At 41.4% G+C, this 121896-nt stretch overlaps 7 protein-coding genes across 11 annotated transcripts; 5 read left to right on the top strand and 2 right to left on the bottom strand.

Moving 5' to 3' along the window:
- Window positions 1-8573: 8573 nt before the first annotated feature.
- Window positions 8574-88040, bottom strand: ttll7 (tubulin tyrosine ligase-like family, member 7). Its single transcript, XM_083970750.1, has 21 exons — window positions 87853-88040; window positions 81403-81804; window positions 80848-80979; window positions 78702-78823; window positions 75976-76043; window positions 75474-75632; window positions 71172-71388; window positions 69819-69983; window positions 66639-66797; window positions 55919-56013; window positions 43232-43379; window positions 42045-42118; window positions 39043-39178; window positions 31686-31772; window positions 29017-29245; window positions 26715-27010; window positions 25156-25290; window positions 21190-21270; window positions 18975-19135; window positions 16615-16788; window positions 8574-10387 (listed from the first exon to the last, which is right to left on the bottom strand). The coding sequence occupies exons 2-21, from the start codon at window positions 81425-81427 to the stop codon at window positions 10267-10269; spliced, it is 2784 nt and encodes a 927-aa protein (XP_083826876.1). The 5' UTR covers window positions 81428-81804; window positions 87853-88040; the 3' UTR covers window positions 8574-10266.
- Window positions 86414-116236, top strand: LOC310985222 (deoxyribonuclease-2-beta-like). Its single transcript, XM_083970752.1, has 7 exons — window positions 86414-86605; window positions 109780-109978; window positions 110215-110389; window positions 111076-111154; window positions 111548-111709; window positions 112781-112978; window positions 113659-116236. The coding sequence occupies exons 2-7, from the start codon at window positions 109869-109871 to the stop codon at window positions 113988-113990; spliced, it is 1056 nt and encodes a 351-aa protein (XP_083826878.1). The 5' UTR covers window positions 86414-86605; window positions 109780-109868; the 3' UTR covers window positions 113991-116236.
- On the top strand, window positions 89649-103528 carry prkacba (protein kinase, cAMP-dependent, catalytic, beta a). Of its 3 annotated transcripts, XR_014595345.1 has the most exons (11): window positions 91546-91896; window positions 93575-93636; window positions 93951-94079; window positions 95259-95357; window positions 95529-95611; window positions 95790-95916; window positions 96261-96356; window positions 98293-98415; window positions 98621-98785; window positions 98872-102541; window positions 102946-103528. XR_014595345.1 is itself a non-coding variant. In XM_083970396.1 (10 exons), exons 1-10 carry the CDS (start codon window positions 89913-89915, stop codon window positions 98995-98997), a joined length of 1056 nt encoding a protein of 351 aa, XP_083826522.1. In that variant the 5' UTR covers window positions 89649-89912; the 3' UTR covers window positions 98998-103528. The 3 variants fall into 3 exon arrangements, 2 of the variants coding, with proteins under 2 accessions (XP_083826522.1, XP_083826521.1); XM_083970396.1 differs by lacking the exon at window positions 91546-91896 and adding an exon at window positions 89649-89958 and having other exon boundaries at window positions 98872-103528; XM_083970395.1 differs by having other exon boundaries at window positions 98872-103528.
- On the top strand, window positions 103717-104905 carry samd13 (sterile alpha motif domain containing 13; the record flags this gene model as incomplete). Its single annotated transcript, XM_083970120.1, has 3 exons — window positions 103717-103728; window positions 103812-103997; window positions 104100-104905. 3 exons carry the CDS (start codon window positions 103717-103719, stop codon window positions 104241-104243), a joined length of 342 nt encoding a protein of 113 aa, XP_083826246.1. The 3' UTR covers window positions 104244-104905.
- Window positions 103740-108656, bottom strand: uox (urate oxidase). Of its 3 annotated transcripts, none has more exons than XM_083970398.1 (9): window positions 108523-108656; window positions 107808-108020; window positions 106826-106942; window positions 106559-106637; window positions 106054-106240; window positions 105810-105933; window positions 105407-105490; window positions 105238-105327; window positions 103740-104011 (listed from the first exon to the last, which is right to left on the bottom strand). In XM_083970398.1, the coding sequence occupies exons 1-8, from the start codon at window positions 108541-108543 to the stop codon at window positions 105253-105255; spliced, it is 900 nt and encodes a 299-aa protein (XP_083826524.1). In that variant the 5' UTR covers window positions 108544-108656; the 3' UTR covers window positions 103740-104011; window positions 105238-105252. The 3 variants fall into 3 exon arrangements, with proteins under 3 accessions (XP_083826524.1, XP_083826525.1, XP_083826523.1); XM_083970399.1 differs by having other exon boundaries at window positions 103740-104014; XM_083970397.1 differs by lacking the exon at window positions 103740-104011 and having other exon boundaries at window positions 105053-105327.
- On the top strand, window positions 113732-118369 carry LOC310985225 (deoxyribonuclease-2-alpha-like). Its single transcript, XM_083970757.1, has 7 exons — window positions 113732-113803; window positions 116227-116324; window positions 116421-116583; window positions 116670-116751; window positions 116858-117016; window positions 117366-117557; window positions 117705-118369. The coding sequence occupies exons 2-7, from the start codon at window positions 116236-116238 to the stop codon at window positions 118055-118057; spliced, it is 1038 nt and encodes a 345-aa protein (XP_083826883.1). The 5' UTR covers window positions 113732-113803; window positions 116227-116235; the 3' UTR covers window positions 118058-118369.
- Window positions 118370-119409: 1040 nt separating this feature from the next.
- Window positions 119410-121554, top strand: LOC310984802 (deoxyribonuclease-2-alpha-like; the record flags this gene model as incomplete). The annotated part of the gene is made up of 7 exons (XM_083970121.1): window positions 119410-119427; window positions 119976-120073; window positions 120157-120319; window positions 120405-120486; window positions 120590-120748; window positions 120848-121039; window positions 121196-121554. The coding sequence occupies 7 exons, from the start codon at window positions 119410-119412 to the stop codon at window positions 121552-121554; spliced, it is 1071 nt and encodes a 356-aa protein (XP_083826247.1).
- Between the last annotated feature and the right edge of the window lie 342 nt (window positions 121555-121896).

Below are 121896 nucleotides of genomic sequence, written 5' to 3' on the forward strand. Positions count from 1 at the left end.
AGGTCCCAGACATCCCTCTATCCAGCATCTCAAAGTGGGCAATATGAGGCTTCTCCTTGTTACCTAGGGTTATGAGTTTGGGTCTTCTTGTTGGTTTGTCCAAGATAAATATTTCACCACTATTTGACGTGTTGTATTTGCACTAGTAGTCACAAAAGTTTTAGTGAATCACCGATGTAAAATATGCAGCTTGTGCCAAAACTGTTGTTAGTCCATCAGTTTTAATTACAAGTTTCAGTTTGCGTGACAGTTCATTTGAAGGCGGAAAAATACCCAGTGTCCATTACATCTGTAATTATCAGAGCCACTCTGCTCTAGGGTTGTTGCGTGTTGAAGTTCCAGCTCAAAAGAAATTATACTGGCAGATGTATTGAGCATCCTTTGATGACGGAGTTGAAAATGTATGAGAAATTAAAGAGGAGCTGTTACTAACAGTGGTTTCATTTGTTGGGGCTGTGAAAGTCTGTATCAGTGTGGTCCAAGTATATTTTTGAATAGACCCCAACAGCAGGGCTAGACCTATAATCAACAGGACTGACTGATCATAATTCCACTATTGGTCAGCCGAATGTCACATGACTGAGTTTGAATTGGCTGTTTCAAAATGCAGGCTTGGTGCATTTGTTGCTGTCACTTTGTATTGCCCACAGCAGTATTTATTATCCTCAAGTTCAAAAGCTAACAGGCCTTTATTAGTAATTTCCCCTGTTTGATATGTGCAGCCTTATTTTGATCTGCTACTATTAAGGTTTCTGTATTATGTGTTGATTCAACACTTCCTTTAACAAATCCAGACTGAAAACACTGTAATGTTTCAGAAGATAGCAAGCCTTTATAGGTTTTATTACTGTGCTTCACTAAGCATATTCTCTCTCTATTTCCTGATGCTTGTATTTGAAATGGTTACAGGAAGTATTGTGTTTGTGTCAACATGTATTAAGCACTAACTTTAACACGGCTTAGGAGATCAGCTGAAAACAAAGCTTTGGCTAATTACATGATGTATCAAATGGAATAAGAACTAGAGACCTGATTAAAAAGGTCTTTTTAAAGACTGCCTCACTTATTTGAAGCACAGACAATGTCTTTATTTGAAGTCCTGGATAAATAGTATGTTACATTATATAAGCTTCTTATCTAATCTAATCTTTAGCCACGCTGAATGTTTTATAAGTTGACCACATGTGTCAATAATAAAGTATCTTATAGCTATCAAATAGTTGTACGAGTAGAAATTAAAGTTGCCCAAAACTTAAATGCATGGGAAGTGCAAGTACATCCTATTGTAATTGTTCTAAAATACAGACCTTGAGTAATTTTGTATAGTTACTCTCCGCCACCGGTCACAGAATGAAAAGAAAATCACCAAGCAACTAAAACAAAACAAAATCTTATTTGTGATTGACATAACACTGCTACATATGGATAGTTTCTCCACGGCTTCATGTAATTGTGTTGAACTTTTTGGCGTTCAACGTGCATGCTGTTTCGTAGTGATAATGTCAGTTAGCGTCGCCGTGACATCAGGTTCAAGCGTGAAGCTGCACAAGCTGAGAGATGCAGACACACCAGCAGACTGAGAAGCCAATTATTTTCCAGTTTCAGAGGCTGTGAGAATGCTCCACTAATTATTGAAAACTGAGCTTGTTCAGTTGCTGAAAAGCTGCAGATACTCTAGGACAATTTGCTCCCATTGAGCACCTAGGCTAATTAACGTCAGACTCATATTTGAAAGAAAGTTTGTTTTTTAGTCATCCATTTTCATAAGCTACTTTGATGTACCACCTTTACTTCAAAAGTATGTTGAGTAGCAGTGACATACGTAGGTTTGGCCGTTGCTTACCGAGAGGAAACTTTGAGAGATCTCGAGCGGTGACCTTGAGAGTTTTGGATTGAACTCAATGGCATTCGTGAGCAGTGGGAGAAAAAAAACTCTTTTTTGTGAGGCACTCTGGGATATTTACCAGACCAGACATGTTTGTCTTCACTTTACTAGAGTGGACCTGAACACCCGAAGGATCAACGGAGAAAGGTCATTAACACCAGTGACCTGTGTCCGGCTTATTGTTGCAGGATAATGGCAGGAACAAAATGGAACTGGGGAGCTGTAACAAAGACAGACAGACATGTGAAGTGGAGTCGGAAAGGAAAAAGGGGATTGCAGACGTAGGAGGGGAAAAAGCTTGCAGCTTTAAGAGGTTGGCAGGGTCACAGTTTTTAAAATTCTTCCTATTTTGAAAAAGATGAGGTCAGAGTTATGGCTGTTTAAGCCATCTGAGAGGGGTTTTCAAAATGGCTGCTGGCTCCAGAGACTGAGCTGTGGTTTTTGTCGAGGGTTTCTCCAGTTTCCTGCGTGCAGGGGCTGCATGCAGATCGGCCAGAGATCTGTCCCTGTGAATCATCAAGGTTAAAGTGGAGATTGGGAATGAGTAGTTGGCAGCAGTGAGACACGGAGCTAGAAAAATGACCAACGCTCAACATCAGAGAGTGATGCATCTATTATCCTCAAATCTTCATTGTGTCCACATTTTATATAATACCTCATCAATTATATGTGTCATCCTTTTGTCTTTCTTTCCTTTTGACATCATAGCAGACAATTTAGCAAGAGACAGTGTAGTGGATTCACTGTACGTCTATTAAATAGACAGGGAGATCACCGCAAATCACCTTTCTCCATACAAATCTCATGTTGAGTCCCTTCGCTTGGCACAAGGTTGATCCGCACGATTTGCAGTTTTCAGAAATGCAAATACAAGGTCAGCATCCTCATTGCACAAAAGGAATATCAAACGCCTCGGGAATTAAATGGAGATGGAGTTTTAAAAACATCTATAGGAGTGACACTGACTGGGCCAAGATGCGCTCCCCATGAAACAAAGCTCTTAAAAAGAGATGGGCGTGTTTAAATTACACGAGTGGGCAGCACGTTGAGAGCGTGGGCGTACTGTACCTCTGCTCCGTCAAAAGCCTGGGGAATGAGCGAGAACAGAGGGAAGTAATGGTGTCGAGATTATGAAGAGATCTGTGAGAGAACAGGGGAGGGGACCGTAGATTGATAACGGAGGGCTGAGGAAGCGGGAAACAAACAGTTGTGAAACGAGACACTGAGAAAGACTTTGAGTAGGTGAGGATGAGGCCTGGTTGGCAGAGCCCCCAGTCAAACCAGCTGTTCCCCCTAACACCGACGCTCAGCAGTAGACTAATAGGCAGAGTGAGTCAGTGGCTGTGTCTCCTGTCTCCCAGGCTGCCTGGAGGGGCTGTATTGATAATATTCCAGCCTGCAAGGCTCAATCCATCCCCTGGGGCGCTCAGCAGCAAGTGGATGAAGAGTCCCCGGACGGTCTTTTGGCTCCACAGCTAGACACTGCAGCAGAGGAAGAGATCTGAACACACTACGGTAGTAAGGCAGGTACATCCATGCACATCTCCACACACACACACACACATGCATGCAAAACACAGCCACACTGCCCACACGCCTCCCCCCCACACACACACCTCATTTATTCTCATTTTGAGTCTCCCCTCTCACACTCGCTGCAGAGTGAGGGGCAGAGAGCAATGATCACAGAGGAGGCGAAGAGATGTACGAGGGGAGGAGATGGAGAAACGGTGTGGGGGGGGGGGGAGAGGAGAGAGAATGACAGCCGACGCCGAGGATCGTCCTCCTCTCTTCTCTCCCATCAGAAGTGCTAATCCAGCCAGTGGAGGTGCGGACCAGCGCTCACACCTGCCTGCCTCTCTCCATCTTGTTAGGGCGCCAGATGGGAGAGAAAGTGACTTCCTGCTGTACTTCCACCACAGGGCGCGTTCCGTCACATTAATACCTTTACTGCTCGGCTCCATTTGTTACACACACTCAAGACACACACTCAGGGGGAGCCCGGGGCTGTGAATGATGGCCATATGCAGAACTGTGCTCATCTATAACCCCCTGTGGCTGGAACAAAGTACAGTAGACTCCTTGAGTGCTGAAACCCAAGGTTAACATTTGGGAAGTGGTGCAGTGCAGTTTGATTTCAGCGGCTCGCCCAAGCACTAGCTCCAGCCGGGGTCGACGGGTTCATAAAGGTTAGCGGAGTGGGTTTACATGCAGAAGGCCACTGCTTTGAATTGATATGTTTGTGTGAGAGAGAGAGAGAGAGAGAGAGTGTGTGGGGAAATCCGACAGTGAAGGTGAACAAAGTAACTCGCTGCAACTATGAGATGTCACGTGACCACTCTACGGCCAACAGCGGCCACTGGTCACTGCGCAGCTCGCCGGAGCGTGGTGATATGTGAATGTGTGAGAACATAGAGCTGGAAAAGCATGCATGCTCAGCACAATCCTTCCCCTGATAAATAGAGCAAAAGAAAAAAGCAAGATAGCTGATGGGTGGATCAAAGGAGAAAACACTGGAGGACTCACACTCACACACGCTCGCCAAGCCAACACCAGCTTACCATTAAAATTCAAACAGGGCAAACCAAGGGTATGGAGACTGATGCACAATGATTGTTGTAGTGGCGTGCTTGTACGGATGTGTATTTGGCCATGAAACAAAAATAATGAAAGATTATCCTCTTACATTACACAAGATGCAATATGTCCACGTTAGTTGGTTGATTTATGTTGCCTTTTGTGCTTGTTGAAGAAAGAAATACCTGGTGACCTCTTGATAAATAAACATGAATCACCTTGAATCAGTTCTGTGTGTGTGTGTGTGTGTGTGTGTGTGTGTGTGTGTGTGTGTGTGTGTGTGTGTGTGTGTGTGTGTGTGTGTGTGTGTGTGTGTGTGTGTGTGTGTGTGTGTGTGTGTGTGTGTGTGTGTGTGTGTGTGTGTGTGTGCACAAACTTAAGTCAGTGGGATCAGTGCTGTTACCACAGTTGAGGTGAGCTTTAGGTCGAGATCTCAACACTAAAATGTTTCATTCACCTTTTTTGACCATGCAATGTTTTGTAATTCTAATATTTGTACCTTTGACTTCAACCAAAACAAAAAGTAGAAAAACAAATCTAAAAAGACAAATTCAACAAGACTTTGAAAAAAAAAAGTTTTTATTATTGATTAAATATTTTGACTGTGACATGTTACATTCAGACATGTTTTCTAAAAAACCAAACATACTCAGCTTCAATTACACCAAAATAAAAAAAATAAAAAAAATTGAAAGCTTTTTATTAACTTGGAGAATGAATTTCATGTTAATCAACGACCACATGAAATCAGTTGAGTCCTTAAGCTCTAAACATTACTATTTGAAAAGAAAGCAGTGAAAGGCAAGCATTTCACAGCAAGGTCAAAGTTATGGTTGCATTCAATAAATGAAATATTGATTAACCTGTATTAACCTGTTTTGTAATTTTATTGGTAATTGGTCTGGTTGTGAGTAGTCGAACACAGTGGCTCCAAAACCTGTTTAAACTACACCATCATGTGCACCCAAAGTCAGTTGCAACAGTTAAAGAGATAGTTCAACATTTTGGCAAATTGGCCCATTGCCATAATCCCTATAGTCATAGCAGTAGGTTCGTTACCTTTAATTGTCGGTGCAAGCTATTTTTAGAACGGCGGAGCAGAGCCGCGACCTGCTCAGAGCTAGGCTACAGAGGCTAATGGGATTTCTTGCTTTCCCTCATCAAACTCATCAAATACACAATCCAACAACTCCAAAACGCTCTGGTGGACAAGTTGTGACCTGCACATTCACCACGCTATGAGATAATAACGTAATGTTACGAGTCAGAGTTGTTTTAGAGGTAAATTCATGCAAAATCGCTGATGCGTGTTGCCTTCAGGGACAGTTTTTCAGCAAGCAGTCTCTGCATTTATCTCTAAAACAACTCCGTTTGTAACGTTACGTTATTATCCCATAGTGTGGTGATTGTGCAGGTCACAACTTGTCCACGAGAGCGTTTTGGAGTTTTTGGATTGTGTATTTGATGAGTTTGATGAGGGAAACCAACTTGTGTCTCAGCTCAACACGAAAAGAAACAGCACTGAAGAAAAGTACTCTAAAGCTCTGCACCACAGCAACATCACCACAGTGCGCTGTAGTGGATCTTGACACTTTTATCATGTATACTAAACTTAATGTCAAATTTTAAAGGTATGAACTGTTCGGTCCATCATTTAGTAACTACAGTGATGGGATGTGTCAGGATCTGTGTGACACAGCTCAGCAGGCCACGTTCATTGATTGATCACATCATACGCCGCATCACTTGCTGGCAATAAATCAGAGCTCAGCTTGAACGTGGAAAAAGTCAAGGCGAGTTGCGAGGAAACCTTGCACCGTCCTACTAGTATAATTCAAATCAAATATGGCCACTGTGCATGGCGATGTGTACTCGAAGCGTTTTACACCGCATGTAAAAATTTTATGTATCAATGAAAACTTTGCTCAGAAGCGGCAGATGTGTCGCACAGAGAACAGAGACACATGTACAGTAAATAACCTGAGCCACTGGGACAAGCTGACTGAAGACCAGCCAGGCGCCTCGGTGTTTATCTGTTGGTTTATGTGTCAGTTACAGGCAGGACCCCTGCTGAGACCAAACATGGTGTAAATGAGGCACCACAGATAATGTTTTGCAGCGGGTGTCATTGACTGTGTCCCCTTGGAGAATACACATAAAACACACAAACACACGAATGTCAGGACGGCAGACGCAGGTGTGAGGCCCGAAAAACTAATAAAACACAGCGGTGAACATATGTGAGCATGCTACACACACATACAGCGCGGCCCGTGCCGCCATTACACACACAGTGGGTAGGAGTGATACATAATCCACACACACACACACACACACATACCTTTTCATACGCATGCAGGCTGTACACGGGCAATATTTGTCTGATAAGAAAGGTCACTTTTGTCATTTGAAAGCACACAAACCACTACAGACTCCTCTATTAAAGCTTCAGCTGAAAGGAAAAGGAGGGCAGCTGTGCCTCTGGACACCTCACTCAGGCAGTCATAATTACAGAACAAATCGCACTGCTCTTTTCCCTCCGTGTCATTTGAAATAGTGGATTATGTGAAAAAAAAAGCTGATTTTTGAAGCTTGGCCATCTGTGTTTTGCACAAGACCAAGTGTGTAGGTGTGTGTGTGTGCTTCCTTATCTCATCTGAACCAACCACCTTTCACACAGCTCCCAGTTGGGTTTTTTTTTTTACTCTCCAAGCCAGAGAGGGTCGGCTTAGGGCCATGAAACTGGGTCATCTGGGTGTTGGTTAAAGAAGAGGGGGAAAAAAGGCTGGACACTGGCTGCAGAGCTGCCTGGATCACGTACAGGTAGAGAGAAAGCAATCGGTGGGATGGTGGGCGAGAGGGGAGTGACAATTGGAAAGGTCAGGACATAACAGCGCAGCCCTGTTGCCGGGGGAGATATTTTTGGACAGAGCACCGAGGTCGCAGCGCCAGACTGTCAGCCTCCGCCGCTTTCGTCTGGTTGCAGGGGCCACAGTCCAAAGGCGAAGGCCGGAGAGCCTCAAGGTCACGGCCCGCACCTCTTCTGCTGACAGAGAGAGGGTGGAGGGGTCACGAGGACCCCGAACGCAGCGTCTAAATAAAACCGTCTCTGTTCTTGTTGTGCGTATACACATCTGTGCAGGGTGCCTTTCGGGTCAAGATGGAACAAGACGGGGCTGCTGGGGACACACTCTCATTTCTGAGGCGAGTGACAGGTCAGGAGTTTCACCTGTCCACAGGGGCCTCTGCTGTGAAATGCGATATCACTCCGAGGTTGACCCAGATAGCATTAGAGCCGCTCAAGTAATGGATATCAGGTGGACAGGAAGTTTTAGAACGCATTAGCACTGAATGTTTACAAATCTGATTGATTTTATTAGTTTCACAGCTCCTAACGCCACTTGTTATGCCTCACGTAATTAACTGCGATTCTACCAGAAATTGAGGTTCCCATTCAAACGGCAACATGATGAATTATAATCACTGTCTGGCATTTCTGCAGAGAAAAATGAGAACACCTGGAAATCACTGTGGTAGTAATCAAGCAGAAAATGTTCTGTTCTGCCCATTTTATACCATATTTAATCATTTTTTCAATACAATTCTTATATTCATAAAATCACGTAGTTTGTCTCTGAGTGGTTCAGGCAAAAATATCAAGAGTGTTTGGTTCAGTTCCACTTGTGGAGTTTTGTTGCACGTTGTATCACCACTCTTCTTTTTTCTCTTTCGAATTAGGTGGTTAGGAGACAAAGAAATGCATTTTGTATTTTTACTTTTCAAGTACCGCAACAAAACACAGGCAAACTTAACTTAAGTTGTAGTTGTGTTTCGTCTGGCCCTCTGCTTCATGTATCCTTTTTCCTCTGTCCCTTTATTTTTGTATTTGTTTTTCACTCAATATCAAGGCAGTCATTGTGTCGTCAGAAGGTTAACAGAGAACAAATTACAACAAAATTGTCAATTTAAAAACAGTTTGCTGTGCAAAAAAAAGAAAGAAAGAAAAGAAAACAGACAAAGGACCACTGATTTCCAATTCAAGAAAACAAACAACAAAATAACATTGTGTGTTTGTTTAAACATTTTTATTGCTATGTAAAATTAAAAATCTCATACCTCGGATGAAAAAGTACTACTCTTAAATAACACAAATAAAATCAGGCAAAATAAAAAATATTTGGCATTGTGAATTGATGTTCAGTGTGGGGAAATTCAAAGAGCAGATTTAGCACAGCATTGCTGCTACACTTATTAGTCAAAACTGATGTTATAAAATGGACACTGTACTTTACTGTACAGTCTGTTGACAAACTACCTTCTTTAAAAGTTTAGTCAATGTATCGTCTGACGTGGTAGTACACAGAGCCAAGTAAACTACTAAACATACAACACTGCGTTTCTCCCTACCGACATTAAATACTGTATTTAACTGAGGTCTTAACAGTAGTTTCATGACAAACTGACCTTAAATAAAACCCAACTGAACACATGAAGTAGATGCGCTGATAATTGGCACATCCAGTAATTCCCTGGCACTTGAACCTACGGTGCAGTGGGAAAAAAGGCTGCAGCCGTTCGTCCCAGCCAAACATTCATCGTGCTGCACAATCTCTAAGCGACGCAACACATCCCTATTATCCTCAACACATCCGGGCTCGAGAAAACAAATTGAAAAGTGAAGTGTCTTCTTCTTCTGAGAGCAGCCGTTACAAAGACACAATAATTAATGACAACACAGAACTTCAAGTATTATTCCAAACGCAGCTCCTCTGTCTAACCACTACATCTGGGAAAGGGACTAAAATCTAGGCATGCAAACACTACTATATTGTGCACCCACTTTTCTCTTTCTGTGACAATCTGCAAAGTGCATATATTAGGAACTGGGTGCTCTGGGAGGCTCGGGTTTGGCTCCTGTGGCATCAAAGTCAGCTCGTTCTCTAAGAGGCAAAGAGTCTTGGCTTTACTACATTGACATTCTAAACATTGTGTTGCTTAATAATAGTGTTGCACTTAATATCACACAGGTATAACATGAAGCATTAGCATTCAAAAGTTAAAACATTTTGAGTTCTCTGGGCACCTCCTCTCTGCTGTTGAACCTGAAAAAAACTAGAACGTAAAGTGACAGTTAAAACATTTAGAAACATAAAGCATCTGGTATAAGTTATGAAATAAATTAAATGTAAAATACATAAATAAAAATGACTGATTACAGCCAGCAAAAATAAGCTTTTTGTTTTTCTTTTTTACATCCACTTTCTCAAACAAGGGATAGCTTTATTGATATCATTCCATATCTGCATTTTTGCATCAGCATTCACTGCATTCATGGAATACCTTATAAAATAAATAAGTACATAAATAAATAATCCTTGCATTGTTTAGTAATTGTTATTCTTTCCTTTTACAGTACCATGACTTGTAACTGTACAGTGAGTAGGTATAATACAGCAATTACAATGAGAGAGAGAGGATGAACCCGTCGTCTGGTCTTACTGGGGCTAAAGGGGGGGGTCCCGGTTCCGGTGGTCTGCTGGTCTGAGCAGGGCCGAACTAAACTAAACTGAACGTGGCCCCTTTAACAATCCCAAGTCATCCGGCCTTCCTTTGTTGATCTTCCACGAGTGGATTTGGCCGAGGGTGCAGCTCCATCCTGTGTCCAGAGCTGCCCCCCCCCCAAAAAAAATTCAGTTCCATACCGGGATTGCTGAGATTGGAGTTTGGCTGGGTAAGAGTCAGGGGGGGGAGGGAAGCTGAGGTCAAAAGGCGAGGTGTCAGAAGCCAGGGTTGCCACGGTGACCTCAGAAGTGGCCCATCCTGGCGGCAAAAAGGCTGCGGGAGCGTGGCATGGCCGAGGAGATGCGGCCAAAGCTGGACGAAGGCCACTTCATGATGAACTGGGAGGTCACTGGCAGCAGATACCTGGACAGACGGACAAGAGCGAGGGACGGAGGGATTAGGGGAAAGGATGAACATAATGAGAGGATTAGATATGCAAAGGTCATAATTTAGAGGTCAGGACACATTAGTGCTTGGGACCGAGACCAAATATCATCCACTTTTCATATATTGATTCTACCACTTACGTCCATCTTCATTTGCACATTTCAATTTTTATTAAAGGGCTGATGATTTGAAGACATTATGACATCACCTTCCCCTTGAAAATGAGGAAAGAAATGTAAATTGGAGGCTTAAATTGTGAGATCCATATCACCAGGTGTACTTTGTGTTGGGCTGCAACTAAATAATTTTCACAATTGATTAATCATTATCAATCATAATTCAATTGATTCATTTATGTTCATAAATCAGAAAAAAAGTCAAACAAAAGCCTGATATCATTCAAGGTGGCATCTTTTAAATGTCTTGCTTTGTCCGTCCAAAACCCAAATATACTGAATTTACTGTTATGTGGGACAAAAAAAAAGCATCAAAATCTCATCCTGTAATTGAAAAGCTGGACATGACAAATGTTTCTCACTGATGCTTTAGGCATTACAGAATTATTTGTTTATCACAATAATCTGCAGTTTTGTTTATGACGATTAGTCGATGCAGCTCTTATTGTGTAATATGCCAAATCTAAAATCCCATACACATAGTGCTTTTTGTTATTGTCCTGTTTAATTAGGTTATGTGCAATATTTATGTATCTTCTCATAGAGTAATAAATTATGGACCTCATACTGATAAAAGTAAATCTCTTTTTTTTCTGAACTGAATCTTTAACTTTGACCATTAAAGTTTTGGTATCATGAACAGAAAGTCCTCACCTATCATTCCGCGGCATTGACGTCAGAACCTTTCTAAGACTTTTCTATGACACCTTCCACCGAGACAGAGCAGTGAGGCAGCTCCTGCTAACAGCGTTCCAGTACCTGAGAATGAGACCAGCGTCAGGTTGAGATAGAGTCAGGAGGGGCTGAGCCCTGCTCCCATCTTCCTTTAGTTACTGGAAATGAGTCAGATATGGTTTGTAAGAGCAATGTCAGATGAGATGATCAAATCCTGGACAAAGTTAACTGGAGGTTATGCAAATGTTGGGGGGTACCGTTCAGAAGACAATGAGACAGGAGTTAGGTTGAATTCTTCCACACTGATCAGTTGGAAGAATAACTTACACTCATGCGGTTTTGCAACGCACTTTGTCATTTTGTGATATATAATACATTACGTGACCTTAATGCCACATCCGCAGCGAGGATCTTTAGCTAATAAAAACTACATCTAATACTCGTTTAGTTAAACAAGTTCAGTGGTCAAAAGAAATACTCCCTGCGGAGGCGTTTAAGACGTGACAATCTAATCAAAAGAGAGCCACTGGGGCAGAGGATTACAGAGTGAGGAAATAATATCTTCTTTAAAGCTGGTGCACAGATAACACAATTTTTCTCTGACAGCTCTCTTTCTTTGTAGAATAGCTCTTGGACAAATTAGTTGAGCGGTTTCTTCTAAAGTCGACTGGAAAGGGGCAGGAAAAAAAAAAAAAAGTGTCGCTGAGGGCGTCCACTTCAGCGCAGTCCCAAACCCAGGAGAGTTGAGGAAGATTCAAATTAACTTAATTCAGTCCAACGAGTGTCCTTGAAACGGCTTCAAGTGGGCCGTAGGTATCCCTCCAGCGCATCTGCTTCGACTGTGTCTGGACTCGGGGAACGGGGGCTCAGTCCAGCGCTTTCTCTTAAATTCCTCCACTCAGACCCTGGAGAGGAGGGTGTGGGATGTGCTCTGCTTCCAGCCTTTCACATTCTGTTTCTGTTAGGTAGCTGTTTTAGAAGTGACATTTAGTGATTTCATACCATGATTTTCTGTCACCCTCTGATTCATTTCTGCTTTACTTCTCATGTTTTATATTCTCCTCACTCGACACCTTATATTCCATCTCCCTTCGCTATGAGATTCACTGTAGATCCATTGGGATCCTGTTCATGGATTTGCGGTGTGATTTCTCCTCCATTTCCATGAGATTTTCTCAGAAAACCCAGAGCCCAGGCGTGGAAATAGCAGTCAAAAAAAAAGAAAAAAAGAGAGAAAGAAAATCAAATATTGAACATTCATTGGGGGCCGAGTGTGTGTTCTTCAGGGCTCCTCTGTTATTCACTTTGAGAATATTCTGCTGGTAGAAAGAATCACGGTGGTAGTAGTGGCGAGGAGTGGGGTGTGGGGGCTTCTCACGTCCGTGCGGCCGCTGTCTCTGCAGGCTATATTTAATTGGAGCCTCATTCTGCATCTTCCAGGTTCGTCCTCCTTTTGATCATAAAGACGGTCTTGGCAACAACGTGCCTGCTTGAAAGCCAGAGGGAGGCTTCTTCATGCACTTGTGCTCTGCTTGAATCCATCAGTTGACAGGGAGACAGAAGGATATTCTCCTGCTTACATGCAAAGCTACAATCTACCACTGTTCATACTGACAGGCCGTCCACACCACTCCTAAGTCCTCCATCGAGATGCAACTGCCACAGCGAGTTAGGAGGAGGCCAGACAAAACAAAATAGCACAAGTAAGGACGGAGGGGAAAGACTGCCATGATAGCTGACGCAATCATAAACCAAGAGGTACAAAGAGGCTTGAAGGTTATCTGCAGCCCACATTCAGCTCAACACCCCAATTAACCCTAATTACTGCCACACTTTTCAGACAGATGAAAGTTAATAAAATCTGAAACTTTTGTCATCATGGGGAAATTGTCTTTGGGTAGTGACAGTAATTCCAGGCTTAACAAGAAAGTCATTAGCGGAGCTATTTGGCGACTTCCTCTCATCTGCCCACACAGACTGAAGGACTTTTCTAAGACCCATGAGGCTGTTGACACACCTGATCAGGCCACTTTACACTGGAAGGATGCTTGAACAAGAGCGGGCAGGTGTGGTCAACAATGGAGACCCCGGAGACCTCCTCTAACAGTCCCACTTTGACGTGTGCCACAGGCTGCCAAGAGAGGCTGCGCGAGAGTATCTTATGTGTGTGTGTGTGTGTGTGTGTGTGTGTACTGTACATGCACAAGATACTGTGTGTAGATGTTGGATTCCAGCATATATGATCTACAATTTCAATGTGAGAGATGGTTGAAGTAGTCAGACCACAGGGGTCTGCCAAAACCGGGCTTCCATCCAAACAGCTTTTGCAGTTGAACGTGATTATACACAAGGGCTGAGTGGAAACTGTGAAATTTTAAAATTGCTCAACCTCCTTGTCATTTTCTGGAAAATATCTGTCCATCAAAGCTTCTGAAAAATATTCATACGTGGTACACAGGCGCTACTTGTTCTTGGCTGGTAGATTTCATATTTCACATTTTCATCTTCAGCTTCAAAGAACTCATCTTAAAAGATTCAGTAGTCAGTGTTGTTGTCTGCCATTCAGTTTAATTCTGTCAAGTTGATTTACTAGAGTAAACCTTATTTTTTAAATTAAATTCTATATGATAAAATTGTATTTAATGTTTTGTTAGGAGGATAGGGGCAGTCTTTCTTATTACAATACTCACATGCCCATTAAAATACTCACATGCCCATACAGTATATACATTTCATCATATGCTTAAGCTAATAGAAATCAGTAGTTGGAGTTGTTTCTTTTTAAAGTGAAGTGCTTTTGCTGCAAGTGTCCCTCCTTATTTTGACAGTTAACAAATGAAAAACTGTTTCACTTTAAAAAAAGAAAGAAAGTCAACTCATCCTTTTAATTTTCATTCCAGTTCGATGTGAACACAGCTCAGGACCTTAGTCTCTGAAGAGAGACGGATGATTGTTGTGCAACAGTCACATGACATGTGCATGCACGCGCACACTCTCATACACACACAGTTTACCCTCTCATATAAAGCTTATGCGTCAATGAGAAAATAATCCTAATTGCTTCTCGGCAATCTGAAGTGGCGGTGGGTTGCGACTTTCCCCCCTGCATGCCTGATGGAGAGATGTGAACCGCCGGTGGTGTGAAACTGCAAACTACAAGGTGCAAGCCGAGCCATTTTCTGTCTTCTTGTGACAAGAAGAGAGCGGCGTTTAGGCTGATCATGGCACTGATGTGGTGCAGATGAGGCGCTCGGTTCCCACTGAGGCCATTCGTTCTGAAAATGCACTCAGGGTAAGACGCTCTTGATAAAAGCACTGGGTGAAAAGCATAGTTTAGCATGTGGCAGAGGGGTGATTGGCTGGTGATGTACAGCAAGCTGGATGGTTGCGGTGTTGACAAGCAGTGCTCCAAACAGTCTTAATACGTTTCCTTCTCCCATCTCCTTCCTTTTGAAATACGATGTTTACGGTTTTGGGCTACGAGTGGTCTGATAATTTTTGAAATATAGACCATGCTCAATTCAGATATCACTTATTTGAATGTTAGTGAGGGAAAGGAGAGGAGGCCATCATGCTAGACTGTTGGTTAAGGAGCCAATGCAACCATCGTTGGGCAGGTGGGGCCAGGTCTTTGTTACAGTTGTGTGGTGGTAGGAGCAGCAGAAAGCAGTGAAGAGGGACAGTGCTGGAAGATGAAGGGAAGGGGGGGGGGGGGGGGGTTTAGCGGAACTAAACCAAGCAGAGACCTGCGTCGAGGGGCGAAGAGACGGAGGAAGAGGAGGAAGAAGAAGCGGCAGCAACAGCAGCAGGGGTAGGGCCATGGGTAGAGGCTGGTCCAGCAGCAAATGGTAAGCTTTTTTACACAAACATATATAGAACAGAAGAAATAAGGAGAGACAGACCAACGCATGCTTAAATGGACCATCAAAGATACCTACTGCAAAAATATGGATACACCAGTGTATATCATTTCATGCATGCTTGTGTTACTAAACCCAAATACAGTTATATCTTGACATTTCTATTCTTGAATCTATCCTTAAAACAAATGGGCTGCTGATAAAATAATCCATAGCAACAAGTCAAAACATAAGAAGCTCTGCAACTCCACACAAACCTGACACAGTTTTTTTTTTTTCTCTTTTGGAGCAGCTGAGGGTTTTTTTTCATACTCTAGGTGCAAAGTGATAGCCTGTTAAAATATGCGCAAGAGTTATGAATCATGTAAAGCGAAGCCCCAGGAAAAAAGGAGCTCTCTCTCGCGTAAGGTCATTTGCTGCACAGGCTCATCTGGGCTCTAATTGAATTAAGCAGGCCTCGGGGGGCCCCGGGCTAACCTGAACGCTAATCTGTGGGCCATTATTTCCTGTTAACAGCACACTCCCTCTCTCCTTCTACTCACCCTCCTCCCTCCCTGTCTGCCAGCCCAAAGCATATGTGCTTTAAAAGTTCACTCTCTGCAAACCTGAGCTGCTCGTCTCCTGCAGGGATTAACCTTAAGAATAGTACGAGGCTGATTTTGTGTTTGTTTGTTTTATTGGGGTTATGTGATGAAGATGATTGCTTTAAGGCTCCGAGGAGGAGAGAGAGAGAGGGGGGCGGGGGTGATGTTTCCTCAGAGGTTTAATGATGATAGCTGTTGAAATTTCAAAATCAAAGTTGCCATGTCTGTATGTGAAAGTGTGCTTACTCGTATATTTACTCTATTTAGTTTTTTTTTCCTGTGCTAAAGGGAGTTTTAGCAAAGTTCGTTAGTATGCATCTCTGTGGTTCGCGCTACTTTAACATCTTCAGCATTGATCACATCTGAACCTAAATATCAATCAGAGGTGATCACTGAAGGTCCTGTAAACATTCCTACTGGTATATTTCTGATTGATCTTACACAGGTTCAGTGTCCCAGAGGAATTTAATGCCCTTCACACATATTTCCATGAGCCCTTTGATGCTATAGTATGTTGACCATTTACTGTATATGGTGCACTAACTGAATCTGTAAACTATAACAACAAACTCCTCTCACAGTGAAGGTCTGAAGATTTACCGTGATATTTTTTCTTTCCAAACTCCACTACCCAGCACTCACTGGGATTCTTAAACAACAGTTTGCATTTGCTCATTAAGTATTCAGATCAATTCTTCTTGCAAAGCAAATGCTCGACATCAAGGACGCCGGCTGAGTCCTGTTTGAATGTGGGCCCGACCTGTTACTTGAATCCCATCCTATCCTTGAATCTGATCAAGCCACCCTACTGTATAATGAACTTTCTATTGCAGCAGGAATCTTTCAAAAAAAAAAAAAAATACAGGGACTCAGTGGGAACACATCAAAGAGTTGGGTGTCCGTCTCACCTGGTGTCATCCCATTCGGGGCTGAGTCCGGTCAAAGAGCCGCGGGACTCGGAGACAAACTTGTAGACGACCAAAAGGCAGTCTCGACACAGCTGGACCAGCCGGCGGCAGCACTGCAGCTCCTGGGGTGACACCACCTCGCTGCTCTTACTGAAGATGGTCTCCCATGATGAGCTGGAGAGCAGAGAGACGGCAAAGCCAAGCACACAGACACAGACAGAGTCAAAGTTATGAAGTTATGGATTAGCATAACCATTCGGGCGTCGGCATAGACAAGTACACTGTAGACATAATGTACGCCCACGTTCAGTCACATACAGTCTAGTGTGTGTGGCCTTTAGCTGTAGATGTGTGCACAAACATTTGCATGCACACTCTCCCACACACGCAGACGTACAGGAAGCCATACAGACACACGCAGAGGAAGGATGAAACAAATCCAAGTACAGTTAACCCCCTTTACAGCCCCGGACATACCCCTGACTGTGAGAGAGCCTCAACAACTGAGACACACAACCCTAGGGGGTACGTTTGATGTCTACCCCCTTTCACTCCTTGGGAGGTGGGGGTGCTTCCTCTGAAAGGGTTCAGAACTGTGTGTGTTTCCATTCTCTTCCTCTAAGTCGTTTTCAAAGCCTGTTGAATTCATTGCCCACAATAGCTGCTAGGCTGTTTGATTGTTGTTAAGTCCCTTAGATAAAATATCAAACAAGAGACAGAGGAGCAGGGCGAGCGTGGGGTGGGGGCCACTGCACTTGGATTTGGAGTGTGCTTTTTTGACGCGCACCGATTCGCTGTCGCCATGTGACACCGCGGGCCCCCTGTTGGGCTCATCCATGTTGGGGCCGTGGCCCCTGCTGTAGGGAGGAGCCGGACAATTGGCTAGTGAGCTAGCTGAATCATCCAGGACGGGCTGTGATCAGACAAAGGCTACACGGGGTGCAGCATGCTGGGGGTAGCTGAGGCTAAGCTAGGCTAATCCCTCCCGGCCCTACACCCAATCTTTTATTTGTTTTTTCTACTGTTTTTATGATATCTCATTTTCAGTCCCTCACTTGTCTGCTTTTTTTTTTTTCACTGTCCCCTCTCTCCCTCCCCTCATCTATGTCACCAGCTCACTCCCTTTCCTCACTCTCCCTCAATTACCACTGCCAAGAAAGAAAGGAGGAGGAAAATGGAAAGCTGTGGGCAGCGACTCTGAGCCCTCTGTGTCAGGGGAAACACGGCCGCTGAACAACTGAACTGTAAAGAATATAGAGAGGCAGAGACAAGAGAAGGTCACACCTTTATCACAGACGATAAAGCCGCCAGCAGGGTGTATATATACATAAGTGTGTGTTGCTGCGTGCGTGGGTTTGTTTGAGGGTGCTAATGTAAGTCTTTGAGGAAATAAATGTACGGGAACCATCTTCATGGGTCTGAGCATGTCTTGCTGTGTGTGTGTGTGTGTGTCCCTTTTGAGGCAAGAAAAATATGTGTCTAAGTAAGACAATGTGAACCACAGATGGGGAAACGGTCTAGTTTTTTTGTGTGTGTTTGTCTGTCGGTTTTCTTGTCGGGTTTCTATAGGGACATGATCAAGTGGGCTGTCACTGGAGTGGCTCATCTTTTAGGAAGCCACTCGGATAAAAAAGCAAGAAAAAGTAAATAAATCAAAAAGAAACCACATGAAAACTAGAAAGTGTCAGATAACAAACCAAAGTAAAGGAACCATTCACCTTCTTCCTGCTCTCGTCCCACCCCTCTCTTTTTCTTGCTCAGTCTCACCTGTGAAAAAGCCCTGATTAACAGCCTAGATTTGTGACCCTAATTTGCACCCTGTCTCCAGAGACTAACATGTTTCTTTCATCGCCGAGAGCTTTCAGGAAAAGTGCAGCGGGGTCTGGTTGGTCTGTCACTCATTCTCTGTCATTCAGCTGGCATTGCTTCTCCAGTCATACTGAATAAAAATGGGAAATTGTCCCAGCTGTCACTGAAACCGGTAGGTTGACGAACACTGGGCTTAAGGACACGGGGAGACTGAGTGGTGCGGGCACTTGTACTTATGGAGATGGAAGAGTGGCGGTATGCAATGAATAGAGTGGTAATTGGCCGTGCACTGTGGCCATTTGTTTGTGCTGAAATATTAGTTTTCAGCAACTCCAGTACATTCAGGCGACATACAGTATGAGATACTCAGTGATACTCAATGGTTGTTGTTTGCTCATCAATTACAGTAAAAATCTAACTTAGGCATGTCTAAACTTTCCAAAATGACAGTCTTCCAATCCACGTGACATATTATAGGCAGGTGTGTGCAGCTATGAAAATGGGCAGATCAAATACAGCTATGAAAACATGCCATGCACAAAGTGGCGTACCCAGTGTTGGAGAAGCAGTTCCACAGGCCCTGGCCATGACTCCAGAGCAGCCGGTTGAAGACACGGTTGAAGAGCCGGTAGAGGTGGAGGCTGTCTATGTCAGGCTCCCTCCAGATCCGCTGCAGCGCAGAGCGGACATTGGTACGTACAATGTCCAACACCTAAGTGATACAGAAAACAAAAGTGAGAAAGAGTGAGAGAGTTTTTAAATCCAGCGTGTGATAATGAGGGAAATTAATGCTGTGAGACAAAAGGTGACAGTATTTTTAATTGATGTATGTGAGCTGGAATTAATTTCAACTGGAATTTCCCCTCAGTGTTTTTCATTTTGAAATTAGCAGCAGTAGCTAAGGCTAAAGGATTTACTCAGTGACTGAAGGCAAGCTTGCATTTATGAGGAAAAACAGACAAATGTGCAAACACACACATACAAGCACACGAACAGACAGTACATACACAACAAGAAGCGTGAAATGCTTCAGTAAGACCTTACAGACATGTGGCAAGATTTTGAGCAGGTACATCTCTACATTCATGTTTAAGCATGCACAGACGTACAGCCTATGTTTGTGTGTGTGTGTGTGTGAGTGAGAGAGAGGCTAGTCAAGCAGGACAAAAAGTGCTGGGCCAAGCAGCGGAGACTTTGGGAGAGGACTAATTGCTGCACCAACGTCAGTCTTGGAGAGAAGGTGCCAGAAGTTCCTGGGCGGTCTGAGAACACCTGCGCCATCCTTCCATCTTCCCTTCTTTGTTTTCCCATCCCTCCCCACCTCACTTCCTCTCTCTTCCACCCTTTTTTCTTCCTCTCTTCACCCCGCTCAGAGTGCAGCACTGTGGCTCTTTTGACTTTGATTCCTCTCTCCTCATTACTGACGTGCCCGTCTCGACTGTGTGTGTGCGTTGTGTGTGTGTGTGTGCTTTGCGATGCGATGCGAAGAGGCGAGATTTCCCTACAGCAATATGAGGCAAGCGAGACACGCACACACACTCAGACAAACTGATAGATGAGTAAACACACACACAGATATGTTTTGGTATGGTAATCAGATGGCAGAGCGGTGGGCGCTACATTCCTGACCTCTGCCTGCTGCTCATTAGGCTGCTCCACTCCAAATAAAACATCAGCTCGCGCCGCCACAGCCCACAACACAGCCGAGCACAGTTGTGCAGAAAGCAGTGGCTGAGAGATCACATCATTACTGACACATCTACTGGATGCCATTTCACGTCTTGTCCCCTCTTCTGTTTTGTTTACATCCTATTTGGTGTCTCTACCTCTCCACCACCGTCTGACATGGTAATGATCTTTATGCATGTCTTATTTATTTATTTATTTATTTATTTCATCTTTCTATGTTTTTTTGAATTGGGCATTATTTTTTATGTTTTTAAAAGTTGTTCAAAAAGCACTCAAAGGAATAGGTAAAAGAAGTGACATTTTGTGATATCCGGCGGTTTTAACAATGACCGTTCTCTACAGACAGACAAAATGTGTGGGAGTGAGGACAGAACACGTAAGTTTACACAGGTGTCAAATAATAAATGTAGCCCATTTTTAAGAGTTTCACAGTTAAGATGTCCAAAAATAAAGTACTGCATTTGACACTAGTGATGGGGAACTTTACTGTTATTAATTGGTATTAAAGTGTTATTAATTAAACCAAGCTTTGGCACACACTCACTCACAGAAATACCTCTGGTCATTTTGCGGTATAAACCCCACCTTTCCACCTGCCATGGGCATTTGTCCAAGGAAGACCTGTAGTTGGTTGAAATATTGCTTAATATAAAGGGAGCTGTGGTTCCAGTGCAGACACCGCTTGTGTTAACAGATTTCCCAAACTCTTTGCTATCTGCGGACATGTTTCTCTGTAGTTAAAGGCCACATCTCCACCAGCCCTTTCCCTGCTGCTGCTCCTTAAACCAGTGGACTGCAACAACTTTCCTATTTCAAATGACCTCTCTTTTTTCTTTTTCTTTGCTGAGCTGCCTGTTGTTGTGTGTTGGAGTTGTTATCTTGAACACTTAGGAAGCAGCGACTTTCAGTCCTGATTCAAACAGTTTCAAAATATCATGGTGGCCCTGAATGTGTTTTGAAGCTGTGCAAGAGATGGAAACTTTGGAGATATATTCTGCCCGACACCATCCTAAACCATCCTCTAGTTCTCTAGCGGGACAGTCCAGATTAACTCATATGTACCGCATAAGGACTCACCTTCCGTTGTTTGGTCGAGTCCAGCTTCACTAGCCAATAAGACGCCACCTTGGGTTTATGGTATTTCCAGTTGTCGAGGATCTGAGGGACAAAAGTCAGGGTGAGCATGAAGAAAACTTGCATAGATACAGCCCAGCAATCTTTTACAAACCAAATATTTAAAAACTCCCATAGAGAATATTATCAGTATAAATCGTAACAACTGCAAATACATTTCATTATATCTGTTGTTCCCCAGGAATCCTCCAAGAAAATATAAGGTTACTAAAATTCTTAGAATAGCAATGTGCAGTAAAGCAACAAGTCAGGTTGGACAGACACCTGCATGAAACACACCTTCTCCTCCGAGTGCCAGAGTTATAAAAAAAAAAAGTCACAGGCTGTGTGTGGTGGTTAAACTAGAAGTACATTCTCTTGGTATTTAAAAAGTATAATAATGTGTCAGAACAAGGGCATATGGACAAAGTGTAGAGCTCATTCCCACGGCCACACACTCATCCTGGCAGATTCTCTTTCACACTTCAACCCAGACATGGAGTCTGTAACATTGTGAGCTTCACCCATCTCTAAGTATAATAGGTTTTTGGCTTCCACACATACAGTATGTCTCCAATATGGAAAAGTTCAGTGTTAAAACACAGCATGGGGTTTTCTTACAAATAGAACTGCAATGCTTGTGTGATATTTGGCACCTGACATGTGATAGGAGGTTACATGGGCAATGTAATGTAAGTGCAGAGAGAGTGTTTACAGGAGTATATCACTACGTTGTCTTGTTTTTCTGTCTTCAGGACGCACAGATCTGAAATATTTTGCGTAGGACCAATTTCCAGCCAGTTTAACGTTTTCTTCAGAATCAAACCATCTGCTTCATAATGATCCCCATGAATTTGAAGAATCACTCCTTAAATTGTTTGGATGATACCTTTGCTGATGAAACATGGAGTTTTTTTTTTTTACATTTACCGGTAAGCCTAGTATGAAAACTTGACAGAAATAATAATGAGCTCTTTGTAGATACACTGCCAAAGTGATGTAACTTTCAAGCATGAAAGCAACATGTGAAATTGGCCTCAACATTACAGAATAATATAGTGCTGGTCAGAAAGGAGCTTTCCTGTGCTGTTGGTGAATTTAAATGCAGCACAACTGAGGGATAATTGTAAAATCTAGTCATGATCTCTTGTTCCTTAGCGGAGAAACCCTATGTTTAGCGGGTGCGTCGAAGATCCTTGGGGCATGTGTTGTTATGCTCAAAAGCTGTGCTGGATATTCCCATGCACTTGCTCCTAGTGCCAACACCACTGTGTACCTACAGGCGCTGTTATTGTTGCTCTGTTGACTTAGTCTACATCTCCCCACTGGTGCACATAAACCTCTCACGTAGCATGCTAGATCCCCTGCAAACAGTGCTCCCATTGGGAAGCTTCAGTGTAAACTTTATGTGTACTCACAAACGCATGCACACATGCGCACACACACACACGAAAAAAACAACAATCCACAAAGATTCACTGATACAGGGCTAAGGTATACAGTTAACACTTTTGTTCACTTTCCCGAAAGTTGCTCATTGACTTGTTTAGTTTTCTCTCAATAAGAACCTTATGAACCTTGTCTGCTTTGCTCCATACTCATTTGTCACATTTGTTTCATACATACACAAATTACTCTCAATTAAAGCACAACAAAACACACTCGACGCATTTCACCTTTTGATGGTTTTCGCCGCAACAACAAAAAAAGGCAGGTTTTGAGTGAAAGATAAAGGAGGCAATTACTTGGATACAAACACATCATTAGCCCAATTAGACCTCAACTTTAAATCATGGAAAGCGCAAAATGCCAAAGATTGTTTTCATGCCAAGTGAACACTCTTTGTCTCCTGAGGCAAGGAGTGAGCAGCACAGGTGCAGCCGCTTGTCTGCGTTTCCATGGTGCTCTCATTAAGGTTTGTTAACAGTACAGGTGTGGTGGTAATTGTCTCTCACATCCCTGATACACCCAGATGTCGCACACACACACACACACACACACACACACACACACACGTTTTTGGTGTTCTTGTGAGGAAATTGTATGGGCTCGCTTTAATAACTCTGCGACTTGCCCTAACTTAACCTTAATCACAACAACTACACCTAAAGATGCATTTATTCATTATTCAGCCGTTAATAGGAATGTTATGCCTTAAATGGTTTAAATGGTTTGTGCAAGCAAAAAGGCTAATAATAGGATGCATACATTTGATGTGAGAGCCTGAAACATAACCCAAGGACTTAATATAAAGGGAACAAGCAAAGAACTAAATTAATTGAAAAAAAAAAAAAAAGATTAGAGGGAGCTCAGGCTCATTTATAATAGCTGCTAAAAGACATATTACAAAGTGAGGCTGTGATTAAACAACGTCCGTGTCTGTTCACATCTTTGTTCTGCTCTGTGTAATGTGGCTAATAATGGCAGGATAAGGGATAAATTTGTTTTAATGCCAAGTTCTGTTTCTAATGACTGCAATACCAGGCACTCTGGGCAAAGAATGTGTTGTTTAAGGTTGTTAGTAATCGCGTGGTGTGTGACCAAACCTACAGTACACTGCAAACTGTGTGAGAAGAGCAAAAGTCATTTGAATTTTGACAGGGGAGCAGCTCCTGTTTGGTGGTGCCATAGCTGCACTTTGACCCCCCCACCACACGCACACTGTGTGAGGGTGCCAGTGCTGTCCGTCTAGCTGCTACCGTTGGTGTAGAGTGTGGTGTGGAGTTAAAGCCCTGCAGGGCCCCCAGCCACACAGCTGTCTACACTTTTAGCTTTTTCGACTTAAGAAGCCAAGTGAGGGAGGTCCTGTTGACCTGGCACTTTGACCTGAATCTGACATCGAAAAATAAAATAAGCCACTCCGGTATACTTTTTCCAGTACACTCCACATTCAGTGCGCTGAAAACAAATTTTAACCATTGAAAATTTTGGTGGTATTTTTGTCATCAGTCAGCCAAGTGAAGGCAATCTGGCCGACTGCTGTCTGTTCAGCACCACAGGAGCCGTGGTGCTGAACAGACAGTTGGTTCTGAGGACAGCGATGACTGTACCAGAGTCTGTGTAAATGGGACAGTTGGACGCTCTCATGGTACTTTTTGCATTTCTGGTGAGAATTGAAGGTTGGCCTCTGTCTCCGTTATGTATTTTATTTTTTAACTTTCACTAGTGTCAATTTTAAATTAAGTTATTTAGGGGGGGGGGGGACATTTGTAAAACTTAAACTGCTGTTTTCATACAGCCAGCATCATGGCAAAAATGCATTGTTGCGATTGCTAAAATTGGAAATCGATAGCTGCCAACACTGGCTCATTACCAAAACTATTATTGGGATGTTCACTGTGTCAAAATGTCAACAGACATTTTGTAGAAAATCGGTCATTACTGAGCAGAACAGTACATTCATAATTAACATAATTCAATTCAACAAGCTCTGCGTTATGTTCCCATTTAGCCAGATGAGAGAGTTCTTCAGTTGTTTGTACACTGATATAAAAAAAAATGTGTACAAGTACACATGCACGCTTGGATGCAAGGACACTGAGTTCTGACCAGAAATAGCGGCGGCACTGATTAATACGAAGGAGCAGTGGGGAATAGCACGGGGCTGCAAACTGACCGACAGGTTGTCACTGGGGTCATTTGAAAGACAATGGGAGCCAGGCCAGAGCGGACAGGCTATTGTGGAGGGAAGAGAGGAGGTCACTTTTAGTTAGGCTGCAGGGTGACCGCACCTGGCCACCAAGGGGGCTCTGGGAATACAGTGGGTCCGGATTTCTGCTTGACTCTTTTCTACCATTGTGTGTTTTAGTCTTTTTCTCACAGTATTTTAACAGTGTTTGTGCCTCTGAATTATTGCGATACACACAAAAGCACACAATGGATCACTGTGTAAGGACATGTATACTGATACAATAGAAACCATGCACCCACCTCATCCAGCACGGCTTCGGCCTCTTCTTCAGTTTTTCCAGGAAGTCTGATCCTCATGGCAGTGAGCACTGCCAGAGTCTGACGCACCAGCTCCGCCTCCTGCTCTTTACTCCTCAGATTTATCAGCGGATCACCCTAAATGCACACACAGGTGCAGGCACACAGCTCAAGGAACCATTACAGATATACAGATACACATCAATATGAAACACAATGTTTCATTCAACAGTATAGTGCTGCAGCGACACCAGGCTCAAATAGACACAAGCAGAATGCTAATGACGAAGCTAGCAGAACTGGAATTCATTTTATTCAGGTTAAATTTAATATAGTTTTTTTTTTTTTGCAAAATACACTATAAGTACATGTGATAATAAAAAATATTTTATGATTTCTATTTTCCCCAGACAGAGAATTATTTTTGGTGTCAGAGAAGAGGTCTAAGAAATAAAATCACCTCTGCCTAGTACAAAGTTATATTCACCACGAGGGTTTAGATATCAAATAAATGTGAAAAGGGTTCAATGTTACTATGTTATAACTGTATTATGTCAATTAATCATAATTATTCCTAATTATCAAGGGTACTTTAAATTTCAGTTATTTTATATTATGTATTTTATGCCCCGAGTGCTGAGTAATTTATGATCCTGCTACAGTAACACCTATTATAGTGAAACATCATTATTTCTTTACATAGCAGATAGCCCAGAGCTGCCTGCAACACTCTATGTATAAAAATAACCTTCTTAAATACAACTTTATGCACTCACTGGTAAAACTACAATTTGAGATTTCCTCTTCAAGTATGCACTTATCCCCACAAGTCTGATTCCCACAGGGAATGCAGATGGTTAAAAAAAAAAAAAAAAAAGCATGTGTCAGGATGCAAGCATACAAACCAGTTCTCTCTATAGCTTTTTTTAGTCTAAATATTTTCACCTTAGTTCTATTCTCAGTATTAAAAGATATTCTACCCCATCTGTTTTGTCCCAGCGTATCCACAGGTAACCAGCACAATTGTAAAGAAGTAGAGGGAATGGAGCAGGCAGGCGGAAAGCAACAGATGGCAACATAATAGATTATTATTGTTGTGGGATACAGTAGGCCTATACAGTAAGGAGGAAGCTGCTTAAGAGATTCTTAGTGGACCAGGACACAATAAATGCCAATGGAGAAGAAAAGCAAAAGGGAGAGGGTAAAAGCTATGATGGCAGAACAAGTAAACTTCTACGTCAGTCTTTGGTGAAACAGAATTTAATTTCTTTTAAACCCTAGTTGGTGAAGCAGAACAACAGATCGTTGCCGCACTGAGCAAAACAACAGCTTGACGATCTGAAAATGAATTTCGTATAATTTTCTGTGACTGACAACTCATCTCACTCGTTCTGAGCTGTGAAAAGTTAAGCCCCCGTGTGTGTGTGTGTGTGTGTGTGTGTGTGTGTGTGTGTGTGTGTGTGTGTGTGTGTGTGTGTGTGTGTGTGTGTGTGTGTGTGTGTGTGTGTGTGTGTGTGTGTGTGTGTGTGTGTGTGTGTGTGTGTGTGTGTGGAATATCTTACTATGTTGGAGTGGATGGTCCCCAGGCTGTTGCTGTGAGGCACACGGTGGGCGGAGCCACTGCGACTCAGCGAGTGAGAGCGCAGCGTGGCGGAGCTCGGCCTGACGAGGGGCGTGGCGACGGGGACGGTCGGGGACGGCCTGCTGGACAACGCTCGCACCTCACTGGGCGATGAGAGGGAAGAGATGGAGCGAGGGCAGGAGATGGAGCGCCGGATTGGTCCAGAAAGTGTCGGCGAGGCGGAGGGGGCGGGGCTGGTTTTGAGCGACTTGATTGGAGGTTTCCAGTGGATACGACCTGTAGAGAAGCAGCAGACAGCGGGGTTGGGAGGAACACTGACTCGCTGTGACACTTTGATTTCTCCTCATCCCTGATCCCCTCTCAGTGCCTCACTGTCAAGCTTTGCTCTCTGCTTTCCATCTGTTGCCGGGTGGCTCGGGAGATGAAGTGTGGCATTAAAACTCCCATAGCCACACACTGGCCCAGTGTGTGCGTGCCTGTGTGTGTGTTTGTGTTTGTGTGTGTTATTAACGGCCGCAGCATGTGTAGTCAAAACCAGAAACTAAACAGTAGTCCTGTCTGGTTTCAGGACGGATTAAAGGGCAGCTCTCAGCTCTGTCTGTCTCAGGCTCACATGTGCTCACACGTACACAACACGTACACGCAAACATGCCGAAAATGAAGCTGAAAACCCACACTGACACTCCCCATCACCCTTGAAACTCCTCCAGCTTGTCTAGCAGCCAGTGTATTAGCGTGCGTGTTTTTTTATTCTCGCAGTGTGTCTGTCTAACGTCAAGTGTGCACACAAGTGATTATACCATGTGTGTCGATCAGTGTGTGTTTGCGTGCGTGTGGCTGCTGAACCTTCTGAGGTTTGGCTATTGCCAAATGAGAGCATTATGGGGCTTAGTCCTAGCAGCCCTTTGGTGGCTTGGTATGGAGTAGGGCTTGGCAGACTGGCTGTCTCTCTGCACGCAAACACACACACACACACAGACAGACATGCACATTCATAGATACTTACAGGCTCTTTCATGGCTTTGTCCCTTATTTTGTGACAAATAGAAGGAGCTAATGCAAGGGTCCTCTATTGAGCAGTAAAACCGGCGGCCCACAATGCAAATAGAAATGTTTTTATTTTTCCAAGGTCAGCTCAGAAGGCTAGTGTGGAAAGTGTCCTCTTCCTCACTTCAGAGAGCTGATAATCAGTTGATGTATGCGACTTATGAGAATTTGGGGGAATGTTTGAGACTTATCACTCTCACTATAAAATGGGATATTTCAGCATTAAACTCAAGGTGTTTTCAAGGTAAACATGCGGAAGGCCTTTTTTTTTCAACCAAGTTCCTTCTCCTCTTCATCTCCTCTTTCACCTTCCATTTACTCGGGCTGCACTGTTTGGGACACTTTTATTCCTAAAGTGCTTTTCACTGCTTTAGCAGTTCATGGCAGACTGTGGGTCTACAGCTGTAAAGCTAAGAAGCTCCTTTGCTGAGAAACTGGGTAACAAAGACTAACACACTATGAGTCACAGGCTATGATAACACTGCTTACACTTTAATTAAAATCCAAGGATCTGGTGCCATTTTATCACATCAATTAGGCACATAAATGCTGGCGGGCTGCTGAACATTTGTAATATATCCTCTGCTCTGCTGGCCCTGTGCTGCTGCTGGAGAGCGTGCACTGTACAGCATATGTGTGTATGCACAGCAGGTAATGATCAAAGCAACTCTCAGCTTTTGTATATAAAAAAAAGTGTGTGTGCATGTGCACATATTTAAATGAATTCTGTGCAGCTATGAATATATTTTTTCAAAGTGAGTAAGCGTGAAAAGTTTACCAGGCTGGTAGTGGATGTCACATGCTTGCACCACCACAGGACCATTTCCAATTTCCTCATTGCATCGTTAAGGGTTGCTATCTCATCTGCCTGTACTTCATTTTGTATCACAATCAAATAAAATGGAGATGGAGTTGGAAATGCCAAAACAGATGTGCAAAAAATGTATATGTATGTAGTTTTCTGATGGTCCACATTGATGTGTCTGAAAACCCAGTCTGTTTTAGCAATTAAGCCAACCCCTGTGATTAGATGGAAATCTCCAGGTAAAAAAGAAAGGCACCAACAAACAGGGCAGGATGAAGAGAGAACAAGACGAAATGAGGAGAGAACAAGTGAGCAAAAACCGAGGAACAAGAAAGAAAGATCATAGGAAACAAGGTCCCTGTCAAACCCACACACTCTGGCTTCCTAATAAAGACATTTTTAGATGCTTTCATACATCCTGCTGCTTTACCTGAGCGCTCAGCCAAGTTCTTCTCCTTGTTCTCCCCAAGGTCGTAGGAAACTTTCTTCTCCCTCTTCTCTCCACCTCTTCCTCCTCCTCCTGCTTTCCTCGTCTCCTCCTCCTCCTCGTCTGAGGAGGAGCAGGAGTTTTCTGCGCTGCTGCCGCTGGTGAAGTCAGCCAGGTAGTCTGGCCGTTGACGTCTTGGTGTCTGGCTGCATTCTGGCATCGCAGTCAAGGGCTGGAAGGGACAAACATACAGAACAAGGCACACATTAGGCCATACTGTATATAGATGAATTTGTGTACATATAATGAATGAAACAGCTATGACAATAAACATGCTGCTTCTCCCAATCATACACACATCTACTACATTTATCCTCATGAGACTTTACACTGACTACGTCCACTTCATAACCTTAAACTATCCAAAATGACATGTTGGAAAAATGTCCTTATTCCAAACATCTAAAATTCATGCAGCTTTGCACAAGGACATAAGCACAAGAATACACACACACACACACACACACTTGAACATGAAGACGTTGAGATTTTGTCAGCTTCCCTCAGCCTGGTCTCACCCTCAGCCCACAACCATCTGTCACTGGGAGACCTGGTGGTGACACGGCTAGTCCATGTGCCCACATGTGTGTATGTTTGCTTGCAGGCTCATTATGCACAGATACGCAATTACACATCCACTCCTTTATAAGCCATGCTGTCACTATAAATAGGAACATGAGCAGCTTCATACCTCGAAAAAATCTGACCCGATTGGATACGTAAAGGTTAAATTCAAAGTAAAACCCTTTTTTTTTTTCTTTGATACCAAATGTTTCCCTTATTTGACAGTCTGTGGAAACTAAACAGTGAAACTACTATGTGCACACACTGATGTTCCTGCCTTCCTTCTGTTGTGTTTCCACTGATAATATTTTAACTTTAGCTTTAACCCAAGTGCTTAAAATCCTGAAACTCTGCACACATATATTTTTATTATACAAATTATAATCAATCTTTTGTATGTATGAAATCACCCACAACCCGACCACACAAACACATGAGCAGTTTCTTTAGTTTGAAGTTCATTAAGTCGAGTGTCTGTTTCACATCCGGGAAGGGGACTCACTGATAGCATTAATAAAACATTGATACATCTGTTATTCAATGGTTAACTCAGGCAGTGCTGTCAGGCCACCAAAATTAATGGACAGGAAGTGATCACAGGGCTTATACAGTCAGCGGCGGGGAGCTGTGTGGATGAATGATAGAGAGGGATAGAGATGGGGAGAGATTAAATACAAAAGGGGAGAATAAAAGGGAAGATGGGAACATCAGATTGATGGGGAGAGACATAAAGAGGAGGACAAGGTGAATCTGAGAATGAGAGCAGAGAGAAACAGAGAGGGAGGCATTGAATGGATGGACAGGAACGGAAATGAACAGAGAGAGAGGGAGAAAAGGATCCTGAACATGCGAGTAGAGAGAGAGACAGACAGGAACAGACAGTGGATAAACAGAATGAGAAAGAGTCAGACCAAGGAAGAGGAAGTTGGAGGGAGGAGGGTAAGAGTGACTGGGTAAAATTACGCAAAAGGGTAAATTGAGGAGAAAGGCGAGGGGAAGAGGGACACACCGCAAGGAGCGAATGTGAGTGTATATGATAATAAGAGAGGCAGGACAGCGAAGGAGAGGAGGGAAAATAGAAAGAAAACCTCCCACTCTCTCCCTCTTCGGCACATTCCCTTCCTTTCTTCCCTCCTTCCTTCCTTCCTTGCCTCCTACCTCTGGTACTCTCCCTCTGAACATTTCCTGAGTGATAACAAACCTCAGCGCCCCTTCCTTCCCTCACAATCCTGCCTCTAATCTCTTTGCCTCTTCTAGCTTTCACACACTCGATGGTTCAGTTTCACCAGATGGCTTGTGAGCACTATACTCCGAGGAGTGAATCTATCCGTCACAGCTCTTTCTTTCCGCCACTCTCGATGTCTCTCTCCGCGCCACTCGGCAACATTGAAATTGACTGGGCCCAAATTAATTTGGACAACAGTGATTGTGTCTGAACAAGTCCTCATTCCAGCTAAGGCCTCTCTAATGCAGCGCTGAACTGCCCTGTCGAGTCCTAACAGACTCTCTGAATGTTCCAGCCAATTTAGCCCTCGAGTGAGGGATGGATGTAGATGTGCAGGGGGAGAGAAAAAAGGGATGGAGAGGTGAAGAGAGGGGAGTGAAGCAAGGTGATGGAGGGAGTAATGTGCTGTCGTGGGAAATTGAGGGGGCGTATAGGTGTATGTGACAGAGAGAGAGAGAGAGAGAGACAGAGAGGGAGATAGACAGAAAGAAAGATAGCATGGAGATGGCGAGAGAGACAGCCTGACAGCTGTCCCCTAGGGGAGTCGGGTCTTTTCTTCAGGCCTCTTTCTTTCTTGCTTTACCCGCCACCCCTCCCTCCCTCCCCCTCCCTTTATTTTTTTGAATCACGTCCTATGTGCTTTCTGTGGGTGTTCAGCTTCAGGCATCTGCCTACCTGCCTCTCTCTCTCTCTCTCTCTCTTTCTCTCCCTCTCTGTGACACTCTTGTGTGCACTTTTCCTTGGGTCCCATGAGGCGTGTGGTCCCCATCCTCCCTCCTCTCTCTTCTGCGTCGCTCCACTCAGCTCTTTTACTCTCACCTACCTTAGGGCCTCGTTGCCTGGAGGATTTTCCCATCAGCTTCTCGTCGTCCAGTTCACATTGCTCCAGCAGATCCAAGATATCCTCTTCCTACACACAAACACACACAAAAGACTGATGAGAACCTATGCCAAAGGTGTTGATTTTGGTTGCATAAGCAAAGTACAGTATAAACAGAGTAACAGGAAGGTAGATGATACGCTGATAAAGAGTGATTAAAATGATTGGAACCTTTTCATCTCTAATTACTCTAAAGTTAAAACAAGCTTTGGAAAACCAAGTAACTTCAGTTATTCAAAAAAAAAAAAAAGAAAGAGGGATGAAAAAATTAAACTTCACAGGCCTATGTGCCTTATCTGGGGGGTTAGGGGGGGAAAAAATGCCCTGGCTGAACATGCATTGCTCTTTGGCAGCACTCATAGAGGCTGAATTTGGAAAAGCCAGCGTCATGGCCATCGCCAATATGCTGGGGCTTTGGCCATTTGGCCGCAGCTAAAATGCAGGCAAAGGTGATTAATGTTGCTTCACGGCTGGGACATAAAAAGCTCCCGCTTGCCGCTCAAATACAGATGAAAAGTGATTGTTTTTTTTCTCCGATTAGCCATCAAGCTGCTTTCTGGGGTCCATGAAAAGGTCAGTGTGCCCCTGGCTCTCTCTGTTGGTGTGTGTGTACGTGTGCATATGTGTACAGTGGCTTTCTTTTTCTTTTCTTTTTTAGCGTTAAAGTTTGCATCTATGGGCAATGACGTATTTTTATGAGCTTTTGCTGTTTTCCTAATGATACTTTTTTATTCACGTGCCACATCCAGGAATAACAGCAAGTTATGTGCATCAGAGCGTGTGGGTATGAGTATTTGGTGTGTACTGAAAATGAGAATGCCAACCATTTAAAGTATTTGTCTGAAAAAGTGTTGCGGCTATGTTTAAAAGATGACTCGAGAGTTGAAGAAAAAGAAAAAATACCACAGTATATTGTGCCCAGCCATTCATGAAGCTGTGATAGGATGCTGTAACATTCTCTAAATGAATTTCATGTGGTCCTGAGGAGCTAACAACAAAAATTTGAAAATGTTATGTTTATTTACCCTGATAATTAAAAAAAAAGAAACAGTATTATTGCAGAACTGCATTTTTACTGCATAAAAAAATCTAACGTCTTAATAACTGTTCACGAGGTGAAAGCTTGGCCACCCACAGAGTTTTAAAAACCAGTGGAGGCCCATTAACCAAAGCAGATTACATGGATCTTCTGGCATGTTTTCAAGCAAGGGAGAAAAGTAAACTTGACACATACAGAAATAGATGATCTAAAAGCTATTTACTCTCTTAACTAATCTTAAATAACAGTGAATCTGTGTCTTCAATCCAAAGATATTAGGCAAATGATCATTTCACAGTTGAAACATTTTACTCCCTCTGTGTTTGTCAGCCTGCATCATGTGTCACTGCCTTTTGAAGCCTAACCAATCATCCCTGTACATGTCAACTTGTCATGTGCATCGTCCAAACTTGTACTTTTTTGGCACCAAAGAACCAAGAGTCCTGTCTGTATAGTTCTGTCCAGTCTTCAGTAGCAGCTTTTTTTTGTTTTGTTTTATATCCATTTTTGTCGAAAAAGTATTTTTTTTTTCTATTGTTGGCAGCTTCTACAGTGACATTCTCTAACTCCATATTTCTTGGCCATTTGACAGATGATGCTGTCTTGTGCATTTCTGTGGTAATGTAGTCAGAAGCCTTCCCCTGGTTAGGAATTTATTCCCTCCATGGTAAAAATAAATAAATAAAAAGCCCCTGAGCCAGCAGAAAACTTCAGTAGGTAAAACTGGCCTTATTTCTTGGTGAAGAGTGGATTGACAATGACACTGTTGTTCAGAGCTGAAGGATATGCGTACAGTAGGGGGGAAAAAATCATACATACACACAATAATTTTGACAGATTGCAATTTCTCATGCTTTAAGTGGGAATGGTAGTTTTTGCAGGAAAAAGAAAAGAAAAAAAGGTTACTGTGGTCCAAACAGATATGTTTTCCTTTTGTCTGGAGAATGTCTGCTTTTAACTGTATTTTTAATTGTGTTTTTTACTTTTATTTATTTTATTTTATTTGTTTAATGGTGTACTTATGCCCGATGAAACTTATATTTTCTATACACACTATACTTTTCCTATGGTGAGCCAAAGGCAATTTTCACCACAGTGGATAATAAAGATTTATTGTATTGTTGTGATATTATTAATTTATGGTATGTTCTTAATTGTTCAGCTCTTCTTCTGCTCCTGCTGCTCAACAGAAAATGTGTTCCGTTCCCTCCCTTTTTACAAATGGCAGCTGTTTGGACACTCAGTGGGCTGCTGTACAATTGCAGTGGCTATTACTTTGTTTGCCTATATACCATACAGTATGGCCCATATTGCAAAATTGCTGTTCTAAACTGCTGATGTGGTTACTTTCTTTAGCTGTGGGTGGTGGTGATTTGAAGGGGCAGGTTCGATGGCAGTCCATTGTTTTGCTCTGCTTTCAGGAGCTTTGCATCAGTTACACTTTGTTTTTAAGTCTGCCTGTTGTTTATCAGCAGCAGCACTCTGGATTTTCTTTTTACTTAACTTTAAGTTACTGGAAGTAAATGTTCAGATTCCTCCACCAGTGAGACCAATGAGATCAGTTCAACAATGCTTATTCTTTTTAAACCAACATTATACTTTACATAAGAGTGCTTGTGTTGGTGAAAAATTGTAAAAACTAAAAACAAAGGCACCAAATGGATTCCTAATATTCCTCTGGTTACTGTACATTTGAAGCACTTGCAGACCACTTTGATTATATTTGCGCTAACAGAGAAGTGCTCCCAGACTGCACTTGCAGTTAGTGTACTTCTGCTATTTGACAGAGTACTACAAGCTGACTGAACATGCACCTGCCCAGCTACACTTTTATTTTTCATTTCCATGTGAGACAGAGATGGGGGAACAGGACGCATATCAAAAGCAAGCAGAAAGACGTAGATGGATAACAACAGAACTAACAATGTGATGCACACCTATCAACATAACTGTTATGTCAGTAAAGAGAAAGGTGATGCAAACCCTGTAGAAATCAGTGTAACCTGTGGCTGCGCTCTCTATGCCGCGACTGAAGCCATGAAGGGTGCTGTGCACTGCATCAGTGTGTTATCACTAGTTATACAACAAGTAGTTCCGACCAAGCAATCTGATTGGTCAATAAGACATTTAGAACGTGCTCAAATCAGCATTACAGCACGGCTGACTTATCACTGAAAATATTACTTCGCCATGTCATGTTGTTTATACATCTCCATGGCAACATGGATTTTTCCCCCTTTTATTTTCAGAAACGTCATTTATTACTCGTGAAAATAAATCACAAACTACATTGACCTCCTGTAGGTTGTTCCTGTCAGCTGCCAAAGTCACATTTATAGAACAATTATTTTATTTTATTTTTTGTTAAAGCAATACTTACCTTTCTGGAACTTTTGCACATTTCTTTGTCTAAGTTAAAATGCTATTAATAATCTGATGATACATTAAAATGTAAGAGAAACCCAACAGGGTTAAAAACTCATCATTTTTTCATTCTCATATAATTCTGAGAAAAGTCTGACCAATAATATTATTCGGTCCGATTAATAAGATTTGACGAGCGACCGAACCTACTTAATATGTAATCACTTTGTGCACCCCTCTCCTCCTCTCCCCCCTCCCGACCAGGAAGAACGCTTATTGACAGAGCAGTAGCAGGACACAGAGAGCAGAGGAGACTAGAGTCACAACACACACTAGAAAGAAGGTTTTTGGAAATAAATAGTTTTTTAAAAGACCAATAACTGCAGCCGCAGCTGGTCGCGGAGTTTCATGTCTGATATTGTAACGTTGATAGTGATCAGCCCCGAGTGATACGTAAACACAGGAAGTCAAAAGCATCCAGTGCTAACGGCTAGGGGGCTAGGCTACTGTTAGCTCCGTTCTCAGCGGTCCGGACCCGGTTGAACTCCGGACCGGCGCGGCTCGACTCGGCTCGGTCTGGATTTATTTTGGCCCTGAACCAGCGCATCAGGTGGCGCTGGTCCGGCCGCCAGCCCGGCTCGTTGAGAACTGTAATCTGTAACAATCACTTCCCCTGCGTCTCCAGTAGCAGTAGGCTAACAACAGTTTATTATAAAACTCATCAGTCATCATCACTGAGTCCGTTTATATGGTTTAAAACTCCGGTGTTGTGTTTGTTTGTGTTGTTCCCGTTTCACTCGCGTTCCTGTTCTGTTTACCGTTGCCATGCCAACGCATGCAGCAGGGAGGGAGGGGGCTCGTGGAGATGCAGGAGGAGGGAGAGGTGGGTGGGACTTGTGAGGGAGGTGGAGCTGTTGATTTTCAAATGTTTGTGCTGTGCTGAGTGAAATGCCAGATCGGTAAGTATTGCTTTAATATATTGTAAACCTCCCCGTTACAGCCGAGAGGATTGTCTCCCTCCCATGTGTGTAACGTTACAAAGACGGAGAGTTGTGATCGCGGTGAATATGTTTTTTAAAATATGGCCTGGAGCTGAATATTTCATTGGATAAAACGGAGGTGATTACCTGTATGTTTCTCTCTCTCCCTCTCTCTCTCTTGTGCCTTTTGGGCTTTTAAATAGTCTGGAGTAATCGTTTGGCTTTCTCTATCAGCTGTGTCGGCGACACGGCGCTATAACTTCATTTACATGCAGAGTTTGCGGTTGTAGAAGCTATTATGTGAAAAGAAAAAAACGGCATCTGTGTTATAACTTGGGCGAGTTTGTGCAGTATTGATTTAGTTCGGGAAAGTCCGAGACCGCGTTAAAACATGAACGTCAGCTCAGAGTTCACATCTGGGACTAGAAAATCATTTCTGTTGCTAGGTCGTTACTAAGGTTCGGACTATTTGCTGTAGAGGTGAACTAGGTTCCATTACACATAGGAGTCTACTGACGTGACTTATTGTGTTTCAGTTATTAGTCAGACCCCATTTATTTCCATGGAAACGGGAAGCACACTCGCAAAAAACTTTAAATTTTGAGAGCAAAATGTCCATCAACATGAATATTTATTTAATTATACGTTTTATTTTGTTGGTAATTGTTGTATAATCGCAATATTACCCTCGAGGGTGTGCTTAAACGTAATTTGAGCACTTCGGGGATGCTTGCGGACCTCGGCGCAAGCGCCTCGGTCCTGACCGCATCACCGTCGTGCTCAAATGACGTTAAAGCACACCCTCTCGGGTAATATTGCTTAAGTTTACAACACATATTTTCTTTTCTTTGACAGTGTGACAATCCATGATATTTTTCAATTCATGGCCCTGAGAAGCCCACAAAGGCAGAAAACACAAGTCTTGGGGGCAGAATGTCTGTCAAGATTGACAGATATGTTGATGGCACACTAGCAAATAAACTCTGGCTCCTTGCAACAGCAAAAACGAAACGAACAGGCAATGTACGTCAGATGATAAATTGTTGGCACCACCAGGGTTATGAGCTGTAGCAGTGCAACGAATGCACAAAACTAGGGGCTTCGGTATCTCATAAGATCTGTGTTACATTCAGGTGCACACCTTAACGTGGTTAGGTTTTGTTAGGAAGTTTAAGATGGTACTGTGTGAGTTCAGATTTGAGATGGCTGAATTTTGAGAGGCATTTTCCACCCAATCAAAGACCATAAGTAATCTGTGGTCCACTGCTTTGCTTACATCCTTGCTAAAAGAAGATTCAACTTATTCAGTTTATATTTTAATGCTGCAAATCCAGCAAAACAACAACTGATACTTGAGCAGGCAACTTGAACAAAGTAATTCCACTATTCAAATACGTACGCTGCAAATCATGCAGGTTATAAAACAAGCTGAATTCGTGTTTCCACCATCATTGTGTGCAGTCAGCAAGAATGGGAAGCGACTAAACAGAAGCCAGGCTGAAGAGCACAAACAAATACATCTGAAGTCCTTCAAGAAAAGTAACTCAAATCATGTCTTATTCCTGACAACAGATTGGCTTGAAATCTATGTTTTAAAAAAAGGGAAGAAAAATAGTTGCATTATTTGTGGTCTGATGAATACCACATTCAAATTCAGGAACATCCCTTCTTGATCATAGATGGCCAAGATTGGGATCTATGTCCCTTAATAATAAGGACAGTCCAGTTGTCACTCATGATCATGTTATTAGATAGTGAACTCTACTTCTTCCTTTGTTTCTATTATCTCTCTCCCTTCCTACTTTGAACAAGATCCACATCTCTGTGTGTTCACTAAATTAAACTTACCTCTGCCTGGCATTTCCACTCTTTGATTGACATCCCTGCAAAAAAAAATGTTGCTGCACTTTTGAAAGGACACACAATAACTTTGAGAAAAACAAACTACAAGGACTAGAGGCCATCCAGGAGGGTCTGTGTCTATGAAAGCTGAACTGCTGTATATGACACTTCAGTGTTTGATATGAATTTGTAATGTCAATACTACGTACTGTCAGAAACATCCAAATGCAGTATTCACTATTACTGTACAGCTGCCAAAATAACTTGCGGGTTTTTTGTTCCATCTCCGTCTTTGCTGCTCATCAATGCTTCTTTCCTCTTTGTGTTTAAATATTCAATAATGCCTTTTTCTATGTCTTCTCTTATATAGATTTTTTTCTTTCCGGATACATCCACTGACTGAATACAGAAAATTCCCTTTATGTCACAATATTTTGAAAAATATCAGTTTTACCATCTTTTACTTCTTTTGCTCATCCTGTCTATCACCAGTATCCTCCTCTCCCCTGCAAAGTTGTGTGATTCACACCTTTCTATTCAATCACTTAACAAAAACTACTGTAGGGCCACACATGTACCCTGTATCTTAATAAAAAAAATAATAATACAATAGACACTAGGAATGATAATAGGAAGTCAAACTAAAAGGTATGGGCAGAAATGGTCAGTCATAACTAATTGACAAACACAAAAAAAGACAAGTATCCTGAGAGAGGGCCAGGAAACAGTTGTCTTTACTGAGCTATTCAGACACAACGATGACATTGTTGTGTGACATCTGATATGTTCTTAAGAACTAATGTATCTGTGGAGAGACTCTGAATGACAGTGGGAGAGTGAGATAGAGAGAGAGCTGAAGAAGGACAGAAGTTCTAACACATACAAGGACTGCAGCACACTTCCCACATTATTTGCACATCCTTTTTTTGTGTCTGTGGGCAGAATCTTAATAGAAATGCATGTGTGTTTCTTTTCTTTGGCATGTGCCTGTCCACAAGTGTCCGTATATTGTGTGTATATGTTTGTGTATGAGTTTCTATGATGTATGTGTGCGTGCGTGACAGTCTGTACGTGCCTTCATTCGTTTCAGAGGATTATTCATTTCCTTTTGAAGTGAGGCAGCTCGCCCAGCGAGGAAGGTCTGAAAGGCGGCCGAGAGCAGGCTTTCATACTTCTCCAACAGCAGCTTGTCGTCTGGGGGGTAAATACGTCTGTAGGCCGCAGAGACACAAAGAGAAAAGCAAAGAGAGTGAGAGAGGAGTGTAGGAAGAGGGGGAGAGAAAAGGCAAAGAATGAATGGCCATCAATGCAGAGAGAAAGAAGGTGAGAAGAAAAAGAGGAGAAGAAAATAGGGTTTGGGGTCACAGTCACAAAGAGAGAGTGACAGAAAGGTAGAAAGGGAAAGAAAGAGAAGAGAGGGACTGAGACTGAGCAAAAGGCATAGGAGTTGAGAGGAGTGGTGACGTAAATGGGATACAGGGAGCAGTGATGGAGGAAAGACAAAAAGCAGTAAAACAAAAAGAACAAAGAAAGAAGGGTGATAAAAGGCAGGCAAAAAGATAGAGAGATAAAATATGAGCAAGAGAGAAAGAGAACATGAATGCAAAGATGGAAAGGAAGAAATAGAGGAGGGAATGGACGAAACAATAAGGAGAGGATGGAGTGAGGTACAAAGAGAGGTCGAGGCACAGCAGGTGAGCATAGTGGATGGACAGAAAAAAAGAGCAAGCAGGAGGGGAAACACACAGACGGAAAGAATTATAAGTATTTCAATTGAAGGCGTGAAGAGATGTACTGTAGAGAAAACAAAGGTGAGCGGCAAGATCGGGGCAGAAGAACGAAGGAGGTCAGAGCAAAGAGAAAAGACAGAACAGAAAAAACACAATGGAGACGGTGATTTAAGACAGTGTACAAACTTCAGTCTGTCTTTTCACATGATGTAATGCGTTAATGCACATCTGCTTTCCACACACACAAGTTGTGCACTTAGCTTCCCCGGTTGTCCCGCTTTTTTGTTAATGTTTCTGTTCACACGTTCCACATAGTTTTGTGCCCTCAAGACTAAACTAACAGTGCTGTGTGTTTATCTTGGGCCCGGGGGGATTAGGAAAATGTGTAAACCTCTGCCTGGTTATCCTCATGATACATCTCCGAACTTCCCCCCGAGTCGTCGATTCAGCCGTCAAATCAAAACAACGACGGCGTAATAGTCTAAATAAGAGTCGGTCAGTTTGGGGTGTGAAAGCTGCGAAATAGTTTGGTGTCTGAACAGAGATATTTAGATCCAGCCTCCTCCAGACTTGTTTTTTTTAATCAATATATTAAAGGCCACATGTGCTTTTTTTTTTTTTTTTTTAAACACAGAGATAAAAAGTTGGATGTGATGTTTATGCAGGGAATTTTAATACATTTGACTACTAAGCTACATATCAGCACCTGAGCTGTAGGTTTACCAGCAGGTGCTGCAGTGCGAAGTAAAGTTTAATATTACACAATTCCACTATTAAAACTTATACTACACCCATCTGCCATTTAACAATTTTATGGAGGGAGGCTGTTCTGGGTACATGATTTCCATATTGTTGAGAAGTTGACCCAGTTCTCTAATTCACTTTAGTTACTGCAGCTCAAATCGAGCAGCTACAGAATGTCAAGAGACCTGAGATGAACTTTAGCTCCTTCCCTCGGCACCATGCTGCGCAGGATTTTGGAACTACCATCCTTTTCTTTCGGTTACATAGTCAACATTGTTTTATTTATCTTGACATACACTGTAAAACATGAGGAAAAAGTCTCTTAATAACTGCTGCAGGAACCGAATTGAAATGATAATCTATGAAAAGCTCCGGAGCCCCTCAGTCCTCAAAGAGCAACATAAATCACTTGACTGAAAAGCATAAGGTCAACACTTTAATAGTGGGTGATAACGGCTGCCTCTTTTTGGCACCATCCATTGAGAACATATGGACGTTTTATTTGAGGGTTACCCTGCAGTATGTTTTAAAGGAAATGTCCATGAGGTTACTTTCACACATATGTTTCCAATTGATCTAAAGGAAAAATTAATATTCATATTCCATTCACATCTGTTTAAAAACTGCCTTTGTTCCGGCCGATACTTTTGATTTCAGCGGCTTCAGTAATGTTAACTTTGAACAGCAACAATGAAATCAAACCAGCTGGGGTTTCCTCTGATGCCACAGGGTCCTGGCTTGTCTGTACCTGATGCAAGGTTCATCTAATAGCCGAAAGTAAGGAAGTTCATTACGCGAACTCATCTAATGAGAAGCAGTGTGTTAATCAGACTCCAGCGCTGCGCCGGGACAACATTTGAATGCTAAGAGGTCTTTATTAGGGGTGCTCCAGACAGACCTCAGCCTGTCTGATTGACTGTCTGGCTGCCTGTCGGAAAAGAGGAAGGAGGTGACAGCACTTCATGCAGCCTGGGATTAGTATTCTGACTATCCATTCAGTCAAGTGATGAGTCAAGAAGTCACTTAGACTTGGGCAGACAGCAAGAGGGGCTTTCTGTGTGGTTTTATGTGTATATGCTTGTATATCTGCAACAGATTGTGAGAGAGAACAAAAATGAAGACCTGGAAAAGTGCCTGTGTGTATATGTTGGATAGAGAGAAACTGAGAAAGTGAAGGAACATTAACAATTTACAAGGGACAAGCGGCAAATCAGAACTTGGAGTTGCTGAGTCATGCGGTAAGGTAGATCTGCTCTGTCTTTGAGGTGACTATAAAAAATTGACACACTTGATGTCTTTCAAAAAATATCAGCTGGAGTTGGAGCAGAGAGGATTCAGGGGGTGGGGGGAGGGTGGAGAATAGCTTGATATCAAACAAAGCATACATGTTTATTTGAGCTTCTGAAATGCTGAAAAGGTTATGCATACTGAGTGTCTTAATTCCTCTGTCCCCACAACACAAGATGTTCTCTGTTGTTTGTTGTCTGCAGCAACATTATTTATTCTCCTGAGAGCATGGCGCTCTGCACATGACCCCATAAATGTAAGAGAAGCTGGCACAAGCACAGTGGATAGGGTTTCTGGAGGAAAAGCACTTCCTTACCTGTAGTTCCCCAGATGTTGCTTTTCATGCTCCTCCCGGGAGATCTGCTTGCGGACCTGTGCCAGTCGTTCTTTCTAGAAATAGGAAAAAAAAACAAAAAACAAAGGCAAATCTTTCAGGTGAAAGTCTCTGCCACTCCAACCTTACCTTATATAAGAAACAGAGACGGAGAAAGAATAAAGCGTTAAAAACTAGAAGGTAATGAGGGAGAAAGAAGAAAAAAGCAGCCCAACCCATCTGTGACTTAATAATTCTCCCCATCTATTCTTTTATTAATATGTTGCAAAGGTATAATTGTGCAGCTCAGTTGGCCAATTTGGCATAAAGCAGAAAGGAGGGCATAACTCTACTACTGGCACTGCAGTATCATTGAGAATTGAATGATATGTGCCTTCAATAGACCTGAACCAGGTCTCGCACTTCAGCCATAACAGCACTCAAAGATGAGGTAGTGCCCTTTTTAAAATGGTACCTCTGCGCCATCTTTCCTTATTCCCCCTGATTACTGCCGTGGCTGATCAAAAGGCTAATCAAAGAGGGTGGGAGGCGTAAAGCACTAGTAGCTGCCACTTTTCCCGATATAGACGAGAAAACCTTCCCTGACTCCTTCATTTCAAAAGAGAAAATAATTAAATGGTGCGCTTGTCTCAGAAAACTCTGACTCTTTAGATGTAGGGAAAGAAGTACTGAGGTTTCCGTTTCGGTGTTTCCTTTCGTTTTAGCTTGTTTTGTTTCAGTTCTGAGGATTTTTTTTTTTGGACAAACTGATTGATGGATTTACTAAATGTCTGATAAAGTAATACCCAGCCAGTTTCACCTTTTATGCTCAGTTCCATGAGGTCTTAAAAGCTTAAATGGTATCTAATTACTCATGATGGAGCCATTGTTTCAGTCCTTTGGTCTTGAAAGTCTCGGTGGAGAAATGAATGAAAATCACTCTCAAGTCCCCAGACCACAGTCAAGGTGCGCCACCTTTTACAGGTGCTTAGCCTCCCAGATGCTCCACTAACGGTTGGTCAGTAGCCAGGGAAGAGAATTATGGTTTTAGTTGGCAGGTCCCAGATGGGAATAAATGTAACTGTATAAGTGTGAAGCAGCAAATCTTTTCCAAGTGTCTAATGAGGTTTAAGTCCAACATCATAGTTTTATTACATTTTATTATTCATTTGTGTGTGTGTGTGCATTACCAGCTCTTCTCTCCTTCTCTCCAGTGTGTGACGTTGTTTCTCCCAGTCCGAAGAAGCAGCTGAGAGTTTCTTCATGGAGCCGTGTCCGTAGAGTCGTCTCTGAGCCTCTGCCTTTTGCTGAGCTAGGTTGCGTTTCTTATCACTGGCCCTGGGTCAACATAAGTGAGTAGAGTCAACACAGTTCATAAGTAAAACAACAGGAAAGGGTTCAGACTCCATTAAAAGTAAGATCAAAAATGGTAAATCAGGTTTTCTGTTGTCTTCCCACTGGAGATCTGACAACTCTTCCAATTACACCCTACATCTTTGTTCTCTGTCACTTTCTCTCTGCATGCAAGTATCTTATGTCAAATATATAATAAACAGACGTAATCTGCAGAAGAAAGGTTTTCATGAAAGCAGTAAACTAGGATGAGGTTTGACAGCGTGTGGGTCTCACAGCTAACTGAAGAACTGACCTGAATTTGCCATTTGATCGTTACATCATTGTGGTGGTAAAAAAGAAAACATTCAACAATACAAAGATAAAGATGGAGCAGAGACACAAACAAACCGACAAGCCCAAGATGAACAGTACCAGACAACTAATTCTGAACAAGTGGGCCATTGCAGTCTAGAGAAAGGGCAATTCATTTTAGTCAATCGCTGGCCCTTTAAATTGGATATTGAGTGCTGTTGGGGGGCTGAGGTTTATCAATGTCCATGCCCAGCCGGGTCTGAATTGATCCCCCGTTGATACAGTTGGTGTGGCGAACAGAGTTGTGAGCCGTCCCTACCTCAACACACCACCAACCCCTCCCTTATGGGAAGCAAAGCCATTACTATATAAGGAAAAAGTGAGTGAGGTAGAACAAAGCCCTCATTCACTCCAGCATGAACATAAGCAGTTTGTCCGGTAAAGAGAGAAAAAAAAAGCTCTACGCCGCCTTTCAAGGCCTCCTACGATTTATTTGTCATGAAATAATCAAATCTCCCCTTTTAATCTGTGGGAACCCAGAAAACATCAACCACGAAACAAATCATTTTGATAAGAGATTTGTTTGTGCCGACTGAAGCCGGGCGGGAGGATGGAGTGAGTTTTTATGTGGGATGGCTACACCACACTTGGCCAAACTAGATCTATGGCGTTGCGTGAAATTCATCCATTGTGAATGTGCGTATGTGTGCGTGCTTGTGTGTATGTGTGTGTGTGTGTGTGACCAGTAGAATTGAGACTATATTTAGAGCAGTAAGAGGAGGACAAGCATAGAGAGAGAAAGAGAAAAAGAGAGCAGAGATCCAGAGGTCTGGTGTATGATGATCAATCAGTGGACAGACTCACTATAGCCAGGGGACAGAAAAGCATGCCAGCAAGCAAACACACACACGCGCACACACACACACACACACACACACACACACACACACATACACACCAATAGGGGGAACAGGGGACCTGTCGGGCCAAGCTGCCAAGAGGGGTCTTATGTTTACACTTATTTTGAAAAAACAAACATGGAATATAAAATTGACTTTTAAGGTCTTTTACCATAATATTACTGAAAATGTGACTTTTAATTATTTTTAAAGAAATTGCCAAGAGGGGACTTGGATCTCTGAGCGACATTTACCTATCAAAGAGTGGACCTCCACATACTGCAGTGGAGCTGTCTGTACCCATTCATTCACCTAACGACCCATTCATTCACCTAATGAGTCCTTGTTCACAACAATGACTTTCTCAGTTTCTTTCAAAAATGGATAATATAACTTTAGAGTTATCATTACTTATTTTAAAGTCTCTGTAGCACAAATTGTATATAAATATATGTGACCCGCTCTGGCGAAATGAGTCGGAAGTCGCAACGTTCTATTTTTAGATAATCAGCTGATAACGTGGAAAATCAATAAAAACTCAAAAAAATTTTTTTTTGCTAATTTCAAAGAAATGACATTCAAAAACAATCTCCCAAAGTTTCATAGTCCAGATAATTGAGGAAAGGCACGTAAATGACGATTAAAGTGGACTTACAACTTTTAACCCTCTAGAGAGGAGCACAACATGAGGCTAAATAACTTCTGAACCTGATAGGGACGAGCTGTAAACTGCATCTGAATCGTCAGATTCTCCGCTTTCCGAGGGTCCTTGAATGGTGCATTTATGACAACAAGGGTAGCCACGTGAAATCACGTAGTACGGGGCCAGATGCTCAGCTGAGCGGTAGCAGCGATGCTAAACCGAGCGTTAGCATCGATGCTAAACCGAACGTAGCATGCTAACGCTTGCAGATGTTTTACAAAACATGAAATATCTTCTGAAGCGTTTATGATAGAGACGAGCTGTAAACAGCATCTGAATAGATACATTCTGCTTTCCGAGGGTCATTGAACGGTGCCTCTACAAGGTACGTGTAATCACCGTTAATATAATACATCCATGGTAATCACATGGTAAGGAACAGACGCCAGATTCACTGAAGGCTTTAAACCAGAGACGTTCTAAAATAGTTTGAACGCATTTTTCTCAGGTTTTCAATCGAAAGCAGTTAGTGGAAGACCATCATTAAAATCGCCATATCTTAAAAACTATCCAATGTATGACTTTGACTAGGGTATCATTTTAAAGCTTATTTTCTCCTCTTTCCACTGATACCAAAATCTCAATTTTGAAATTTGGGTCACTGCGACTCATTTTGCTGGATCAGGTCACATATAATCATGGCCACATTTGAGAGTGAATATTTTTTATTGAATTGCATGCAGTTCAGAAGTAACATGACTGCATGCACTAATATCAAGTTCTGCAGTATAAGCAACAACATTTACTTTAAACCGGCTTTAATATAGATTAATTCTTTTTTCTTAACAAAGATAATTTGCTCGTCCGTCTTTACTCATCCATAAATGCGTTGCCTCTGTCATTCTTAGCAGTCCAAGAGGGGATCTACTATCTCAATTTTAAATAGTCAAAATGCTCTAGACATTTGGTTTCAACCAATTAATAGGAAATAGGAATGCATTTTATTTATTGTTTCGCATTGCAGAAAAAAGGTCCACACTTGGTTCATATGGAATGACAGGGGTCCACTGTTGGCTGGTACATAATGACACAGGTTCCCACTTAGTTAGCATGGAGTGACATACACACTCCATCATGTATGAATATGAAAGAAATAAGCAAAAGTGATCATTCTTAAGATATTTTTTTTTCATCAAAACTTAACACAAACATTTCTAATAAAGTAGCACCAATAATGTTTTCATTATTTTTAAATGTAGGGTGTACTACTGCAACACACATTTCTACAGTCTATTAATTTTTCCCCTACAAGAGTTTTATACTCCTTGACTGCATTTTTGTTATAGGAAAAAATATTTGAATTAAAACTAAGGGTTTTAGGTCATTTTAATGTACTTGCATCATGAATCTGTATTTATGAGGATGTATTTTATTTACTGTTTTACATTACAGAAAAAGGTCCACACTTGGTTTATATGGAATGACAGAGGTCCACTGTTGGTTGGTACGGAGTGACACACACACTCCAGCATGGGTGGATAAGCAGAAATTAGATAAATTGCTAAGTTTTAAGATACATTTTTAATCTAAATTTAATACAAACATTTGTAACTATTAATACACACAACACACACACACAAACACATGCAAACACACATATTTAAACTAAAGTAGCACTGGTGAAGTTGTCATTGTAGTTTTTTTAAAACATGGAATGTACTGTGAAAACTCAATGGCAACCTATCAAGATACTTAAGGGAATATTTCAGTTATTGACATTTATGGCTCAACAATAAAACATGTATGGGAAAATAAAGGAGGCACTGGGGGGTCATCAGTTTGTCTGAGATACAAGGGATAATTCTTCTAGAGGATGGATTAACCTCACTAAGTAATATACCACTGCAACACACCTTTCTACAGTCTGTCAAGTTTTTGACTTAATGAAGTTTCATACTCCTTGACTGCATTGTTGTCATGGGAAAACTACTTTAAATAACTAAACTCAGGATTCAACACAGTCTGATGGCCCAGAGCCACAAAGTGTTATTCTGTAGTCACCTAATGTCCCATATAGATGAAGCTCTGTGGTGGCCACCTATTGTCACTCTTCTACTTTTTAACAGCACATGGTTTCAATCAATTTTAATGTACTTGCATTCTAAATCTATATTAATAGGGATGCATTTTACTTATTGTTTTACATTGCAGAAAAAAAAGGTCCACACTTGGTTTATATGGAATGACAGGGGTCCACTCTTGGTTGGTGCATAATGATACCCACTAAGTGCCCACTTAAGCCGTTTTCCCACTAAAATTAGCGGGTCGACGCGGGTTTTTTAAACGCGGGTCGACCCGCTAACAATCGGCATTTGGCCCCTTTCCCATTGACCAAAATGAGCCGAGTCTGACCCCCCGCTGAGGGATCAGACAGAGCATAAACCAGTCGCCCCGCTCTCATCCGCGGTGCAAGAGACACACAGTCATGCCACAGCCGCCCGCCGCGGAGTGTCCGTCCGCCGAGGCAGACTCTCTGGCTGGCTGACCTGGAGCACCAGGACCGCGGAGGACAGAGAGTCTGCTGCGGCCGGATGACGGACGTCCGCGGCACAACACGTCAGTTAAACAGACTGTCGCTTCTTTTCTTTTCTTTTTTTCTATCGTTTTTGGTCAGTGTTCTCTGATGTTTTGATCCCAGTCTCGGATGAGAGCAGAGCGGAGCAGAGCTTTGTTTTGGTACGTGATATGAGACGCTCCCGGCGCGATGACGTGGCGTCACGTAACGTTCAGTGTCATCACGTAAATTAGCGGGTTGACGCGGGTCTGGCGTTCCCACTGCAAGCCGTTCGGAGCCGAGCCGATTAAAGGCGATTTTAACCCGCGTCGCTTGCCGAGTCGTTTGACCCGCGTCGACGCGGGTCAACGCGGCTCGGTGCGCCTTTCCCACTGCCACCAAAAGCCGATTGTTAGCGGGTTTAAACGGGTTTTTTGGCCAGTGGGAAAGGGGTATTAGTTAGCATGGAGTGACATACACACTCCATCATGTATGAATAAGAAAGAAATAAGCAAAAGTGATCATCCGTAAGAGAAATGTTTCATCACAGCTCCACGTTACACTTGTTCCAGGCTCTGCCCGTCGTTTTTCTCTAGAAATAGAAACTTTTTCCAACTTTTTTTTTTATCTCTGTGTAGCGATCGCACTCGTCTTCTCCTTCTATTTCACTTCTTGCTCTGATCTACAGTCTCATTCGTTCTACACATCCCAGAAACCCCAAAATTACTCACAGTGTGGGCGACAGCGTCCCCATTTACCAGCCGCAGAAAACTGCGTTTGACGTATACAGTATGTACGTCAATGGCACTCAATGAGTTAAGTGGGAGGTACACAATAAATCTAATTCTAATCAAATTTATTTTGAAAACAAATAGTAGAATGGCAATCTGATTCAGTGATTAATTTGTTACACATTTGGGTTGCTTCCTAATGATTTTTTGATGTTTTAGTACCCAGCTAAACACAACAAGTGTGTATATTCCTTACTATCTACATTATGTATGTGCCTTGTAGGCACTTTACTTGCAGTGTTTTATAAATCTGAATATTTTTTGTCACATCACATCTACCCCGACACTTTAGAGCGCTTCTGTCTCGACGCTGTGTTTGCCTTCGTTCTGACCTGAACACGGCATGTGTTGTTTGGGTTAGAAACATGCACATTTGCAAAGGAAAAAAAGCAAAATCGATAAGCGGAATCATTAAGCAGGCACGCACACAATCCCAAGGAAATGATCACGTGGGAACCAGTTCTGAAGAGGAACCGGTTCTCAATTCCCACCCATAGACTTCAGTCTATGATGTGGACACAAAAGCATTCCTCTACATTGAAGTAGTGAAGTCATCAACACTCATGTATTTCACAGATCCTGAATCCTGGTACACACATAAAGATTCTCTAAATTTCAACCAATTTTTATCTGTGAAAGACCCCACACGTGAAGATAAAAAATCTGTGATTGAACAGTTTTGATCGTATTGTGTGTGGTGTGCTGTGATATTCCAAACACAACAAACCACACACATTAAGATTTTTCAGAGTGGTGACCCTCCGGTCAGAAAACTCAGAAAGAGATCAGTATTGTTGTAGCTACTCTTTCGGGTCTATTTCCGGAATGGACAATGAGAGCAATGTAATTTTTTTAAATGAAAGCGGGACACTTCAGCCTTTACAACGATACCATCTGTGTGTGTCTGTGGCTTCGGAGGCCGAGCAGTAAAGCGGCTGTGAGCGGCGGTCACATGATCATTTAAACATGGCTGCTCTATTGCTGGCTGTTGCTGGCTATGATCGCTACCGTCTTTGCTATCGGCTATCAGGAAATCTCCCGTGTATGCGTGAATGTCTGTGTGAACCTCATGTAATGCCAGGGCTGCACCGTGGCTCTCTGTGGGATTACCGGTGTTGTGTCGAGAAGTGGCTTGCTGCGAGCAGCATGCAGAGCTTGGCACTTCTCAGCACAACACCAGCTTTCCACATGCAAGATGACTTTTGATTTGTAAATATTGAACATGTTTAATATTTATGATTATCAATTCAGCGCCGAACATTTTCTGAGGCGATTGTTGTGAGAATTTTGACTCTTAACACACCACACACTACAAGAGAATCTCATAAAATAATCTTAAAACCTTAGGATAATCGGCCGATTTTTGTCTTTGGTCGGAAGGGGGAAGATCGGGGCAAAATCAGCCCGATTATCTTTATGTGTGTGGTAGGCTTAACTCTACCTCCACTCTCCACTCTAAATGTGGAACTGGCTGAGAAGTGAGTGAGGGCTTTAAATCTGTGCCAGACGACTTGTGTCAGTCCTTGACTGTCGGCAGTGTGGGGGATGGTTTCTTGTAGCTGACGATGGTCGTTAGCAACTCTGAAGGGCAACCTGGAAAAGACTAGCATCCCTCAGCCAAGATCTTATATCCAAATCAGACTAACAGACAGTGGAATTCCCCAGTCCTAGGTTGGCCATGTGCTACACACCTATGGACTGCTATGGCAACTGTAAAGAGTGGGTGTCCCAGCAATAATCCACCCTGTCAAGTCTTTGATGAGTTTTGTAAAGGTGTGTGATGCCTTGTGATCAGTATAATATTTTGTCAGCCTTTATATGGTCAACCATGGTGTGCCAGTAGAAATGTTTCTGAAATTAGGATTTATCAGATTTCCAGAGATACAGGGGATAAATCAGCTATAGTGGATGGAATAACTCCAAAATACCCACTGTTGAACTACTGCAACACACATTTTTACTTACCAAACTATTAGCTCTACTGGAGTTCATGTATACCTGTCTGCATATTTTTGGTCCACAACAAAAGTTAAAACTAAAACTAAATTTGTGTTCTTTTTCCTTCTGTATATTACACACTGTATCACATAGTCATACACATCTATAGATGAAATTGGTGTATGAATTGAAACCTAATTTAAAGTTGTCAAAAGGTACAGGATTGGCACAGGGTCAGAGAGTTTATATTAAGTGGGAAGTACACAATAAAAGCTGTATTCAGTTCACACTGGTGCTCAGCAGAAATGGGTCTGGTTGCTTTCAGGATGTGTGGATTGTACATTCAACAATCCCATATTACCTTATTCATAGCATCTGAAGTGGATTATAAACAAATTCAATTAATTGTGTTCAGAAGATGGTAAAACGTTATCTAATTTATTTATATTTTAAGTAATTCATTTGTTATCTATTTTGGTTGTTTCCTAATGATTTTCTTTCGTTTCAGTACCCAGCTAAACACAAGTGTGTATATTCCTTATTATCTAGGTATAACCTTGTGCATGTTGTAGTAAGCAATGTGACTTCATTACATTTACACACAGTTTTCTAAGTAGAGTTGAACATTTTTAATGGGGTTTCAGTCTATGATGTGGGCACAAAACATTCCTCGACATTGAAGTAGTTAAGTCACCAGCACTCATGTATTTCACAGGTCCTAACTTTAAGGTAGAGTTGTTGAACTGGGATCTGAGAAGTGAGTGAATGGAGTGAGAGCGGAGTGAGTGCCAGATGACCTGTGTCAGTCCTTGAGTGTGGGCAGTGTGGGGGATGGTTTGTCATAGCTGACGATGGTCGTTAGGTATTTTCAGGTTGGGCTTCAGAGTTTCTACCTTCTTTCAGCCAACATGTTATATCCAAATCAGACCGACTGAGACACAGGTATTCCCAGGTCTTAGGTTGGCCATGTGCTACCTACGCACCTATGGCCTTTGGTGATTCAACTTCTGTGGCAACTGTAAAGAGTGGGTGTACCAGCAATATTCCATTTTGTCTAAAGAATTGTCAGTTCTTTCATGAGTTTTGTGAAGGTGTGTAATTACCTGTTATAATATTCGGTGACAGGGCCTTTATATGAGCCACCATTGTCTGCTAGTAGTAATGCTGTCTGAGAACAACAATTAACATGGAATAAGAAATTCGGATTCATCAGATTGTCATGGATACAGGGAATATGTCAGTGTGTGGACGGAATAACCCCCCAAAAAACCCTGTTAAACTACTCATTAAAAGGTATTTAGAAAATCAAGGGAAATAAAGGAACGCATAAATATAAAAACACATGCAAAGCCTTACAAAGCCTTGTAAAGGACAATTAGGACACAGCAAGAACTATATTCCTCAGACACGGTCCACACCACTGTCAACTTTTTTTATTTGTGTTGCAGCAGTTCAACATTGAGCTATTTGGGGTTATTCCATCCACACAATGCCTTATCCCTTGTATCTTTGGCAATCTGATGAATCCTAATTTCTTGTGCCATGTTAAGTAAGATGTTGTTCCCAGACAACATTTCTGGCAGAGAATGGTAGCTCATAAAAATGCTCTGTGACTCTATATTGCATGTACCCATGTTTCAGTCAGTCTGTTTTGAATGTAAGTAAGTGGAGTGAAATGCACACTCCATCATGTATGAATAAGAAAGAAATAAGCAAAAGTGATCATCCTTAAGAGAAATTTTTCATCAAAATTTAACACAAACATTTCTAATAAAGTAGCTCAGATAAATACAGTGGGGCCAGGCCGTTAAGTGCTTTAAAAACAAACATTAAAAGTTTAAAATCAATTCTGTAAGGGACAGGGAGCCAGTGAAGGGAGTTAAGAACAGGAGTAATGTGCTCACGTCTATTAGTGTTAGTTAAAAGACGGGCAGCAGCGTTTTGGACAAGTTGGAGGCGACTGAGCGAAGACTGGGAGACGCCAACATAAAGTGCATTGCAATAGTCCAATCTAGAACTGAAACATTTTGACTGTGTGAATGTGTGTGGCAATAGTTTAACATAGGGATCCTCTCAATGAATTATCCCTTGTATCTCTGACAAACTGATAATCCCCCATTCCCTCTGTATTTTCCCATATCAAATTGTTGTATATCAGTACCTCTTTGATGGTTTACTTGTACATAATATATCATCGTAGGTTGCCATTGAGTTTTCACAGTACACCCCACATAAAAAAACACGACATTACCGTTGCTACTTCATTATAAATGTTTGTATTAAGTTTTGATGAAAGTTTTGAGCTTTTGAGGTTAATCCATCCTCTAGAAGAATTATCTCTTGTATCTCAGACAAACTGATGACCCCCCAGCTCCTCTTTTATTTTCCCATACATGTTTTATTGTTGAGCCATAAATGTCAATAACTGAAATATTCCCTTAAGTATCATGGAAGGTTGCCATTGAGTTTTCACAGTAACTAACCCTAACCCCATGTTTAAAAACAAAACTACAATTACAACTTTACCAGTGCTACTTAAGTTGAAATATGTGTGTTTGCATGTGTTTGTGTGTGTTGTGTGTATTAATAGTTACAAATGTTTGTATTAAATTTAGATTTAAAATGTATCTTAAAACTCAGCAATTTCTCTCCTTTCTGCTTTGCTGGAGTGTGTATGTCACTCCACACCAACCAACAGTGGACCCCTGTCATTCCATATAAACCAAGTGTGGACCTTTTTCTGTAATGTAAAACAGTAAATAAAATACATCCTCATAAATACAGATTCATGATGCAAGTACATTAAAATGACCTAAAACCCTGAGTTTTAATTCAAATATTTTTCCTATAACAACAATGCAGTCAAGGAGTATAAAACTCTTGTAGGGGAAAAAAATAATAGACTGTAGATATGTGTGTTGCAGTAGTACACCCTACATTTAAAAATAATTACAACATTATTGGTGCTACTTTATTAGAAATGTTTGTGTTAAGTTTTGATGAATAATTTATCTTACGGATGATCACTTTTGCTTATTTCTTTCTTATTCATACATGATGGAGTGTGTATTTCACTCCATGCTAACTAAGTGGGCACTTGTATCATTATGCACCAACCAACAGTGGACCCCTGTCATTCTATATAAACCAAGTGTGGACCTTTTTCTAAAACGTAAATCAACAAATAATTCCTATACAGATTTATGACGCAAATACATTAAAATTAATTGAAATCACATGCATTTAAAAAGTAAAAGTCTGACAATAGGTGCCCCCAACAGGGCTTTATCTATATGAGATGTACGTGGCCAAAAAGTAACTTTTTGTGGCTCTGAGCCATCAGGCCATGTCAAACTGTGTTTTCCCATGACAATAATGCAGTTAAGTAGTATAAAACACCAGTACAGTGAAAAATTAATAGACTGTAGAAATGTGTCTGGCAATAGTTTAACATAGGGACTTTGTGAGATTAATCCTCTCAATGAATTATCCCTTGTATCTCTGACAAACTGATGATCTCCCAAACCCTCTGTATTTTCCCCAAAGATAACAAATTGCCGTGCCAATACTTTAATATCAGTTACTCTTTGATGGTTTACTTCTACATATCATCATAGGTTGCCATTGAGTTTTCTGTAATATAAAACAGTAAATAAAATACATCCTTATGAATACAGATTTATGATGCAAGTACATTAAGATTACCCTAAATCCTAAAACCCTCTCTTAAAAAATTAATAGACTGTAGAAATGTGTGTTGCAGTAGTACATCCTACATTTTAAAAATAATTACAACATTATTGGTGCTACTCATTATACATTTTTGTGTTAAGTTTTGATGAAAGTTTTATCTTAAAAACTATCACTTCACACTCACATGATGGAGTGTGTATGTCACTCCATGCTAACTAAGTGGGGTCGTGTGTCATTATGCACCAACCAACAGTGGACGCCTGTCATTCCATATAAACCAAGTGTGGACCTTTTTCTGCAATGTAAGTCAACTAATAATTCCTATACAGATTGAGAACACATGTATATTGTAAAATTGAAACCCTGTGCTTAAAAAAACTGGACAAGCAACAATAGCAAGGTCAATTATTTTTAATGTTTAATCAGAATTCAACAGAAATGATCTAAATTACCATTTTATTTAAAATTTTGTTATGGGTGATCAATTTTTTCAATATTTTAAAATGTCTATTATACCTAATACAGTGTTGAGTTTAAACTTAAGACATCCATGAAAACAGAACCTTTATATTTTGTTACAAAGAATAACAAATTATGTTTCAAGGTACTGGTTTGTTCACTAAGGAGCCTGTTTGATAGCCTCTCTACAGTCTGAAAGGCTGCCGGGGCTGCAAGTCGTTCACACTTTGGAGGAGTGTAAGAAACGACGTGTGTGAATGAGTCGTTAAAAACCCTGCTCCAGCCTGCCGGGGCACTGCTGAATATGGTATTTTACACACACACACACTCAGGTCCCCTCTTGGCTAAAGTTAAAAAAAATTAACCAGAAGGTTTTTCACATGATTTTTAGTTGATTTAAAGCATGTCCAAGAGGGGACCTAAAAAAAGTCCCCTGTTGGCTGCTTGGTCCCCTGTTGGTGAATGTGTAACGACGCCGATGTCCCCTCTTAGATAGGTACAACAGTGCACACACACACACACACACACACACACACACACACACACACACACACACACACACACACACACACTTACAGTACATATACATGCACATACATTATACAGCAAGAATGAAAGTATGCGTAACCCAAACAGGCAAACAAATACACCCGTAAAGCAAAGTAAAACAGCAACACTGGGAGCTTACTGTATATAAATATATAGAGCAGGGTAAACAAAGGACTCACAACCACACACAGCATAACAGCAGGTAGAAAGAAATTCAGACACACACATAATACAGTGTCCGATTGCACAAAGCACACAATCAAGGCATAGCTTTGTACCTTGGCCATTATCTGTCTTTCTGTCCACTAAAACAACACCAACACACAAATTTACAAGGCAAGGAGGTTTTTTTTTTTTTTTTTTTGTCTTGTTTTGTCCAAAGCTCAAACCTCCTGTTAGCTTTAAACTAGTGGACACCACTGTGTCATCAGTCTGAAGCCAAACAAGATGGAGACTAAATTGTGCTGTGAATCAAAGCAATTCCAAAGTTTTCAAGGCTGCCAAATAAATAAAACTGAAGGAATCGACTGAAATGTTTAAACATTGAGAGCCCTGTAGAATAAAGTTTCACCCGAGCGTTGACTGACTCATGCAATTCATGTGTGTGTGTCCGTCTGTAAGTACAGTGTGTGTGTGTGTGTGTGTGTGTGTGTGTGTGTGTGTGTGTGTGTGTGTGTGTGAATGACCGCTGCAGAGAACAGTACCTTATGTTGAGGAGTTTGAGAGCATTGAGCAGCCCGCCTTTCTTCACGTCGTAATCAATCTTCTGATCGGTCCCAAAGCTCGGAGCTCGATTGATCTGCCAGAGAGAAGAGGAGAGAAACACTGAAAGAATATTTGGGTGGGGGTGTGAGGGGCAGTTTCTACCTTATCTCGTTTTTTTTCTTTCTTCCCAGTTCAGCGGAGAGAAATACTACGCAATCACAGGAGAGGATTTGTGGATTTAGGGCATCTTTGGAAAAAAAAAAGTGATCTGTTCCCACAAGGAGAGAGAAAGATGGAAAGTAGTTGTTTTTATTTTATTTTATTTTGAAGGACACTTTGGATTCCGTAGCCTCTACCTGGGCATATATTTAACACCGGTGTGTGTGTGTGTGTGTGTGTGTGTGTGTGTGTGTGTGTGTGTGTGTGTGTGTGTGTGTGTGTGTGTGTGTGTGTGTGTGTGTGTGTGTGTGTGTGTGTGTGTGTGTGTGTGTGTGTGTGTGTGTGTGTGTGTGTGTGTGTGTGTGTGTGTGTGTGTGTGTGTGTGTGCGTGCGCTTGTCTGTGAAGTATCTGTGTATGAATGCATGCAGATTGCATAGGTTAAACCGTCACCAGGTGCCAGATAAGTGACCCTGCGCTTTTCAGCCAACCACGGCAAGCACTCCTTGACTGTAACCTAAATAAGCCCAACGCAGCCTGACAATGTAACACCCATTCATACCGGCAATAATCTCTTTGTGAGCATCAGCAAATTGCTGCCGCTCAGCTCACTGCCATCAGGTACAATCAAGAAGACCTCTCAGACAGACAGAGTCAAATAAGCAAGAACAGAATAAGCCACCTGTGATTTGAGGTACAAATGCTGAAATCACCCGGGGAAAAATTCAAGAACAGCTTACCTTTCAAACCAGAACCCTTTCCAGCACCAGTGAGAGTATTCAGATAAATTCAGATCTCTCTTTTTACACCTGACACAACAAATCACTTTGTGTGTAGTCTTTGTCATGTTCCCTCTCTCCCAAAGACAGGCAGAGATTCTGTGAGACAATAGGACCAGCAAATGTTGAGAAGTGCATTGGGAGAGTGAATGAACTGGCAGCTGTGATTAGAAAGTTTTTTTTTTTTTTTTTTCATATGTGGTGACTTCAAATGACAATGCACCAGATGCCCAACGAGACCTTGATTGTTGACATCAGGTCACCCCTTACAACTGTTTTTTTTATGTGGTAACAATATTATGACTGGCTCTTCCTGACATCATTTGATTTGTAACAGCTTTAATAGTAATAGCTGTATAATGGTGTAGTTGTTGAATGAGTGAAAGTAAGCACATGTGAAAATCCTCTGTGAATTTCATCATCACAGGAAGGGAATCCTGACTTGAAAGGAAAATATTGAATCACTGAATCAGAAATTTCTAAATGAATTGGTTTATGAAGCCTGACAAAAGCCACATATCAGAAAAAAATATCTGTTTTATGGATGAAAACTGCTGCCACAGTAATAGTTCTGGAAGTGGAGCTGGAAATTCATTCTTCCCAGTAACATTAATCTGCAGTCAGAGCGAGTATTTGTGACAGAAACATTATTCGTCTTGTTCCTATCTTCCGTTAGAAAATAAGCAGTTGGATACAGTTGAAGACATCAAAGCAGCACAACAGCCAATCACAAACTGTGATTTCGGGAACGGAGCAACGCTGAGCCAATCAGAGGTTTTAGGGTGCATTATAGATCCACGCTCTATCTGCCAATCAGGAAAGTGGATAAAGGCTGCTGGAAGAGACCAATGAGGAAGCTGATAGGTGTGCAACATCAGGCCATTTTGGAGCCAAGAATCAAGAGTTTTGGCTGAAAATGAGCAACAAACCCCAAAAAGCTCCTTTACAGTACAGAGATGTGCAAAGCATCTCAAAGGGTTGTGGTGGTAACTCTCAGTAACTCCAACCCTCTTTCTCTCCCCGTCTTCAGAAGTAGCCATTACTAATCCTGACACAATGGCGCATACTGCTCTGTGGCAGATTTGGGAACAGTGCTGTATGATGATATTTACATCACAACCAGGCTCAGAGCAACTGAGAGAGCCACATTGTTGACAGCGTTGCCAGCAGCGGGGCAGGTAGCCCAAAAAGAGCAGTTCATTTGGATCATAAACCGGCAGTAAAACAAAATGTCAACAGCCATTTCCAAATTGCTCTACAGCAACACACATAAATGCCAAACACCTGCGATGCATGCGAATTTGACCGTTTAAATTAAAAAATACATGTACCTGTGTGAGGCAGGGCATAGGTGAATAAAAGCACACAAGCTTAAGAAAACCTATCCTGAGCAGTAGCTCTCTGCGTTATCCTGAAATATCTGTGTAACCTTCTCTTGGGCCGTCGTTTCGACTAGTTCAAAAGACAGGTCCGCAAATACCACAAGTAAGCTACTAAATCCACACCAGCACGAAGCGGGGTTTGTGTGGACGTGCCTTTGTGAGTGTGTGCGCACGCACCCACATGTGCGTTTCCCTACACAGCAACCATTTATCAGAGGGACCGGGTTGGTGATGAATGTCTTCCAGCGCAAAGAGGAAAAAAGGAACAGAGACCCTATCCAACTCTTTCACTCAATAGAATGAAGTCTACAATACATCCTTCTGTGCGCTGGGAAGGACAGAGCTCCACTTCGACCTACAGTACCTTACCTAAGAAAAAAAAACTTTACAAAAGGAAAGGAGGGAAAAAGGTCTGTTTTCATTTAGAGCAATCCCCAATATGACAGCCACAATGAAAAGAGTACGGCTTTAGAGCGCCGTAGCCTATAGGTAACAGCCAGACTGGCAGTGATCCTGGTGATGGTTGTCTCGTTACTTGTCTTCATTTCTTAGTTTGATTCCCGGTGTCAAGCTGTCACGGGGGAAGACTGGCATTGCAACACTCGCTGTCTCTCTTTGCTCTACCCCAAGCTTTCGTCTCTCTCTCTCTCTCTCTCCTTCAACTCCCCGCCTGTCGCACTTCTCCTCTCCTGGTTAGTTTCTCTTCCCACTCTGTTTCTTGCTGTCTTTCGCCCCATTTTCTGTCTGGTCACTCATTCCCCCCCTCTGCTTGCTAGCCCTCACTCTCTGGTCATTACCTCTCTTATTCATTTTTCTCCCCCGTGTTTCTGTGTTCTCCTTTTCCTCTCTGGCAAAGGAAGTTGGACCAGTCTGGTCCTAATGAACCCCTGCAGGCTCCCAAAACCCCCACTCTGATTTCCTTAAGTGACTCTGGCAGGGTCTTAAAGGAGCCCCCGGTTGCTCCAAGACGCATTCAATAAAAGCGTCAGATGAAAAGATTAGAAACTCCTTTTTACTCTCGCTTTGATTCAGTTCAGCATCAGCATCACATTAATGTAGACCAAATATGAGTCGGTCAAACAGCAGATTGAGCGTGTAGGAAAAGAACATGTCAGTGAGTAATTTCTCACAGGACAGGTTTATCTTCATCTGATCATCCAATTAAACGTGCACAGATCAGAGGGTGAGCTGTAAACCATTAACATACTGTCTGCAGGAGATGTAGCGCTTTTTTATTTTGTGCACCTGGACGTGTGTGAGTGAGACGCAAAAGTCTCTTGTCATTGTTTATGGAGGCACTTGTGAAGCAAAGTTTGTGGTGGGGAGCTTTCCATTTGGTTTGAATTGTCTTTGAACCGCAGGTCTGTCTACTGATCTTTACTGCAGCTGCTTAACTACAAACAGAAGGGCCAGAAGTTCAAGCAGTGAATTTCTCATGGCTAACTTGATTTGATAAGTTTATTCATTTCCAATTGGAAAATTCTCTGGAGGGTCAGTCTCATAACGTTCTGCCCTCTGGAACAGGTGGGAACTAAGTGTATTGGCCAAAGGATAGTTACTAAGTAAGTAATGGCCATAGAGGAAACGCTATTATTAAAGTAGCCACAGGCCAGGTCCGCTCACCAAGAGAGAATAAACTCAGTCCGGTATACTTCATACTGTGTCATGATAGTGGCTCGAATTCCAACTCCAATTCATTGTTATCATTTCAATTGTGAATGAGCCCGGTAAAAATACCCTCACAGTCGTTACGTGTCTCACTCATTGTTGAAAATGTAGTGGGCATCAAACAGTTTGCGCCTGTGGCCCTCTGCCGTGTAACATCGACCCTAATAACACAGCAACGGCAATGGATCAAGAACAATCAGCTGCTTTCTTTCCACAACAAATTGCTTCCCCCCATCGACATCTATTCTGCGTCTGGAATACTCGTCAAACAAGTGCAGCGGCTGCTCGTGATTAATCGGTTCAGAAAAAAACGACCCCCTCTTATTATTCCTGGCAGAGTGTAAACAACCACTGCTTTGACAAGCCCCCCATTCTGCCCCAGCACACTCGAGGGTATCGGCACAGTTCATCCGCTGTCAGAATGGAGTGTTTGTTGCCGCACAATGGTGAAATGAGAAAGGGAGAGCAGAGAGGGAGAGAGAGAGAGGGGAGAGCATGAGTAGCGGTGCGTCAGAAAGACAGACAGCTGGCCGCCCCGTTAAGTCGTTCTCTTGTTTCAGCCGTCTTATCAATCACTGTTTTGTTCTTTTTGTGGCGTTTTTAGTGGTCCAGTCGGACACCGGGAAACTCTAGCTGAGCATGCTGAGCCGCTGGTAAAGGTCCTGGGAGTAAGTGGGCCAAAGCCTCGCTCAGCCACCAGTCAGCCTGACCCGCCTGACTGACTGACCGGCATGGTGCAGGGAGTGTTGTTGTTTTTTTCCTTCTTCTCTTGAAGACATACAGAGATACAATCAGACACAGCCACAAAAGGCAAAAGGTGCCCTTAAGGTACACAATAAAAGTAGGAGTGGACAAAGTATTGTAGCTGCACAACATAGTGCTGTAGCTGCACACACACTTAACTCTCACTTCAGTACTTATAAACATTCAATTATATATAAACAAAACACACATTAGGTCTGAAACTGCCGGTAATCAATATGCAGGCATATACATCTTTGTCAGTCTCTTACAAACTCAACCACACATTACAGTTCCATATGTCACTCATGAACATGCAATATATATCTTCCCTCTCAATCACATGCGCACACACAAACACAGACACACACACACAGTCACTGGCACTGCCATACATCCCTGATGATAAATGACTAAATGTTGGGGTGTGTTTTCAACTGCCCCACATACGAGGCCCGTGCGCTCCTAATTTGATACTTATTCCATGAAATAGTCATGTTGGGGGAAAATGGATGTGGATAGAGATAGACAGTCCCATACATCATTCTAATTATTCTTTAATAAACCTCTTACAAAAAAAGAGCGGCTTGTGGGTAACTACTGCCACCTAGGGTTTGCAAGGGGAAAGACGTCCCCTCAGAACTCAGGACGATATCCATGGACATTTAAATAAGAATGAATCCCACTAAGTACCAAAGATTAATCAAAGGCAAAAGGAGAATGGAAGGTGGAAGGGGGCAAGAGAGACTCTGAAAGATAATTGAGTATATCAAACTGTATGTATTCTGCTCTATCATTTTTCACCCTAGAAAATTCAATCATGAGGGGATGAAAATTATTTGGAGAGCACAGGTAGCAAGTAAATTCCTCCTTAATCACCCAAAATACACAATAACGTTCGACTCGGCTGTTGTAGGGGTTAGAAAACATTTCTCAAATTTCCTGAGGAAACATCTGAAAGGCAGGATAACCTCTAAATCCCTCTTTCAAAAACTCCTTGGGAAAACAGCTATGCTTCAAATGGCTACTCTTCAGACTTTTATGAAAAGCTATAAGGACATAACATTTTCATTTCATTCTACACAGATCAGATAGAATTTCAATTGAGAAGTTACATAAGTGTGAGCCAGTATTTATTCCGCACAGGAAATTAACATGACTTTCAGAATTTGTGTTTCTCTCGCATTATGTTTGTTTGTGTTGAGGATATCGGAGAATAAAAAAAATATCCATGTTTTGCTTTTGTTTTTTTTTCCCTCTATGTGCATTTGTGTGCATTGTGGCATCTGTTTGCTCTTGCCAGTGCAGATTACTGCATACAAACACACCCCCAACACAAACACTCACACACACACTCCAAAGAAAAGGAAGTCTGGATTATGTTGGCTCTGAGGGATGGACAGGCAAACCAAACTCATCTTGAAACAATTGGGGACAGAGCACTGAAAGAGAGGAAAGTTGCAGGAAGGGGTGAAAGGAGGGAGTGGAGGGTGGGGGTGGGGGGGCGCAGTATCTCCAGCCCTTGGGGGGAGGGGAGGGGGGGGGGGGGGCAGTCCAGCTGCAGCCTGTTGTTCTGTTGTCGGATTGCCCATTCACACACGCACAAACACACCGAGACACAAACAGACCCGTGCCACGGTTGACCTAACCATGCCCGCCTCATTAGCTGCCAATCACGCCGCACAACTCGTCCTGAAGGGGGGAGGAAGGAAGACGGAGAGAGATGGATGAGGACTTAAGTTGTAGCCACCAGTAATCAAGTTGCCCTAGGCTCCAGTGTGGGGAGCATTGACTCTCAACAATGACACGACTAGCACCATGAAAGTGAAAGCAAAATTCTTATTTCTCTTTATTTCTGCTGCTTCCTGAATTATTGTGTTTGTGTGTTTTTTATGCAGTCTTCCTCTATTCTGCCTCTCTGGCTGCATAAAGAGATGCGGCTGTGGGCTGGAGTTTGATGGTAGACAGATCAGAATGGCCAACCGCGCACACACCACAGCGGACTGTTCCCAGAGGGACTAAGACCACAAATTCACACGAAGCGCAGAAACAGCATCAGTTGTAATGCAGTAGCTCTCGTAGTGCATATGGGTTTTAATAGTGCAGGCAAACACACATATAGTACCAAACACCATACACGCAAACACAATGACGCAATGACACAGTGCAAAGCAAATTCAGATTCAGACACACTAACTCACACTCATTTACACACACGCGCGCGCGCTCTCTCACACACTGACTGTGGTCCTAACAGCGGGCCAACCAGCCTTTGAGCTGCCTGGTGCCCGGCTCTAGAGAGAGCTTTGCACGGACCAGGCAGGTTTCTAATTATTCGTGCTCACTACAAACACTTGTTTCTTCTTAGTTAGAGTTGACCAGCTGGAGCTTTGTTTTCTGCTGCGTGTGGGGGGAACAACTGAAAAAAAAAAAAGGAGAAGAAGAGAGCCAGAGACTATAATGAGACTGGGCTTCAATCCACCGATTCCTTGTGTTGGGGTACGAGGACACCGATCAGGACCTCATGAGGTCTTTTTTGGGTTGTGCTTTAGTTAGAATGGGCGGAGCATTTAAAGTAGAAATGTATATATGTACAGTATATAACATGTACTGTAAATATATTCCGCTTGTCCTTGACCATCACTCACCAAACATTTAGTAATATTTTTTCAATTTTCCCCTCACTCTATTTGACATTATTTGTCATGCTGGCTTACAGCACATGGGCCCTGGATAATCTTGAGCGAGGAAGGACGGGGGTGTGGGGGGGACAGGGGTGATATTGTGGTACCATTGCTATATTTTGCCATTGAGTAAATACGTGCTCTGTGAATTACACTGGATTCGGAGGGGCCTGCTCTTCTCTTTGACCCATGCACCCCTAATTTTTAAAACAGCACCATGTGTTAGCTTCAGCTTGTGTTATGAAGCAGTTCCTGAATTAAATATATGTGCTGTTATGTAGCTGCTATGTTTTTCTTTGCATTTTTGTTTTGCTTCTATTCCGCTTTCAAAAGATGAAGAAAACATTCAATGAAGCCCTCAAAGCAAAAAGCCTTGAAACTGACAATACAAACCACAGCCTAAGCAGAAGTGTGTGAACGAGTGTGTGCCTGTTCGTTCGTGTGTGTGTGTGTGTGTGGAGTGAAGATCACGGCTCAATGAAACGCCTCTCCTATACGAGACACAGATGCTGTCTGGGCTGGTTTAATGAAAGTGAACGTCTCCGGTTACGCCATTTGAGCATGTGTGTGTGTGTGTGTGTGTGTGGCTGTGTCTATGTGTGCACCAGTGTCGTGCTGATGTTTTGAATGTCAATAGGAGGTAAAACTTGTGTTGAAAACCCTGCTGAATTAAGATAAGGATCGCACAAAAGCCTGTCTCTCTCATTCTACCTTCTCTTCTCCTTTTTTCTATAGTTACTCTGAGCACAATGAGCCTGTTTGATGCCTGGCCTTGGTTTGAGAAGCATCACTTTTGCCGTCTGTTGTCACTCCTGCGACAAGCTATTTAACAGGTGCTTGCTGTTCAGTGGGCTGTTCTCCTTGAGTATCTGCATTGGTTATCTGTGTTTTTTGCAATAATTTCTCTTTGTGCTCTGTTGCTCACAAAGAGTCAGTGTTTTGCATCTCCAACACTTCCATGTTTTCTTGCAACGGGGAGACAGAGATAAACATGTCTAATCATACTAGTTTGAATTTTTAATACCTTGTCCAGAGAGGAAAATAAATAAAAGAAATACTGGCTGTTTTCAGGATGTGTAATTGGGGGATGTGAGAGGCAATCATGTTCTTTTTCCCCTCCCCTGCCTACTTCACACACGGACAAAAATACAAAAACAAAGGGCAGGACTAATGTCATTCGACAGTTTCTTATATATGATACCATCAAACTTTCAGGTACCCGACTGGCTTTGAGTTTACACAGGTTGAACTTCCATTTCCTGGCAGCGAGTTTGCATGTCCAACAACCAACTTTGACGTTTTAAAGAGTAAGAGATGAAGACGTTGTCAGAACAGCAGTCTGGGTAAAGCCCCAACGAGGCGTGGCACACATAATTCACAGTGACAGAAGTCCACAAATTCAAAACAAACCTGTAAGACCGAGACTGTGTCTCAATTCCTGACACAATTGTTACTGTTTTGGGACTCAAGGGAGGGAGTGACAGAAATGAAAAATAAAAATGGTGAAATGGGGTGAAATAGATTCAATTTGCCCCCAAAATGTTGCAAAGTGATCTGCTGAAAAATTTAATTTGGACCTGAGGGGTTGCCATAGGGTACAGTTTGTGGCAACCAGCCGATGGGCCCGGCTGCGCGTTGCGTCCCGGCTGAATAGGAATGAGCATCGACACGCTAAAAAGTGGTAATAAAGTTATTTTCAGGCTTGACAGCGTACGCAGTGAGGATTTCAGAAGGGGTCTCTGCGCTTGCAACTATCCCCTGACTAATCAGTTGAATTTTGGAAATAAATGATTGTTGGTGTAAATGTTGCGTGAAAGAGAATCACGGTGGTGTGTGTGTGTGTGTGTGCGTTGTGTGTGTGCGTGGGATGTTAATTGATGAGAGTTATAGAGAGCTGCTAGTAGCACAGGGGGGATCATTACTACTGGAGTGGAACAACTGCATTCACGGCTGTTTGCCATGTCTCATACACACTGATACACACACACACACACAGAGTGCACATGTAATGTCACAGTGCACCAGCAGTCAGAAGGAACGCCACTTTTGCTCTCTCTTGTACATCCTTTTGTCACATAGTTCAACTGTTCAACTACACAAGAAGAGTCAGGTAGGGTAATTATATCACACTAATTCCATGATGAGTCCTCAAAAAAAAAAAAAAAACGACTATCAAATGTCACTCTTTTTTTCTTTTTTTTCTCCAAAATCAGAGGTTTTTGGAAATCGCAAGATTTATTTTGGGTTGGCATGATGGGGAAAAACAAACAATTATCCCAGAGGCATTTCCCATCCTTGAGTCAATTTGTGGGAAAGTGGGGGTAGAGGCACACAGCCACTTTGGGTTAAAGGATTTAGGTCACACTTTAACTGACTGGCTGACATCAGAACGGCGAGAGCGAAATCCTGGAGTGGACTCTGGATCCGAGTCCTACTCCAGAATGACTGACACCTGAGAGACTGAAGAAGAGAGAATAAGGGGAGGGTGTCTTACCAGTCAACCTGCCGCCTGACCTATATTTTTGTTTCCTGCATCTGTGTGTGTGTGGAGGAGGGGTATTCATCTTGTTTTATATGCTGCTGTGTGTGTACGCATGGATTTCTTTATGTATGCGTGGGCATGTGCGAGTGCACACATGCATGTAATTTTCTGAGCATGTTTGTGGTTGTGTACGTTCCTGTCATTTAGCATGGGAATGTGTGTCTCCTTGTGTCTGGAGGCGCACAACTGCGTACTTAAGACTGCATTGGTGTTTGTGCGTGTTTCTGTGCACCAGGGACAAGAGTGTGTAAGCACAATCAGTGTGTGTTTATGCTTTCTGTCCGTGTGGCGACGTCTCTCTCTCTCTCTCTCTCTCTCTCTCTCTCTCTCTCTCTCTCTCTCTCTATTGCACTGATGCCACATTATTTCAGTTTAGGAGCCACTGTCACTTTAGGAGCAGCAGAGACAGGTGAGACTCCGCAGACCGCAGCCCGCCCGTTTCTGACTGACAAGCACACACACGCTCACTCAGTTTGTTTTAAATTTTAAAATACTATTAAGATTTACACTGAGATGCTACATTAGAAATTTAATTAAATTAATAAGAAAGTTTTAAATTCAAGATTCATTAATAAAACTTTAAATGCTACTGTGAATACACTTCTTTTGTATATTAAAAAAATAAAATAAATTTAATGTCCATTTTTTTCCAAGCAACAACAGGTAGAAATTTCTAAAAAAAAAAAAAAAAAAAAAAAAGAGAAGCTTAATTATGCTGTTTCACACTCATAAGCACACACACACACACACACACACTGAGCTGTACCTCCAGTAGCCAGGGTTTCAGTTTGCGGTCCAGGATGATGTCAAAGCCCAAGACCTCAAAGCAGACGCTGTCGCTCCCTGGTGGCTGGCCGGGGCGACACATGCGGTAGGCGTGCAGCACGTGGGGTTCAGCTACTATCAAGGTCTTCACCACCAGCTCCTGGCAGGACACACACACCAACATAAAGACATAATGAAGAAAACACAAGTTTTCTGTTAGATTCTTTTTTTGAAAAAGCCACAGTCTGCACTTTCTACAGGAGCTGATTAAAGGTCCTCTAAAACTGTAAATGGTACGATTAAGAGTTCTGCTTTAATTTCTGTTGCACTTGCAGACAAAACACCTGCACCTTAAGATTCAGGATAAAACTGAATGACGCAATCATTGTGACACTCACAACCCTGTGATGTACAGACATGCTCCACGGACGTAAGGCTACAATCCTTAATTGTATTTAATTAATCCTTAATTCCCCCGTGTCTCAATACACCCTGTCAGTTTAAAATCCGAGTAGAAGCACAAAGTATTACAGGCACACGGCCTTTTGAATATTCCACCCCCACACACTCTTTCACCAGTGTTGGTGGTAGTCCATCTGTGCAGCTCCCAATCTGTGTGTGCATGTGTGTGTTTGCGCGTATGTTTGCTGGCTGCTACCTGCCCACCTACTCCCACTGTGTATGTGGGGTAAACATGCTCCATCCTGACAGACAAACACACACACGGCACAAAGCTTCATGCCCCACACCGTTCTGCTGGCCCGCAGTTTGCCCAGTCCAGTTTGACTGCTGGGTACGGGGAGAGGGCTACGGTGGCCTGGCCCTGGCCTGATAAGCTGCACCCCCCCCTCCCCTTTTCTATCTGTCTGTCGCTTACACACCTCCATCCATCTATCCATCCACCCGTCTGACCCACAGGCTGCCCAGCACAAACACCTGCTCCCACTACTGCCGTTTATGCCTGAAGTCCCTGCCCTGGCTGCTGTGTGTGTGTGTGTGTGTGTGTGTGTGTGTGTGTGTGTGTGTGTGTGTGTGTGTGTGTGTGTGTGTGTGTGTGTGTGTGTGTGTGTGTGTGTGTGTGTGTGTGTGTGTGTGTGTGTGTGTGTGTGTGTCTTTGTCCCTCTTCCATCACCTGCCTCCTTATCCCAAGCCCCCAGCACTGGCTACTGCCTAGCGCTGTGCATGTGTGTGAATGTGTGTGCCTGTGTTTTTTTAAACTTTGAGCTAATATTTGCCAATTAAACTTTTAAAAAATCGTTTTCCTTTTTTTCTATCACATCCAAATACATTTGTAAATTATTTTAGCCATCCTGGGTACATCTAGAATTAAATAGTTTTAAATATTTTTATAGATTAATTTCTCTTTCTATAGAACTTGAGAAACCAGGATACTTCTGTGATTAGTGTGGACTTTTCCTATGTTTTTTTTTTTTGGTTCAGATGACAGCATGTTAACACTGCAAAATTGCATATTTATAATCAAATAAGAAAATATTAAGAATATAGCATGTAACACGTCTCTGTTTACAATTCAATCAAGTAAATCATATGCACAATAACATCTCTGAGATCTCTGAACCTCTGCATTTAAATGCCCATCAATTACTACTGTTTAATTTTAATGTGTTTATTAAATGCAGAATTTATTCAGTTTTTTTTTCAAAGAAAACATATTAAAAATTTGGAAATTGGCAAGCCCCCAAAAATCAAAAATAAAATTGGTGCAGAATGAGCGTGTTCGCGTGTAGTTATTATCAAATATAAAATCTATAACTACCCTATTTGTAGTCAGATGGTGTTCTCAAAATTACACCCACATACGTATAAAGCTGCAGCTTTGCTGGTCAAAGCTTGGACACTTTGCCCCGTACAGCACATCAATAATACCTCAATATAAAAGAGAAGCCACTGCTTGGCATGAAAAAACAAACAAACATATACAAGATATTCGCGCCCCCCACAGACAGTCTTTTGGCAAACAAGCTCTTTTGTCTCTTTGACCTTGACTGTTGGCGAAAGAGTCAGGGCAGCCTGCTAGGCCTGTACAGGAATAAAATGTAAGAGGAGAGATGAATAGAAAAGGAAAGGAGAGAGTGAGTAGAGAGCATATATGTGGAGTTGAAACAAAGCACAGTACGGACAGACAACACAAAGACCAAAGTGGAGTAAGTTCTGAAGAAAAGAAGAGAGAAACCAAGAGAATAGGACGACGGTCTGGCTGAGTCAAAGGGTCACACTCTGGTGCGCCACTGACAACACAGATGAAAGAGCACGAAACAGAAGTGAAGAAAAGAAAGTGGAACAGATAAAAGGAAGCTTTAGTGCCTTCGGAGCACACAGAGAAGTTACACAGACACCAAAGACGACGAGAATAAATAAGAAACGTTACCACAACAAGAGCTTTGCCAAAGCACTGGTCATAATTCACATACTACGGTCTAATATGCCTCTTGCTCCAACATGAATACAAAGAAAGGTAAAAGTTGATGAAGAGAAGAAATAGAAAATAAAAAAATGGCTCATGGAAAGAATAATAAACCAGTGGGATTTGATTTTGAGGTTGAGTGCTGGCAGACGGTCACACAGAAAACAAGCACTGAGAGACCTTACAGGCCAAATGTCTTTGAACAGAGAGTCAGTCAAGGTCAACAAGAATAACAAAAAGCAAAGAGCACCAAATAACAGAAACAGAACAATATAGATAGAAAAGCAGCTTCTAACTAAAGTAGTTGTACCACAAAGACCCCCTCCAAACAGACACTGATGAAAGAAAATGGACAAAGTAAAGGTGTTTGGATGAGCTGAGTAAGACCAGAGAGAGAGAGCTCACCCTGTAGGAATTGTGTTTTTACTGAGCTTTTCCTGGAGTTAAACAAAGCTCTGAAGCTCTGAAGCTCACTGAATTACTGTCATAACAAATCATATCAACCCTTTGCTGGTCCACTTGTGTATTGTGTTCTACATGTGTTGGTTTGGGTAGGAACAGCATGTGTATATATGAGCGTGCTCTTACAGATTACACTTACGGATGTACGCATGTGTTGTTTGCACTTGGTGGTGGTGTGTGTTTTGTTATCATGCCGCACATCCTTCCTTTTGTTAAGGGACACATCCACCACAATGAAAATAACTGTGTGTCTGTGGTTGTGTGTGTGTTTGTTTGGGTAGACTACCCACGTACAGACACATCTCCCCAGAACTTGGCCACGTCGTAGTCATTGGTGCGGAGGAACTCGGTGAACCAGCTGATGGACCTCTTGCTGCCTTTGTCCACCGTCTCGTCTCGCTCAAAGTTCTCGTTGTGTTTGTTGACTGAGTAGTTGGTCAGATGCATGTAGAGTTGGCTCTGCGGAGACAAAAGAGAGTTAGGAGGACCTTTCGACATTGGACATTTATGCTGAAATCAATTCAGTTTTTATTTGAAACTACTTCATGGGATATCTCTGGCATAATAGCAACACTGATTTTAGATGCAGAGTGTGTGCTACAATGTGTCACTGAGTGGGTGACTATAACCAGCCTGTTGTATCGCTCTATTTAAACATAACACCCCACCGTTGAAGACAATACATCCTTGTCCTTAGCCTACAAGGTAATAACGCCGTGACTGCAGGCCACTCCAGCCCCCGATTGGCTGTCTAGAAGCCTCTCTCTGTGGGATTGAACATCCATCTCCATGGCATGACTCACTCCATCATGTGTCACTGACTAGGGTAGGACAATACACACTTGTGCCACGGGAGGAGTGCGCCGCCGCGTCTATGTGTGTGTGTGTGTGTGTGTGTGTGTGTGTGTGTGTGTGTGTGTGTGTGTGTGTGTGTGTGTGTGTGTGTGTGTGTGTGTGTTCACATTTTAGATAAGCGTCATGCTTGATAGGAAGCTGCGTGTGTGTGCGCATCCCATCATGAACAACAGACTGTGCTTCAGCAGGTGCAGAACCTCAAGGCAAATATGAGCGGCTTGATATTACAAGAGACATCTGGCATGTGGACATTTACGCTTAGCTGTGTGCATACAGTATGGCTGCACATTCTGTGTGTGTGTGTGTGTGTGTGTGTGTGTGTGTGTGTGTGTGTGTGTGTGTGTGTGTGTGTGTGTGTGTGTGTGTGTGAGTGAGAGAGAGAGAAAACAATATCAGCCTTTAAGCTGTCTGCATTTGGGCACTGTTGACTGTGTATATGAGTTTGTGCTCTGTGTTTCCCAACCTCTGTCCTCCTGTGTGTTTGTGTGTCTAATTTGATTATGTTGAGTTGCGTAGCACTGCATGGCAGATATATTGTGCTGTGACTCTACCTCTGCTGCCTTTCCGTAGTGCATTTCTTACTCACATTATTGGACAAACACTTGATACTGTCTCTACTTTCTATAAATCCATGAAGAGTTGTGGGCACATTTTCTACAACCGATTTACAACAACACAACCATGTGCGTGTTAAAAAGTCTATGTATTCATAACGGTGTTTTGAAAAATGCCACACAAATAACAGCCATTACTGATATTTATTATTAGCAGTGTTATATTTTGGAGTCTCACCAGGTTGGCCTCGCTGGGTGCGTGGTACTTCTCCGTGCCCATGCGAACCAGGCCGTCGTTGTAGAGGAAAATGCGAAGTGGGTCGCAGGAAGTGACAAGGATGTAGATGCGCAGGTCAAACTTGTAGCCCTCCATCAGGAAGGGCTTGTCCAGATACTCCTGAACGATAAAGTGCTCCTGGGCCGGCAACTTCTCACAGTTACGGATAAGCGAGATCCTGGATAGACAGAAACTTTATTAATCCTCGGGGGGGAAATTGGGATGTCGTCAGCAGCATAATAAAATATGGCATAGTAAAGACAAAAAAGATAATTAAAAAAATGATAGATGGCAGCATAGCAGGGATCATGAACATGACTGATGACATTGGCACTGTCTTATATATGTGCTGAAGCGAAAAAAAAAAAAATTGAGCCAAACAGTATACAGATTTTATGGGATTCAACACAATATTTCATTTCAAAGTCGTCTGGGCAAGTTCAACAAAAGACAGATTTCTGAGATGCCACGTCTCCCTGTTCTGTTGATACTGTCAATCTTCGCATCCAAGATTAACCTTGCCCTGCTGCTGTTTCAAAATAATTGATATTAAACCTAGTAAACTAGAGATGTAACAGATGCAGTGAGAGTGAGAGGATACGTACTTATTACTTAATGTGCATGGAATGATTTTTAACATTTCAATGTAAGATATTTAGCGCTTGAGAGTGAAAGGGTCTGAGGCATCGGTGCCCTGTTGGTATTCGTGTGACCTTCTGCTGCTACAGAACCTTCACTGAAAACATATGTAAATGAGCACACTCAGCATGCCTCAGGTCTAGTTTGAGCGGGACAAGCTGTTTGGCTCTGTGGGACATCGAACGTTCCAAATATTTTTGTTACCCAGTTCATTACCTGGCCTTCTCAGTTAAAAACAGCTGAAAAAAAAATACAGGTACAACACAAATGCTGGTTTGTCTGAGCAGCTGGAGAACATTGTGAATTTCCGAAGCAAAACTCCACTTTGTCTGAACGACACAGTGCATCAAATGCTGTGGCAGGGACTTTTAGCTGTGTGTAGGTTAATAAGAGCAGACACTGTGCTCCGCTACAACCTCCACTCTAATTCATTTGCTTTGGTCTCATGTCACTGGCTCTCATGGCTTACAGTGTGCAGACCATAGCGAGCTGGACTCACAAACGAGTTGTGTTCATTTGTATATTCATATGGCTGTGCAGATGAGGGTGAGGGGTGAATGTTTCCCAAAACTTGGAGGCATGTGTGCAGGGAGGGTGAGGGGTCTGTTTTAAAAACAATCTCCCACTATGTACAAGTAACGTGACTGACCTTTATCACCATCACTCATAGTTAAGGCAGACTTGGGCTAAATTGGTTACATGCACTGCCTGGAAGGCCCCATTATACACATGCAAGTAGGCTCACCACACACACACAAACACAACATTTGGCTAAGATGTAAAGACCTGATTGTTCGTACAGTTTGAGGGATTTGAGATACAGGGGTACCGAGCCACTGGAGGGCAAACATTGTTTGGCTCTGTGGCTTCTGTAATCACAGCCAGAACATACAGTATCCTGGGAGCAGTGACGTCTGTGTTGTTGTAATTTAACCAAAGAACTCACCTGCTCTGTAAACTCTATAGCCAAAAAAAAAAATGGAACACTGTTAATGAGCTTCTAAGGAGTTTTTATTTATCAAAAACTAGAGAGGTGTGAATCCAGACTGGGATGGGAGTATTGCCACTCAGGTTATGATGAAATAAAATCATAGTCCAGCAGTCCTCCTTTCAGAGGTTCAATCAAACCTCCTAAGCTTGCAGGTCTCCCTCACTGTAATGTTGTTGTTACTTGGGGTTTATCAATCACCACTTGGTCCCACCAGCTAAAAGACCGCTGTATTATAGACGAGCGCTCCGCTGGCCTGCTTATCGCCGCTCCCGAACAGAAAAGAACAAGGAGAATTTGACGGGAGCCTGGCCGACGATGTGAGGGGCCCACCTAACTGGCAGACAGCAAGCTGAATGATGAGGACAGGGTTAACAGTGTTAGTTAGTCGAGGAGGAGTAGCTGAGGAGAAGACGACATGATTGATGAGCTGGGGTGTCAGATAATCACGGCCCACTCTCCCCTGCCTATTTAATTTGGCACCGGAGGGGATCTCGCCTTTTTAAGCCCCACACGCACTTTTATTTTGTTTCCCTTATAACAAGCTGTGCTTCAGACACAAACAATAACTTCATTTAGTTGGCCGACGGAAAAATAAATTACAGGGGGTAGATATAACTTAATTTCCTGCCGCGTCACACCATGCAAAAAAATAGAGAAAAATCTAATCTTGTGAGCCGCCTGCCGTTGAGTGGTCGAGCTAAACTCATCATCTTTCATATTCTTAATGTATTGCAATAATTCAGCCTTTGCTGCCTTTTATTCTTTAATAAATAAGGGCTTAGTGCAGCATGGAGTTATAAGTAATGCTCACATTATACCAGAAAGGACAAATTCAAAGAGAATGAGAGGGAGAGGTGAAGCACAATGAGCCATTTGTACTTCAATATCCCCACCTATTGGTGCCAGTGATGAATGCACTCCACAGTATTTTTTCATACATGCACATCAGGGGATCCTATTTTCAAAGAATAAGAAGTCAAAAAGAATACTTAATAAATGTTTTGCAATCTGAGCCGTTTCAGCCTATTCAGATGAGCTCCAGAGAGCAACGTGCAATGTGCAAGGGAAAAAATAAATAAAAATTCAGAGGACCCTGTTTTTTTGCCTGTCTTTTAGTTTACATGTTTATCTCATGAAACAGAATTATTTGTAAAACCAACTGCACTTGAATTGTTGAACTTGAAACCACTGGGCATTTTCATTTTATTTTAGTCCTATCTCTGTTGTCTTGACCTCCACGTGGGTCAAATTGGAGCTGATTAAAATTCTGTTTGGAGTGTCATAGTTGGTGTCATGTGTTGGTTTGGTTCATAAATAAAACATAAGAGTCGGTTACAGGGGTTATTTTCGATGCAATTCAGGATGCTTGTGTTGCTGATTGCTTCTCAAATATTAACTGAACTGTTGCATCTATTCATTATTTGACTCACTTTACCAGGTCAGAGCTTTCCAAGTGTCTCTCTCCCCTGGGAGCTCACTGATTTCCACCAGCTCCCTCTGGGAAGGAGATTTAAACCTCCAAAGGTGTTATGGCTCTAGCCTGAGATCTCCACCCTGTCAGTGGCACCTGGAGCACCTCCAGAAGCCAGGGAGTTTTTTTTTTTTACTAGATAACCCCCCTCCCAAAAAAAAATGGCTTTTCTCAAGGCAAAGGCGTTTTAAATTCAATACCAATCCCACACTCACCCTGGCTTATGATGTTCAGTTGTGTTGACATTGTGTCAGAAAGAGGTCCACTCTCTGAAGAATTTAGTTTTCTAATGTTTGTTTCACCAACATTATGGGGGTGGCAATATAGCACTGTTCACTAGAGGACTGTGAAATTGATTTGTGTGATTTTAGAATATACACGAGTATCTGATGAGCTGGTGATTGTGAGAGTAAAAAAAGGCCACGTCACCATTCGCCAATGCACGCAATGAAGGATATGGTGCTGATTTTCTAACAACTTCACGATTTCAACTGTCAGAATAGTGAAATGGTCGCAATAGAAATGCGCCATCACAAACAGAGATGGGCTTTTTACTCCACTGAGAGTAAATATGCATTCAGGTACCACAGCCTGCTCATCTTTTGATAAAGAGATGCTATTGAGGGACAGTTCCCTGCAGCAGCCATCTTGATCCATTTTCTAGTCTGACTGGTCTCTGCTGATGGGGCCTCATAAAGGAATCCAATAATCACATGCAGAGACCTTCAGGGGAGGAACTACAGTAACTGCCGCAGACCGTGTGTGTCTGTGTGTGCCTGTACGTGAGCGCGTGTGTGTGTATGTCCTCCGCTGGCAGCGATAACCTCTGATTTATAGTGAGTGTGACCATCGAGGACGATGAGGCCAACATTAGGTTCCACCACCACACCCTCTCAGCTCAAATACTCAATCTGGCCCCAGTCATAATGGTGTTTCCATAGACGCCCATGTCAGGGTCACAAACCTCTTAATGTCTTGTTTTGTTGTGCTCGTCCTCTATTTGTTCTTCTGCTAATTTCCTCCTCCTCCTCCTCTCACTCACTCTCTCTTGCTTTCCGTCCTCTCCTCCAGTCACTCTCTCCCTCTCCCACCTGCCCTGGTTTCCCCCCCTTGTCAGTCTCACAGTCAGTTGCTCTGGGTCAGTTGCTAGCCTGTGACCTACCCGTGACCCATGGCTCCGTTGGCAGGTTTGACAATAAAGGTCTTCTGCTTGCGTTTCCTGCGTAGCTCTTTGACGTAGTTTTGGAACTGAGTGTATTCGGCAGGGAAGATCCAGGTTTTGGGTATGAAGCTGTACTCTTGAGGCTGGCACTTGATCATTCTGCCGAGACAAAGAGAGAGGGTGTGTGGGAGGAGTACGTTGATTGTATTTCTTCCTCAAACCAACATTTGCTACGTCTCTTCCTTCTATGTTTTAAAATGAGAATTAACATCCTTTTGTTCTGTTTTTTTATGACAGGAAAGATACATGCTGTGTTTTTACAGCGGTGTCTTTTTTGACTTTTATATGGCTTGTAATGGAGGGATTCTACTACCCAGTTGTAAATTTTTGGAGTGCCAGCTGGCTAAACACTGACACCCTGCAACACTAATTTTCCTTTTGCAAATCTGCAGCTGAACCAAACTGCGCTCATTTTCGGTGTTGAGAGACACAGAAAACTTACTTGGACATGTTTCTTGCTAGGCAGTCTTTCCGGCAGATTTCGCCCATGCCAGGGAAATGGTTAATTCTCTGCAGAGGGACAGGCAGACATAATAATGTTGTTAGGGCCATTACACCACTCAATTCCACCCCCACCCCTTCATAAAAATGAGCACATTAAAGGCAGCAACCTGAAGTGAGCCCACAATGTCCTGACATTTATGCCCAATTACGGACTCAAAACAAAAAGGTGACGCTGAGACCTTTCTCAACCCTTATTTAGTTTACCATGTTTTTTTATACATTAAAGGTTGGGGAGGGAAGAGGCAAGGGGGAAAAAAAAGATCAATCTCAACTCCGAGGGGCCGAGGTAATTGGTTCTGCATCGCAAGCTCCTGCAGTGACAGTTGAATGAATTGCTTTGAATGCGTCGAACGGGGGGGTGGGGGGTAAAGGAAAAACTCCGGATTCTCTGTATTCTTTGACCAAATGAGCCTGAACAGGGGCGTTAATTAGGCTCGTATGAACTGAAACTTGACAGCAAACTCTCACAGTACATCACTACAAGGAAAAAAATGGAAAAATTAGCAGAAGGAGAGAGAGAGAGAGAGAGAGAGAGAGAGGGAGTGAAGAGGAAAAAACAAGAGCGAACAGTGTAAAAGGAGTCCGTGATTATTATCCAAACGAGACAGACGTAATTAGGGATTCAGAAGAATTGCACAATTATGCCAATGCCGAGAGACGACGTGGCTTGTGAGGGGAAATCAAAACCAATTGTTGAGGGACTTCTACTTTCCTTCTGAGAAATTATCTCATGAAACACCACGGCAGCGCAAGGGAGCAAGTAAAAACAATTGACAGCAAATCACCAGTTCTATGTGAAACATTAGCCACATTGCTACACGTTAAGCTGTTACAGTATTTGTAATATTCAATCTACTTAGCTGAACTCTTGCTGCCCCTATCCTAACAAGCCATACTCTTTCTGACTAGTCTGTGATTTAATCGATCATTAGTGTCCAGTCTAATCAAATAAGCACTCGTGAAGATGGATGGCTAACGCTTGCAGCGGAGGGGGAGCAGCCAAATTCACTCAGCAGGACAGGGAGGTCAAACAGAGGTAAGATCACTCTGAGACTAGTACACAGAACTCAGAGCAACCCTTGTTGTTTAGGCCTGTCTCATCAACATCAGTTGATAGTGACATTTGAAACCTGCCCCACCACCCCCTGCTGCTCACAACTTGTCAGTCTACCTGTCAATCTTCCCATCTGTCTCCGTGTAGACTCTGTTGTTCCCTCTCCCTCTCACTCTGTCCACCCCTCTCTCCTATTTGCTATTCTCTCTCTTACCTCCCACGGTCTGAGGAAAAGAAGATTGGCAGATTCAGAGTCTTCCGTCCATCTTCACTTTTTTTTTTCTTTCTTTCCCATTCTATTTTATTTTATTCTGACATTTACTATATTTCAAATCAATCTTCTTTGCTTCTCTCAGCTCCATCTGTCCCAAATTTCTCTATATGCGATTTCCTTTCCAACTGCTCTCATCAATTTCTTCCTCATACATTATTTCCCTTCACTTATTATTTTACTTCTACAGGGTACAGGTATGAAAATGTGAATGTAACGTAAGGCAGGGTGCTGTGTTAACACTGTGTATGCCCTAGTCACATCAGCAACCTGATCCATGGTTTTGATAGAAACCACTCAATTTCCATAAACTGTGAGCACATGTGATGATCTCTGTGTACTGTTTTCACTTATCAAAGACTGCCTGTGATTAAGTACATATATGAATTCTAGTCTCGATCAGCTCTGCTATTTCTATGCTTTTATATACAAGACGTTTTGTTAGAACAAGCCAGTGTCCTCATTTTTCATGGCAGAGGTAACATCATGTAGTTTTAATAGGCCGAAGTATCTTCATTATAAAAATATGTTTTTTCTTAATCATTGATTAACTCATTTGTAGGCAAGGCATGTGGCCTTGTCGTCTTCACATCTTATATGTATGCAACGTTAGCATTGCAAGTGCTAGTAAATAAAATGACTTTGCTCTTTGATAAAATTACCCTGAAATGGGTGTGATCCTTGCTAACAGGGATGAATTCAAGATGTAATCGCTTTCTCTCAATACAATTTGGTTTTGGACAATAAGTGTGAATAAACTTTTCACATCTAATCATATTATAGTGGAAAATATTTAGAGGCTTGGGAAAGGGCCTTGCATGACAGAGATAGCGGTTTATCCAAGAATGCTTTGTGTCCAATTATTCTGTAGAAAAAGTGACTGAAGGAAGGGATTTGGTTTTCTCTATAAGAAAGAATTTTGATAACATTCTCTAAGCATATGAAGGTAAAAGTAGATGTCTGTTTTATGTGTTATCCTTTCTTCAGGTGCACTGCTCCATTTTGTCTCTTTCATCTTTTCTCTCAGGAAATCTCTGGGAAATTCTACCTCACTATGAGAGGCATGTTATGTTGTTTGTGATGTAAGGTCAGCTCATCTTTTCAGACATGTTCCTCAAAACTTGTTTTATTCCCAAACTCACTTGGAGCTTGCAAAAGTTGATCAGTATCATAATCTTCAGCTTAGCGCCTCTTACTGGAGCACGCTATAAAGATTAAAAGCAAGATTTTCACGCTCAGTGCAGATATTGGATGTGACACCCTTCTGGTCATAAGCTCTATTCTTCAACCTCTAGGTTACCAAGGTGTGCTGACTTGACATGGTAGCAATGCAGTATACCTGATAATTCCTGAGCTCAGCGATTTTCTCGTGCTGCACAGCCGAGTCATTCCAGATGAGGTTGGCAGTCTCGTCATCATCCCGGGTCTTGATGAAGTCCATCTCATTGATGACTATTCGAACTGGGGGAAAAACACTCATTAGTACACTCTTTTTTTTTTTGATTAATAGAATAAAGCAACACAAACATTTCAACAAACGTTATACACTTAATTAAAGAAGAGCCATATTCATAATGACAGATTGACTTACTGAGATAGGTGCAAATAAGATGTGATCGAGACCCATAAATCAAATGTTGCTACTGTACTTTACAGATCGGCGTTTCACTCAAACATTTTCTTGTGGTTAAATTTTGTCTTGCATACATTAAAAGAGAAATGAATCCAGGAGATTATAGATCAAAAAAGCCCACAGCAATATTTACCATTCATGGAATGGTTGTAGAGCAGCCAATCGTAATGCCTCTCTTCAAAAAGATAAATTAATTGTCCATAATGCATTCAAATCCCACTGGAAACCCCATATAGGAGAGATAGGTGGCAAGCCCATTTTGACATTAATCCAACAACTATTTATTATTCAGTGAGTAATGAAAAATTCATATGCCCTAACGAAACGTGGTATTAATTAATTTTCTTGAAAGCCTTCACGAACCTGAAGAAGGCTTGCCTAATGTTGCATGATGGCACTTGAATGGGAAAAGGATGGTTCCGATGTAACTTCATCCATCTGTTAATGTCGATTGAGGCTAACGGTGTTTTGCTAACTGGAATACGAAAGGTTTATATCACAGCAGGGTTATGCTTGCAGTTGCCAGTAGGGGCTGTAAGTACAAAGCTATAATCAATCCTCATCTAACTGAACAAATATCCTTAGGGGCAGCGTTTACATTCTCTTCTCAGTGGGTGAGGAGCAAATTTCCAACACTATATTCCCTGACCTTTAACCTTTTACCAGTGGTACTATAAATTCTGAAACAAAAAAAGACAGGTGCAAAAAAAAGTAACGGCAAAAATGAGCCATCCATCTGGGCCTTAGTGTTAATTTTCCTTCAAAATCGCCCTGCAGTACCCTCAGAATGGCCACTGTGTGGGTCTCGTCACAGCTAGCAAACTGACTCACAGCTAGACTTCCATCTACCTGCAGGATCCCAGCAGCCCCTAACTTGTACTCGCTGCTGCTGACTCCTTAGTTTCATAGGTTGCAGTTCACCCCTGAGAGCTCTGCTGCCACACAATATACAGCGCATACGAGGAGTGCTTACTGTGCTCTTTTGGCCTCTCTCTCTCTCTTTCAAAAAAAGAAAACTCACTGCCCAGTTAAATTACCTCAATAAAGATTTATGTATGTATGCAAGGCCAAGTTGTCTCTGTGTGAACTGTTTCACTGGACTGCAGCTCTAGTAGGTTTAATTGAAGACATTACATACCAGCAGCCCACTTCAAACAATCCACTACAGTAAATAAGATTTTATTGTTGGGACAGCATTGTGTGATTAGTTTTGTGGTGTTTGGAGGGACTGACTGAGCCATGCTGGGAACTGCTTCTGAAGTTAATAAACAATGCAGTATAAACTGCTAGCCTGACTCGCTCATGAAATTTCCATTGACAAAATCAAAATATGAATGTGGAAGCCTGAAAACCGAGGCTTTGTGTTATACACTTAGTTGCTGGATCTGACATAAATTTGGAGACAAGGCTAATTATCATTCACTGCACGTTATTTAGTATTGATGGTTCCTACATGATTATGTAAGTAGTATCCTGAAAAAAGAATAAGCAAACTTATACCGATACTGCAACTGAAACTACAAACAGACTGCTGCAGAAGCGCCTCGGGCTACTCTCCTGTTTTTCAACAAAAAAGCGTCAATACAAGGATAATGTACATCAGTGAGAGGGTTTCATCATCCATCACCCACAGAAAGCCTATTTTCATCCTACAGAGGATTCCCAGTTATTATGAACTCTGTGATCAAAAGATGTTTTGTCTTTGTAGCCTGACGTTTCTGTAGTGCATATGCCTGTTTCAGCTCCTTCTCAAACCTGTTTTTATTGTCTGGAATTTCTATTTAACATCTTTATGTAATTGCTACAGTAATTTCAAGAGTATTTGAACATCACCAGAAGTATATTACCGTACCAATCTCATATTTGGTGCCAGCGACATTGGCGGTGATGGTGCCTTTTTTCTTTTTGGGGCGTCCCTTCCTCTTCCCACTGCTCTGGTAGGAGCCCACAGATGGCACGTTCACGGGGGACGCTCCTTGATCCTCTGGAGGAGGAGACAGCATACAGAAAAAAAAAAAATGATACAGTCACAGCTTGTGCTCCAGACAGGGAGGGGGGGCAGCAGGGGTTGCTGGAGTCTTCCAATATTTCTTTCATTCCTGCAGGGGATTTAGTGGGGTTTGTTTATGGGGCTAGAGTATAAATGAATTAAGCGTCTTGTTTGGTATAGCTGCATGCATCATCACTTGTGAGTGTGTGTGTGTGCGTGTGTGTGTGTGTGTAGCTTTACATATGAAAGAATAGTTCAGATGAGGAAGCAGCATGTATGAGCAGGTGGCCAGGTAGGTGTGTGTGTGCTTCTGGGAGCCACAGTGTGTATATAATAATATGCCAACCAACTGTCTAACAGCATAACCCTATCAGTCGTTGAGAGTTGCGAGTTGGGAGTTGGACTTCTCTTACTCACCTCCATCATTGGGAGGAGAGGGCATCTCAGGGGCTGGAGTGGTGAAGGAGCAAGCCAAGCTTTCTGCCAGGCTTGGTGGGCAGGCTTCGCAGGATACTCACAGCACCCTCCAAGGCCTCGCACACTCGCACTTAGTTAGTCTTTCCTGCCTTGGGCTGTGTGGACAGTGCGGTTCAGGATGGCCCGATGGATCATCTGAGCATCTCCCCGGTGCCTTTCAGCAGCATAAAGAGCAGCAGCAGAGTCTGGGTGGGCAGGGGAGTTTGAAGAGGGAAAGCAGTGGTGGGGAAGAGTGGGAGAGGGGGGGAGGGACTCTCGAGGGGTCTACACAGCCCCAGCTTATTTACAGCCCCAAGAGGAGAAAGGGAAGGAGGGGGTGGACAGGGGGGTGGATAGGAATGCCTGTGGAGGAGAAGGAGGAAAAAAAAGATCTTTTACAGTTGCAGAACAGTAGTGGTAGGCCGACTGCTCACTTTGGATTAGTGTGTGTTTTCTTGCTGGGCTGGAGTGCATTGGACATGCTTTTGATGTAAAGCAGCAGCAACAGCAGCACACAGGCCTATCACAGTCTACATCAGTCAATCTGACACTGACCGTAACAGTTTGGGGAGAAATCCGTCCAGCCCTGACACTGCAGTACTACTAGTGAAATAATCTAAAGCTGTGTGATGTCCGCTGGACTAATTGGTATTCCATGGAACCATTGTGAAATATTAATGTGGTTGTCAAGTAAAGGGTCTGCAGCATCTCATTGTGTCTTATGCTTATGCCAGCTGGGTTTCATTGTATGGCTGGGAGGTCACTTCATTCAAACAGATGGCATCTTTACACTGGTTTGTTAAAAGGATGCTCCAGGCTATGAACAGTGTGGGAAATTAACACCAGTCACCAGCCAAATTCTGTTATTGTTTGGCTGTGGTCTGTGCGTATGTGTGTGTGTGTCATCAAACCATTTTTGGAGGTAATCAACCAATGCTGAGATGTCCTGTCTCATAAAAATTTGTTGGCTGGAACAGCAAAGTGACTCAGTGGTTAGCGCTGCTGCCTCACAGCAAGGAGGGAGCATTTGAGTCCCTGTCCTCTTTGTGTGGAGTTTGCATGGTCTCTTTTTGTCACTGTGAATTTTCATGCCCAGGTGCTGTAGATTCATCCCATTTTCAAAGACAAAGCAGCTTTCAGGTGGACTGAAGACTCCTAACTGCCCACAGGTGTGAAACAGTGTGACTCTGCCCATTGATGGACTGCCAAGGCATGAATTGTCTCCAAGCCTTACAGTGTAGCTGAAACGGTTCCAGCTGCTCATTGTCCCCACAAGTCAAAGTGTGCATGTCGCTGCAAAAAATTCACAATAATCCATACTAATGGACGAAGGGTCAGGACCTGTCCTCCATTAATCGGTCACAAGATAAATCTGCGCTGATTAACAGGAGACAAAATGATGCATATTCATGTATTTTACTCTAATCTTTCTTTCTTTTTTTCCTTGTAAATTAATGGATAGTTTTATCTTTTCAAGTCATATTATCCCTCAAAATATCCTTCTGGCCTGACTAAAAACATAAACATATCCAAGCAGTGACAAGCTGTCGCAACGAAGCAAAGCCTTTTTTTTCCAAGGGTCACAACAGCCAAATCGTTGGGGGCCAACTGCCTCACATTAGTTTTTTAAAACTTCCTATTTACAAATAGAATAGAGTTTTTAAAGTTTCCGAATATTAACTGCTACATATTCGAAGCTCAGGGGGGTTCATCTTGATTAATTCCTTATGATATCCTATGCAAGTAAGGCAGATTTCCGCTCAGCCTCATATGGTTGGAAGGAGGGGAAAAAAATCTGAAATTCTAATCATAATATTATGATTTTGCAGGGGAAAAATAATCCTAATCAAAAAAGTGGAGCTAAACAGATGCAAATAAATCATAAATCATAGGTAACACATTTTTTTGGGCCACAGCTATAGTACACTGTTTCATGATGCCTCTTTTGCATTTCATAAAGAGATCAACAGTAGCCTCTAGTGGTGAGAATATACTGAGACGCCACAAACACACACATACACATACAGAGATACGCTTGAAGTGCATGTGTACACACATAGACATTCGAAGTAAAGCAACTGTATTGATTCGATCAGCATCTCTGGACAAATCAAGATAGGGAAACAATCCAATCACATTACTTGATCACTCAATAGTCTTCACCGTCAGCCTCTTGGTCTGCCCCTGGTAAGCACATTGATCCCGGGGAGGACAGAGACGGGAATGAGATCAGCCGAGAGGGGGAGAGCCACAACAAAGAGTCACAGTGATAAAGTGAGGCAAGCTGTGCTGTTGACAACCTGCCCCCACCTCCCATCGGTGCACTGGCTCTCTGTACAGGAGGCAGAAAACAGTCTCCATAGGTGCTCTGGACCTTGGTGTCATCTAAACCCTCAGCAGTGTGTGGGGGGGGGGGGGGGGGGGTTCATGTGATGCAACTAAACACATTTAAACACTCACATACCTACTACTAAAGCACATGTGCATTCTGTGATGCAAGTAACCTCCCTACAAAAAATACACACAGTTCCCGCCATCCAAGGGCTGTGGTGTTAATCCTAATTGTTGTGCACAAAATTACAAAGTTATAAATCTGCATAAATTAAAGAACAATTATTTAATTGCTCATTTTGTGATTCATCAACCCTGCATATAGGCATGTTAATTGTTTTTCAACTACAGCAGACATAAAGTTATGTTTTACTAATGCAATTCATCTCAATATCTATAATTACAAATAGTGCTGCTAAACCACAATGTTTTCCCTATCTTCGGTTTCAAACAGCAAATATTTTGCATTAAGACTTTTTAAAGTCAAGTCACTATTTTAACTCAAAGAAGCCCTTTAACAAACATAAATTCACTTTATGTCAAATATCTCCACAGACAATGTGATTAGATTTCGTTTCCTGCATCTTTTAAAGTAAAATACCAACACTGATTTTCTGTCAAAGCTTGTTTGCCTTGCAACCACATACGGTCACAGTTGAGGCGCTTTGGTAGCACACTGATTGATGGCCCAGCAAAAAGGCCTCATGTTTTCATTTGTCTTAATGGTAATGGTGGTTATCGGCCACAAGAGGGCCCAGTTTTACTTGGACTCACATGACATTAAGTGGGATTTCCGTGTTAACTAAATGCAAGATAAGAGTAACTGTTGTGGCTGATTGAGTGGGGCCTAAAGCATGGCATCCTGTTGTGACAGCACAGGTTTGAATTCAGCTCAGCGACCATATTTCTGTTCACTATCCCTGTAATATATCCTGGCTTATAAAGTAAAAATCTTTCAGAGGAAATCATTACCACTACACTGCTACAAGAAGTACTACACTTTGATGAAGCATCTTCAAGCTTCTTTCTTTGGATGTTTTTTTTTTTTTTTTTTTAGGGATGTTTGTATCAATCTTCTGCCTTCTAAAATCTCTACTTTTCACCATGAGAACATCCACAAAATGGGTTCAGGGTGTTTTTAAACTTTCCTTGCGTCACATTTTACTGCTATCACTAGAAAACATCACAATTAATCCGTCAGTGGAGTATTAACAACAAAATCTTAACTAAATCCCTCCCGCTGAGTAGAGTGTGTATATCATTAATCCTCTGATGCAGTGACACACTTTCTCCAACAGAGAGAGCCAGAGGACCATCACAGTGGAGCTGAATGGGCAGAGCTCCTGTGGATGCTGCTGAGCTCATGCACATCCCCTCTGCCACATAGAAAGGATTCATTGTGGAGTCAGTTTTACATGCTGCTCATCTGCACCACTCACTGTTTCACTGTCCCTGAGTGCATGACAAACACACATCTGGCTTTCAGAGCATAGTTATTATGCACACTCTCCCTCTTATTGTCCTGTGAAAGTTGGTCAAATGTGTGTCACCTTGTGTTACATTTCTGCATGTCATGGCTGTCTTTCAGGAAGCCACAACATTATTATCAGCAACTGGTTTTAAAGTTGTGGCTTTCTAGCTGCAGTATAGGCTACATGCTGTATATACAATATCATTATTGTCTGTCTGTTTATTTTTGGCTGCAGCATTTAGGCCATGTCACAAACATTTACTAGAGCAATATCAAAGGGGCTCAAGTTCAAAACTCTACAGAGAAATTCATCTTCACACACATTTTACCACCACTATCACTGGCACCTACAAACATATTGTATCCCCTTTCATATCAAAAGCAAATCAACACAGGCAGCTCAGCAAAACAGCTCTACAACAAGTCTTCAAAAGAGAGGCTGAGGTGTCACACCTATTATTACACAAGTCCCTTCAAGAACCACTGGTACATCCCCAAGGGGTTTGTTTTATGTTTTCCCTGCCTTACATGAAACTCCATCTTAAAAGCAGTCATCAAACACAGAATCAATGGAGAGGCTTGGGGAAACACCACTTAGCCTTGTGTGAAAGAGGACAATTTGCAGACACAAGTTCTTTTCTGTGCACCATGGCCCGATCTTGCCATTACAGCAGTAGTGGGACCTCGGGGTATGTATGACCATTTAAAAGGGCGGACACATTGGCTAAGAAGGGAGGCATGTACTCCTGCACATCCTCAACTGAAAAGCAAATGTAAACAAAAGAATTTTCAAGTGTTACATAAACTGTATAAACCCTTTCTTTGAACATTTTACCTTATCTTAGAGAACTAAAACACATAGTTTGCTTGCAAGATCATGTCTGTAATAACTATTTTCACTTCTATCATTATCTGTTTGGCCATGACCACCACATTGTCTTCCAGTAAAAAAAAAAATGGTAGCTCGGTTTGCAGACTACTCTCACAGGAAAGCAGTTGGTTTAGAATTGCCAGTGGAACTAAAATTAGCCCGAACCAGTGACCCAACTCTGGCTCGATGCCTTCTTCCAAATATGAGGAGGAACAAGTGTGGGAGCTGTCAGCCCACAGGGTACTGAAATACACCAACAAACAGCTGAATGTTAAGCTTCACTTTATCAGAGAGAATCAGGGGGGTGTACAGGGATGTGGGCAAAATGGTCAAATGCAAAGTACAGCCACTGCTGTATGAATGCTATTATATTAATGCTATTATTAACTATTATATTTACTACAATCTTACTTGACCATATAGCCTACTTATGGCTGCTACAGTCTGCACATAGGTTTGTTCAAAGGCACTGCACTTTTGTAACAAGGTAGGTTTTGTTTGTGTGGAGTATTGTCAGTGCTTATGAGTATCCTGGCTTATCAACAACAAACCGACTGTGCCTGGTATGCATGAACTCTTGATGACAACCAAGATTACTCCTATGATTTGATTTGCAGTTAGAGCAGGTTAAATTTCTTGTTCTTAAGCGTATATATAATTCTAAAAAGTATTCGCAATGTAGAAATCCAGCCTTTAAACATAAATAAGTGGACAAAACCTGACTTCAGTTATGGTGTCAAAGAGCAATGAAGCCTGATCATGTAGATACTGTGCAACTTGTGTTAATCCAAAAAATCTTAAGGATGCCAACTGTAGCTGGCATAAAAATAAAAGATTATACATATCATATCCCTCTTAAGCGCCTTAGCCAGGATGCCATGCAGATCTCATATGTTATGATGTTGTTGTTGTTATTATTATTATGTAATCCATCTGCTCTGTTGGGAATGGTCATCTTCAGTGTGCTCTACCAGCTTGTGGTCTGTTAAGTGGCACACTGGACTACAAGCAGGCCAGAGGAAATTAAATGGCTCCTTCAGTCAATCAGCAATCTGTTCCTGAGCATCCAAAGCCAAATGTGTCCAGTAGCCTTTCATATCTAGTCAGATATTGTATAGCTAACCAAGAAGCTATGCTACTATGAGCAGCGAGAGGACCTAAGCCTGTCAAAGAATAGCAGTCAATATGGTATCTTCCAGATCACTTCAAGGATTGTAGGCCATCCCCCTCTGGATATGCTGTCTGTATTTCGGGATTAGCACAAAGTGGATTTCTTAAATCCCGCGTATAAATATGTTGCATATTAGGGCAATCAGGGAAATTGTTTTACACTCACACCTTAAATGTCACGCAGCGTAAACAGGTGTATTAGTGCTATGAATTGGCGGCTACTAGCAAGCTGTGGCTAACGTCGGGTCGCTAGTAGCCACTTGCACAGGTCAGGTGGATTGATCAAACAGGGAAACAATCCGGTTGTGGTGCTTCCCCACATCACTTGCTTCCATTAAATGTAGCGTAACGGAAACGTTAACGTTTAACTGCTCAGTGAATGAAGGTTTAATCATTTTTCCAAATTAACAAAATACAAAATAAAAACCCAGAGTGGGAATAACCCGTCTGATATTTCTGAAGGAAACATAATGACCCTGCACTATACTCTCTACTGTTAGCTTAGCCGCGCCACCGAGCAAAGGATGGATGGAGAGGCGAAAGCTGAGCAGCCCCGTTAAAACGTTACCTTATTTATTCCAGGCACTGGCAGTGCAGCTTTTTTCTGGTCTCACCCGAACGACACTGCCCGACGTTGAGAGAGAAGAGACACTGAGGTCTCTTTAGACAGGCCGTCCAGTCTGGAGAGTATTTTCAAGATTATACTAGTGTTTATGGCGTGTAAAGGCGTTACAAATGAAAACTGACAGACACAACACACAGACAAAAAAAATCAGAATCTTGTAGTCTCTTGGTGGTGTGCTACGAGTGCTGGAGCGAGTCCATGGGCAAAACCATTCGCTCTGCGAGAGAGGGGGGGTGGGGGACCTGAACGAAGTGCTGAAGTTTGCATTCTCAATCTGGTACCAACGTGACATTTAATGTGCTGTAGGTCGTACGTGTTAAGTCAGCTTTTTTTTTTATTTCCAAATATTACGTAACTGTGAGATGAAAACAAACGTGTTATCACAGCAGCTGCGAGTTATTTTACCCCCGCACCTTTAGTTGTTTGGCGTAGGTTTCGGTGCGGCTCTTCCTCCACAACTCGTTGATACATTCACAAGGAGGCTACCTAGCAACTGTGTGTCGCTGGCCATGGTGCTAAAAAACAACCCTGAGCTTAATGGACGCGACCCGCTCAGAGGTCATTAACGTGCTATTCATTTTATTTTCGGACAGTATTAATCAGTGTGGATATCCTCATCAAAATGGGTCAGACACATTTGCTTCTTTAAAGTTTTCCATCAAGCTCTACCCTTTTCTTTTTTCTCTCTACAATACCAATTCTAATGTTAGGGTTATCCATACTGATACAGCTCTTCAGCTTCCAGCTCTTATTTTGCATGTTTCCATGTCACTCATCCACTGGCCTCTAAGAAAAGTTTGTAGTCATTTGGCATCTGAAAAACGTCCACGGTTGATTGGATGAGATACACACAAAAAAAGAAAGAAAGAAAAAGTGTCTCCGAGGCTACCACAAATAGTAGACCTAGACCTGCCTGCTTGGGTGCAGGAATTTATCATCTAATAAAAGTAAGCGAATTGTTTAGTTTGTTTAGTTAGGCAGGCATGTGAGCTACATGCAGGCTTACAGATCTTTATACAATAAATTCTCAAAAGGGAGAATGAACTTAAGAATTGAATCTATTGTTGTTCAGTTGAATTATGGTCATTCAATAGAAATGAGAACAACATACCCTGTAGATTTTTTTCTCCGTCTGAAATGTCTGCAATTAAAACTTCATTACACTTCTCATTTATTTGTATCTTCCCAAATCAGCGTGCAAAAGTTTGTATATTGTTTGTATATAGCTGCCTACACTTGGCTTTGAAGGATAGTCTGAAAAGCTTTTTTTTTTTTACTTTCTGCCAAGCAATGCTGCATTCATATCTCAAGGGAAATACAGGCTCTGCTTGACATGATTCACACTTGGAAATTTAAGGATTTTTCATTACTTTATTCTGTGATCAGAGTTCTTGAATAACAAGAGATGTCTAATGTGGTTCAGTGGTTGTTATAGTAAAGAGCTCTGTTTTATAGGCTTAAAACTAGACTGTATGTAAAAAATGGCCTAAGAAGTGGTGGGCTTCAACGCTTCTCACCACTGAGTTGGTGATAATAATAATAATAATAATAATAATAAGTATTATAATAATAATCGAGTTACTACATGAAACGAACTAAAATAACATTCGCACACAACATATCCCACCCATATAGACTGTAAACAAAAAGATCCGACCAGTACGTGAACGCACCATTTCGCACGTCTCTTCTACGGTTATTCTCCTATGACGTGAACGCAGCACAAAACGACAGCAGGCAGAGGTGACAAGTCTGGATCATGTTTTCATTCCAGCGGAGGCATACTTGAACGACAAAGGACATTGTAAATATAAAGACCAGCGAGGCGGTTAGCGGAGCACGTCGAGTCCCTGTCCACCAAGAGGAGAAAAGGACATTAATGTTGTTGTTAGCAAACCAGCTAGCACAGGCTGAAATTTGTTAGCTAGCTAACGGAGGACCCTGTTAGCCCACCGCCACCATCATCGCTCCTAGCCAGCTGTGCATCGCCCTGTCTTCCTACGATGGGAAACACAGCAACTGCCAAGAAAGGCAATGAGCAAGAAAGCGGTAAGCACCTAAAAAAAAAAAAACCATCTAAACACCACAGTTAGCCATCTAACATTAGTTGTGGTACAGCGTGCGATCGCTTATTATAAAGTCAGTGAGAGAGAGAGATAGAGAGCAGCCTTTAGCAATTGTTGTCCAGTGGCTAGCAGCAGACACAGTACAGTGATATGCGCTGCAGAGAAGAACCATCTTTGATAGGGCACTTTACAAGGTGTGTTAGTTAGTTAGGTCCCCTCCTAATGATTTCTCTGTTTGCCTGTTATCTCACTTGTGAAACAGTGCCACAGATGATGCAGCCAGCTAATAATTGAAAAATGACATATGAGCAAAATGGCAGTGTGGTCCTCCTCAGCCATCCTGTTTACCACCACAGCAGTGGATACAAGGAAAGATCCTGGACTCAGTTTAATGATTCACGATAACGTTGAAGCTGAAGTTATATCAAGGCTCAAGCGTGTTTGGTTTTTAAAAAGGCTAATATCAGCTGCCTGTAGCCAGATAACAGCAGCAAACATTAGTTTCTATTAAAGCTGCACTACAAGGCCTCAGCATTGTTAACAACAGGTACCTGATAACGTTAAAGATTAGTTCACCTTAAGGATGTTTGGTCTGGCTCGACAAGGTTACTAGTTATATAAACAAGAAGTTCTTTGTTTGTTTGTTTTTTTGTCTTCTAAATATGGCCTGCAAATTGGCTGGCAACAGTTTCTCTCCAACCTGGTTAACACTGATGTGTCAAGTCAGCTGTCAACAAGTTAAGATGTAAATGAAAAAGCCATGCCTCCATCACTGCTTTCTTACAGCAGCATGAACTTCTGGTATGTGGATGCTATAACATCAAGGAAAGGTAGCTCCTTTCCTGGTCACATTGCACCTGTTGATGAGCAATTTTTTTTTCAATCTCAAGTGCTTAATCACTTGAAAGCAGTAGCCAGAGGGCACTCTGTTGTGTTTAATGTGTCCTTTGTCAGTATTGACCAAGCTAATCCACTAAACTGTACCATGGCTATTGGTCTGTCTGATGAGTACTGATCTTGACCTGCTTTCTGATTGGCAGTAGTCCATACAGTCTCTTTTAGCCTTGTGACTCCAGCCACCTGTAGTGTCTCTATAGGGATGCATGCAGCACCAATCTACAGAGACGTCCTTCCTCCTTACACAGTGTTGTGTGTTGATGTCCATTAGATTTCTGTTTGCATTTGAGTGTTAGTTAGAGAGGCCAATACCAAGTGCAGCTGCCCAACAAATCCACATTTCCTGTGCACCAGCATGTTAAATAATAGTGTGTCATATAAAAGTCTTTCTTTTTTTTTTAGGGTGACTTAAAGCATAGGGGAGAGCTCTTTGAAGAACTGCATTGTTAAACTGTACCACCAGAGTGCACAATAACCTGGAGATAACTTCCCCCCTGTTAGTCAGTGGTGGGTGTTACAGGCCTGCAGTTCCCTTATCTGCACTCTGAATGCTCCACAGCTGTGCAGTGTTTTTGACATAACTTCAAGAGGGTGGCCTTTTCCTGCACTTTAACGTCTTTGTAGACTTTTGTCGAAACAACATCGCCATTTGCATGGGGGGGCCAATAAGTGCTCTCGGAAGACACCGCACATAACAAGTAGACGTGCAATTGGCCGCTGATACCAAAGCAGAGTACTTGAACAGGAAGCTTAACTTTGTGTGGTTAGCCGAGCATTGCAGTGCACTTGGCTGCATACAGGAAGCTGGTGTCACTCATTTCACTTCAGTCTGAAAACGGTTGCTTTTGTCCGGGAGCCTTTTCACTCACACATCGAGAAATTAGTCTCAAAATGGCTCAGGGAAAAGAGCAGTCCTTCGCCAGCCGTTTATTTCAGAAATGTCGCAAGAGTAGCCCAGAGCAAAAAGGACAAGAGAGTGATATACCTCATATCTCTGAGTTCACCATCATGTGGGATAAGTTAAGTAAGTGCAGTGTTGCTTTCACACTTGAAATGTGTCTTCCACCATTTGATGCTTTGAAAACGATGAGCCTTGACTTGTGTTAGTAGTTCTTATTTGCAGGAAAACTAAACATTTTTAATCTTATAAAGATAAAAGATTTGATATGAAAAGATATAAAGATTTGTATTGAAAATTATGAAGGTCTTTTAATATAGTTTGATAATGATATATTTTTTTAATGCTTCATTCAACTGGCTGACATGTGGTGGTCAGGTTTTAAAAACTACAAGCAGCCGCCCAGTTACATGACCTTTTATTATTACCTTCCTCATCAGGCTCACAATGGCTGTATTTTCACGCAGCTTTTAGACATAAGTAAAAGCAGCTTAGGCATAGCAGTTTTTAGTGCAGGCCATTTGTGGCGCCTCAGTTGCTTACATCATTTTAATATTGCTGTCCTGTCATTTTTTTTCCTACTGTTTCGGCAAGTATGAAATGTGTTTTTATGTGTGCTTTTACAATGTCTTTTCAATCACTGTTGTTTTATCTTCTCTGTGACAGATGACTGTAGTTTGACAATATCTTATTCAGAGTAGGGATAGGAAAAGCCTCATCCAATACCGGTAAGAAAGAAATAGAGTGAAAGAGATGAAGAAGAAACTAAAAACTAACCTTGGTGAAGGTGCTATAAAGCAGTTGATAAATACTATTGATTATTAGTTTTAGCTGCAGACGATTTAGAAAAAAAAGTCTTCAAACCAAAATAATCTTATGACAATATAAAGAGGTACATGTACAGTATGGGTAGGGTGCCTTATGTTGTCTTCTTCAGTGTCATTTTGTCGTGTGTTGCATTGAATCCACTTGAATCTCAAATGTTCTTGTTTTTAGCTCTTCATAAATGTCTCTTCCTCTCTTTCTCTTCTCCATCATTTCCATCCATGTGGGTGAATGTTCCTGCAAACCCTTGGTGAACTGTAGAGACTTTTGGTATGCTCATTTTTCCATGAGCCGTCCTAAATCACAGAGAGAATGTTTATGCTGCAGCTTAGGCCTACCAGGCTTGTACTATTGTATCTAAATATTACAAGGTTAAACAACCTAGCCAGTTAACATACAGATTCCACATATACAGCAGTCCATCAGTGCTTGGTATGCATTTAAATCAGTAACAGTATACCAAAGTGTACCACACCAGCTAGACATTAGACACCCACAATGACTCTGTGACTTTGGACGTCTCATGTCTGCTGTGACTTTCATAATGCACTGTCTTTCTAATGCCTGCACCGTAGTCTAAGTTATGTTTTGCATTTTGTCTTTTCTCTCTGCCTTTTATTACTGCCTCCCCCCCCCTTAATTCCCACCTACTCTGAAAGAGATGCAGAATAGCTTGAGCTTGAATTGGCCAGTTCTGTAAAGTTCACATGAGCTCTTTGCATCACTTTGTGAATTAAAAGTTTCCTGCTTAGGTGTGTGGTTTGAGTTTTGTTAAGGCGGTATTTTTTGCCGTTTTGTCAAGTTTAGTCCTACCTCCACCACAGTGCGTGACATTTGCCTGACCTGAAAGTGCATTTGTTCTCCCTGAACCTTTGAACTACCCTTGTTCAGTTTGCCAAACATGCTAACAGGTCTAGCATTGTGTGATGCTACCTGCTAAATTCTCGTTGTTTATTACACTTCTCTCTTGTTTTTGCAGTGAAAGAGTTCTTAGCTAAAGCCAAAGAAGATTTTTTAAGAAAATGGGAGTGTCCACCACAGGTATGGTGTTCTCTATGAATGCTTCACATTATTTCAACTTTTTTATTTCTCTTAATACTCTTTTAGATTGTGCCACTGCTTAACCACTTCCTTTAGTTAAAATCTTGTTGACTTCCATTCTAGATGATTGTGTAATTGTTAGAAGTAAGTAGTAATTGTTAGTAAGTAAGTGGAAACTCTGATAAGAAGACCAAATGTTACACTAGTGGCAAATGTAAAAGCTCCAAGTACACTGAATGTACTGTACATGCCAAGTCGAAGCATTCCAGTCATCAGTTTTCTGTCTCATGTCCACTGATAATGTGTTTCCTTAGAGCACAACTGGCCTGGATGACTTTGATAGATTTAAGACTTTGGGCACTGGCTCATTCGGGCGAGTTATGCTCGTCAAACATAAAGGAACAAACCAGTTCTACGCCATGAAGATCTTGGACAAACAAAAAGTAAGTTCTGTACTTCTTAAAGAAAATGATCTACCCCTGCCTGGAACCAGTGTTGTGAATTATGGTGTTGTTGTCTGTGAAAAGCAAACTCTCGCATGCTTGACAAATGCTCTAACTACGTACAGTAAGTGCTGTGTATCTCATAAAAGGAAATGGAACGCTTCCTCTCACGCACTGCCACTAGTTATCACTGAAAGCCTCGGAGGCGCGACACGATGAGAGTTTCGATCTGTAAAAACTGATGTGAAAGTCGTAGGAGGAGGAGGTTAGCGTGTCCTCCATGTGTCAGCCATGTAGCAGTAGTTGTTTCCCCTCAAATCCACAAAGATGGTTAAACGAATATCTGACCTGTCTTTTGTTTCAGCCCCACTGCTTTGACTTGCACTGAGACTTAGAGAGTGCATTGTTGCTCACACAGCCTCTGTTTTTCTCTTACCGCTTTGCATGTTGAGCTCTTCATTGTTTTATACACTGTTTTTGCAAGTTTTAGTCCTAAGTATATATTTTTACAGTTTTACTACTTTCTATGTTGCCATTGTTTTCCAGTAAGTAATTTCAATAACACATGCAAATTACCTTGCAGAGACTTTAAAATTGCTTATAATACAATAGGTAGTTCATCAGGTGTTATGTCTTTGTGTCACTATACTTACTGCTTTGCATGATGAGTAAACCAGTTGTGCATTGAGTGAAGGTGTGAGACTCTGATGTGGTTACTTTGCTCTCTGTGTTTCTCGCTCACTTGTTATTCCATCACTTTGCTTTGCTCTGCTGATGCCGTTCAACAAACTTCCCCACCATCTCATGAATGCACCAGACTAGCAGACGTTTAAGATTAGTTTTTCTTTCATCCAGCAACTCTGGAAAAAATCAAACAGAACATGATGGTTATTATGGATTATCTTTCTCTCTTGAGCAAGCCCTAAGTCTCTGCATGCTGATCTTCACACCTTACTAGAATAAATGCAAACCAGTCACTGACTAATGTAAAATGATGCTGTTAAATCTGTCATATTGGTCTTAAATGCAAAAACTCTCACTGTGCTTTAAAAATCAAGCATAACTAACATCCGAAAATCAGGAAAACCTTGTTGTACACCACACAAAACATGCACAAGAGGACATTACAGGCGCTGCTTGATATACACTGAGTACTCTACTCAATTCTTTACCTTTCAGGTGGTGAAATTGAAGCAGATAGAACACACACTAAATGAAAAGAGAATACTACAGGCCGTCTCCTTCCCCTTCCTCGTCAGATTGGAGTACGCTTTCAAGGTACACACACAGTGGCACCCACCTCTTAGAACCAGTAACATGGTTAACTTGCCACATTACCAGTTCATGTTTCACCAGGGAAACTTCTAAACCTGAAGAACACTTACTAGTTCACATTTGTTGTGTTTATTTTGTGACCATGCTGAAAGGATTCTGGCTTTGTTAAAACAGGACAACTCAAACCTCTACATGGTGATGGAATATGTGCCCGGTGGAGAGATGTTCTCACACCTCAGACGTATTGGAAGATTCAGGTGAGGAAAACATTGGGCTCTTATTTTATTGTTTTTATTGTGTTGTGTCAGCCACTTGTAGCTGGATAAAGATTTTGAGATGGACACTTTTATTCACTGTCTTCTGTCATGCTCCTTTACTCAAAAGAGGCCTTTCATATATTTCATTATCTGCCTCTCTGCGTTTCCCTTCTTTCAGTGAACACCATGCAAGATTTTATGCAGCTCAGATAGTACTCACCTTTGAGTACCTTCACTCCTTAGACCTCATCTACAGAGACCTGAAGCCTGAAAACCTGCTCATAGATCAACATGGGTATATCCAGGTACACAATCTATATTAAGTTTATAATTAAAAATATAAATAGAACAAAAAGGCATCAGCAACAGATTCTGCCGGAGCTACTTTTCTGTACCTCTTTGGTAAGTGAGACGGGAGCCAGAAGCCCTCATTAGATTCTCTAAGAGGACAGAGGTGACTGTCAGGACATACATGATGTTGATATATAGAGGGGAAGTTCTAGAAAAATGTCACAAATACTACTCATTTAGTCTGCTAATAAAGACTGAAAGTGAAACGAACACATGTCTTCATGTAGATGTTAATAGCAATGGTTAAGGAGTGTACTTTGTCCTTGCATACTGACAAATCTTATTGTTCTTCCTTTAGGTCACAGACTTTGGCTTTGCCAAAAGAGTAAAAGGCAGGACTTGGACATTGTGTGGAACTCCTGAGTACCTGGCTCCAGAGATCATCCTCAGCAAGGTGAGCCCTTTGTACTGAACTTAGCCAATACAAACCATCTTACTGCAGTCCATTCCAATGTGTAACCTTTCAGAGTTTTATTTTTGGCTCCGTGCTGCAGCTTAATGGGTTTCAAACAATGACAATGAGGTGTAGCCACTGACTTTCAGCATCTAGGGTCCTCACATTCACATTTGGGTAAAAGTGATAAGAATCATATCCTTTTATATGGAAATTAGCTTTATTACAGTGTTTCACTTTTTTACCATTATTTGACACAAAAGAGGGAAACAACGGCCGAGACAGAAAGAAATAGCTGACATACAACAAAAGGTCCCCTCACCCAGAAATCAAACCATGGACACTTTGGTTATGTGCTATAGTATGCACCCTGACCCTCAACCAGTATGCCATTGAATGCCCCAATGTGCCTTGGTCAGGAGTAGAGTATCTGAGTAAAGAGATGACCTTTCAAGTGAAGGACAAAACAGTGAATATCTTTGTCAGAGAGGCCTCAAAAGTAGTTTTGTTTGCCAAAATCAACAGTTTAGTACTTTCTTAAAAGGAAGTTTTGGGCAGGAAAACTAGAAAATGACAAACAGTGGCGCTCATTTGTTAGAGCATGCGCCCAATAAACAGCTACACGGGTTCAAATCCACCCAGCATCATCTTCGTCAATGACTTGACAGATCAATTCTGGTGGATGACAGGAAAATCATTCAAGTGGTGAAAAAAGTTCCCTTAAAGAGTCAAATTGACTCTCCAGGATGTAACAGTACATGTTATCTTGTCAACAATCAATTTCAGCATTCAACAACCTTAACCTAGGAGGATACCACAGATGGTGCAAACAGCGGATAAGCATCTATAAACAGACACACAAATTATAAATAGAGCTGGTTGAGTTCAAGAACAAAGTTCTGTGGCCGGATGAAACTAAAATCAACATCCATCAAAATGATAAAAAAAAAAAAACATCTCGTGCTTCAGTCAAATACTTCAGTCATCAACCACAAAACATTTCTGTGAAGTATTAAGGGACAATTCCAGGCAAATTCAACCTGGAGTGATAGTTTCCTAATATTTTATGTCTAAAAGAAAGAGTCTGAATATTTTCTTTGTAATTGCTCCTGTTTTGCGGTATAGTTCTGTGTGTCCCTGCATCACCACGGTAGCGATGAATGGGAGCGGACCGATCTTACGCTGTTTACATCCCTCAAAAACCACTTTTTTTTTCTTTTACAAAAAATTTGTGGCTCTCAGTTGATATTACTTTGTTGATGAAACAAACGGGAGAGCTTCAGACGACCTGTAAACATAGTTAGCCTTCAGCTTGACTCTCACACAGCTCCGTTTACAAACGTGTCTGCTTGCTTGAAGTAAACAAACGCCTTGGTTTGAATAGCCATCTGACGCTGTCTGTGGGGAAAAAAATGCGGTTTTGAGGGATGTAAACAGCGTAAGATCGGTCCGCTCCCATTCACCGCTGCCGTGGCGATGTGGGGACAGACAGAACTACTACAAAACCGGAGCAATTAAAAAGAAAATCTTCAGATTCTTTCTTTTCGACCTTAAAATATTAGGAAACTATAACGCCATGTTGAATTTGCCCGGAATTGTTCTTTGAGTGTGATGTCCAGTTAAACTTAAACTCCTAAACTTTGGACATTTGTCAAAGATCTATACCTCCCACACAGTTCTTTCTTAGTTGATACACACCTAGTCAGATTGAAGCTGAGACTTGGCACTGTGATAGTGGTAGTGTCCATTATCTTCTGTTATTCTAATTTGCAGAATCTGAAAAATAGAAAATGTGTAACTGTCCAGATAGGTATGGTCCGAACTTTATCTCCTAGGACTTTCTGACTTACACTGTTGATTTTCTTTTCAGGCAGTTTTTCCTACTTAAGCATAACCAGCTTTCGAAAAATAAATGTAAATAATTCCTGTCTTTCAGGGCTACAACAAAGCTGTGGACTGGTGGGCACTTGGAGTCCTCATCTATGAGATGGCTGCTGGTTATCCTCCCTTTTTTGCTGATCAGCCCATCCAGATCTACGAAAAGATTGTGTCTGGCAAGGTACGCTGCGCAATGAATGTAAATATTTTGAACGGTTAAATATTTCGACAGTTTTCAGCTTCGGTTCCGGCCATAAAGACCAACTACACATTGGTTCTCTTCTTCTCAATCCAGCATATTAAAGAAATAAGGTGAAGTAACACAAAATGTTCTGCAATTTATTTCTGATAACTAATGTTTTTTTTTCTGTTTTTCAATCTTGTAGGTACGATTCCCCTCTCACTTTAGCTCCGACCTGAAGGATCTGCTGAGAAACCTGCTTCAGGTAGACCTGACGAAGAGATTTGGCAACCTGAAGAATGGTGTGAATGACATAAAAAATCACAAGTGGTTCTCCACAACAGACTGGATTGCCGTCTACGAGAGAAAGGTAGGTCGTGATTTTCTCATTGTAACTTTAAACGGCCTCCTTGTTTGACACAGAAAAAAAATAAACATTGCATTTCACATCCTAAGGTTGAAGCCCCCTTCTTGCCGAAGTGCAGAGGACCAGGCGATACGAGCAACTTTGACGACTACGAAGAGGAGGACATTCGTGTCTCGCAAACAGAAAAGTGTGCAAAAGAGTTTGCTGAGTTCTAGTGAGTGGGCACGAGTCCCATCAGGGCTCAAGTGTTTTGGGATATTTGCACTCTCCTGGGGGTTAAGGTGGAACTGAGGCCGTCACATGTTCAAAACAAACGTCTCATTCCTTCATTCCACACGGCTGAATGAGGTCCTTCTTGCCATGATCCTGCGTGCAGTTAGCACTAACCTATACACAGGCACATTATGCAGACACCCCTTGTGCTGCAACACAGAAATACTAGACCACTTCCTCATCTTTTGTCTTTTGTCGTTTGTTTTCTATGTTTGCCACTCTTGAGAATCCTCCCTCCTCCTTATTTCAATTCAAATAATTATTTGAAAAACGACGTGAAAACTAATATTAATCCAATTTTTCAAGTGGCACAAAGAGTGATTGATTGTATTTAGCTGGTATTGCACATTTTGTGATATAAGCTTTGGCAAAATAGAGGGGATTTTTTTTTTTTTTTTTTTTTTTTGGGTTCAAATTTTTCAAACATATAGTTTTGCCAGTTGTCTGTTGTCTGTTACATGCCTCAGTGTGTTTTAGGGTTCAGTTTATTACTCATTAATCATGAACACCATTACTCATCATCCTGGTGTCCTGAAGACCTACAACCGTGTATTTGTGCATATAGAAGTATACATATATGATACATACGATTTGAACACTGTTTTGTTAAAGCATGACCAAATTCAGTCAAAGGAAGCGGTGTTCAGCGAAGGAAAAGAAACACTCGTGACTTCTTGAAGTTTCTGGGGGTTTTAGCACTCGGGCATTCGATTCTTGAAGAGACTGATTAACAGTGACAAGTGTTAGTGCAAAACAGAAACTTGTCAGTGCTGTATTAGTTGATCAGTTGTAGCATTGTTTTATCCATATCCAGTCACAGGACATTTCCTTTTACCTCAGACTAGGTGTGGTATCAAATGAATGGATTGAAATTATATATTTTTCAGGTACAGCTCTGTTTCAAAAGAGTGGAAACCGATGAAGTTGGAATATGGTCGTCCGTCTTTGGTATGTCCAAAAAGTTATGAAGTGCACTGATGTGGCATTTTCCAATAGCTGAAAGGTCAGTTAGATTTTCATGAGGGTCCGTCATCGTGGCAACGAAGCAGTGTTGGTCGCATGGACAAATTCTGTCCATTTGGGGTTGCTTTTCGATTTTGTTTTTAAAAGCTGATTGTGCGCTAGCAGAGCACTGGGAAGACATTGTGTAACTGCCATATTTGCTTTATTTTCATATTTACTTTTGCATGTTTGTTATGTTTGTACAGCAGTGTCACAACAAGCTAAGAGTGACCTAAAAGTGTTCCCGTCTTTTTTGTTCTTCTTTTTTGTTACATTTAAATTGTTTCATAGCTTTGGACATTGATGCATTAGTTAGGTACTTTTTATCCGAGTGACATTTTCCTCTGCAAAATCTAATTAAAACAAATGTAATACATTAAATACACCTAAATCATAAAATAATAACAAAAACCGAACTATCATAACCCTTTAAGTATTCATTCATCTTGGTCACTTACTTGGTTCAAACATCTGCCTACTGCAGGTATAGCAGCTCGTAGTCTCTTTGCATCATTTTCTAAAAAATTTGCACACTGTGATGGAGCAATATTTGCTCGTTCTTCCTCGCAAAATTGCTCAGGCTGAGTCAGGTCAGTTCGAGAACGTTAATGGACAAAAATGCTGTAGTCTTGTCTCAGATTTTCAAACGGAATAAGGTCAAGAGTCTAACTTTTGAAGTACTTTTTCCATTGTAAGCCACTCCTGTTAAGTTATTGTCTACATATATATTAATATGTATTTTGTCTCCCTTATTTGAGATTTTTTAAAACATTGGGCATCATTCATTTCTCATTAATTCTGACACATTGACTGTCCATCCTGCCCAAATGTAATCCCTGCCTCTGCAAACTCCTCACCAGTGTGACAGATTGTTGTCTTTTTTTAAAAAGACAGGTGTTCACTCGTTGAACTTCTCGATGTGTTTGTGAGTCTGCCGTCCACAGAGGGGTCAGAGCCTGAGGTCATTTCTGCAGGTCGGACACAGGGTCCAATCAGAGTTTTATACTTCGTTTGAAACAATAATGCGTTGCTGACACTCTTTCAGTTGAAAGTTTCTTAAGCCTTTAGTGGTTTTGATCATTATTTGACATGGTGCTCAAGTCCTTGTCAATGAGGAAAATGCAATTTAATCAAGTTCAACAATCTTAGACAACCAAATGTGAAAAAGGAACTGAATGCTTTTCTTTCTTTTTTCTTTCTTTTTGAGGTATTTATGTTCTATTTATGGCCTGATTTTTTTTTCACAGATTAAGCATAAGATATGACGTTCGATTTAGTCCTTATTTCATTTCGAAAGGCACAACTGTTTCTTATTCTATTTTTATTTATATTTACAGATGTCTAATGAAATAACATTTTAAATGTTAAAACTTGCATAGTTCTCAGTTTGTGAGGATACTCCAAATATTTTATTCTCAAAAGTGTTATAAACATTGAATATATTGGATAATTTATTTGTACTTTTTTTTCATTTACCCTTAAAAGAATAAAGAAGATTTATAGAAAATATTTACCACAGTTAATACGCACTGATGCCTCTCATGCCTATGTAAAATTATATCCTTTTATTTAACTTTCAAAAGAAAAATTCTTTTTTTCGACTTTAAATCGACTTTATTTAAGAGGATCCAACATGAATTCCCTAATTTAAAGGTTGAACAGAATGTAATTGCAGAATCAATGGAATTTTTTTTTTTTTTTGGACAAAGTTTGAAAACTACACCTGGGAACTCAGCATGTTTCAGTCAAAACTGCCTGTGTGTAAATCTTCCCAGAGATTGTGTAGGAAATCCACAGCTCTTCTTATGTGTCATCTATCCCCTCCCCTCTCCCCTCCGTGTAATAATGTTTGTCATATTTGATGTAAATGATGGCACTTTTCCCTGATCCACTTCACACTCCTTTATTAAAGGAAATCAGTTTGAGTTCTTCGTAGCTAGTCACACATGCCAGTATGGGATCAATAATCTGAAATGTGTCTGTATTTAGTTTGTGGGATATTTTGCACATCATTTAGAAAGGCTGACACGTTTTTTTCCCACCCATATTTACTTGTGTTTGCAAGGGGAATAGACTTTGCTGTAGCAGATTTTATGTATCAAAGGACATGTCACTATAATAAATTCTTTTTATTAAAAACTATAATGGTTTGTGTTCAATAAACACTAGGGGCTGTGTATAGAGACAACGGTGATGTGCTTCAGTTGAATGGTCCAGCTCGCTGAACAACAAACGCTGGCGTTTACAGATTGAAAAAGGAAGAACTACTTTTCCCATGATTCTCCGCTGTCATGTGGGCGAAGGAAGCTAAACCGATGAAGAGGGCTAGTTGGTATTACTTGATTAAATCTTGATTTTATCAATTGAATATCGCCGTTTGTGACTTTGTCAAATACCTCAGTGACCAGAAAACATTTGGTCATCCAAACGACGTGCACAGCTCGGGCGGACTGTTGCTGTCAAGCCGGAATCATCTCAAATAAGGTAACTTAAATGTTGTATTAGCAAACCCAGCTAACTACCTCCTGTTAGCTTAATACGAAATACGAAGGAGCAGCCAGCGTTAAAATATTTCCTGTCGTCATTATTATTAAGCGTAACGTTATTTCCTCATTACGTTATAACGTTACTGAATTGCTAATTTTCATTTTATTTATGTGCGTGGCAACTGTGACAGTTTTGTTTTTTTTTATGTTGTGTTACTGTGCTGTTTTTCCTTCTTTTTCCTCCCTCTTTTTCTTTTTTTTATTTAAATCTTGCTAACGTGAGTTTTAGGTCGTAATTTTCACACGCTGCTCTCCGTCCGTCTGTCACTGAGACATAACAAGCTGCAGGATCGTTTTCTTCTGTTTTGGTCATTTTTGTGAACATGATCTGTTTTGTTTCAGCTTTTCCACTGTGTGAGACGCTGCACGGGGGGAAACAATGATGTTAGACCTGCCAACAAACTAACTTCTCCGAGGGAAGACGTCTGATGAAAAATTACTGCAACATTACAGATTGTAAGAGTCACTTTCTCTCTCTCTCTCTCCCTCTTTTTCAAATCAAAATGTCTGAATTACAGCTTTAACTTGAAACCGCATGTGGGGGAACAACACTCATTTCCTCCTCACTAGTTGTCCAAATATGGTTTCGGTTTGAAATGAACCACACATCCCATTGTCAAACCGCTTATAAACAAACAAGTTTTTATTTGCTTGTTTAAGCTCCCGGGCAGGCTGCGGTGGGTGGCTCCACCAGGAGTTTATGTTTCCAAACACTGGCGATAAAGCTCTGATGTAAAAGATACAGACGTTTTTTGAAGATGACGAGAGGCTGAACGACCTGGTGATGTTTATAAAATTGTTTAAGAAACAGTTGGTCGATTCATTTATGAAGCACAAATGATCAAATGTAAGTTTTATAAATATTATACTGAAAGATTTGCCTGGACAGACAAACAGTAATTAGCCTAATATATGTTGCTCTCGACAACAAACATGTTACAAACAATGAGACTAAATGATGAGATTAGTTAAAAATCAATCAATTTATTCACTAATGAAAATAATCTTAAATTGTTTTTAAATTATGTAATTTTCTAACCAATTAAACAAATACATAATTCTATATTACTGTTCAACTAATTTCTAAGGGTCTTTTTATTTTTTACAGCCGGCATGGAAGACAAGGCAGCAAATGGCTCTGTTGACACCAAAAGGTATCATTTCATTTGCACAGGTTAACATTTGTTATTGAAAGATTGAAATGAAAGGAATGTGTTGAACCACTGTTACAGTGCAGTGTTCATGTTAATTATGGTGGATCCTTTTCCTGTCGACCCCACAGCCCGGTGGAGAATGGTCAGATGCCGGACCCTGCCAACTGGGGGGTCACCGATGTCGTCAACTACTTCAAAGCAACAGGGTTTGAGGAGCAAGCCACAGCTTTTCAAGATCAGGTCGGTGTGCTCTTCTGCTAAAAAAAAAAAAAAAATCTTCATCTGTCCCATGATGAAAACAAACTAGGATGTCAATCAAACATTCCTCTCTCCTCCTGACAGGAAATCGACGGCAAGTCACTGCTCCTGATGACGCGTAACGACGTCCTGACAGGGCTGTCGATAAAGCTCGGCCCTGCGCTGAAAATCTACGAGTACCACGTGAAACCATTGCAGACTCAGCACCTGAAAAGCAACGCGTCGTAGCACCACAGGCCGCCCCAGCACCCACCTCAGTGACAATCATGGTGTCAGGAGAACCCAGGTTAGCTGCCGCTTCACAAAGACTCCTCTGGCCACAGTGGCACCTTAACACAGGATTTGAATGCTGTATGTTTTTATAAAGCATGGACCCCAAAATGGGTTGCACATGGAGTCCACTCAGCTGTTTACCCTTTCAGCCATTCTTCTTTCTGCTGCTTGAGATTTGTATGTTATTTTATTTTTGTGTGTGTTTTTATTTAAAAGAAGAAAAAATTGGGGAGGGGATGATGTTTTTGTGTGTGTGGGTGTGTGTCTACATGTGTTCGTGCGCGTGTGCAGAGTGGATTAACCCATATCGTTTTGTTTTTTAAAGTATTTGTATATAAGATGATATATAGATGAAAACTGTGTGTGTTCTGTCGTTCCCTGAACACTTTGATACGTGCAGAGAATTATTCTGATGCATCCCATTTTCCCCTCAAATCGTTTTTTATTCTCTATAATGTGCAGCCAAGTCTGTGAGTCGTCCCTAGCATGTAACAATGAAGCGTTTTGTTTTCCCACACACAAGGAGCCAACGGAAAGCCTCTTTGTCCCTGCACATCTTCATTATCTAGGATCGAGGCTCTAACTATGAAAATATTTATGTGTATATATTCTTTTTATGTTCCTACCTGTGGTGCTTTCAGCATTGTCGCACAGACAACTGTATTGAAGTGTGTATGACCAATGTATATGTGCAACATAACACTGGATTTTGAATATCTGAATCAAAGATTTTCAATAAATGGTGCTCTTTTCTCACCAAAGAATAACATTAGTTCATTAGTTTATTGATAGTCATTTGCTTCTGTTAAATTTATTTACTTACATATTCATATTATAGACTCTAAAGCTTTGATTGTTTATTCAAAACCATTTAAAAGGTAATTTTAGTATTTTTTAGTTAGGCTTGTTAAGGTTGATATCTTGATCACAGCAGCAGTGTTTTCTGGACCTTGTGTCAGTGCCTTCACAGCTTTGCCTGCTGTTTCCTGCGTACTGTGCCCGTGATGTTCCCTGAGGGGTTATCCAGAGGAAGAAGTACCTGTGAGGAGAGAAAAAATACAATATTATCTAATATTTCTATGTTTAAACAACTTCAAAGATTGATTTATTATCATTACCTCGTCTTTATTGGTGAGGCCCATTTTTGTCATGTCTATGGTGAAGTAGTGCTGGTTGGGCATGACGATCTCTATTTCCTCAATCTGAAAGACAATGCTGATGTTACAGCCTGAATTTCCTGAATATACCTGTTTATGCACTCTGTTTGCTAAAGTATCAGACTTCAAAATCTTTGTAACATTGAAATATGTTTGTTCGCGCAGAAGTGAGAATGTCGAGAAAACTACAGATAAAGACATTCCTCTGATAAGTCAAATTTACATGTAGCCTATAGAAAATGTCCCGCAAACATCAACTATGGCAGATCCTAACTTTGAATTTGCTAAAATAGTTTATATGTATCAACAATAATGATAGGTGATAATGAGTGTATTGATCTCTGTGATCTAAATGTAGTCGTACCGCAGGAACTCTGTCCAGGACCAGAACCTGTGTGTCATAGAGGGTCTTCTGCACAGAAGGTGAGTACTCTCCACGACCGTAGGGACCAGCAAACTTCTCGATAATTGTCTCCTTCACGCACTTCCTACAAGGTGATAAAATCGATTTTTCATCAATTTTGTGATTTCCCTCCTCTAAGGCAGATTAAAGACTCCTCTCACGCATACTAAATTCAGACATTTGGTGTTTCAAGTGTTCAAATTACCATGCAGCATCAAAGTCGACACCCTGAACCTTGTTGTAGCGCCACCTAGAGTAGACGGAGGTGCAGAAACACCTGTCTTTGGTCTCCTGCAGAGTAGTGAAACGGTCCCGGAGGAAACCCTCAAAACCAGACTGAGTGGTCTTCAGCACCTTCATGTCCTTGACCCCAGTATGAAGAACTGGGATGCCTGTGTGGTATCACATACATTATGAACACACATGTAAATCAAACCACAGCATCCACACATTCACACATCAGCTGAGCTACTGACGCTGGGTGTGTGTCCCGCTGCTGCTGATGTCTGAGCCACATCTGCTCTGATTCTGAGCACAGTTAAGCAGCTGAGCCCTGTGAGTCTTGTTTACACAGAGGAAGTAAGAACTATATGTTTTCAACTCCAATCCAGTAGGTTATGGTACGTTTTTAACGGAAGTACATTTCTAGTATTTAAATACTACCTAATCTTTGTGTATGTATGTTTGTGTGTGTGTGTGGCTTTATTTACCATTGAGATTCTGTTCGACATCGCAAAAGCGACAAGCCTCTGGGCTGAAGATGAATGCATGAGCATGTTCTACCCCATTCTGAGAGAGAGGGAGAAATCTGGATCTCAGCCCATTACACAATCACTCTCACTAATGTCCTATGGTAAAAATCCAGTTGGTCTAGTTGGTGTATCACTGTGGGTTTTTTATAGATGCTCAAGTTTACCTTCCTTAGAATTTTAGATTGTAACGTGATAAAATCTCTCCTTTTGTTCAGCCATTTTTACCTTGTCCAGTCGTCTCCATGGAGCCTCCTCCATGTAAACCTTGGCCCTCAGCACATGGTTGAAAGAGGTTAGGAAGTGATTGCAGATATCCAGGGAAAACTGCTCAATTGTTTTTACCTGAACAGATGCAGATCAGATAAACAGAAGAGTCACATTGTAAATAAAGCAATCCCCCCCCCCAAAAAAGTGCAGACCAACCAGCAAATGTTTGCTTTTGATTGTTATCTGATTGGTCTGTGTTTGAGCAGATTTAACAGGGGTCATTTGAGGTAAAACAATGACTATGCCCATGACCCATTTGCTAAAGGGTTAGGAGTGACCTTCATTTAACCAGTAGCAGCTACAAAGATGACAGAGGTGATGAAAGATGCAACAGCATTGATCTAACAGAAAGTACTTTAACATCTACTTTTTGAGATTTTTGTTGTTGATGTTAATTTTCTACAAATTGAATGAATTAGACTTTACCTGGTTAGGCTACAGAGACGTTTAAGTACAGAGATATTGCATGTAATGTCACAATCCCAGGACAGTTAATATTATGTTAATAGGGAAACAGAAACATTTTTTTGTCATTTCATTTCAATAACTCCTCAAGCCTTATACAGTAGGCAGACCCCGGATGTTACTGTTTTATCAAAAACACCTCTTTTTTTCGTAATATCACAGCAGTTTCAGCCTCTACACTGGCTGTGCTTGGGTTCCTCGTGACATATTTAATGTTATTTAACATGGAAAAATTCATGCAAATATCTCTTCTCTCTTCTCTATCTTTTCAGATTGAAGTGATTGTGTTGATTTGTGTGTTTGGAAGTCACTTGCAGAGTTGAGTGGTTACCCTTATACATGACAATGACATTAGTCGCTATCACCCCTTGCAGTGTCCTTATGGATAGAAATTGTTGTCCAGCTCGAGGATACAAGATGTGTGCAGTGCACTGACATGTTCCTTGTGTCTGTCGGTAGTGGTGGGTGACCTTACCCCCCTGAGCTTGGCCAGAGCTTGGACGGTGTTCTTGATGGTGTCGGTGGGGATGATGTCCGAGTTGTCTCCAGTTAGATAATCCTTGCGTGATTTGAGTGTGAGCTCCACGTCAGCTTTGAGTTCAATGATGGAGTGGTGGCTTCCCTCCCTCCTGATGACCAGCACCTTCACCAAGTTCTTGCCGTAGCCTGTTCGCACAAACTCCACATTCTGCACGCACACAAGGGACAGATTGTTGAAGCGGCCCAACACTTTCCAGTGATGTTAACACAGGTCCCAACAGGTGCCATTAAGACACGTTATTGCATCTTTGTATTAGTTTGTTGCAAATATTTTATCTAGGTCTACTGGTTCCTCAGATTGGTTGCCTGAGCATTGTTTTCTTCCCGTATCCTACAGTGAGTTATCCCTGTGCTATAGTATATAATAATAATAATAATAATAATAATAAAAAATAATAATAATAATAATAATAATAATAATAATAACAAATACATGTACACCATTTGAATTTATCACTTTGCTTTTGAGAAATTGAATTCATGCATATTATTTGATTTTAAGTAGTATGTGAAAAAAAGTAATATCTGACATGATAATTTAGCCATTGGAGTAAGAATGATAAAATTAGCTCTGTTAGAAAGTTAACACTAATGGCAGATCTGGGGTTTATTTTAGAAAAAAAAAAACTTTTAAACAAAATGACTGTTACCTGATTTGAAGCAGTTGCCATGGTTTCTTCTTTTAGTACAACTGTTGTGTGTCTGGCTTCTGCCCCTGTTGTGTTCCCGACAAAAGGCGTCTCTGCTGATGCAGGAGGATTTTGTAGAGAGGGTGGTGCTACCTTTGCACCAAGGGCTATTTGAAGTTACATCATTGAGAGTTCAACCTGTTATACCTGAACTGGGCGTTTAATTTTTCAGACATGCAAATTTTGTGCTGTGCACAGTTGTAATCACAGAGTTCTGACTTTGACTTTTATTTCATCCACTTGTGCTTTCTCATAGTCTGATTAAATTTTTGAGATTTGATAGCTGAGACAAACTGCACAGATATGAATATTTCACACCTAACAGAAATGTGCATTTATAAATTGTAGAGATAATTGGGTTAAGGTTTGCTTTTTTTTAAACACACACACACACACACACACACACACACACACACACACACACACACACACACACACACACACACACATTTTGACATCTCAGTTCTAATAAAGCACCTATTAAAAATACTACATTAGTATTAAGCAGTGGTTTTATTAAAGATGGTAACAGTCCAGGAAAACTGCTGATACAGTTCATACAGATGTTTCTCACAGACACAATAATGCAAAGAATGGATGGATTTTGATTGAGCTTTCATTAATTATCCATAATAACTTGAATAGGTTATTTACAGGTATGTCATTAACTTTCTAGTGCTCTGATTACTCTGTCAGTAATTTCACTATGACTAACACTACACTAATTTAACTGTTTACTGTCTTTTAGTCACCAATGGTTTCCCATTCTCAGGTATCTTGAAAACACATATAACAAAAGTAACTGATTAGCAAGGTAATCTCACACTTCATTAAATTCATTACCTCAACTGACAATGTTAAAATAAAATGCAAAGTCAGAGGCCTTTGATTTCACAGGTTGCTCAAAGTTACAAAGTTTCAAAGTTTTTTTGAACAGATGTTTTTCAGTTCACTAAGCAGCAGCTCAATGGCTAAGAAAAGACAAATGTGGTTGCACTGAGAAGTTCCCATGTGTGAACAGGTCCAACATTTTTTGGATAAAAACTATTACTGGACAAGTGAAGGCAAAACACAGAGACTGAAGGCTCTCGCTCAAAGAGTCTTCCAAAACTGTAATTGAATATATCCCCTAAAAATCCCCCCAGTGCCTTCAATGCGCCCTTGTCATGTGATTGCGTCTTATGACTTTATGACTTCCTCTTTTGTATGTGCAAGCAGATGTGCTGTACACAACCTGACAGCAGATTTCAGATTCACTTTCTCACACGTTGTCTGCCGTGCCACCTCAGCTACAGGAGTCCTTCAGGATGGCAACACGCCTCTGTTTCTGCCTCCAGACCGTTGTCATCACTCTGTGTTGCACCGCATGTAGCACTGGCATTTCCTGTAGAAATGAAGCTGGTGAGCCTGTTGATTGGTGAGTTGACATGAAAATACAGTACTGAAGCTATACCTCTGTGTTTTTAGCTACAGTGGATATCTGTCTTGTGTCTCTTGGTAGGTAACAACATCATTGATACTGGTTATGTTTTGATGCAGTGAGACATAAAGCTGATACAAAATACATTTAACAGTTCTTTGAATATTTTCAAGATGTCCTCTTTTGTTAATCCCAAACTATAGCCCATATGTTTATCTCTCCATGCTGTGCAGGTTTATCGTCTACAAGCTGCCCAAGCGTAAGATTGGCGGAGACGGCAGTGGAGTGGACTACATGTATTTGGACTCATCAGTAAAGAGTTGGCAGATGAGTAAATTCACAATTAACATCAGTCAAGGAGCCATAGGGAACACATTGAACCAGCTTTACATGGGAGAGGCCTACAAGGTGAGGTTACATCCCTGTTCTTCATGTGGGGTTTGCACTGTTCTCTATACAGTATGTCCCTGATCAAACCTAATAGCAGTTCTGTTGTACATTTTATACTGGAGTGGATACTCCGATATTTGTTTTCTATAGGCAAGTGAAGTGAGCTGGACATAAACAAGCCTCCAGAATTAGATAAACTAAATAACATGGTCCCTCCTCATGCCATGTGGCACAGGGTTACTCTGGCTAGTACTGTATATTAGTATAGGAAAAATAAAATGTTAAGGGAGAAAATGTGAAAAGGCTAACCATAATTACTTGTATTATCACATTGTATCACTGTGTATTTGACTTGGCTTATATTGAATTCTATATTTTTGGTTGCATGCTTGAATTCTGAATCTGTAGGTTATTATTTTAATTTCTAAATCATTTAATTAATCATTTAATGCACATGTACAGTAGCCTGTCAGTGTATTGGGAACAATATTTGTGTCGCATCAGAAAACAAAATCAATCATTGTTTTTAAAAAAATGAAAGAAAGAAGTTTTTACCAATAGGTCACAAACAAGGTCAACAAGGACCAGTGAGGTTTATTAATAAATACCTAATTTGTTTAACTCATACAAAAGTTTAAAATATTAGCTGCTAGCGCTTGTGTCCAGTTTTTGTGCTAAGCCCATAAAACAAGTTTTTCCTTCAGTCCAACAGCTCAGTCTATGCACTCTACAATGATGCTCCGCCAATCCTGGATTACATGAAAGAATATGGACACACTAAAGGTAAAGATTAATTTTGACTGTAAATCAATTTGAAAAGTTTGATGACACTGATAATGTCCAAAGATCATAATAAAAACATTACAACATGTAAAGGAACACACTGAAGCAATGAGGTGCATTCAGGGACCTGTCTATATTTTTTGTTTGATAATTAATGACAGGTGTACAGTATGTTCTGGATAATATTCGGGCTCTTCAGTCCTATGATTCAGCAAAAAAGAAGAAAAAAAAGATCAATATTTTTGGGGGGTTTTCAGGGGGAGGAAATGGGCAAAGAGCATCAGTGTGATAACACGTGTTGACACTGGACATGGCTTTGATGGTTTTCATGCAAGTGGGGCGCTTGTTGTACGTGCTTTTGTGTGCAAAGAGTTGTTTGTGTGCATCCCGCAGGGGTGCTGCTCTTTGACCACTCTCAAGGTTTCTGGCTATCGCACACCATTCCTCACTTCCCCTCGTTCCCTGAGAGAGGCTACCTTTACCCCTCCTCTGGCAAAGTCAATGGCCAGACCGCTCTGTGTGTGACTTACAAGTATGAGCAGTTTCTGCGTATAGGTGAGTGAACGCTCATGAAGCAATGGGGCCAGACCCATTCCTGCTATTTACCCTTCCCAGACTTCAACTTACAAAATCCTCTATTTGCTGAAAACAATAGAACAGTAACGCCGTGACCTGGGCTTATGCAACTCAATCAGCAGTTATATAGATACACACGTCCTTTACTCCAAATGTACACACACCTGCAGAGGATGTGTCCAGTGATAACATTACGTAACATTAAGCAGAGCTTTTATGTCCCCTTCAACTCAAATATCATGATCCAGTTTACACGAGCATGATATGGAAAACTAAAACTTCAAGCATCTGCGCCTAGAACGGACGGTGAAGCAGCAGATCTTAAGGCAGATACGTTTTGAATTCATAGATGGATGTTTTAAGTAACATTGTTTCTGCACTGATTATAGGATTTTACTCATTTTGACATCTATGCCATTTGTTTTTATGGTATTGTGATAGCCTGTATTTTTTTTTTGCATTTTTTTGCATTTTGAAGAATATGAATGGACTTGCCCTTTAAAAGTCTCATCAACCACTCATTGTGCTTTACAATACTTTCCACACTGACCCACGCATTCATGCACACACAGCCTGAAGGTGGCAAGGATCGAACCAGCGACTGTAATTAGCACACGGCCTGCTCTACCTCTCACCGGCTAATGGCTAGCAGCTCTCATATTCAATATTTTCAGAAATCCGATAACTAACCGTCAAATGCACAATAAGAGAAGACTGAAGTCACTCTTGTTTTTTGTTTTTGTTTTTGTTTTTTTGCATTTGTCCATTAAATAAGTAACAAAACGTGACTAAACAATTGGATATTGGATAGATATAGAAAGGGTGTGTTTATTTCCATACTGACAATAGAGTTAGGCATATCCTGTCAGACTTAAAAACCCTATCAGTAAAACGACAACATACTTCAATGTGACCAGTTATAATATAAATGTATTTTTGAATAAGATTCATTTGTGTGTTTTTTAATAACAGAATTTTTCTTTTATTATTATTTAGTTTTTATTTCTCATTTCTCCTCCTATTTTTGATGCATTCCCTTTTTTTCTTCAGCAAAGCAGATGGTCTACCTCTACCCTCGTTTCTATAACTGCTCAGTACCTGCTGCGTTCTCGGCCGACCTGCCACAGCTGGCCCAGTTGTGTGCAGGCACCAAGCCGCTGCTGTCCTCAGATAAGGGAGAGGAGCAACTTTCCTCACTCCAAGGGGACAAGTTTGTCAGTTTTGCCAAGTCAGAACATTTTGTGGATGGTAAAGAACCCTTTATGTACTGTTGGTTATTGATATTTTACTTTTTATACATTAAGTTACATCACCCCCATTAGCTGTAAAACCAACTTAACAAAAACATCTGTTTGCAGTCTTATTTGCACATTTCACTTGTCTGCCACAGTCACCCTTTATCAGGTGTAGACACACTGTCATATCAGAGCAGTGACATCCATGAACACACACCCCATCCGGGCCTTCAAAAGTAGTTTCTCTTTTGGCCCCTTACAACGAGGCAGTCTCTACTTGTTATCATATAGGCACAGTTGTGTGCAGTTCTCTTTCAGATTGTTTCATTTGTAGGATTTTTTTTTTGTTTATACTGTGTTTGTGATCTAAAATATCACTCATTTAAAATATACAAAACTGCACTCATTACACCATAATCCCACCTTTCAGTACCATGACAATGAATTTATTGTCCAAAAAGTTTCATTTGTGGTTTATATTCATACGTAAAAAAAACAGCTGCAAATGTAGTTTATGTATTTTGCTTATCACGTTAATTATTTTTTAGTTTTATATGATTTTGAGACAACATTCAACAATTTTAAAACATTGAACATCTATTCTGGTGTGTTTTAATAACAATGTTTACTTTCCTATTAAGTTTTATTTATAACCACATTGACCCTCTGACTCTCTCACTGGTATCCATTCAGATATCTACACAGGATGGGTGGCTCAGGTCCTGGATGTTGACCTGCTGGTGGAGACCTGGCAGAGATATCATGTGTTGCCCTCCAACTGCTCACTGCCCAGACACACCATGAACATCAAGAGGATTCAGCTTCCCGGACCAATCAGGTTCTTCTCTTATCACGACCACTCCAAGTGGTGTGTTTCACTGACTCGTGAGGCCCAGGTGACCTGCCTGGGGGACCTGAATAGGGAGGAGTCCCAACAGTGGCGTGGTGGGGGGCTGATCTGCTCCTTCAACCCTCTGATCTACAAGGCTTTCACACAAGTGGTGGACTTTTTTATTTCCTGTTGAGTGAGAGAGAAAGACAGGAGGGTTAGGACTGTACCAGTCTCTCATTTAGATCTGTTTATAATTTGTGCAACTAAATGTGGAGGTCGATCTTGTTAGTAGCCTGCGGGCGACACAAGGATCAAATTAGGCAGCAATTAACAATAGCTGTTTAACTAATTTAATCATAGCAAATTTCTGTCCCAGTGAATTCTTCTTCCATTTATGTTTCTTTTGCAGATCTGTAACATGTAACACATTGTCAGTTGCACAAAAATTTTCTCTATATCAGAGGAAGAATGTTAAGATTCTCTTCTTCATCATCATTTTTGCAAATATCTATATTAATTATTTATCAATGCATTCAAACTGTAAAAGACTCTACATGACAAATGGCAGTGTAAAGGTGAGAAAAACCTCCATGGGAAAGTGAGAGAAGAGCACTTGGTCCTATTATCACCTCTTAGACATCAGTGTGGATGAATGATGAACTGTCTAATCTATATCCATCCAATGTTTTCTTATGCCTCACGTGAGTGTAGACTGTGTCTGCATTTGAAGTCATGATATATGTGCAGTTTCTTCTCTTGGAGGAAGATGCAGTGGATTTACAGCTAAAGTAACTGGTGTTTTGGTTAAATGGTGACACCTAGTGGTCAGGCTGGTAGAGTTACACTGTAAGTGTAGCATTTTCTCTGTGGCTTATCACAAAGAGTACACAGTGTACCTACACTACTTTTTTACACTCAGCCAGTTGTTGCAGTGTTAATCTCTTGTATTTCTTTAACAAAATAAAACCAAAAAAAATCTGCAATAGGATTATGATTATTTCCAATTCATATTGATGATACTAATAAAGACATCATTCTTAACCTGTCTTATTAAAGACACTAATTTCCTCAAACAAGAATTATTGAACTGGTACTAACTGTAGTAGTAACTACGGTAGTAACTAAGTAATCCAACCACCCCACAGCTTTTGTTTTTATTCTGTATGTCCTCATACAAGATTCAACCTCCTGTGCCAGATTCACTTTTAAAACCCACTATTTCACTCAAAATCTAGGAGATCTGAATTTATCAACTTCAGTGTCACGCTGATGCTCATGTTTCCTGACCCATGGAGTTCTCAAAGTCATACAATATTATGCAAAGCTAAAGCGCGGACACTGAACAACATGAAGACAAACAGCGCCAGGCCTGTGCTCTCAGATTGTCATGATTTAGATAAACAAATGACACAAGAGCCGATATCTGAGTAACTCAGAGTGTGCATGCTGTTAAAAACGATGAAACCAGTTATAGTCAAAAACTGTGGTGTTGTATCTTGTTCTACTCCGGGATACAATCATTTAAAACAAAACTGGTTTACCATAAAAGGCACCGAATGCAAACTGATCATGGCTTATAATGGCTATGTACTTTCTTAGGCATCAAAAAAAAAGATTTGAACATGACAGTGCTTTAAAACATAAGATGATATGCATAGTTATACTTGTTTGTTGTGCAGCATATCTCTATGATTAGGTTACAATAAAAACTTTCAGTTTGAATAATACCTCACTGGCGTCAATATCACATCAGTATTCATCACAACACTCTGTCAAATTGCTTCCTATACTGTACCCAAAAGGCAGAAAAACTCCCTCTGCTGTCCGCTGCTGAAAAACAGCCGTGTCATCGTTCCCCCATCAGGCAAGAGATAAATGGATAATCTACAGAGACGTAAAGCTTGTGAGCAAGGAACCAGGAAGCAGTCAAAGAGGTGTGAGTTTCACTTTGAATCAGCAGTGAGATAGCAGCCACACAAAGCAAGTGCACAGTTTACTATGAGGAGAAATGAGGATGGCTACATACGTAAGTAAAATACTAATATTTTAAAATGATGCTATCAGTAACAATAGTTGATAGGGCATGGTTGAGACTGAGAATGCTTTGTATATGATATGTATTGGATGTCCAGGAAGTAGCTTAATAGCTCAACTTCCCCCTGATAAGCTGCCCTCTTGTTTATATCTACTACATTCCTCATTGTGTCAGTGTTTTCTTGAGACATGCATTCACTACTACTACTCACAGACGTTTACTTAACCTAAGGTGTAATAGGAATTTTATGATAGGACTTTGTATCTATGTTGTCATTCAGATGTTATGACCCAGGACTGCTTTCTGTTTTTGTTGCATCCCATAACACCCTCTTCTATGTTGCTTTTCTTTGTATAACAGTCATGCTTCAGTCTGTCATGTTTGATTGTTTCAGAGAGCAGTGATGAGCCTCCTCCTCAATGTTGGGATGCTTTTCCAAGGATGTGATTCTGATGTGAGATGCAGGAATGACAATGGAGACGCGGTTGACTGGTTGGTGGAAAACTTGGTGGAAATCTAGTTTATATTTTCACCGATTCTTTGTTTTGGTTGATTTTTAATACAACATGTTCATGTCTGTGTCATTAGGTATATTTTGTACAAGTTGCCTAATTCGAAAGGTGGTGGTTTGTCGTATTTCTACATGGATGAGAGCACTTATGGATGGAAACTCAGCAGAGAGAACATCAACAGTCAAACTGGCACTCTGGCGAACACCCTGAAACCTCTTCTTGACTTCTATGACAGAAAGGTAACATTAAACTTTAGGATACGGATCTGTCTAAAGTGACAGTGTTCAGAAGCACACTAAATCACAATTTCACTGTCTTAATGAAGATTGAAGGCTTTGGATACATGCTGTACAATGATCAGCCTCCAGATCAAAATGGTGCTCCTCCATCATTTGGCCACAGTAAAGGTGGGAACACAAATATTGTGTTTTACATTGTACTGCACATTGTTGCTTTCAAGAACAAAAATATCACAGTGTAACAAATTGTTTTCTGCTGTTTCACTTGCTAAAGGAGTTGTGATGTTGGACAGACAAACTGGAGTCTGGCTCTCACACAGTACACCAAAGTTTCCAACATATCGCAGTAGAGACTTCTGGCCAGAAACTGGAAACGCCAATGCTCAAACATTTTTGTGCATGACTTACTATTACAAAGACTTCAAAGAAATAGGTAGGTCGTGAGAAAAATAAAGTAAAGTAAAGTCTTTAAACCAATTTTTACTCCCTGGCTTTCAACTCTGCATGAGACTCTGCTCTTGTTTTAGTGTTTTATGGTTTGCTTTTATTTATTGTTTTATTGTTTCTAATTGATTTAAAAAACAATGAAACAACTATTCTACTTTTTGTTTTATTAATTTTATTACCTTTAATTGTTTTTTGTCTCTATGTACAGCACTTTGTTTTCAACTACGGTTGTTTAAAGTGCTTGTGTGTAAGGTGTTATGCATCTTCGTCTGACTGAAGCTTTTTTAATTTACCTGAAGGGATGATAATGCAAAAACTTTTATCTCAATTTTCAGGAGTGCAGCTCAAGTACATCCACGCTTATTCATATGACTCAGACTTACCAACAACCTTTCCAGAGGATCTGAGATGTGTAGCACAGCGAAGCTGCTACCCAAAGAAGGAGCCCTGGTTTAGAGAGAAGTCACTGACTTCAGTGGGAGGACATCAGTTCTTCAGTGTAGCAAAATACAAACGTTTTGGGGATGGTAGGTGAAGTGTTTGTAATTTCCAGAGTTTGATGTTAGGTTCGGGGTTAGACAAACACATTGATTAAAGTCTCTCACTTTGTGTGTACATAGGATACTCTTAATTCCCATGGTTAATAGCTCTGTGTTCTGCTTTGTTGTCCACAGATCTTTACTCTGGCCTTATTGTAGACAGTTTGAAGCAGGATCTGTTTGTCAAGAGCTGGGGAAAGTTGCGTCGCCCTCTGCCCTCTAACTGCACCATCCCTCATCATGTGTACAATGTGAAGGAAGTGCAGCTCCCCTACATGCAGCCCTTCACTGACACTGTTGATCACTCCAAGTGGTGTGTGACACCAGGTGGTGGCTGGACCTGCGTCGCTGATATGAACAGGGAAATGAGTCAGATGGGCAGAGGAGGAGGAGCCATATGCACCAAAGATGCTGCTGTTGGGAGGGCTTTCTCTGCTTTGATCGCACAGCATCAACCATGTGAACAAACATATGCACGAGAGCTATAGTGGCCCAACCCATTTCATTTCATTTATTTGTTTATTTGTTTAACGGGACTCTGCATATTCATGAACATACAAAATGTAAATTATGCCAGATTTAGCTCTAAAGCAAATTTCCATCCGCAGACCCTCATTGAAATGTAAAGACAAGGAAAGCAGTACTACAGTATCAAATAGTAAAAGTCAAGAACATTTTCTCTCTTAAAACTGTTCTTGTGCTTCCAAAGCAATATTTTAGTGCCTGAGTTTTTTTGTTTTTTTTTACTGGACACTTCATTCTTTTTTTAAATCATGTTGACAAAGCATTAAAAGACATAAACACAACTGAATCATTGTATCATATTACATTTCAAAATCCTCAAGTGTTTTTCTAGTAGTACACACATCAACACATCAACTTGGAATAATGAGGTTCTTTTTGATTTTGACACAAGGACCTGCAAAAACAGGCATTAGCCTATAGAAAGACCCCTGGCCTTTAACAGATCAGCTGATAGTGTGCTAATGTAATATGAGCAGCCAACCACTGCTGACAATGTAAAAGACCATGAAAGAAAAACTAAAATCATGCAAGATAAACCTCATAAAACTAACATTGGTATCAGTTATGCAGGTCTGCCAATTCCCACCTCTGTGATGTGTTGAAATGAGCTGAGGAATCTCACTGTTTGACTGAAAATGGAACAGATGTTAATTTATCAACCGGTGTCATGCTGATAATCATGTTTCCTGACCCATGGAGGCCTCACAGTGATACAATCGTATGCAAGACTGAAGCAGCAACACTGAAGAGCAACATAAGGACAGACAGCTCCGGGCCCTGTCCTCTCAGACTGTCATGATTAAACTGAACAAATTACAGCAGGACGAGCAGAAATCGGAGTAGCTCAGAGGGTTGATGCTGTTGAAAATGATGGCACCAGATCAAATGACTGTTGTTGTCAAAAACTGTGTTGTTGTATCATGTTCTACTCAAGGAAATAGTCTTGAAGTACAATGTGACAAAACTGGTTTAACGTCAGATGACAATCGAGTTCAGCAGTCCTGGCTTTCCTTAGCTTAGTTTGATCTCTTGAGTTGTAACACTGGGTCACCTGTAAAGCTACAGTATCAAGCAACTTATTAAACTACATTTCACTTTCTTTCTAGGAGGCACCCATATACTTTTGTATTTAATGGACATCAAAAGATGATTTTTAGTTGGGTTTTTTTTTCAGTGCAGCATTTCTCAGGGATCTAAGTTCATTGATGAGAACAAGGAAGCAGATGAATAAGAGGTGCGGCTTCAGGTGTAATTCACCATGAGACATGATAAACACAGCTTCATGAAACAGGTTTACAGTTGGTTGTGAGGAGACATGAAGATGGCTTCATACGTGAGTGAAATGTTCGATTAATTATATGCTAAAAGTATTAATAGCTCAATAAGGCTTAGTTTAAAGGATGACAACAAAGATATCAGTAAAAGTCAAACTTTAATATATTCTGTACTGCAGTTTTTAAATAACTAGTTGATTTAATAGTAGAATCTTGTTTTTATAGTTTGATACTTCAATATTATATCTGGTACTTTTTTTTAAATCACAAGTGTCGTCTTAAAATGTTGACTGCTATTTTCACTGCTTTCACTGCACTATTGGATGCCTTTATCTTGTAGGTCCTGGGAGTGGCTCAATAGGAATGCAGTAATCTTACAGCAATCTAAAGACCTTTTTACACACAATTTCTAAAATGAAAATGAAATATCAGAAAAGTTTTTAAGTTCAGTCCCAAAGTTCATTAAAAAAGGACTGGTGATCTGGAAAAACTAGCAACCTGAAATCAGAGTACTATGTCTTTGAGACATCAAATCTGTTTATAGATGTTGATGAAGACTGTGGTCTGGTTTCTGTTACTGTGACTCTGTCATGTTTGATTGTTTCAGAGAACAGTGACCAGCTTCCTCTTCAGTGTCGGGATCCTTTTTCAAGGGTGTGACTCAGATGTGAGATGCAGGAACGACAGTGGAGGGGGGGTTGACTGGTTGGTGGAAAACTGCATTGTGTCAGTTTATGTTTTCACCCATGCTCAGATAACAAATAATGTGTTAATCTCCATGTCATTAGGTTTATTTTATATAAGTTGCCCAATAGTGACGGTAATGGGTTGAGATATTTCTACATGGATGAAAACACTAATGGATGGACACAAAGCAAAGAGGACATCAACAGTCAAACTGGCACTCTGGCGTACACCCTGAAACCTCTTCTTGACTTCTACGTCAGAAAGGTAACGTAATAAAACCTACAGGTCTTTCTGACGTGACAGTGTTCAGTAAACACACAAAATTTTAATTTTAATTCTTTTGTTGTAGACTGAAGGCTTTGGATACATGCTGTATAATGATCAGCCTCCAGGTGAAAAATCTGTATCTGCATCATATGGCCACAGTAAAGGTGGGAACAGAAACATTGTGCTTTGTTGCTTTCAAAACCAAAAACATCATAATGTACTGTAACAAACTGTTTCTGTTGTTTTCTGCTGTTTCACTTGCTAAAGGAGTCGTGATGCTGGACAGACAAACTGGAGTCTGGCTCTCACACAGTACACCAAAGTTTCCAACATATCGCAGTATGAACTTCTGGCCAACAACTGGAATCGCCAACGCTCAAACATTTTTGTGCATGACTTACTCTTACAATGACTTCAAAGAAATAGGTAGGTTAATGAAGGTGTTATTGCCATCTTCTTCCGACTGAAGCTTTTCTCATTTACCTGAAGGGATGATAATGCAAAAACTTTTATCTCAATTTTCAGGAGTGCAGCTCAAGTACATCCACCCTTATTCATATGACTCTGACTTACCAACAACCTTTCCAGAGGATCTGAGATGTGTAGCACAGCGAAGCTGCTACCCAAAGAAGGAGCCCTGGTTTAGAGAGAAGTCACTGACTTCAGTGGGAGGACATCAGTTCTTCAGTGTAGCAAAATACACACGTTTTGGGGATGGTAAGTGTTTGTAATTTCCAGAGTTGAAATTTTATCTTATGTTTATGATAAACCAAAATCAGAAACACACTGATTATATTCTTTCACTTTGTGCGTACATATGATACTCTTAATTCCAATAGTTAATAGCACTGTGTTCTTTTTTGTTGTCCACAGATCTTTACTCCGGCCTTATTGTAAATGGTGTAGAGCAGAATTTGTTTGTCAAGAGCTGGGGAAGGATGCCTAACAGTAACCCTCTGCCTTCTAACTGCACCATCCCTTACCATGTGTACAATGTAAAGGTAGTGCAGCTCCCCTACATGCAGCCCTTCAGTGACACTGTTGATCACTCCAAGTGGTGTGTGACACCAGGTGGTGGCTGGACCTGCGTCGCTGATATGAACAGGCAAATGAGTCAGATGGGCAGAGGAGGAGGAGCCATATGCACCAACAATGTTGCCGTTGGGAAGGCTTTCTATGCCTTGATCGCACAGTATCAACCATGTGAACAAACATTTGCACGAGAGCTATAGTGGCCCAACCCTCATTGAAATGTAAAGACAAGGAAAGCTGTACTATCAGAAAGTTAACCTGATACATTTTCCCCCTTAGAAGTGTGTTCACAGCATATTTTTGTTCTTGTTCAGCTCTGTCTATTTTAGCCTGCATGATTGCATGAGTTTTATTAATTAAACACCTCATCCTTTTTTATCAATCATGTTGTCAAAACATTTAAACACACCCACACACACACACACACACACACACACACACACACATGAATGACTGTTTAAAATATTAACTTACAAAAATACTGTTAGTGTTGTTTACTCTCTGTAAACAAATAGTCAACATTAACACATTAACATATGATA

This window comes from Trachurus trachurus, assembly GCF_905171665.1.
Source record: "Trachurus trachurus genome assembly, chromosome: 4".
Classification (NCBI taxonomy): Eukaryota; Metazoa; Chordata; class Actinopteri; order Carangiformes; family Carangidae; genus Trachurus; species Trachurus trachurus.

Bases quoted from the DNA above. Each gene is read 5' to 3' on its own strand.
- ttll7 (XM_083970750.1), bottom strand. From the start codon at position 81,427: ATGCCCTCTCCTCCCAATGATGGAG. The intron at 29,246-31,685 runs GTAGGTGAGAGT...TGTCCCTTCCAG, and splicing joins CCAGGCAACGAGGCCCTAAG to CCCTTGACTGCGATGCCAGA. The intron at 19,136-21,189 runs GTGAGTCCTTAT...TGTATCACTTAG, and splicing joins ACTCGACCAAACAACGGAAG to GTGTTGGACATTGTACGTAC.
- prkacba (XM_083970395.1), top strand. From the start codon at position 91,764: ATGGCTCAGGGAAAAGAGCAGTCCTTCGCCAGCCGTTTATTTCAGAAA. The intron at 95,612-95,789 runs GTGAGGAAAACA...CCCTTCTTTCAG, and splicing joins AGACGTATTGGAAGATTCAG to TGAACACCATGCAAGATTTT. The intron at 98,416-98,620 runs GTACGCTGCGCA...TCAATCTTGTAG, and splicing joins AAAAGATTGTGTCTGGCAAG to GTACGATTCCCCTCTCACTT.
- uox (XM_083970398.1), bottom strand. From the start codon at position 108,543: ATGGCAACTGCTTCAAATCAG. The intron at 106,241-106,558 runs GTAAATAAAGCC...GATACCACACAG, and splicing joins TGTCGAACAGAATCTCAATG to GCATCCCAGTTCTTCATACT. The intron at 105,934-106,053 runs GTAATTTGAACA...ATCACCTTGTAG, and splicing joins GTCGACTTTGATGCTGCATG to GAAGTGCGTGAAGGAGACAA.
- LOC310985222 (XM_083970752.1), top strand. From the start codon at position 109,869: ATGGCAACACGCCTCTGTTTCTGCCTCCAGACCGTTGTCATCACTCTG. The intron at 109,979-110,214 runs GTGAGTTGACAT...CATGCTGTGCAG, and splicing joins GCTGGTGAGCCTGTTGATTG to GTTTATCGTCTACAAGCTGC. The intron at 110,390-111,075 runs GTGAGGTTACAT...TTTTTCCTTCAG, and splicing joins ACATGGGAGAGGCCTACAAG to TCCAACAGCTCAGTCTATGC.
- LOC310985225 (XM_083970757.1), top strand. From the start codon at position 116,236: ATGAGCCTCCTCCTCAATGTTGGGATGCTTTTCCAAGGATGTGATTCT. The intron at 116,325-116,420 runs GTTGGTGGAAAA...CTGTGTCATTAG, and splicing joins AATGGAGACGCGGTTGACTG to GTATATTTTGTACAAGTTGC. The intron at 117,017-117,365 runs GTAGGTCGTGAG...CTCAATTTTCAG, and splicing joins CAAAGACTTCAAAGAAATAG to GAGTGCAGCTCAAGTACATC.